The sequence below is a fragment of the Thamnophis sirtalis genome, unplaced genomic scaffold, assembly GCF_051295495.1.
Source record: "Thamnophis sirtalis isolate CommonGarterSnake01/CBP01778 unplaced genomic scaffold, rThaSir2_p1.2 scaffold_3, whole genome shotgun sequence".
In the NCBI taxonomy this organism is placed as follows: domain Eukaryota; kingdom Metazoa; phylum Chordata; class Lepidosauria; order Squamata; family Natricidae; genus Thamnophis; species Thamnophis sirtalis.
The window spans coordinates 65,053,665-65,197,843 of NW_028261383.1; the positions used below are offsets into that span (position 1 = coordinate 65,053,665).

Genomic DNA, 144,179 nt, shown 5'->3' on the forward strand with positions numbered 1-144,179 from the left:
TTCCTCCAGGTGCTTTTCCCTACAAATGTTATTTCATAGTAATGTATGTTGATGGTCTTTGGGCAAGTAAGACATGAAAGATGATAACAAGTAAAGATGGATAAGCCTGCCAAAGACTATTATGTTGTATCAGATTTTATCTCATGGTTTGACTATACTTTGGTGTATAGGATTTAATTTCTTTGCGGTACTATAGTAACATACTAGAGACCTTGTTGTTTAAAACCTGATAACAGTGAGTGTTCATATTAGAGCAAATAATTACACAAGGCTTTTGTTTGTTTGCTAAGCAAACAAGAAATCTCTTTCCAAACTGTGTACATAACCATACAATTGGTGGGAGTTATGCAAGTGTTGAAACTAGTCGCTTATAAAGTGTGTTCATCACTGTTCCCTCTAAGGTGCGCGGCTGCGCAGCCGCTCACGTGGCAAGAAAACCCCGCACAGCAGTTTTTATCTGCCGCGCAGAGATTTCTTTAAAGCAAACGTGGGGAAGTCCTTTGCAGGCGGCTACAACTGGCCGCCTGCAAAGGACCTCCCCAGACTTGTTTTGAAGAGCACGGCTCTTCAAAGCGGGATTCCTTCCTGTGAGACCCCATCCAGAAAATGCGGGGAGCGGCAGCGGAGCCCCGGGGCTGCTTCTGCTGCGACCGCTTTGGGGCTGGGAAGGGGGTGGGAAGAGCGGCGGGGCTGGCGGTGGCCGGTGGTGGCAGGCTGGTTCGCCTCCTCCTCCTCCAACAGCACTGCCGGATTTCCGCCCAATGCTGCGGGGGTGCCAGTGGGAGCTTTGGCGGCTTCACCTCAGCCGCAGCACTGGGCAGCAAATGTGTTGGTGCTGTTGGAGGAGGAGGAGGAGGCGGCAGCAATAGCACCTGAGGACAGGACAGGAAGCAATGGAAACTTGTCAGAAGGAGACTCAAGCTGGAAATGAGAAATCTGACAGTAAGAACAATTAAAATCAATGGAATCTTAATTCATTTGCTACAGGTTTTCAAAAGACTGGACGGCCATTTGTCTCAGATGATATAAAGACTCCTGCCTTGGACAAGGGGCTGGACTAGAAGACCTCCAGTATCCCTTCTGATTCTATGATTTTAAAAACCACAAGCTTTTTACAGCTCGCTTGCAACTTTACCAAATTTAATTCAGCCATTTCCTTTTGTTATTAAATGGGTATTGCTAGTTCAATGCACATGCGCTCCACTTTTAAGATGCTGAAAAAATCCCCATGACCTGCAACAGAATTCATTCTTCCACTCTTATCTTGCCCTAACTTCTGATAGGTTCCTGAAATATAGATCTATAAAATTTAGTGAAAATATTTCTATCTATTTTAATACAGACTCGTAAAACAGATTGGGACAAATGACATTAGTGCTCTGGGATAATAGCAGGTTTACTCTATTTGGATTTTCAGATAAAAGGTATCTTTTGTGCTAAGTTCTAACAATGTAGTTCTCTAATGTAACTATGAAACAGTCCAAATATATAATTCCCCTCAGGGAGGAATTCTGGGAGTTGAAGTCCACAAGTCTTAAAGCTGTCACGTTTGAAGACCCCTGGGTTTTTTTTCCCCTAAAGGGTTAGGGGTGCAAGGGTCTTGTAACAACAGCTTTAAGACTTGCGTGCTTCAAATGCCAGACTTTCTGAGCCAACATTTTGGTTGCTAAGCAGGAGCGTTGTTAAGTGATACTGATATTATATAACACTTTTAATTAAGCAGGTACCTTGAATAAACATAACTTTGAGTTTCAAATAATACTGATTTCGTTGTTGTCTTAGGTGACATCTGTGAAAAAAATTCAGGTGCTCAGGCATGAAAATATGCCACTCAAACACTATACTTTTCTGCTCACACTGAAAAAAAATTAGAGGGAACATTGGTGTTCATCCACAACAATATAATGGGCAGAAGGAATCACTTAGAGGAACAGAAGGAAAGATTCGCTACCAAGACAACGGTCAGATATAAGAAACCCGAATTGGGGGTTTGTGAACTTGACAAAACTTTCTAAACAAAACGCTCCCTAGTTCTCATGAAGATAAAAGGGAAAGTAACTCAGACTTGCAAAAGTCTGCTCCACACCCTTATAATAAAAATAGTATTTGTTGTATATTAAGGCTTCACTCCAGTCCGCTATTCAAATGAGAAGAGAGATTCATCCTGATTGGCTGGCTGTCTGACAGCTGACTATAAAAGGAGCTGTCAGACGGAGAATCATCTGTTGCTGTTAGCTGACCTGTCACTGTTAGCCAAGCTGTTAGAATTAAATAAAGAGTTAGCTAAACATTATTTCTTTTTTTTTATTAAACAAATCTTACATCATTAATCAAACAGTGTTTGTCATCTGAGTACAATTTTTTGTGTCATCATATTTAACATTTACTATCATTTTAAATATATTTTTATCTTTCCATTTACCTTTCCATTTCAATTACATTCCAATTCAGCTTCTCCCCTATAAATCTGCTTTCCTTCCCAATTTATTTAATTTTATATCTCTTTTTGTCTATATTTGTTTTCTATCCAGTGATAGAATCTCCCCCGTATATTATAATACTCTGATTCTTCCTTCCCTTTAATTGCCAAAGTTAATCTATTCATTTCTGCACAATCTAATGTTTTCTTAATTACCTCTCCCTCTGAAGGGAGCTAAACATTATTTCTGTCTCACCTCCATTCTTCCACCCTCTGTTCTTGGAATAGAATAGTATTGCCCTGCATAACTTTCCTCATCTGATCTACTCTCAAGAGTGATAAAAATGTAGATCTCCTGCTTCTGTTTGAATCCATGTAATAAATTCAAGCTCACTACTTCCTTTAATAACTAGTTCCCTGTTAGAAAATCTTCATTCATCAATAGCCACCAATGAAAGTTTGGGATTATTAGGACTGGCTTGTATAGACTTGGTTAGTTTATTCATCATAGTTGAATCATAGTTTATTGAATATGGCACTGTTGAGTTGCACAGAATACTATGGCAAAATTAAGCAAGCTGTGCTAAAGACTGGCCTGCTGACAATGTTAAAAATAATAGTAATAATAAGTTATTACACTTTTATTATATACTAGCTGATAACCAGGTGTTGCCCAAGTATTTATTTATCCTAATCCTGTATTAGACCGAAAAATGAGTGAATTATATCTATAGTGTTAAATCAAATTAATTTTATTTACAGGGTTTAAAAAGTATAAGTAGAGTACACAAATTATAAAGTAAAATGTTTCACAAATTCACTATAATATTAATTCAACACAAAACCTGGTTTTTAGTTTTTAGTTTTACCTCCAGGAGCAAGTATAAATAAATTCATGTATGTTTGTTTGTTTTTAAGAACCAATCCCCCTTACCAGAGGGAGCCACCTTGTGGCGTACTATGAAGCCACTACCACGGCAACTCCACTGTGCTATACAATAGATACCATTTTAAGGCACAACAGGCTGTATCTTAATAGAACTTGAATCCCAAATGCACACTATCATTGTCAAAAGGACTGTGATTTGACACTACAGATATAATTCATTCCTTTTCATTTCAGCGGCCCAGGCATTCCAGAGTTATGCTGGAACATACACACACACACACACACACAGAGAGAGAGAGAGAGAGAGAGAGAGAGAGAGAGAGAGAGAGAGAGAGAGAGAGATTTATATATAGAAAATTGCCTTCCTCAGGGAGAGTCTTAATTAGAACTGACACAAAAGTTTTGCTCATATGTGTTAAACTTTTACCTTTGTCATCCCCATTCTATGTTTAATTATATTGTCATTCTTCTTTTCAACCATGGTGTTCTATATTATAGATATAATTAATTCTGCCCTTGATTCTAGCAGGATCATTCCAGAAAGAGAGAAAATTATTTATTTACCTCCTGTGGTGGGTGACAAGTTGCTAACAATGTCCTGCTTGTGTTCTTGCTCAAGTCAGCCACCCACTCTTGCTTCCTTATCTATTTAACTATTTTCCTCTGCACATCTTTGATCTTATCTGTTCTAATGATTTTCTTCAAGACAAAATATGGAGAGATCAAATGACAGCTTTGATATCTCAAGCAATCCAATTTTTATTTACTTACTTACTCACCTATTAAATGTATATGCTGCCCACATCAAGCAACTCAGGGCAGCAAATACTCTACAGAACTTTAAAGATGATTTTCAAGATGCCACAGCAAAGTGTTGTTAACATTGTAATAGAACTGCCATATTTCTTGCCTCTTTCTGTTTACCCATCCCTTCCTTATATCAAACTAGCACTATTCAGCTTTCATTTATGTATTTTGACCTTTGGTCAATTTGAGTTGAAGACAGACATAACAAACCTGATAAAGTGAGTCTAAACATGGCAGTTTGGAAAGTCAGATAAGAAAAACATTTTATTCTCCCTCCTGTCCCCAGAATCAATGCTTTTGAACTCTGAGCACTTCAAGAATGCAAATAGAATGATGGATGCCAAAGGAAAATGCAGACTAGCATAACCAGATGATTATCCTATAGAGAGGATTTGGTCAGGTAATGGGACAATGGAAGTTTTTGCTGAGGGAACACAACACAGGAATTGACATTTTAGTCTTGCATAAATCTCCAAGACCAAAGATCGACAAATGATAAAAATAGAGCTTGCCAAGTAAAATCACATCAGGTACACTTCAGTTAAAGCCAGGCTGGTAAACACATTTCTCAGCAAACTTCTTCAGGGCCTCCACTGCCTGAGTGTGTACAAGTCATCCTTCAGGAGCAGTCAAAAGAGAGCCAAAAGTTCCCATCTCTGAATTAAGTGTGATCTAAACCCACCTGACAGGATTTCTAGATGTAATTACGCAAGGGAGAAAAAAATCATTGCCCTTCCAAAAATAATATACGAACTAAAACATAATTATATGTCAATAATTCCCCTTCCCCAAAGCAGGATTTTACCAGCAAAAAGTAGCAAATGCTGCCCCTTCTGGGATAAGAGAGCTGCACAATTTAAAATAATGTGAGCTTTTCTTACTTAAAAAAAACTGCACAAGTTAGATCTATATCCACTTCTGTCCTCCTCATTATATTTGCTCACTTTATTACCCAAGATAAACATTGGACTATGATTGTCAATAAAGAAATAGGTGGTTTTCTTTCCTTTACATTCATGTTTTCTTCATTTCGTCTTTGGGTCTTACATTCCATTACCATTCCCACCAGAGGGTGCACACATCTTTTCTTGTTTTAGCTCACAAGACACCTATTTAACTATAAAGCTGAATATTGAAATTTTTTTACAATAAGATTTCAGAATTAGTTATAAAGAACAAATCTCATGGGATACACATCCTGTTTTGGTTTTTCTAAGATTTAATAAAGAAAATCAATTTCATTATTTTAAAAAAATGGACATTATAGCCGACAAAAGATTTTAGAAAGAGAAAAGATATATAAATCTATAAGGTGACGCAAAGCATTATAACAATAAAAATATTGAAGAGGATTTTTGAAGAATGGAGTCAGAAAAGACTAGCCAAAATATCAACAATGCTAATACTAATGTCTGCTTCTATGGATAACAAAGTATGCAGCATATAAAAAAACAAACAAACAAACAAGTAAATAAGTAAGTAAACATCTCAAATATATTACTGAAGAAATGATTGGTGTGGAATGTAGTAAACAGAGTATTAACATTGAAAACGGATATATAATGGCAGGCCAAGAGAATGGATTTGAAAAGATGTTTCACAATGTCTACAAAAGAAATTAACTGAGGGTTAAATTTTAAAAGGGAAATATGAATGATACAAGTGACTAGGTAAGTTTTTTCCAATTTGCTTTACAAAAGAGCCTCATTAAAAAGATCCTTGAAAAATTCTGTAATGGGACAAAGAAGAAATTAAGAGAAATAAAAGCCTATGACAATATTTGAATTAACTATAGATTAACATAATCAAAAGTAAAAAAAGGAATATAAAGCTGGTTTATGTAATGAAGGTAAAAACAAAATATGTTGTTACATGTGGCACTACTACCAGTTCACCTGATCTGGGCCGAACCAGGAGCAACCCACCTCTGATTCAAGGGGATGTACTTGTCTGAGCTGTTAACTCATGGGGATACATAATGAGGAGACAACTGTTAAGAGAAACTCCTTGCTTCAGAAAATGTTCTTCAAAATGCTCCAGAAAAAGGAGCAGCAACCATTTGGCATCTCCAAATCCACTGGAAGCAGGACCCAGTTGCCAAGCTTAAAACACAGCCGGCCTCACCCACACGCATACCACAAACCCATCTGATACATACCATTTCATGAATCATAAAAGAAAAGTTTTCGGTTTAACGTCAAAATTATATTTTCTTTTTTTTTAAAATTATACTTTGGCTTGCTCTGGCACTTTTTGGTTATACTCCAAACAGGGCATAACTCTTTAATATATCTGTGTATGTACTTGTGGATTTGCTCAAAGCATTTATTCCCACGTATTTTGGAATTTGGATCTGTAAATCTTAACAACAGCACAGTAAGAAACTTTTACAATGAAAAGTACATTACTATCCATTGTCAATATCAGAGAACTGAGATAAAAATAAGTAAATTACATTCCATAAAGATCCGTGTTCTTTAACATCAAAAACATCTATGTGAATCAAAATAGATAATCCCGTGTAATAATTTTTATTGTACCACCCGCAGAAAAGTGTGCATTATGTATTGTTCACATATGCAATCTTTTATTTCAGGCAGCGATGCTGGGAATTGATGTCAGCACATCTTAAAAATCCCAAGTTGGAGAAATGCTGCTATAAACAAGTTTTTTATGGTATGGATGCCCTGTGTCCTTCAAGAATTCTACAAGGGATTCTAGTGATATAGTTTGTAATCTGTAACCCCTAAGTCTTTTATCAGCTTCCATCTTGAGGGAAAGGAAAAGATGCAATATCTACACAATTTAGAAATTATCCATTTGAAGACATTCCTGGAGGAAGGAAAGAAGGATGGATGGAAGGAAGGAAGGAAGGAAGGAAGGAAGGAAGGAAGGAAGGAAGGAAGGAAGGAAGGATGGACGGACAAGATATCTTGGCTGGTCTTCCTATCACCCTGTATTATCTGTCTCTCTCCAACTGAAAAATCATATCTGAAAGATGAAAACATATTGGGAAAACAAGAGTTTCTATGGGGAGGCATGTCAAAGGAAGTCAATTGAGTAGGGTTGGGTTGATTGCAAGACTACAAGCATCAACATATTTTTACCCCCTTCCAACTGCTGATGCCCTTGCTGCCATTCATATGAAGAAGAGGAATTTATTTGAAGGGAAACAGCTCCCATATTGGCACAGGTTATAGCAGCAACATTTTGTTCAGAATTTTGATTATAATAGTAAAATCTAATATAAACTAAACTTTATCTTAGTGTACATCATTGTTCTCATCAACCTTACTCTGAAGGATTGGAATGACCCATCCTTTTCTACAAGCAAAATTGCTCCCAAATTACTTGACCTAATTTACCACTGAACTCTAGAAGAATCACAGCATGGGTAGCTAGTGAGCCAGAAGCCCTTCATTCTGACAGACCAGAAATATCAGATCAAGAAAAAACAATCACCCTTTGGCCAGGAAGAACAATTTTTTTAAAAAATTCCACTGAAACTTGGGAAAAGAAGGAAGAAGAAATATCAGATTTGAACCGCCGTGAGGGAAGTGCAGTCTCATGGGGACAAAGGGTGATCGGCTACTTAATAATACAACTTCATTTTAATCTGAACTCAAGGTTTTTATCCCATTGTGGCCATGTTCGAGCCAAGAAGCTAAATTAAGTTCTGAGGAATTGGGTGACCAGGATTTGGTGCCAATTCCTTGTCTAGCAAGAGGGACAGGAGCTGCATTCACATAGACTAGTTAAGGTATGTCTTCCATGCACCCTTAGGAAAATATAACTTCCCAAGCACCTTAAATGGACTCTGGGCCAAACTAAGAGAAGTGCAGAAAAAGAATGAGAGTTAAAGAGCAACGAAAAGACCAACACTGGAACAACAAATGGAGTTTCAGCCCAACAACCAGCACATGCTGAAAGCAGTGATTTAACCACGCCAGAAAAAGTATCGTCAGTGTATTAAGCTGTGCACTGACACTGTCATCCTTTATTCCTCTGCAGCACCTTGGACAACATTCTTTGTGTAATAAATCACACAGTAAAATATATTTCATGTTACTATCATCTTTCAATCAAGTCATAACAGAAACCCATGACTATGAAAGCTATGAATACAACCTATTTACCAATGAAAGGTGAACTAATTCCCTTTTAATTAAAAAGGAGTCACTTTTCAGGTATATTAGAAGAGATGAAGTGATGGTTTGTTCATTGCATTTTTTTTTGTATAATTGTGCATTATAATAGTTTGTTCTGTTCCATTGTGGGAAGCCACTCCCCTCCCAGGAGAATGAAATGTTCTAGGAAATATTTAAAAGGCAGAATATTATAGTTGCCTAGATGATAAAAGACAAAACATGCTTTAAAGACAGAAAACAATTCCCTGCCTCCAGCAGATATTTGGTACCCATTAAGAAAGACTAGGCCAGCCTATCTACAAAACTATCTACCTTCAGCTCCAGGATGATGGGATTATCCTTTAGGGCAAAGCAATTCAGTCAGAATAGTCAGAATAGATAGATAGGTCTGTCTGTCTGTCCGTCCGTCCGTCCGTCCGTCCATCCATCCATCCATCCATCCATCCATCTATCTATCTATGTATCTAATCAGCTACATTTTCAAATCAGATGATGAGAAAAACTGAAGAATACAAGCATATATGCAGCAGTGATAATAAGGTGATAGCTGCAATGCCATTTTTCTTGGCTTCAGGAAGCACCTTCTGAGTGTGAGATTCTCAGATTTCCTGTAAATTATATCTGCTAAGTGTGGGGACAGTTTTGCTAAGGATACTTGTTTGGTGCACATTGCAAAACATGGGCACCCATGAGGCAAACTTAAACATTTGTTTGTTTTCCTCTCACATTCTTGTGTGATGGCAACAACAGGGCTTTTGTTCCCCTGTCTTGAACGAAGCAGCTGGGATCCACAGGGGCCATCAGTTCGGAACAAAGGGTGTCTCATTTTTTTCCCCAGAGCAGGGAAAGGTAGATCTGAAAACCACTTTCACCCAAGGTTCACCCCCCAGCTTGCTTAGGCCTTTCACCTTGACCTCTGAGGCTTATAGAGTAGAACTCAAGTAGCTTACAGATGATCTTTCAGTTACAATAAAATTAGTGTAAATCTAAGACCATATCCAACCTAGTGACTCTTAATTGTTCCTATGATACGAGGCTGACTATTCAAATCTATGAACAAACAAAGAACCTGAAATGATGTAAACAGTCTTGTGGCTTCTACTGGTTCTGCCAGATCGAATCCTTCAGTTTCTTTCCTGGCTTCTTCACCCACCCACCCACCCCAGTTCTCTTTTGGCTCTGATGTGGACTGGACCCTGGATGATTGAAGTTAAAGAGCAATGAAAAGACCAACACTGGAACAACACATTTTCAGCCCAACAACAGCACATGCTGAATCACAGAATAAGCAGTGATTTAACCACACCAGAAAAAGCATCCTCAGTGTATCAAGCTGTGTACTGACATTGTCATCCTTTATTCCTCTGCAGCACCTTGGACAACATTCTTTGTGTAATAAATTACGCTAAAATATATTTCACGTTACTATTGTCTTTCAATCAAGTCACAGCACGCAACCTATGACTATGAAAGCTATGAACACAATCTATTTACCACTGAAAGCTGAACTCATTCCCTTTTAATTAAAAAGGAGTCACTTTTCAGGTACATTAGAAGAGATAAAGTGATGGTTTGTTCATTACATTTATTTTGTATAATTGTGCATTATAATAGTTTGTTCTGTTCCATTGTGGGAAGCCACTGCCCTCCCAGAAGAATGAAATGTTCTAGGAAATATTTAAAAGGCAGGATATTATATTTGCCTGGATGCTAAAAGAAGAAACATGTTTTAAATACAGAAAACAGTTCCCTGCTCATCTACAATCTTTTAATTTCCATCTCACAACGTAGTGGTGGTATTCTACCTTTTTACAGTAAAATTAGTGGAAATCAAAGACCATATCCAACCTAATAACTCTTAATTATTCCTATGATATGAGACCGGCTATTCAAATTCATAAACAACCAATGATGTAAACAGCCTCGTGGCTTCTACTGGTTGTGCCAATTTGAATCCTTCAGTTTCTTTCCTGGCTTCTTCACCCTCGCACCCCAGCCCTCTTTTGGCTCTGATGGGGACTGGAGCCTGGATGATTGAAGCTCTTTCCTTTCCTTTGTAAATGATTGCCTAGTCAACTTGCAGAACATAATCCCGACATTATCCTGACACTGACAATGTTTCCTTAGTTTCATAAAGACAATAGAAACTGCAACTGAAAAACTTATTATGGGGGCGTTGCTGTGCCTATTTTTTGTTTATTCATTTCTTTGTTCCTTCATACATTCAGCATAAAAAGCAGCAGATATTTCTTTAAAAAAAAAACAAACCTCTGTTTTCCTATAGAACTATGAGCTCTAAAACTGAATAGGCTATCTCTGGTTTATGAAAGTATAATGTATATTTTATAAAGTATAAAGTATTCAGCTCTTTTACTTCTATGGTTTGAATGGTGGGGAATCCCCCTCCCCCGGAGTCTCTGTTTATATTTTGCATAAAATATCTGTGTATGCAGTACATGTGTCCGTGTATGTCAATGAATCTGTTGTATAGACAACGTTGCACATAACAGAGAGTCTAATAGAAATTGTGAACAGAGGCAATGGTCCAGAGTTGGATCTGCATATGATCAAACTTAAGACAGAAATTGAAATCAGTGAAATGTTAATCATGATTCATTTAGACTTCGCTGGATTAAATAGGTTGACTCTGAGTACAATTCAATCTGGATCCAGGTCATGTAGGGCTTCTGATTTAGTATCACAATAAGCACTCATATAGCAACATCGTGGAATGTTTTTTCTTTTTTTCAGCCAGTATTCATGCTAATTTGTCAGTTTTGGATGGAGTGTAGAAGGTCCCATTTTTGAAGTAAAAAGTATCCTTTACAATGCAAGATTTTCCATGAACTGGCTTCCTGATGTCCTTAATAGTGTCTCCTGAAATAAAAGTTGAGATATATTAACAAGTCAAATAGGGGTAGTTGTAGTTAATACTTTACTCTTTTTTGAAATTAAAAACAAGATGGCCTTGTGAATAATGAAAGAAAAAGCAACTCCTTCACAACAGGATAAAAAGGTATCAATGTGCCTTGTTGTTATCATTGTATACAGTATCAGTCTTCTTTAAGGTTAGAGTCTGTCCATGTGGCTGGGGAGGCCGAGCGGATCAAACCAGTGGTGGGATTCAAATTTTTTTACTACTGGTTCTGTGGGCCTGGCTTGATGGGCATGGTTTGGTGGATGTGGCAGGGGAAGAATACTGTAAAATCTCCATTTCCTCCTGATCAGCTGGTACTCAGGAGGCAGAGAATAGATGGGGACAGGGACAGTCAGAGGTAGTATTTACCGGTTCTCCGAACTAAAAATTTCCACTACCAGTTCTCCAGAACTGGTCAGAACCTGCTGAATACCACCTCTGGATCAAACTAAAAGAAGCAGCATTATGGCATTGCAGTGGAAGCCCTGCCCCCCTTTTTACATGTGCAACACTGCTGTAGTAATTGCAATGAAAGAACCCATAACCTGCAAATACCACCATTATGGATGTTCACAGGCAGCAAGGGAGGGGCGGGGCTTAACATCAACAAGATGGCAGGCACCATACCACCAACCAACAGCCATCAGGTACATTGGAAAACAAATAGAAACTAGCATTTAACCCCACATCTACTAAGCAAGGATGATCTAGTTGTTTGGCAGAACTCAGAACCTTGCTATTTTATTTTGTTATGCTTTAACTCATACACATTGATGGCTTTTGGTATAGCAACAATAAATAAATAGATACATGAGATAGATAGATAGATAGATAGATAGATAGATAGATAGATAGATAGATAGATAGATAGATAGATAGATAGATAGATAGATAGATAGATAGATGATAGATAGATAGATGATAGATGGATAGATGATAGATAGATAGATAGATAGATAGATAGATAGATAGATAGATAGATAGATAGATAGATAGATAGATAGGAGTTGAAAGAGTGGGGAAGAAGAGGGAGAGAGAAAAGCAGTTTCTTCTTAATGTTTCCTGAGGTATGTTTGAATAGAAAGCATCAACCACCACATCTGTACATAATGTAATGCCCTAGCCATGGTTTCCTTGGAAAGATAAACTTGCTTGAACAATTTTTAACAGTATTCCAACTGCCAAATGAAGCAAAGTTCAGATCCCTCTGCACGACAAACACAATTCATCATCTGATAAGGCAAGAGAACAATAGGCATGTCATCCATTTCCTGAGATGATGAAATGCGCATCAGGGATTTAATTGCCCTGAAAGACAGATTGCTTGTGAGGTCACCACCTATAGCTGCAGAGAGTGGTGACCTGTTCTGCTCAAAGCTCCAGTACAGACATCTGTGCAGGCTTACAATTAGCAAGTAACCATGGTTTCCTCTTATCTGACAAAGAAGAGGAATCCTGTTTTGTTGGTTGCTCAATTTGAATATGTTTGAATTGCCTAAAGCAATGGTTCCCAACTTGTTGGGTACCAGGCAGTGGTGGGATTCAAAAAGTTTTACTACTAGTTCAGTGGGCGTGACTTGGTAGGCGTGGCATGGCTTGGTGGGCATGGCAGGGGAAGTTTACTGCAAATTCCCCATTTCCTCCCAATCAGATGGGACTCAGGAGGCAGAGAATAGACGGGGGTGGGACCAGTCAGAGGTGGTATTTACTGGTTCTCCAAACAACTCAAAATTTTCGCTACTGGTTCTCCAGACTGGTTAGAACCTGCTGAATACCACCTCTGGTACCAGAGACCGGTTATGTGGAGAGACTGGAGGGGGCATGGTTTCATGTGCTATCTGCATCCCATAGATGGGGCATCATTTGTTTGCATGGCCCAGTTTCTGGCATGCTGTGGACCGGTGCTTGGGGTTGGGGACTCTGGCCTAAGGATCTGCTGTTTTACAAGCCATATTTTGCTGAGCAAAATATGGCTTGTAAAACAATAATGCACAAAAACAACCCATTATAAGAACAGAACTTATTCAAGGCATAATAAGATTTGTACAATTTGAAGGGAAGCCAAAGGAAGGGGTTGGTGAACAGAATAAAAAGCATTTGTGGAGGGGAAAGTCAATGCCCACCTCTATAACAGCAACACACTGTGCACAAATATAATACACGCTATGCAGAAAGTGTTCCTGTATTTTCAAGCAGACATCTTTACATTTGTAGAGACTGCAATTGTAGTTATCAAGGAAAACTTGTCTGAATAACGTTGAGCAGAAATCCACTTGTTAAATGACATAATGTCCAGTTTCCATTGTAAAATAGCTATGATTCATTAGCAGACAAGAAAAGATGAAGATAAACATGTCGTCAACTTCCTGACATGATAAAAACAGATCTATGCTGTTACGACTCCATTGAAGACGTTGGAACTTTATTCAGTTTCCATCATTAAAAATGAATTTATAGTGAGTGGTTAGCTGAGCAAGCATAATTATTTCTCCTAGCAATGCCAAATTGGCCAGCAAATCTCAAACTGAACAAGGTTAAAAACAGCTTCAGAAGGACATTGTGTGTGGGTTCCCAGACTTCCTTACATAACCTGTTGCTTTCCAGGTATACTCCCTTTGAAAGCCTGGAATTCCCAGCTGAGATTTCTGCCAGTTGTAAACTCAATACATCTGCGGAGTATCAATTTAGGGAGGCTCTAGATCAAGATTTTCTTATCTTAGTAACTTTAAGATGTTGGACTTCAACTGCCAAAATTTCCCAGCCAGCTGGGAAATTCTGGGAATTGGAGTCATCTTATAGTTAGTAATATTGAAAAACCGTAGTCTAGACCAACTTAACTTTATGGAAAATTCTTATGGTCAAAAAACAAACAATATATTTACATTACTTTATTTATTTTAGCACTATATAAAGCCATCTGGCTCTAGTGGTAATGCCACCACTACCACACACAAATAGCTGTTCTGATTTCTGCGTATAAGCTAGTAAAATCACTCCAAATTGCAATAAAGCAAAGTTCAGAAGATAAGTAAACAAATGTATCAGAACTTTGATCTGATCCCTGGGCAAAGTAGTTGTTTTCCATGTGTCTATATGTCTTTATAAAAGGGATGCCATGACTCAGTAGTTAAGACGCTGGGCTTGTCAGTGGTATTTCTGGAGAGTGCTGGGTTCACTAATAGTAGAAAACAAGACTCTGGAAGCCCAGCAGGACACCTCCCACCTCCCAGTCTCACGTAGGTCCTAACAGGTGGAAGAGTGGGAGGGAGGGGATAGCAGTGCAACTGGGCTTTGACTAGCAATGGCTGGGCTGGTGGCAGCCACAGGGCACAGTAAAATATCTTAGGAGAGGAGGACATTCATGAGCAGTGACGTTTTATAGCAATAGCAATAGCAGTAGACTTATATACCGCTTCATAGGCCTTTCAGGCCTCTCTAAGTGGTTTACAGAGAGTCAGCATATTGCCCCCAACAATCTGGGTCCTCATTTTACCCACCTCGGAAGGATGGAAGGCTGAGTCAACCCTGAGCCGGTGAGATTTGAACCGTTGACCTGCTGATCTAGCAGTAGCCTGCAGTGCTGCATTTAACCACTGCACCACCTTGGCTCTTTTACTACATGCACCTCCAAGTAAGAAAACATCTATAGATACATAGTCCTCAAGCCTGCAGAGACCAGGTCTCTGCAGCTTTCTGTAACCCAGCCAACTTTTCAAAAGCAGTTTTCTTTGCAGTTCATGTCCCCAACCCAGTGACTGATGTTTGCTAGCAACGTTCCAATATCTCAGGGGTTGCCACAAAGAAGAGGGAGTCAAGCTATTCTCCAAAGCACCTGAGGGCAGGAAAAGAAGCAATGGGTGGAAACTAATCAAGGACAGAAACAACCTAGAACCAAGGAGAAATTTCCTGACAGTTAGAACAATTAATCAGTGCAACAACTTGCCTCCAGAAATTGTGAATGCTCCAACACTGCACGTTTTTAAGAAGAGATTGGACAACTATTCTTCTGAAATGCTTTGGGTTTCCTTTCTAAGCAGGGTAGTTGGACTAGAAGACCTCCAAGGTCCCTTCCAACTATTCTATTCTATTCTATTCCATTCCATTCTCTGCCTACCTCTGGTTATGAATGTGGACCTCTTTTTGGCATTCTGTCTTAACTAGAATATTTTGCTTTGATGTCTTAAATAAGCTAACTAATGTTTTAGTAAACATTATCTTTATGTCCCTGGGAAAAATATTGTGGTGCAACTTTGCCTTTACATTCCGTTTCAGTAACCAGCAAACATTTCCAGCAAACCAACACAGCCTTTTTCTTTCCTCCTGCTCTTATACACACTTTTCTCTTTTACACATACACAACTGGATCTATCTTCTCTTCTCCTCCCTCTCCCTCTCTCTATATGTGAGATTCCTGGATTTTTTATTAGCACTGCCAGATATGAGAAGCCAAACTCCAGGCAAATTAGAAGTTTCTCTGTGCTCCATCAAAGGCAATCTATATTATGTACTTATTAGGTAGGGCTATATCAGTAGTGGGATTCAAATAATTTAACAACCAGTTCTCTGCCCTAATGATTTCTTCCAACAACCAAATTGCTCAGAAAGTTAACAACCAGTTCTCCCAAAGTGGTGCGAATTGGCTGAATCCCACCATCCAGTGCTGGTACCCTCACATTTCAACTCCTGACAAAATGTCATGTGACAGGACAATGAAGTAGACATGAAGGAGGAGAAATAAGAAAGAAGGAAGGCCCATGAGCTAAAGGGCAAACAAACCTTTTCAAATCCAGATGGTGGTGCAGGAGATGGACAGCAAAAATAGGAATAATTCAGGGAGGAAGGAATATGAGGAAAGTTCCATAAGGGGTACCTGTTCTTCTAGCATCCAAATGCAGCTTAATCAGTGGTGGGATTCAAAAATTTTTACTACCAGTTCTGTGGGCGTGGCTTGGTGGGTATGGCTGGGCTTGGTGGGCATGGCAGGGAAAGGATACTGCAAAATCCCCATTCCCTCCCGACCCCACTAACCTGCTTCCCAGCTCCATTCTCCTGTTCAGGGCAACAAAAGAAGATCAACTGGGAGGCAGCGGGGGCAGGGCCAGCCTATTTGCCGGTTCTCCGAACTACTAAAAATTTCCACTATCGGTTCTCCAGAACTGGCTGAATACCACCTCTGAGCTTAATATGCGGAGATATGTTCTGACCACTGCATAGATATTCCTTTTTCTTGGTTGAGCTGAATGACTCTCTGTCTACCATTGAGTCAGTAGAAACCATGACATTACTACTAATACCTATCATTATTTTCCCACTATTTCTCACCTCTGTTCTCAGTCCCTACAGTTACTGAATATCTTCCATGGTCATTGCTGACCAAAATGTTACACACCTTGAGGCTGCCCTTGGATACTGTTGGAATTGTTGAAAGAAATGTCCTTTTGGGTTCAGCTCCAAGTGGGGAAGAAGACATTGGAGACATGGAGGCTGCTTGGAAAGATGGTTTATTGTTGGACAGGGCCACATGGCTTGAGCCCTGAACAGAAAAGGCGATCACATGTTTCAATGTTGGTGAAGAAGAAGAGAGAAGGGCTGAGGAAGGGGCTTGCTAGGCTTTTTATACCCTGTTTAGTCCCACCTCTCTGTTTCCTGTTCCTGTGTAAGAAAGGTATTCTGATTGGTTGTCAGATTCCCATTGTGCTATGCAGGGGGCTACTCTCTAGGCTGTTTTGAATCCAGGTATAGATGAGTTCTCAGATGCCATGTGGAGAGTTGAATAATATCCCTTCCCCCTGCAGCTGCAGTGGAGAAGTCTTTATTATGTAAAGTGGGCTAGCCTGGCTAGTCTTAATGGGCCTATTGACAAAGTGGGGGTAGGCAGGAAGCTACAGGCAACTATTCTGTCTTTTAAAACATGCTTCTTTTCACATCCAGAGAAACATTCTGCCTTTTCAATATTTCCTAGGATATTTCATTTTTTCTGGGGGAGGGCTGGATGATAACTTCCCACAGAATAATGGGGGAAATACTACTTGAAATCCAGTCCAGCTAAGCTTGGCTAGTTGGTGGGAAATGAGAGGAAGGGGATGTCATGGGAGCAAGTGGGAAAGACTCTCTTGTTTAGTAAGGGGGACTTGAAATCTTAGGGCTAGGGTTGAATTGCCATCAATAAACTGGGTCTATTGTAGGGAGCATCAGAGTGGGGAGTCCTGCTTACCTAAGCGCCAACCATACTCCCACGAAGACAGCACCGGGTACCAAAATTTTTCTTCAGGAGACTTCATCATTCTCTCTTTGAGGTACTTCTGTCTTCCTTTGCCTTCATGGGAGAAGCCCTTGTATAGCAGCTGTGTGGTCTCTGGGGTTGGGACCCTCATCTCTGGAAGAGGCTCCTGAAGATTCAGCCCAACCTTCTCTTCTGCTGGCACCTGGCGGTCTTCCTTCTGGGGAATGCCTTCTCGATTTCTAGAGCTCGAGTCCTCCTTGGGAAGGTAGATGTCGGGCAGCAAACACTTTTGCCTGGAGATGCCATGATTGGGCAGGCGCTGGGGGTATTTTTGTCCATATTTTGCCTTCCAGCTGATCCTGCAGAAAACCTCCTTGTTAATCAGTTCCCTCCAGCCATCCTGTTCCTGGCTAGTTAGTGGGCCCCTCATAGCCTGCAAGCAAAGGCAAGCGCTGGTGCGGGATTGTTGGCGGTGCTTGGTATAACTTATCACTTCCTGCTTCTGGTGTCCAAGGAAACAGGCACAAAAGGGTCTGTGAAGCCAGGCTCAAATTACAGGCCAATGGTTTGCCTCGTTTCCCCACCACTGTTGCTAGGCTATTGTTGCATTAAGGTTGTCTGTGCATGAAAAGTGAGAGATGCCAAAGGCCCACAGTGCTGATTTTGGTGCAAGAATAGGCCTTAAATCCAAAATTTGACAAAATTTGTGCAGGGCTTGTAAACCAAAATGAAACAACAAAGGCATTTCCCTGAACACTTGTGTGTGTCAATGTGTCTCTGTCTGTGTGTGTGTGTGTGTGTCTGTCTGTCTGTCTGTCTGTCTTTCTCTCTCTCTCTCTCTCTCTCTCTCTCTCTCTCTCTCTTTCTCTCTCTCTCTCTCTCTCACACACACACACACAGGAGGACAATTTTAACAATTGATCTTGATTTTAAATTGTACATAAGCAAGTAATGGATTTGCCAAATGTATTTCCCCTTGCAAATACATTTGGCAAATCCTTGGCTTTAAGTTGTGTTGGATCTAACCCAGGGAAAATGTAAATGGCTGTCTGCAGAAACCACAAAATGTTGCATTGGCTACTCTCCTGGGTGGAGAGTGTTTTTTTTTCCCTGAGAGAGCAAAACTGGCTCTTGTTCAGCCCTATTCATCCCCACAAAACTGGGCCATTTCAACTGTTTTTTGTATTCCACCACCTTTTAAAAAGCCACTTTTTCTGCGGAGCCCCCTTCTTCGTAGCAAAGGTATACCTTCTCCAAGACATGTACCAGCCCACGTCCTAAATCTGGAATGGATAAATATCTCATTTGCCCTTCAGTGTGCATTTGAATGGTTGCCCTTTGCAATCATGAATCTGAGTCCAACCAGAATTCAGCCAAGAACAGGGGGATAGGGAATGAGAAGGGGAGAAAGAAGGCTAGAGAAAGGAAAGACTTCAGAACAACCAGGTGCTTTCCTTCTGGTAAAGCTTCATCATACAGTGGAAGAAATGAGAGTGTTTTGTTTTCAGGAGGTAAACTGTGACTAATTTGAGCCACAACCTTCAATTAAGTCTTATGCCTTGGCATGGCATGGCATGGCATGGCATGGCATGGCATGGCATGGCGAAAAGAATACCAGGGTTTGCGGTAGCTGTATATAATTCCCATGTTCTATTAGAAAACATGTCATGACATTAAGCCAGGCTAGAAGAAATGAATATTTTTATCGCCTTGCTCCCACTACTGAAAGCAGGACAAAATAATTTTTGTCATACATATTACTTCTAACATCAGACTCTTGTCATGAAAGAGACTGCAACATCCAACAGGAGATTAACTTATTAAGAAAAAAATTCCCCTAATGTCTAAAGCAGTGTTTCCCAACCTTGGTGGCTTTAAGTCCTGTGGACTTCAACTCCCAGAGTTGAAGTCCACAGGACTTAAAGCCACCAAGGTTGAGAAACACTGGTCTAAAGTCTACTTCTTTGTAATTCAGACCCATAGTTTCTTGTCCTGTCCCTTGTAACACCACCTAATTGTTCTACTTCAACTTCCACATAAACACACTTTAGATACTTGACAGTTGTCGTATTTCCTCACAAGTCTTCTGTTGTCCAGGTTAAATGTACCTAATTCTTCTGATAATTTTTCATGAGTTAATCTGTTCCATGTCCCTTATTATTTTGATTATCATATTTTTCAGAGTATAAGATGCACCCTTTTCCCTCAAAACAGGGTGAAAATCTGAGTGTGTCTTATAAACTCAGTGCAGCATTTTCGGCCTCCTGAAACCCACCTCTTCACCAAAATAGCCATTTAGACCCTTTATGAGCCTTGCAGAGTGCTCCTGGGGGCTGAGGAGGGCAGAAATAAGCAAAAAACAGGCAGTTTTTGCCCCCCCCCCCAGCTGCCAGGAGCATTCTACAAGCCTCTCCAAAAAAACAAAGCATGCAGAGTACTTGGGAGGCTTGCAGAGTGCAATTTTTTTTTTAATTTACCTCTTCAAAATTGTGGTGTCTCTTATACTCCAAAAAATATGGTATTCTCCTCTGTACATACCCCAATATTACACATAGTAAGGAAGGTTACCTTGACAAACATATTCAGGCTCTGTTTCTCAGGCATTTGGGACTAAGCATTTTTCAAGTTCAGAACATCCAGATAGCATCTGGAAGTGATTCAGGCAGAAAACACCCCAATTTGGTGAAGGAGGAGGAGGAGGAGGAGGAGGAGGAGGAGGAGGAGGAGGAGGAGGAGGAAGAGGAGGAGGACACAACCAGACTTGCAAGATTCATGTTATTGTAGCCAATCTCAATGGAAGTAGCTTTAGACTACCTATGGAATTCTTGGAATAGTCTACCTTGTAGGGCAGAGGAACATTTGTCTTCTTCAGTTCTGTGGTTTTATGCATTTCTTCCATGGTTTCACCGAAACCGTCTGTGAGATAATTATCTGCATCTTCAAGGTTTGAGAACCAATTGATGATTTAAATTCATTCATGACACTGAATACTGTACGCTCTACCATCTTTTTGCTTAGCTCGGCTTGCCACTGCCTCCTTGTGTCAATTGTTGTGTTTAAATATATTTTAAAACCATTCCTTTTGGGGAGAAAATAAAGTTGAGGATTACTGCCCTATGAAATGTTACCATCCTACCATGTCTCTTTTTCCTACCAATTTTCTTTTTCTTCCTTTTTACTGGACTGATGGAATTAATACTTTTAAAAACAGCACTTTTGTTGTTTTTGGTCCCCTTTTCCATTTTAGGTTCCTTTTGCACTTTAACTTTTTCTGTGTAGATAGTAGGTGTACTTGCTGGTACACCTCCTAAGTCCTAAACAATTACACGCATCTTACATTTCCGGTTCACATTTCTTTTAGTTTGGCTCGGTCAAAAACTCCATGTCCATCCACAATGGTGTCTTGAAAATTAGAGATTCCTTAGCAGTGCAGGACATTTTTAAAAGTCTAGTTAGAAGTTATTACAGGAAGGAAACACCATTTTGAGATGAAACTAACAGTGCAGTGACACTCATCCTTATGCATATGTATATCATTTCCACTAATTCATTAAGGCCTGTTTGAGATACAACAGAATAGATACAACAGAATAGATATATATATTCTATTAACTCTTACTTTCCTACAACTCCCCAAGTCATCCAAGGCAAAACAAAACAAATTGGAAGCAAATGATTAGCAGTTGGAGAACCAAAGGAGAGTACCTGTTCTTGATCTTAAATGAAGAAAATCTTTCTGCTCATTCAAGAAATAAGTATCTCCTCTGGCAACCTAATATATTCAAAAGAATTAGATTTCTGCCTTTTGTTTCTGCTTAAGTTTATCTGGTTTGGGGTTTGAGGCATCTATTACCCTGAATATGCTACTCAAGTGGTCTACTATTGAAAATATAGATCAAGCATAGGAAGGAATGAGAATTTTTAGATTCCAGTCCTTATCATAGATGTATTTGATGCTTGAAGACTTTTATAGAAAATGGTGCCCTTTCAGTTGGAGGATCTGTTGTTGGGTCTTAGGAAATTTGCTAGAGGCATAATAGTACATAGAGTTATAAGAATAGGACAAACAATACATTAACATTTAACATAACGATTTTGATTTGGCTATTTTGTGTGACTCCAACCACTAGGATTTGTATGCCACAATTTATGGTTTAGCACAGGGTGTCAAACTCACCGCCTGTGGCCCAGATGTGTCACATGCTGGTCATGCCCACACCCAGTTTAGTGAAGGGGGGGGAGTCAGGATACATCATGTGACAGCTCCGTGACACGAGTTTGACACTAGTTTAGCACAAGGTCTAAAATCAGCCAAAAGAGGCTTGTACAACAAAACATGGTTAAATAATGGATTAGTGTAAAGTAAACCCAGTAGTAAATTGCTGATGCAAAATCTATAACCAGATAATCATGGGTATATATGTTGCACAAATATAGAAAGAGTAGCTATTGAGTGCGACTAGGATTTGCAATTTGAAAAGCTGATTTTGTATTTAAAACACAAGATCAAACACAAGAGTACATGAAGCAATGCCAGAGGCAACCACATGGATAGCTGAACTAGACATCCAGTTATGAGGCCACTGCCATACCCCCCCATAGAAGATTTACTTATAATTATGTGGAGTGTGTATATATTTTACTTCTGTCATGTTCTCATCGTATGCTAAATAAGAATATTCATTCATGAACTACCAAACTCAGAATTTCTTGCTGCGTAGTTATTTCCATGTGAAAAGTTGAATCCAAAGTCATTTCTGGTCAGTCTTGAATGAAACCAATTTTAATTGGGCTCGAGTACAAAAAAATTGTCTTGTTCACTCCATGAGAATAGTCTTTGGAGAGAGATGGAACCTTTAAGTTTTAAAGGCAATCATTTCTGATAAACTGACACATCAAGTTGGATGTAGAGAGGTTGAAATGTTCCATGATATTTTTTCTTCTTCTGCAGATTCTTGACCTCCCCATGCAATCTAGAAGGACTAGATTGAAGGATTAGTTTCATAGTGTTTTAGTTTTTATTAACTCAGCACCATCACTAAAGACTATGTGGTTCCTGTAGCTTAAGTGCCTTTTGTCTATCTTTAGCCCATGTATAAACTTAAATTACTCACACAGCCTGGTCTTTTGGATTCTGTTTTGAGCAGAACAAGGTATCTTCTACAGTATTTCTGGACTCTAAATCAATGCAGGCTTTATTTCCCTTTCTTCTTTTGTTCTCATTTTTTAACCATACTGCCTGATGAAGAGTTATTGGAAATTTGTCTTTGTACTCTTTCAGTTGGCTTAAAAAGGAATTGCCTTGGCATGGATTTTCTTCCCTCATAATCAACATTGTGGTTTTTGCTTGTATATATATATTGCTAATTTTGCTCCATACTTAAAACTAATTTGCTTTGCCAAGCATCTGACTCCCGTATGCTCTTTAATTTCCATTGAAAGTTTCCTGTGGGAATTTCAGGTTAAGTCATATTACCCATTTGATATTAAAGTTAAAAGGGCAAAACTAATTATTGCAGAAACCCATTTCAATTGTTTAACATGCACATTTTATTTCTTGAAGCAGACATTCATGGTTTTTAATAAGTTATGAGATACAATATTACATTTATTCCAGTTTATTTTGCTTTTCTGATAGTTTACAATGTAGTGAGCATTTCACATTAAGGCACACAGTCCAGTTTTTTTAAAAAGAAAATCTGGCTATTCCATTTCCTTTTCAAGAAGCTGTGCTTAGACTTAGTGCACTGATATAAAACTATAAAAATAAAGCCGACCAAGTAGAAATCGTTTGCTAAACAGAAGGGAAACAACTAAATTACTTCCATTAAGTGTCTTCATCCTTCAAGCACATTTAAAGCTCTGCTAAAGTGGGGGGAAGCCCCAAAGGCTTTTGAAAACCATTTAGTTCACTATTTGGAAGGTGTTTTTTTAACTTTTTGCCATTTTGAAAACCAGAATGGTCATAAATGTTCTTTACTTCCCTCCCCCCCAAAATAAACATTTAAGAGGATTTGTTCATGAACTCCTTGAACTAAATACTTTCAATCAATTTTAATTTGCACTGTTGATTAGTAGAAATATCCAGAGTTTCACATAATAGTCAACTGCCTAGATTAGCTTTCACTTTAACAGGCATTACCAAAGGAAATCATGGAGGCTTAGATTATTGTATATACAAACAGCTGTAATAACGGTGATTGCATACAATCAATCACAGCTTCAAGCACCTCTCAATATGCATCTTTGCTAGAATATCAATTTAATTTGGCATTCTATTGCTCAAGGCAATCATAGTTACACCATCCATTACCAAACCTGCATAAAGCATCAGTGATAAAAGCTTCCAAAATAGCTTAAGACATCCATTTGGGTTCCTTCAAGGAACAAACCATCAATTTCCCCCCAAATGTAAACAGCCAACCATTATGCAAATCATTTTAGTGTTTAAAGATAACACTAATTATAGTTTTCACTATTAGCTGTGAAAAAGAATATCAAGCACATAAGGGCATATTAAGTACCGGGTTTTTCATCTATTGTCTTTACAGAAGAATTTTAACTGACAGCAGTCATAGTGATATTCTACAGCAAAGTGAAATGTTTCCAGTTCAAAAACAAAACCTATTGCAAGTCAGTAGTTTAAGATACCAATTTATCCAAGATAAATTCCAGTTTAATATGTAAATTCCAGAATCCACCAAAAACAAAAAAACTTTATTACATGATTGTGTTTTGATTCAGAACAGTACAAACTAAAGCAGACAATAAATTTACAGAGCATATCAAAGATGCTTAAGGCAAAGAACAACTTTAAAATATATTTAATTTGGGTTTCATTAAAAGTTATCTGTATACATTGGTCACAAAACTGCTCACAGTATTGTATGTAAGGTTTCCCTTGAGGAGAAACAAGAGGACTTTATGGGACAGTAACATGGAATGGACTTCCAGGAATGTGTTCTTCACCCCACTTCACAGCTAATAGGTAATCACCTTTTTCCTTGACAATATATGTTACATTATACTGGTTATTTCCCAAGTGTTTCACAGATACTTCTTCACAAGGTGTTGTAGGTCCATGGACACCAACTAACAGCATATTTGAACCTAAAGCACAAACAGAATGTTAATGTTACTGATATTGCAGCAGAATTCAACACCTAGCATCATTGAAAATCACAGAATTTCAGTAAGCATTTCATTTCTGCGGAGACATAGCACCAATCCAAATTAACACAAGCAGCCCTGGTGATTACTGTATTAAAGAAAAATAGCAACATTTCTCATTCACTATATAGGCCTCTTACTGGCTGTAGTAAGTATCTGATTTCCACCTACCAAGGACAGTTAGGAGGCACTCTGAGACATAAGAAGTAATGGTCATTTATTTATAAAGATTTCAGTAAACTTAAAAACTCAATTATTACTGAGCTCATGCTTTTAAAAGACAAATTACCTGATTTGCTGCAATCCACAGAGAAAGAATTTTTCTGGCCCACGAAAGCTCTAGAGAGCCCTGCACCCCTAGCAAGAATTTTACTTGCATCAGACGATGACTTGGGAATGCCTCTGTAGAAGGTGTCTGTGGTTGACCTAGTCACAGATTCCACCATAAGAGAAGATGTCTCATTTGAGATGCCTGGGCTAACCAGTCGCTGACCTAAAAAAAACACAATATGTGTATGTTCACCACAAGAATTCATAGCTATATACAACAGTTGTGAATCAAGTCTAGCAATAGCAATAGCAATAGCAGTTAGACTTATATACCACTTCATAGGGCTTCCAGCCCTCTCTAAGCAGTTTACAGAGTCAGCATATTACCCCCAACAATCCGGGTCCTCATTTTACCCACCTCGGAAGGATGGGAGGCTGAGTCTACCTTGAGACGGTGAGATTTGAACCACTGAACTGCAGATAGCAGTCAGCTGAAGTGGCCTGCAGTACTGCACCCTAACCACTGCGCCACCTCGGCTCTCGTCTACAATCCTACTGGCCATCTTCATTTTTATAATCCTTCCACTCATGCTTTGATACAAGATACTTTGGACTTATTCACATACAGTGGTAAGCCATAAATATGACAAGCCATGAATTCAGCTGTGATGACCTGGAACAAGGCACAAAGGTCACAAAGCCAGCTGAGAGTTCAAACTCCCCTTTAATGATCCAAATTTTCCCCCAAACGATCCCACATTCTTGTCAAGTCCAGAGCAAAGCGTGTGCAAATACACACACATGGCAATCTCTGGCTGCGCCCAGTTCAGCAAAGCAAAGGAACAGGGAAATGAGTTCACAAAACAAGGAACAAAGCACTAAGTCCATGAAGGAAGGAAGAAGCAAGCATTCCTGTAAACTCCTAATGTCTGTACCGGTACACCAAACTCTACAAATTCAGTGTTTGTTCCCAACAAACGGCCCTCCCCACAGCGTCTCCTTAAATATCAGGTATGACTTGTGAAGAGGGGCGGGGTGCTCTTCTCCCAACTCAACAGGTTGGCCTGCGCTGTTCCCGCCTTCTCTCTATTCTCCGTACTCAGAGATCAGGAGGGGACGATCCTTGCTCATCACTTGAGGTCCATCGCTTCTCATGCCCATTGCTTGCCCTCTCTTGGTCATCCTGCCCCCATTCCTCCCTGGTAACAAGCTGTCCCAATCCTGATGGGCCCTGGGATGTCTCGTCCTGCTCTTCCCCATATTCCTCTGAAGCAAACGAAGCTACCCCCTTGATCTCAGTTGGCTCCACCGATTCAGGCTCCGATGGGGGCTTGACATCAGCATTATAGTTTGCTTGCCATTACAGACTAGTCAGGAAACCATGACTGAAAAATCCTGTTTTAACATGATGTGAACCCAGCCATTATGATTGTGATTATTCTTACCTGTCACCTTTGCTTTGAAAGGACTACCAGCAATATGATTAGGCCCTCCATATTTAATTCCAATCAAGTAGTTTCCTGGAGTCATCGGTGTATACATGACATTGTAGCCCTCCGGAGCTTCTTGGCAATCCATTTTCACCTTCGATGGCCCCTCAATTGTAACGGCGAGAGTACCTGGACCAGCTTTTGTAGTGTCTATAGTAAACATAGATTGTAATCCTGGAAAACAAAGTACAAATAAAAAATATGGATGTAAACCCACACATTTCATGTACCAGTAAGCCCTGCAAATGTCACCATCCTGCTGCAAATTTGCTTTTTATTAATCAGCACTGCAATTCCAATTGAAAAGGACAAGGCAATGTTTGCAAAATGAAAAACAACGTAGAGAAGAACTTACCTGTTGTGCCATTCTCTAGGCCTGCTCCATAGGCAGTAACAAGAGCTGGACTATCTACAAGACCTGGTTCTCCCACTCTGATTTTGAAAGGACTGCCCACAACGTGGCTGTCATTGAATTTCACATCTATTGAATGAATGCCATTTTCCCGGGGAATGAATCGGACAGCGTATTTATCTGTAAATAGATTATTAGTTAATTAGCTTGGAACCTCCTACTGGAAAAAAAATGTTTTAACTTTCCAAACTTTCTTTCTTCCTAAATCTGGTACGCTTCCAATTAGTTCAGGTTAGCAATAGCAATAGCAGTAGACTTATATACCGCTTCATAGGGCTTTCAGCCCTCTCTAAGCGGTTTACAGAGAGTCAGCATATTGCCCCCAACAATCTGGGTCCTCATTTTACCCACCTCGGAAGGATGGAAGGCTGAGTCAACCCTGAGCCGGTGAGATTTGAACCGCTGACCTGCTGATCTAGCAGTAGCTTGCAGTGCTGCATTTAACCACTGCGCCACCTTGGCTCTTAGAACTTTCATGAATGAAGGTTAGAACTTTCATGAATTCCAAAAGCCATGCTGGTGGGAACTTACAATCCCAATTCAGTGGGAGGGAGCCAGGATGGGGAAAGCTGGCTCAGGGTCACTGGAAGATGAAACGCTGGGCAAGCCAAACCATAGGTAGTCCTCAACTTGCAACCACAAGTTGAGAACTACCTGAACCAGTAAGAACCAGTACATTCAGTAAAATCTACTCCTGGGTAAGCATACATAAAACCATGTTTTTAATGTCCTAGGTAAAGATAAAGGTTCCCCTCGCACATATTGTATGAGCTAGTCGTTCCCGACTCTAGGGGGCAGTGCTCATCTCTGTTTCAAAGCTGAAGTGCCAGCACTGTCCAAAGATGTCTCCATGGTCATGTGGCCAGCATGACTAAAAGCTGAAGGCGCACTGAATGCTGTTACCTTCCCACCAAAGGTAGTCCCTATTTTTCTACTTGCATTTTTACATGCTTTCGAACTGCTAGGTTGGCAGAAGCTGGGACAAGTAACGGGAGCTCACTCCTTTACGGGGTTCTAGGGATTCAAACTGCCAAACTGCCAACTTTCCTGATTGACAAGCTCAGTGTCTTAGCTGCTGAGTCACCGCATGCCTTTAAAGACCTAAAAGATCACTTTGTTTCATTAGTGGCTACTGATGAGTGAAGGTTTTCTAACAAAGGGAACTAGTTATTAAAGGGAGTAGTGAGCTTGAATTTATTACATGGATTCAAAGAGAAACAGGAAATTTATATCTTTGTCAGCTTTTCAGAGTAAATCAGATGAAGAACGTCATGAAGGTCAATACTATTTTTATTATAGGTTTATGGTATCAGACTCTTGCCAGTCTGGTTGTACCTCCCCTTTTATCTTCATGAGAACTAGGGAGGGTCTTGTGTGGGATGTATTCTCAGATTGTGTCCCTACTCAGGTTTCTTCTGTCTGATGGTTGTCTTGACAGTGGCTCTTCCTCCTATTCTTCAAAGTTATTCCTCCTCATTACATGTAGTCTTTGACTTATGACCAAATTTGAGCTCAAAATTTCCATTGTTAAGCAAGGAAGTTGTGAGTTTTGCCCCATTTTACAACCCTTTTTGCCCATTGTTGAGCAAATCACTGGAGTTGTTAAATGAATCATGCAGTTGTTAAGTGAATCTGGCTCTCCCATTGACTTTGCTTGTCGAAAGCTGGCTGGGGAGGTAATCACATGAGCTTAGGACTCTGTAAGTGCCATAAATACATCCCAGTTGCCAAGCAACCCAATATTGATCATGTGACCATGGGGATGTGGCAATGGTCATAAGTCTGAAAACTGGTCACAAGCCATTTTTTCAGTGGTCTTCTAACTTTGAACAGTCACTAAACGAATAGTTGAAAGACAAGGACTACCTATTTGGGGAAAGATTCATAATGGGATTTTCATTCAAGAAGAATTTATTATGAGTCAACAAAAATTGATCAGCATTGACTCAGAAAATTAAACGTTCAATTTTGTGCTTGCATGTACTAAAAACATTGGTTGATTTGAAATCAGCCCAGATCATTTCAGATGGCTGAATTGACTAGGATTCATGACTTGTCACAATTAAATCTGTTCTCACTGCTTTACTATCAGATTCATTGCACCTTGTTTATTTTCTTGAGACTAGATATAACCACCAATGGCAGTAAAAGCTGACTCTCTTTGAGAACAGTTTTTTTTCTTCATACAGTTAAAAGAGATTAAATTCATTTATTCCACAACGAATACATCTAAATATTAGAATATTGTTTAGAAAAGCAGTAATTAAGCCTGGCAAATATTCTGGAAACATATTTAGAGTTATACAATGGATTAATCCTCATTAACCTAAAATGGGGCTAACTTCTTCAAATAGGATATTGCTAGAATGTCTTAAAAAGACAACAACAATACAACAGGATAAAAAGAGACATCGCTTAAGATCCCACAGGTAGCAGTATACTGCCTTGCAATTTTTTTTATTTATTAAATTCCAACGAATAATATTTCACCGTCAAGATGGCAAACACTACTCTTTCTTCCAATTTTAGATTCACACCATACTGGTAAGTTAAGATGGATGGAGAGAGAAGTTGGTTATTAACATTTAGCTATTATGTTCTAAATTACTGGAGGTTTTTGGAAAGCTTATATGCAGTTTCTCACCTGGCTCCAACTCAGAAACATGACATTCTTCTACTGCTCCAATGGGGCTGTGCACTTTAGCATCAATCTTGCCCTTTGCGCCATTAAGCCTGATGGCAAATGCTGCTGGCTGATTAACTTTTAACCCAGATTCCTAAGAATACAATTCAAGATTAATCACAGACGTTGTCATTTGGTTAACATGGAATATTCAAAATATAGTTTAATACTTTACAGCCTCTTGGTATAAAAAGGCAGTTTTCCTAAAAAGCAATAGAAAACAAAGCATGGTTATCTTCAAACTATACTGTACTGATTTTTTCAAAAATATCAGAGAACGTATCTATTTTATTCTAACCGTTAACTCTGTATTCCATAAAATACCTCAATACCGCTTGCCTAACTGCTTACTACTTACCTATGTAACTTAATTAAGGGGTTAATTCTAATCTTGAGAGAAAGTGTAAAACCATATAGAGAAAGATAATAAGAGATAGTTTAGAATTATTATTCTAAATTATTCTAACCACACACACTAGCCAGAACAGCAACACTGCAAAGTCTAGAAGTTAGAATACTGACATAAAAATTAGTACCAGAAATCTAATTCTTGCATAATTTTGATGCAATCAACAATTTAATTCATGAAATGTTTAGTTTTCTGTAGGAAATCTGAGTTTCCTTAGTGTGGTTTGCCAATTAATATATCGTAGAATCCTTGATGTTTTCTGAATTTAGTTGTTAGCGTGCAGACATTTCATTACCAATCTAAGTATCATCAGCAGTGCTACTGAGTGTGGGGTTTGCTCATTTATTTACATTAGCTTGCCCTGCCGATGGTAGTGTAGGTGTGGTTTTTCTCCTTGATTAGGTCTCTATAATTAGGGTATTGTTTTCTGCTTGATTGTTTGTTTGGTGTTAATCCCTGCTTCTACGTTTTGGCTGCTGGGGATATGTTCTGGTCTTTTTGCTTCCTTCTTTGCTTTTTTATTGTCTCTTTTGTCAATCTATTGTTTATATATTAGTTATAACATTTGTTAACATATAATTAACATACAGTCAGTATATGTTAATTATATATTATATGTTAACATTTGTTAACATATAATTAACATATTGCCAGTAGCAGCATCAGATAATGGTTACTTATGATACTTGCAGCTTTCTCTTCATGGAAATCATGCTTTCCACCATGGGAACAGATGCAATACTTTGAGGATCCCTGGAACTATGAAAAAGGAACTAAAAGAATATGTAAATCTGTATCTGTTGGGCAACACTTATCACTACACACTTCTGCATGGCTCACTTTGCCTCAGACTCTAGGAAATTCTGGATACTTCACCATGGTTTTAAATTGCAATGCTTTGCTCTCAGTTCATAGCTTACTTGAGATTTCATTTTCAGCTTTACCCTCAAGAGAGAAATAAATGGTTATTGAGCAAACCTACACATAAGGCATTAAAAGTGAATCAAGAGCTATTCAAAATGTAAAAGGCTCCTCTATAAGAGAATTTCTTGTTTCACTGCCCCTGCCTTCCCATTAGTTTTATTTCCCTCTTTAGGGTTTTAATCAGCTGACATCCACATTCTGTCAGGAGTCTTTAAATGAAACACAAGAAAAACATCAATACCACAGCAGCTAATTCACATCCTTGTAGTACTTTTAGTGTGATTTAGCTAGAAACCTGCACCACTGCACACATTTGCAAAGCAGTTCATTCGAGCAAAACCTAATTTAACTAAATACAAGATTGTGCCACTTAATATAGTTACTTCAAAGTGCAGCAATAATTTACTCATGCTAGTTGGTCAAACCTTAATGTAAAATCTTCTGTGTTTCTTTCACCTTAAACTTAAAAGTTAGTGGAATTAGTGACCTAAGTGGCTTCTCTCGGGCCATTTGACTGTCTATGACAGATGGAATTCACTCTTCCTCTGGCTGATGTTGGGTAACTATTTAAACTATGAATTTTCTAGGTTTCAGGAACCTTGCTAGTATGAATTACTGCTTTATAATCACTCTAAAGCCCTACTTGTTCAACTTTTGCATTCTCAAAACACACTTAGCATTAGTTTACACTATTTTGCCTAAATATGAATGGTAGAGTTACTCATGTAGTACTACATGTTGGCTATTGAAAGTATTACTGTGCACTTATGTTTTAAATGTCTAGTGGAAAAATAATGTGAAAGCAATGTATATAAAGCTTAATCCACTAAGGAGATCAAGCTATATTATATTGCCAAAAGTATTCACTCACCCATCCACAAAATCAGAAGCGGTTGTGAGCGACTACTTTTGGCAATATAGTGTATGTTCTGCACAACACTGTTTCTTAACTAAAAAATCTATTTTCTCTAGACAGAATTATTTTTTCCAAAGCAGCAACACTAGGAAGGTTAAGAGCGCTGAGAACAAGGATGAAATCAGCTTGCGGTACATTAGAGGGATATTTCCTTGTGTCTCACCTGAAGGCTCATAACAGTAAGCCTACGAGCATCATCTGAAGGTGCAATCACAGGAACCAGGTAGGGGCTTTCAGGAATGTGCTCGTCATTAAATTTGATGGACACCTCATAGTTACCTGAAAGACACAAGAACTTCATTAAGCAAACTAGAAAAGCAAACAACCTGTTCCCAAGTTAAAATGTCATCCCATCAATCATACTTAAATCTCATACCAGGCTCTTGAGCAGTATAGGACACACCACAAGATCCATCCTTGCGGTCTTCAAAAGCAATTTCTGCCTTACTTGGCCCTTCCACTGAAATGGAAAGACCACCAGCTCCAGCTTCTCTTGTCCATATGTTAAATTCAGCTGTTAACAAAATAAATCAATTAGAGACAAACTCATGACTCCCCCATCCCTTTCTTGTAGTACTGCCATTGGCTGCTGCAGAATGGTGTTATCCCAAAATATTTTCCAGCAGAAGCAATGATGAATCATCCTGTTCTAAGAATACAATGATACATACATCTCAATAAAAAAGATGTTCAGGCCAGCAAAAGGTATTGAGACGGTTGGGATAAAGCAGTAAAGGTCTTACCTGGGATGCCAGCCTCTGCTCTTTCAAGTCCCGGACCACTAGCTCTGACTTTATTGGCTCCTCCTTCACCAAGAGGCCCAACTGTAAACTGGAATGGACTGCCAGGCACATGCTGCCCTCTGTATTTCACAGCTACAGAGTGGACTCCCATTTCTTGTGGCACAAAGCGGACACAGTATGTGTTTTTGTCATGCTCCACTATTTCTGCATCAGTAATCCTTCCTGATGGGCTGGTTACTTGGGACGTCATATCATCTATATCAATTTCTTAGGGGGGAAAGAAATAAAAGAAATAACTCTGGAATACTGCAGCCTGTGAAGTTCCATACAGACAGGTATTTTGCCAGGCATACATGTAATTGGGAGTGATTCCCTTCTCCCATAACTACAGCCAGCAAAACATACTTGTATGGATGAAAGAAGAAAGTAGATACAGGTAGTCCTTGACGTATGACCACAATTGGGATCGGAATCTCAGTTGTTGAGCAAAGCAGTCATTAAATGAGACATCATGAGATTGCCCTCATGACTACTTCACTCAAAGACCACAATTCCAGCACTCCAGCAATCTGGCAGATTGTTCAGTGGATGGAGTACAACAGGGGTGGGTTTCTCGCCCCGTTCCAGCCGGTTCGGCTGGAACGGGGCCGGCGGCGTCCTCGTGCACGCGCGCAGTGCGCGCATGGGTACTAGTGCCTGTGCGATGCTCCAGCTGCTCCTGGAGGATCGTGCAGGCGCTGTATGCATTCTGCGCATGCGTGGAAGCGCAGACCTCGTCAAAACCGGGTAAGAAACACGGGCGGGTGGGTGGATCCTTCGGCGTTCCCGGAAGTTACTTACTTCCGGGTTCACCGACCAACCGGTTCGCGGGGACCGCCACGAACCGCCTGAAACCCACCCCTGGAGTACAAGGTAAAGAGTGTGGGGTGCCTTTGGGTGGGTGGGGAAGGGGACACTGGGCAGTTGTATTCAACAGCTAAAAATCTTTCCTGCTGATATCCAATTAGGATTTTCAGCCCATGGGTGAAGAGACTCTGTGTGGGCCTCCTCCACCTGCCTGAGGCGTCCAGTGCTCCTTTCCTTACTGTGAAGTCCCTCTGCTTGGATTTCAGCTCTCTGCTATTTCTGAATGCTGGCTGAAAGAGGTGTGGTTATATGGAAAGGAATTCCTTCAGTGGAACAGAAAATTATTCAGAGCCCCAAGAAACAAGGTCCCTCACAGCACGTAGCAGCAGTCTACAATCTTCCTTACTTGCTTCCCCACTGACTTTGCAGAGAAGATTGCAAATTGCAATCACATGATCTCAGGGGCATTTGGCAACCAATTGTAAGTGAGAACAGGTTGGCCACCCAGACTACAATCACATGACCATGGAGGTCGCACATTGTGATAGCCAGAAGAGCTTTATAGGATATAAAGCACTGCTTCCAAGGCTGTCATAATTTTGAACCATCATTAAATGCACAATTGTAAGTCAAGGACTACCTGTACCAAAATAGACTAGGGTGCAAGGCATGAAATCTGAAAAGCCAAACACTTAATGCTTTTGATCAAAAACAAATGAGGAATTGCAAAACAGAAGATAATTATGAATGGAGCACAGTCAGTGCTTATGATGTTGGACTTGAACCTGGGCAGGGCCAGGCTCAAGCCCACTCTCAACCAAGGGACCTCATGGAGTATCTTTGGGTCAGCTGCAATTTCTGTTGTGTGTTCTTTTGATTATTGGGAGAAGCAAATACAATAGAAGAGAATCAGTTAATTAATGTTTAAGGATGCTAACAGCCCACTTTATTTAAACATCACTCTGCTATTTTCTAAGCACTATTTATTTAAATGTTTCTTACCTGGAATTTTTAAGTTAAGAGCACACAAACTTCCAACAGTGGCCACAGAGGGAGCTCGCCGGGTGCGTGTGATGCTTTCCTTGACCCTGCCTTCACCAGTTATTTTCACAGTGAAAGGACTGCCTTTAATTAGAATATACAAGATCACACTGAGTTCCACTTATCAACAGCGCAGATACCAAAATTTAGGTAGATAAACAATTTACAGAAAGATACTAGCTACAACACTGGTTTGTACGATGTATAATTAAATCACAACAATTAAACAAAAGCAGCAAATGTTTGATAATGGCTACAAAGAGAGCCATCCTTTTATTACACTAAATAGTTCAACATTGAAAAGTGCCATTTTAAATAACCTAGAGGATTATAAAGTGAACAAAATTCACATTCCAGATAATCAGGCGTGTTCCTTCCAGAGTTTTCAGTATTCTTATACTCTACCCGTACTGTTAGGTATATAAAAGAGTAATGCTGGTGGGTTACCAAAATAACTAGCCTTAACTCAACGAACTTTTCCTTCATTCTTACCTGGGATATGCTCATCAGCAAATTTAGTTGACACTATGTAAACACCAGGCACAGTTGGAAAGTATGACACTCGGCATGTTCTGTCATCAAGATCTTCTGTCTGGATATCCACTTTGCTAGGTCCTTCAACTGCCAGGGATATTCCACTATACCCTAGAAGAGAAGATGTAGAGTGAGTACCAATAATGATGAATAGTTGAGAAGTATTTCCTACAAGTTATATCCTTTAAAAATCAAAATATTACAAGTTTCTTCTGTCAGGGCATGCTCACCAAATATTTCATTCGTGGTACAGCATAACGCTATGAGTTGTATATAATAATAATATATTAACGTATCTAACCTGTACGCCATTGGACCTTTTTCTATTTTGTACGCAGTCTCAGGAAACCAAGTATTCTATATTTTTGATTTTGACAATTTATAATTCAAATTAGGAATTAAACCATAGTTTTAATTTTATCCAGTGAAAAAAACTGGACAATGTTATTGCTTACTGCAGAGTTGAACAAAATTGCTTCAAACAATAGCAAATCAACTGAATTATCAAGGGTATTTTTTTCTGTTTCTTGAATGTATAGGAATAGGCAATTTCCTAGGTCAGTGATGGCTAACCTTTTTCTAAAGGTGTGCCAAAATTGTGTGTGCGCGCACACGTAGCCCCCCACCTGTGCATGCACACACACACACACACAACACATATGCGTGCATGAGCACATTACCTTCCTGTACATGTGTGCACAACCCCCCCCCATGTGAGGGGTGGGATTTTCACCCTCCCAGGCTCCAGAGGCTTTCCTAAAGCCTAGGGAGGATGAAAACGGCCTCCCCCAGCCCTCTGGAAGGCCAAAAATCAGCTGGCCAGTGCGCACATGCACACTGAAGCTTAGGGCTGCCATGCTGGCAAATATGGCTCCACGTGCCACCTGTTTGCCAGCACAGTCCAAGGTTAAGCCATAAAAAGTCCATGCAAATGAAGAGGTGTTGTATTACTGACCTGCATCCTTGGTGTCCACAATGAAGTCACACATTTCAAAAGTGCGACCTTCAACCAATCCACGACCAGAAACTCTTGCTCTACTTGCATCACCAATCTCAGACTGAACTACCATAATGGATACTGGACTGTTGTGCACATGACTTCCATTCTTCATTATGCTGACCAAATGTTCTCCCACCTCTCGAGGAATAAATGAGATACCTGCCAGATAAAGCATGATGAAAAGATTTCAATTCTGTACCTCACAAAACAAAGAGTGTCCACTTTTCCCTCCCTCTCTCTCCCAGCAGGATTCTGAAATTACAGGCAGTATTAGTACTAACAAATTTGAGATTCAAATTTAAGCTATTTATTAGCTTTTAACCGTGGATTTGAAAAAAAAAATCATAAACAATTACACAACCTCCCTAGAAGATCAGAGACTTACCGATATGGTTATTTGGCAGTCTTTTCAGCAGACAAGGTTCATCTCTGCCAGATGGGGCTTTAATACTGGCTGACAAGAGGCTAAGATCAGTCTCATTAATGTCTAGCAAGAAGTCAGCAGCAGTGCCAAGTTTCACCTGGGATCGCCTCCTACTGTCATCTTAGGAAAGAAGAATCATATTAGGACCAGTAGACCACATAAAAAAGGCTAGTCTAGTTCAGTAGTTCCTAGACGGAACATTATAGTTGAAGAAATGGAAACTCTGTATTGGACATCATTAGACAACAGTCCAGCTGAGAACTTGGATATGCTCATTAATTTCTAATGCTTTTATAGCTAAAATCTTGACATTTCCCCATTTTACCGGTATATCAAGCATTGTTGAAATTTATGAAAATGTTACATATTTTAAGTGTTAACGTGTTCAAACTAAACCATATAGTTATAAATCTATCACACTGTATGAATCAGAAACCTGATCCTTATATTCTCATACCTGTGATTCTGGCAATGAATGGGCTCCCTGGGATATGTTTGTCATTGTACTTCACTAATATGCTATAGTTTCCTGGAAGTGTTGGCAGGTAAGTGACTGTGCAAGTGCCATCCTTGTTATCAATGCAGCTAATCTCAGCCTTTGAAGGACCTTCAATTGCCAAATCCAAGCCACCTGTCACATTGGATGAAAAGCATTACTAGCATTGTCCTATATAGAGTATCTTGCAGTTTCAGATGTGTGGGGCCTTCTTGGAAGATTTTCTGATCAAGTAATATGGTTTTCTTTTTAAACATCTCCATAATCAAATCATCATCATATTTAATTATAGGAATTAATGTTTGCCAATCTGACTGGAGATGGAACTTGATATTCTACAAACATCCAATGCTAACTTTGTAAAATAGCATGCATAATTTATCCTAGATTATTGCTGTTATCTCTTCAATGTGGTGTTTTAACAACAGATTCCAAACTTACTCACAAAGCTTACTCAATGGCTATGAGAAATTCTCAAGCCAACCTTTAAATATGATACATATATTGAGATAAATTTAAAATATTGTAATATCTGTAAAGTAGCAAAAACCCTTTCAGAAATATTATGCTTAAGCAAATAAGACACCTCTGTAGTTGTTGGATGAGATACTGACATGAGGAATTATGCCCATGTTCATTGTTAAAATATCTTTATAACTTTTAAATCAGCAATTCAAGCTCAAATGAATGCTTATTTGGAAATTAAAGAAGATACTCAAATGGAATTTGCTTCATCTTTTGGGTACTGAGGCTAAAAAGCTAAAGCTTACCTTCGCCAGCATCCTCTGTGACTATGGTGAAGGTTGCTGGCTTGTTTGCTACACCATAGACAAGGCCCGGTCCATAAGCAGTCACATTTCCACTATTTGGATAGTTCACATAGAATTGTAATGGGCTCTCTGCAGAGGATAAAAATCTATCATCAGTACACATAGTCTGCCAGATTTTAATGCTTTTACTTATTTTGCCTTTCCAAAAAGGATTATAAATGTTCGTCACTCAACAAGGACTGAGTGGGCCAGAAACTCTCACACAAACACTCTCTCTCTCAACCCAATCCATCTCACAGGGTTGTTGGTTGTTGTGAGGAAAATAGAAAGAGGAAGGAATATTAGGTATGTTTACACCCTTGAGTTATTTATAAAAATAATAAAATAAACAAAAATAAAATATAACATCACTTGTTTGCCTTAACTGGTCAATGATAGACATACATGTATTTCTATTACCCTCTTGTCCCGTTGCTTTCTATCAACAAATGAACTACAGGTCCCTATTTTATTACTTACAGGGTCACATCTGTTACTTTATGCAAGAAAAAGCCAAACCATTAAAATTATCAAAGCCCCATGAAGGCTGTTTTTGTGGTTGGGCTTTAATGGTACTTCTATTCCTAACTTTACTCACAGGCTTTAAGGCTAATATAACTAAGCATTCTAAATTAAATCAACTCCATTTTAACTGGATGTATCCAAAACGTCCCTTTTAATTTGGTCCCTGCCTTTGGACATTTGGACATTTACTTGCAATGCATAAGCCAACATACAATCACTATCTGTCCATATCCAATGAAAGTTATCAGGATGATAAACATAAAATACTCTTCTCACCATACATTAGTGGTAAATAACTAAAATGATAGAAACCATCAAATACATCCTAAAGCAACTGAAGCACTACAATTCAGAATATATTATATGAAGATACATTGTTATATATCCCAACCTACTACATTTTTCTCCTGTGTAAAATACTAAGGGAGCAGAGTACAGCCTAGGATTTTCATACAATGTGTATTTTTAAATTATTCATGCAAGCCAGCAATATGTTACAAGCAATCAAATCTATAGTGATTCATAATAATTTACTTGAAAATCATATTGGGCTATTTATAGTGTGCGAGAGAGCAAACTATAATTTAAGGAAAGAAGGCCTAATATTTTACACAAGCTTTTCGTACAGCTCTTAATCTTTATCCCCCTAAAATTATATGTTTCAATTGACCATAGGGGAACAGCAACAAGTTTCACTTCACAAAACCTTTTTTAGCTTTTTAAAATCTGGCACACATTCAGTAAGAATTCTTGATTCTTTAACCCAATGTTTCTCATTTTATAATGCATCATGCAAATCAAGACTATAGCCATTTACAAGGCTGAAGTCATCAACATCTAGAGTACTCTGCATAATTACAGTTCCTATTCATCCAGAGTTCTTTTGCAATGCAATATGAATGTTAATTAGAATTAATTGGTACTTACCTGGAATATGGTTACCCATGTATTTGATATGCATTTCATGTAACCCAACCTCAACAGGAGCGTATCTAACTGTAACTGTGCCATCCTTATTATCCACAATTTCTGGTGTTGCAGTCTTTCCTGAAGGCATGTAGACTTCCCCTAAAAACAATAAGATTACATTTTTACAAAAACAAAGCCATCCAAGCATTTTCATACTCAAGCCTATACAATATCAGAGAACTATTTTGTAAATTATCTAAGGAAGAAGACAATTGGACTATTTCTGATTCTCATTTCTATCTTGATGCTATCAGATTAGAGATTATTTTCATACCATTTGGAGAGTATAACTAGTAATAACTTAAAGTCATCCTCTTCAACTCTTTAAGAACAAAAAATATTATTATAGCATCTATTATAGTTGCCTCACAGTTTGAAAAGTATACCTTGAATTTGCATGATTTGCCAAAACCTGATAGACTTAAAGAATTCAATCTGGAGTTGGTGTTCTGGATATAATTCGCCAACTTGGAGCTTCCAAGAATTATACCATCCAAGAATTCTGGATAGCTACATTTTATCAGGAGGATGGGAAATTGTCCTGGACTAATGAAACCAACTAAATATGAATGGTCCACTGTGCAAAACTAAGAACAGCTATTTTAATAGGATTCACTGTCCCTCACTGTCCTTTTTGGATTGTATAGTAAGCAAATCAGACTGCAAATTTTATGAAATTAGTTCTATACTTCAGATACATGAAGACTCTCTCACAGAGCAAAGAATTTTGAATGATGCTAGCAAGCTGGGTGATCTAGAATTTTGAATGCAAAAAACTATTTACCAGTAATTTCTCCTTTTCTTACTGCAAAAGGAATGACCACATCAAAGGGCTTAAAGCCTACACCATTCACACCATCAGATACACATGGTTCCTCTGTGACCTAAAGAAGAAGCAAAATGCAATTTTATCTGTACAGTTAAGATATTGGGCTAACTTTTTTACACTGCTGTTTCCAGAATGAAGACACCACTGAATCGCAAAGAGGTTTAGAACATATAAATGGCACAATGAAGTTGCAAGACATTGCACAAACAAGGAGAGCTCCATCTGAAAGAACAACAATTTGTCACTGCCTAGAAGAAAGTTAATTTGTTTAAGAAGACACCAGAATAAAAGGGCCATCTGCTTTCATGTGGCTAGAAGGAAAATGATGAGCAATTTTATAAGGTCAGAGTACCTTAGGAGCCTTGAAATGATTGTGATGTTAAAAGTTGCTCAAAAAGTCATTAGCACAGCAATGAATAGAAATCCCTGAATCAAATCTGGCTTCCTCCAAAGTAGCGCTTGGACCACCGCTATGACACAAAAGCAAGCATAAGCAACCCCAAGAGAAAGGCAGGCTGTCATTTCTTGAATGGAACATGGAAAAAAATTGTAAAATTGTGTACCCAGGGATGGAATCCAGGGGGACAGGCTGCATTTAGTGGCTCCTGAGACAATACTGCAACTTCATCTGCATCTGTGGCCTGGTTAGTGGCAAAAAGTACAGTTTACAAAAATAAATCCCTATTTCTTCGCACAGAGCATAAAAATACCAAATACAGAGAGTAGGGAAGAAGCATATTACAGAATAGGAATGGTAGTTCTCAGCAAGTCAATCTCAAATTTCTTTGTGCTTTCTCCAATTTTGTCCACTTTCACAATAGCAGTTGATATTCTCTTTTAACAAACCTATTAACTTAGGGACCAGATGGGTAATGGAATACCAAAACATTAAAGGCAATAAGAGGTCGAAACAGCCACCTTAAATGACTATATTTTATCCTATGGTCACTAATTTTAAAAAACCAATTCAGGAAAATTGCACAGATAAGTAGGAACCAAGTGGAAGATCTCTTTTCATCTCTTTAAGATGTGGAATGAAGACAGGTCAGAAAGGAATCCTTAGATAGGATTCATGGTAAGAAATGTGTTCGAAACCTCTGGTGTGAATTTATAATTTGCTTCCCAATTTCCACAGTTCAGAGCTCTATAATATAAAATCTACCCCTTTGCATTCAATTGTACTCAAGTATTAAGAATGAGTGGTAGCCCCAAACCAAATTGGTTTTTAAAAAGAGACAATATGGCTTTTCAGTTGGTAAATAGATACATGAAAATGCAAACTGGTGGTAGCAGTGATGGCCTTTAGAAGATGATTTCTGGGAAAAGATGAATGCCTTTCTACACCTTCTCCTAAAAATGCCTCCTTCCCTTAAGTATTTGTTGAAGGGAATTTTAGAACTTTCTATAACAGTATTAAAATGCATTTCAAAAATTATACACAATTTTTAGCATTAATTTTTGAAATACATTAGATTAACATTAAAAGGTATCCCCTAAACTGTTGTGTGGAACTATTGTATAACCAACTTGACCTTGTCCTTAGTCACCAAATTTTACATATACTGTCATCTACACACAGCCAAACCTCACTGGACAATAAGTTGAATGGAACTCTTACAAATCTGTGATTGGCTGAAATGAGAAAGTGTGCACAATAAATAAATGACATTATATCTTTGCATTGCATCTTTTCCAAATGCAGTGACATTTGAATAAATATGACAGTATAATGTGCGGCCACAAAAAAACTTTTCATGTGAATCTATGGTACACTTACATTGTTGGATACTGTACATTTAATTACATAAAGCAACTGTTAGAGAAATACATTATTTAGAGTTAAACCAACAGACACCATGAATTACCGATATAAAATATTCAAATATAGACAATATTTGCAGTTAAGGTTGGGGAACTTTTATATAACTATAAAATTAACTTGGACTATACGTGAATAGCATAGATGTCAAACTGCCTGCTAATTGAAATTGTTCCTCAATCTGCATCTCTATTTATGTTCTCCAAGAAAATATTATTAAACAGCTGGTCTTCTTACCATGACAGTGAAGGGACTATTAGGAATATCCACTCCACCAAAGCGGACATAAATCACATAGACTCCTGGTTTAGTCGCTGTATAATAGATGTCATATGTTCCATCTTCATTTTCAATGACGTCTGCTTCAGTTTCTATACCATCTGGCGTCAGGATCGTACATGTGACTTTACCCTTGCCTGCAGATTTAGCATCTACTATAAAACCCACTTCTTCAGCAGTTTTCACTGTTGCTGCAATGCCAGGGCCTGAAAGACAGTTGGATATGAGGATTACAGCGGTTTTTACATAATGTCATGGAATGACCATGTAATTTTCACTTGGATATGTGCATCACTAAAAACATATCCAATTCAACCAAAATCCTAATTCAGGCAACAATTATACCATAAAGCTTTTAAAAACAAGAAACTTTGTTTACTGCTTTGTAGAAAGCGGTACTTGACAGAAATTAATCTGCACTTGCTTTTTTCATTTCCTTACTTAGCATTCATAGTTGGCGTTGTGTTAGAGCGATGTCTTACATGTATGGATGCAGGATACTGGCATGATTTTCTCACAGCCTATAGAATTTATCACCTTCCATAAGAACTTCAAAGGAAAGAGTATCTTCTGCAGTACAAATCACACTAATTTATCTTCTTGAATTTATTTGGCCATATTAGCAACTTGAAACAGTCAAAAGAGATTTGCACTGTCATGTCTTCTATTGCAAATAGGTCATTACTGATTGATTAAAGTAAGCTGGAATACCAGATTCAAGCATTCAGTGCTTGAATCTGAATAAGCTCATTAAGAGTACAAAGTGAATTTCTAATCTAAGGGGAGACAAGAATCCAGTAACATTTGTCCAACTTACTCAAACTGCTATTCTTCAGAATTATGGCAAAATTGTAAAATTAAGATACATCTTTAATCAAATTTCCTTCATATCCACCTTATTTACAGCTTTTCAATATTTAGCAGACCACTGGCAATAGCAATAGCACTTAGATTTATAGATCGCTTCACAGTGCTTTACAGTCCTCTCTAAAAGGTTTACAGAGTCAGCATATTGCCCCCAACAATCTGGGCCCTCATTTTACTGACCATCCATTGGAAAGATAGAAGGCTGAGTCAACCTTGAGCCACAAGACTTGAATAGCTGAACAGCTGGCAATCAGCAGAAGAAGCCTGCCATACTGCATTCTAATCACTGTGCCACCACGGCTCATTACACTACCACTTTACACTAATTGTAAAATCAAAGTAAGGACTTACCTGTTGCTAGACATTTGCTTGCATCTCCTGCTGGGGAAACACGAATTCGATACGGAGAAAGAGGTATGTCATCCTCACCATATTTAATGCCAATAGAATAACGACCAGTCTTATCAGGGATATACGTTACTGCATATGTGCCATCTTGCTTGTCATGAATATCTGCTCTCTTTGGTTTGCCTTCTTGATCCTGAATGGCAGAAATGAAGCCACCATTAAATAACCGAGCCTCATCACGAACAAGAGACAAGTATAAGGTATATGAATGGAGGAAGAATTCAGTCTTGCTTGAGTGCTTAGATTGTCTACATTTTTAATATACAGGTGAAACTCAAAAAATTAGAATATCGTGCAAAAGTTCATTTATTTCAGTAATGCAACTTAAAAGGTGAAACTAATATATGAGATAGACTCATTACATGCAAAGCAAGATAGTTCAAGCCATGATTTGTCATAATTGTGATGGTTATGGCTTACAGCTCATGGAAACCCCAAATCCACAATCTCAGAAAATTAGAACATTACAGGCAATCAATAAAACAAGGATTGTACATAGAACAATATCGGACCTCTGAAAAGTATAAGCATGCATATGTACTCAGTACTTGGTTTGGGCCCCTTTTGCAGCAATTACTGCTCAATGTGGTGTGGCATGGAAGCTATCAGCCTGTGGCACTGCTGAGGTGCTATGGAAGACCAGGATGCTTCAATAGCAGCCTTCAGCTCTTCTGCACTGTTCGGTCTCATGTCTCTCATCTTTCTCTTGGCAACGCCCCATAGATTCTCTATGGGGTTCAGGTCAGGCGAGTTTGCTGGACAATCAAGCACAGTAATCCCACTTGAACCAGGTTTTGGTGCTTTTGGCAATGTGGGCAGGTGCCACGTCCTTCTGGAAAATGAAGTCAGCATCCCCATAAAGCTCGTCTGCGGAAGGAAGCATGAAGTGCTCCAAAATCTCCTGGTAGACGGCTGCGTTGACCCTGGACTTAATGAAGCACAATGGACCAACAACAGCAGATGACATGACTCTCCAAATCAACACAGACTGTGGAAACTTCACACTGAACTTCAAGCATCTTGCAGTGTGTGCCTCTCCATTCTTCCACCATACTCTGGATCCTTGGTTTCCAAATGAGATGCAAAAGTTGCTCTCATCAGAAAAGAGGACTTTGGACCACTGAGCAACAGACCAGGTCTGTTTTTCTTTAGCCCAGGTAAGATGCTTCTGACGTTGTTTATTGTTCAGGAGTGACTTGACAAGAGGAATACGACATTGAAGCCCATGTCCAGGATCCGTCTGTGTGTGGTGGCTCTTGATGCACTGACTCCAGTCTCAATCCACTCCTTGTGAAAGTCCCCAACACTTTTGAATGGCCTTTTCCTGACAATCCCCTCCAGCTGCGGTCATCCCTGCTGCTTATGCACCTTTTTCTTCCACACTTTTCCCTTCCACATAACTTTCTTATAATGTGCTTTGATACAGCACTTTGGGAACATCCAACTTCTTTTGTAATTACCTTTTGAGGCTTTCCCTCCTTATGGAGGGTGTCAATGATCGTTTTCTGCACAACTGTCAGGTCAGCAGTCTTTCCCATGATTGTGATTCCTACTGAACCAGACTAAGAGACCATTTAAAGGCTCAGGAACCCTTTGCAGGTGTTATGGCTTAATTAGCTGATTAGAGTGAGACACTTTGAGCCTAGAATATTGCACCTTTTCACAATATTCTAATTTTCTGAGATTGTGGATTTGGGGTTTTCATGAGCTGTAAGCCATAACCATCACAATTATGACAAATCACAGTTTGAACTATCTTGCTTTGCATGTAATGAGTCTATCTCATATATTAGTTTCACCTTTTAAGTTGCATTACCGAAATAAATGAAATTTTGCACAATATTCTAATTTTTCGAGTTTCACCTGTACTTGTTTTGTGTAAAATGGTTGCTTCAGAACAAAAAGAACTGTATTGGCACTACGCCACAGAAATATAAGATGTTAGTGCCTATTAACATTGCATCTCATGACTGGAAAACCCTTTAGGATAATATTCTTTATCTGGTATTACTGATTACCACACTTCATAAATCTATATTTCACCAGAAGCAGAAACGGGAAGTAAATTAATTCAGTTATTCTATATGCAATCACAACTTCACAACTTCCTTAAGATGTTACCAAACAGTATTCTTAAACATAGGTAATTGCCAAATACTGAAAGTCCTTGACTTTCAACCACAACTGGGATCAGAATTTCCTTTGCTAAACAAGGAGGTTGTTAAGTGAGTCATGACCGATTTTGTAACTTGTTTTATCATGACCTTTAAGCAAATCATAGCATTTGTTAAGTGAATTATGTGGTTGTTAAGCCTCTGCCATTGATTTTGCTCATCAGAACCAGACTGAAGAGGTTGCAAATGGTGAGCACATGACTCTGGGTTACTGCAACTATCATAAATACTGTTCTGACCTACACCTCTCCAAACCACGAAGCAGACTCCTTGCCCCGACAAAAAACCCTTTTTATTAAGTTACTGTGAATTCCTCTCATTCATATTCAGCAAAGTCTTTCAAGGGTGACTGTACAGTCACAGACCTTATCTGGCTTGGAGAGCTGCCAGGCCGATATCTTCAAAACTTGGCAAGGAGTCTCGGAGAGTCATTAACCAATTAAGTGAACTAATTGTCTCCTGCAAACTCCATTCCCCTTTCGCTCCTCTTTTATTTCCTCCGGGAGGGGCCATTCATCATCCACCTGTGGTCTTACTCCCAAGCCGACCCCTGTTCTTTAGCTGTTCCCTTCATCTGGCAATTCTGCACATGTGCACACTGGGAACAGGCTCAAGCTGTTTGTCTGCCTCACTGATGTCTGACTTGAAGGCAGCTGATAACTGTCAGACAGCCCTGGCCCCATCTCTGCTTCCAATGCAGAGGCCTCATCAGAGCCTTCCCCAGACTCCAGGACTGGCCCATGTTCCTCCCCAACCTCCTCACTGTCCAAATCTGCTGCCAGATCTGCTGGCAGGCCACAACAAATATATGTTAGTTGCCAAGCACCCAAATTTTAACCATGTGATTATGGGGATCCTAGAACAGAGGACCAATCATAGGTCACTTTTTTCTATAATGTTGTAACTTCAAATGGTCACTAAACAAATGGTTATAAGACAAAGACTACCTGTATTGACTTCTAGTATCATTGAAAATCTTTTACATGGAGTATTGTGCAGTTTTAACCAGTAATAGCTAAAGTAGTCAGAAGTCCTTGAGATTTCCCTCTAGTTCTAAAAATAAATCATCCATTTTTTCATAATACAGATGATCACATTGTATACTTCTTCATGAATCTCCTGCTTCTATTTTTCATTCTGAGACATACAACTTTAATCATTCTAGGGGCTAGCCAACATCTCTCTAAAGCCATTACACTTTTTTGGAAAATCTAACAAAGTGTTCCTGAAAGAGAGTGTTATGAAGAGTTCCAAAACATGTATGAGCTTTTTACAGAGCCTTGTCTATGTTCATTCATGGTGAAAGCTGTAGACTGGCCTAATTTTAAGGAATTTGGAAAGGCAAGGAATAGTTCATATAAAAAATGTTATGATTTGTTATGATCAGATCAACTTCCATTAGGATCAACAAGCTTTCCAAGGACACAATGGTCACATTACATTTTTATAATCAGTAAGTGAAATACACCAGTGTAAGAGAAGCAAAAAGTAAGTATTTTGTGGGAAGTTGATATACTTAAAATACCATAATGTATAAGACAACAATATTCAAGCTTCTCGCCATACAGAGATAACTTACATACTTTAAGACTGAGGTAGATGGGGGATGGAGGGGGAGGGAAGACAATAAGAGAGGTAGTACTATCTTACTGTTATGTGTACTGAGAGAAGTCCTTTTCCTGCATCTTTAGTGTCCACAACAAATTCTGTAGGAATGCTTGCTGGAATCCCATGGGAGACAAGGCCAGGCCCATTAGCTGTCACTTTACTAGCATCATATGTTGGAAGCACCTTTAATTTGAATGGGCTATTGAGAGAAAGAATTTGTTTATTAATTAATTCATTCATTCATGCATGCATGCAAATGAAAAGAACTCATTCAACTCAAGTTTAAAATGTCTACTTATTACCCATAAATATACTGAGTATACCCATAAGTATAATAAGTATACCCACAAAAATACTGACTTCCTAACAACAAGTTACTCAACCTTTTAATGTTTCAGAGTTCAGAGAAGAGCAACTAAGATGATCAAAGGCCTAGAGATTAAAACATAGGAAGAACGGTTGCAGGATTTGGGTTTGGCTAGTCTAAAGAAAAGAAGAACTAGGGGTAACATGATAGCATATTCCAATATTTGAGGGACTGCCACATGGAAGAGGGGGGGTCATATTATTCAAGAGCCAGTTGTGCATTGGTTAGAGTGCAGTACTAAAGGCTCCTTCAGCTGCCTGCTGGCTGCCTGTAATTTGGCAGTTCAAATCTCACCAGGCTCAAGCCTTCCATCCTTCTGAGGTGGGTAAAATGAGGACCCAAATTGTTTGGGGAAACATGCTGACTCTGTAATACCACTTAGAGAGGGCTGTAAAGCACTGTAAAACAGTAAATAAGTCTAAGTGTTATTGCTATTGCTATTCTCCAAAGCACCAGAGGCCAGGACAAGAAATAATGGATGGAAACTAAGGAGAGAAGCAACCTGGAATCAAGCTGAAACTTCCTTACAATGAGAACAATTAACCAGTGGAACCGTTTGCCTTCAGAAATTGTGGGTACTTAATCACTGGAGGTTTTTAAGAAGAGACTGAACAGCCACTTGACTGAAATGGTATAGGACAGTGATGGCAAATGTTTTTCTGCTCGGATACCAAAAGGGCACATGCGTGCAATAGCATGCACATGCGTGCCCACACCCATAATACAATGCCCTCTCTCCAGCCATGTGCACACAACACACACGCACCGGTGTTCCCCCTGCGCGCATGCGCACAGGCCTCACTGAATCCTCTGGACTTCTGGTAGGCCCGTTGGGTCATTTTTCGCCCTCTCCAGACTTCAAGAAAGCCTCTGGAGCCTGTGGAATGTGAAAAAAGGGTCCAACAAACCTACCAGAAGTTTGGAAATGAACTTCTGGTTTGCCCATTGGGCTGTTTTTTGCCTCCTCAAAGTCTCCTGAAGCCTGGGGAGGGTAAAAATGGCCTCCCCCATCCTTCCGGAAGGCCGAAAATCAGCTGGCCACTTCGTGCATGTGCGCTGGAGCTGACACAGGGCAACCCCATGCGTACCCTCAGATATGACTTTGCATGCCACCTGTGGCACATGTGCCATAGGTTCGCCATCACAAGTAAATGATCTCCTGCTTGAGCAGGGGCTGGACTAGAAAATCTCCAAGGTCCCTTTCAGCTCTATTCTATTTTGTACATTCTACTTATACTAAAAACTCTGTAAAACAGAATGGATCACTTATTTTGGAATAGTTGGGTCCAAGTTAGCTTTTTTTTTAGTATATTAAACATTTAAAAAGTTGCAGAAAGTTTATTGGTTATCGGGCTCAAAAAAAATACCTTCACTTTGCCATTGCTTTCCACTCTTTTGTGGCCATAAGGAAAACCTGAATCTTTGCAACAGAAGCCATTTCTTCAAAACTCATATTAAGCACCAAAACTAAATAATGCCAGCAAAACCCACTTTTTAAGTCCCACTGAATAATTTATTTTTCACCCAATTTTACCTTCTAGGAATTTCTTCATCTGCATATTTAACAGCAATGGCATAGGGGCCTTCTTGTGTTGGAGTGTATTCTACTGCATAAGTTCCATCACCATTATCCGTTATATGCACAGGTTCTGCGGACCCTAGGAAGGAAAGAGGTCACATTTTGATACATCCAGCTGCCTTTCCAAGGCTTCAGAGCTGATTGGTAGAGAAATGCTATTGATTCATAAAAAACAGAGTGACGCTTTTCCAGGAATCAGTGCAAACGTCTATTTAGGACATGTTCAACTACATGAATTTCTTTCAATCATTGCAACTTCACCAATTAGAGAAATGATGATTCATTAGCAGCACCTCAAGTGACTCATAATGGAAAAGTAAGAATCTTCTATCAAGGACAGATTGAAATAATGTATTTTTCCAAATACAGAGAACTAGCTAGGTCATAAGTTTCAAACAGAAAAATTAGATGTTGATCCCAATTAATAGAAATACTACAAAACCAACACAATACTGTGGTTTGATTATAGGACTATTAATAATTTTGCATATACTCACAGTATACCATTGAGAAGTTTAGAAAACAATACATTTTCATAGCCATTAAGTGTCCTATGACCTGCTAGTTAAAGATATGAAAAAGGTTAAAGTCTAACCCAGAAACCATGGATTTCCACAAAGCATGGATTTATGTAGAGAATCATTTCATAGGATGAATGGCAAACACAATTTTGATTATCATAGCTAATTCAGCGTGAAAGATTTTGGTAAAAAGGCATTTCAATATTTTATAGAACAGAGGTAAGCTATAGAGAAGTCTATTGCTTATAAACCTCTATTCTGTTTATTCAAGCTATAGTTAGAATTTAGAAGATTTATTTAATGTATAAATAATTAGTGAGAGTTCAAACCTGTCTCAGGCAGTTCACCTCTAAAGAACTCTGAAAGTGTTTTCAAAGGACTGCGCCATGACTGGGAATCCGGCTCATCTGCTAGAATTAAAGAACTATTTAACTCACATCATTCCCTCCCCACCCCAATTAGAACTCTGTCAGCTGACAAATGTATTTAGATGAAAACTATTTACAGCTGGCCAGAAAACCATTCACACTGATTGGCATCACTATAACTACTCTCTTCCATCCATCACCAAGTTACTTTCATTGTCAAAGAAATATGTGCTTTCAAAAAAGAAATTAAGTTAGTTCTGTTAAGGATAAAGATATTCTCAATTCAAGTTGAAGCCTGGTGGCAGGATCTATGAAGTGTTCATGAGAGCATTATTCAAGTGGTCTGACATGATTATTGGATTTTGGAAAGCTTTTTTGACTTCTTGTCTAATCCTAGTTCTGGTATTTCCTGGTGGTCTCCCATCTATGTGCAAACCAGGGCTGACTTTGCATAGTAATTAAACTCAATTAAGGTTGCTGAAGTGATGCCAGCAAAGTTAACATGGGTCAGCTTTAAATGTTTCTTCAACTGTAGATAGGTAGATTCCAGATTTAACTTCACAGAAAACAGGAAAATAGAAAGAGAAAGGAGTATTAGGTATGTTTGTAACCTTGAGTTATTTAAAATAATAATAAAAGCAGGATAAAAAAATTATAATGATATATTTAAATGTTGGATATTAGTATTTAATACTCCATCTTTCACTAGACAGCATTGCTTACTTAATGTGCAATGTTACACAATCTTCTGCCCTCTCTGTTTTGACTTACAACCCGTGTCTGCTATTTAGACTTTAGCTAATATGCAGTATTATTTTTTTACTTATATCCCAATTTTTTAAATATTTGCATTGAATCAATCTGCACTTATTCATGCAACAATACTTATCATTCAGTATTAAGCAATTAGATTTACTTTCTATTGCCCCACATTCTCATGAATTACTAACTCTCCTTTCCTAATTCCTACTTTGATGTATGTATTTATGCATGTGAGTATGTCCACTACCGTCTGACTCAAGAGACAATCATTTATCACTCTTCAGTAACTACAAATAAATTTGAATTTTCTTAGCCTCTTCACATGATTTAAATATTACTGAAGAGAAGCCTAGATATTTTTTCCTGGTTTAACTGGCAAAAATATATTTTATATTTATTTGTTGCCTAGAACACACAGTATTTTTCATTCTTATCATTTAGATGCTTTTAAAGCGCTACATTCTTGGGCACATGCAGAGTTTAGGAAATTCAACCTAATCCTCTGTAATGCTTTTGATATACATTTATTGAGAACCCATATTGATTTATTACAGTAGCCTTCCCCAATCTAGTACCTTCCAGATGAATGGGAACTCCTTAAATTTCCAAACAGCCATCTGGAAAATACCATGTTAGATAGAAGGGATTCTTCAGATATCCTCTGAACTCATCCATCAGGTAAAACACTCCTAATTAACATCTGGGTTTTTAAAATTACTTTAAAGTTTCCAAAGTTTGTTTGTGTGTGTGTCATCTTGATTATAGCAGTCTCTAACTGCTCACCTTTTGCAACCCTACAAATTATCAGTCATCACAAAGCAGGAAAATATATGCAGCGCTATTTTTACCTACCACCATTTGGGGACCATTTTTTAAAATAAGTTCTTTATCAATTTCAATACTGAAATGGAGGCCATGCACTTGTGTATATAGTATCCATACATTCTCATTTAAAAGAAAGGCTAAGTTATAGAGAGAAACATCCTACCTCTTATTGGTGCAACTGTAACTTCAAGTGGGGCTACTCCAGCTTTGCTGGTATCCACAGTAAAGACTTGAGGAAGTCTGGCACGGACAGCTGTCCCCAGACCTGGTCCTGCAATTTTCACCTTGCTGGGATCAACTACATCTTTGACAGGAACTTTAAATGGACTTCCTACCAATAAAACAAAAGCAAGTTTTGGACAACAATAAACATGTTTGAGCAATAAGATGGAGAAAGGGATGCATTATAACCTCTGAAGACAAAACAGCAGCCACCTTCTCCACAGCTTCACTCAATTCACACTGCTTTCTAAGTCATAAGGGTGTCTATACTGGTAATTCAAAGTTGTCTGCATTTAGGATTGTGTTGAAGTTCCGATTAAATTTTATATTAAGCAGGAAAAGCTCAGCCAAAAATCAGGTTAATGGCCCTCACCCCCCAAAAGGAAACCCTGTTATAAAATTTATGAGTTGACTTCAATCATCAAGAAAACTATCAATTTGACTGGAATTCAAAACTACATACAAGCATTAGGAATAACTTCACTCGCTAGGTTGATGATGGGAGGGTAAGGGTAAAAACCAGGGAGTTCCACAAAAGGTTGGGCCAGTGTGTAGATTATGAAGTGAAAACTAAAAACTTAAAGATAAATGAAGGCAGGCTGAAGGAAAATAAAGGCACAGGAAACGAAGATAAAATGGAAGGGGCTGAAAAAAACCTCGGGATCAACTATGAGAAGATGAGACGGGAAAGCTATTGCAAAACCTCAGTGATGCAGACTGTATAACGAAATGTAAATAAAACTTCGTATTGCAACTTAAAATATGCAGTTATAACGAACCAAGCGGATGGACAACTGTCAAGACCAGTGACGGTAAACCTATGACACATGTATAAAAAATGGCATACCAAAAGGTTTTGAATGATGCATCAGCATCCACCAAGACCAAACAACAACTATGCTTGAAAGCACACCCTGTTTTGTGCAGGTTTCGGAGGCTGAAGGGGGTACACAAGAATCGGTTGTGGTCTCCAGAAGTCCCACACTCTCGTGTGGTCACAAGAATCTCTGAAAATCATGTGATAACAAGGGCATGCTTTTGCACAGTTTTCAGAGGCTGTAGACACCCCGGAAAGAGCGTTCTTTGAAGCCATTTCAAGAATGAAGGCCTCGTGTGAACCTGAGCAGCCTCAGGTAGGCTGCAAGGACCTGTTAACAGAAAGAGAACATCACCTGGAAAAGGTAAGCAGCATGCAGCAGATTGTGGGGAGAGCTGGGCCAGGAAGCAACTATGCTGTTCCCAAGGCACACGTGCCTCACTACGGCTGAGGCCCAGGCCCAGGCCCAGGCCTCAGCTACAGGCCCAACCTCAATGCTGCCATCAAGTGCTGCTGTTCAGGATGGCCTAGAGAAGGGGGCAGGGAGATAGGGAGACCAATTTCTCTTTTTTTAGGCTGTCTGTGTGTAACATGCTAGCATGCATGTGTGCAACAAGTTAAGTTATATTCCAAATTTTTGACATGTCGAGCCCAAAAGACTCACCATCACTGATTTAGACTAAAAATAAATAAGAACTGCCATCAATGGAATGATTTAGAATTTGGGTCCATTAGATTCTAACACTGCCAGTTATTAGAGACTTATCATTGTTCTGAGCTTTTTACCTTTCTTTCAAATGATTACTCTTGTTTAGGGATATTTTATCCAATTTGTGGGCTTGGTGCTATTTTTAATTTATTTATTTAGCTAGCCTAAAATACCACTAAAATTGATAATTGAATAACATTGCTATGTCCTATTTATAGCAGTGTAGGGTTAGGGTTTTTTTTTCCCCACCATCTAATTAAATCTTTTTTTCACCATCTAATTAAAGATTAGTAGCAGGTAGAGATAGTAATGAATGAGATAGAGGGGATACAAGAAAATAGTATTTTACATATTTATTCAAATTAATCCAGTCATTTCTTCAACCTGAGTACACTAGCTGAATTTTGCCTGTTTTATCTTGTTACTATATTTAATGTTAGGTTTTAGCTCCTTGAGAGACCACTTCATCTGAGAAACAAAATAGCACTTTATCCCATTAAGTTGCAAGGTCATTTTAAGATATTATAAAATTGGAGGTTGGTAAAATATGGGGAAGTATTATATTCCCTAACAGAATCACTAGTTGATCAAAATAAAAATAAAATTCATTCTCCATTACTGTGGCGGTGATTTAACCATTTGTCTAGAATTCCGGAAAGTCAGTATTTTCTTCCAGGATAGTATATTCTATTTAATAAATTTCAGCATGTTCAACATTTTCCCAAGTTTCATCATCAATGTTTTAAATGCCCTTTGATAAGAAGAACAATTGATAGCCTTTTCATTTCCCATTCTTACAATACAATAGTCTTACCAGGAACATGTTCACCCCCATAAGTTATGTTGACATCATAATCTCCTGGGACATATGGGACATATTCTGCACTACAGCTGCCATCTTTATTATCTTTACAGCTAATTTTGGATTCTGAAGGCCCTTCAACAGTTATTCCAAGTCCACCAATTCCAGCTCCTCTGCAAAAATAAAGGAAAGTTAGTATGCTTAATTATCATCACTTTGTTTTAAGGACTACTTTGTTATGTTCCTTGTATTGGATCTTTGCTATCAGTTGTGCCATGCTACTACACTTTCTCACACAGCAACTGTTGTTTAGGAAGGATAATAAAGATTGTGTAGAACAGAAATATTTCAGTTGACTAAAGGTTTTTTGCCCATACTCAGACTTTGAGTAGCAATAGCAATAGCAGTTAGACTAATATACCGCTTCATAGGGCTTTCAGCCCTCTCTAAGCTGTTTACAGAGTCAGCATATCGCCCCCACAGTCTGGGTCCTCATTTCACCCACCTCGGAAGGGTGGAAGGCTGAGTCAACCTTGAGCCGGTGAGATTAGAACCGCTGAACTGCAGATAACAGTCAGCTGAAGTGGCCTGCAGTACTGCACCCTAACTACTGCGCCACCTCGGTAAGGTTGGAGGTTGGAGAATGTTGAAGTCTTAGGTAAAGACATAAGTTGGCAGGTATACATCAGATAATTATTTCAAGGGGTGGAGCTGGGAATTCTTAAGAATTATATTACATCTTTCATTATCCATCATTCGAAATGCTCCAAAGAGCTGTGAACTGTCTTGTGATATTTGTACACAGTCCAGGGTATGTCCCTATTAAGCAGCAAATATCAAGAAGAAACTGGTAAGTGTTCACTATGTTATTTCATGCCTCTGTGTCCTAAAGTACTTTTAGGGTTATGTAAAAGTTTGACAGATCAGCCAGAATGACTTTATTCTGCATGATTAACCTAGCGTATACTATACCCTTTTCAACTTTTCACTCTTAGTTTCCATCGGTTCCAGACAGCAAGGCTATTGATATTTAGAATAGAATGAGAGGTGGAAGGAACCTTGAAGGTCTTCTAGTCCAAACCCATGCTTAGGTAGAAAACCCTATATCATTTCAGAAAAATGTTTATCCAATCTTTTCTTAAAAACTTCCAGTGTTGGAGCATTTACAGTTTCTGGCAAGTTGTTCCACTGATTAATTGTTCTAACTGTCAGGAAATTTTCTCCTTAGTTCTAAGTTGCTTTTAGCAATAGCAATAGCATTAGACTTATATACCGCTTCATAGGGCTTTCAGCCCTCTCTAAGCGGTTTACAGAGTCAGCATATTGCCCCCAACAACAATCCAGGTCCTCATTTTACCCACCTCGGAAGGATGGAAGGCTGAGTCAACCCTGAGCCTGTGAGAGTTGAACAGCCGAACTGCAGTCAGCTGAAGTAGCCTGCAGTGCTGCATTTAACCACTGCGCCACCTCGGCTTTTCTCCTTGATTAGTTTCCACCCATTGCTTCTTGTCCTCCCCTCAAGTGCTTTGGAGAATAGCTTGACTCCCTCTTCTTTGTGGCAACCCCTGAGATATTGGAACATTGCCATCATGTCACCCCTAGTCCTTCTTTTCAACAAACTAGACATACCCAGTTCCAGAAACTGCTTTATATGTTTTAGCCTCCAGTTCCCTAATCATCTTTGTTGCTCTTCTCTGCATTCTTTCTAGAGTCTCAACATCTTCTTTACATCGTGGCGACCAAAACTGAATGCAGTATTCCAAGTGTGTTCTTACCAAGGCATTATAAAGTGGCATTAACACTTCACGTGATCTTGATTCTATCCTTCTGTTTATGCAGCCTAGAACTGTATTAAAATCTTATATATTCATAGAACGTACCGAGTAACAACAGTAAATGGGTTCGGTTTATTTGTAAAGGCTTCTTGTAACCCAGTTCCTTGGGCCACAACACGTGAAGGATGACATCCTTCTGTGACATCCACTTGGAATGGACTGTTTGGAACAGGAACATCATCATAAGTTACTTCAACTGCATGAGGACCTGTAAGTAGAAGGTATACCTTTATGGACAGACTCTGAGAAGTTTGCTGTAGCAATCTATTATATATGTATTGTGCTTGATTCACACCCATATTTCTACTTTGTTATTTAATATCTTAATTTTTTACATTAAAACGACAAACTTTAAAAATATAAAAAGTAAAAACTAACAAAGAAAAAAAGAAGAAAAATCTATATATTTATCAAGTCACTAATTTACCAATGATTAACTACTACAATATGAACAGTGCAAGATGTTACTGTAATAATTACTGTCAAAACAAGATACATTGCTGCACTCTGGTGATTGATAGAAAATATTGCTTTTTCCAAATCAGATAGATCACACATTTTCAACAGCCATTCTTTGACATATAGAAAATAACACTTTTCTAATGCCCCAATATAATTCTTTTTACAACTCTCCATTCTCAAACAAAATTATCAGATAAACAATCTTGATAAAAGTTTCAAAACTCTTATAATTCAACATTACATTAACATCATTAACAATTAAGACTTACCTAAGAATTGTACAGGTCTCCCTGACTTTTCTCAATCAATGTCTTATTACTGCAGTCTTTAAGCATTAAGGCAATACATCAACAAGACATTGCTCATCTTTCTTAACTTATGAAGCCAGTCCAATCCTGGCCAATTTAATCAGACAGGATTAGAAAGGATCAAATAAGCAAGCTATATCTGTATCGCTACACATCCTATCAAGGCACACAAGCCAAAAAGAATCCAAAATCATGAGACCAGAGGTTGCTGAGATTCCATCTCTATGACCTGCTTCAATGCTGGAGATCAATTTAAAATGGATCCAATCACACAAAATGATGCAATAGTTTTCTCCTGATGGAAAAGCAATGGAGGAAGAGAAGAAAGCATATTTTCCTCTGTTCACTGCAGCTGATTAAAATTTTCAACAGGTCTTCAGATGGTTTCACAATCTATTTACCACTGCTTTCCTCCAGAATAATAGCATGTAGTACTCACCCCTTTCAAATGGAGTAAACTCTACTGCATATGTGCCATCAGCATTGTCTTTGATAAGACAATCTGTGGAAGCTCCAGAGGGATTTGCAATTTGGGCTTTGATGTGGTCTCCACCAGTTTTGGTCAAAGGGCTAGCATCAACAGTAAAATCTGTTGTTGCCTCACGGAAAACATCTGAAAAGTAATTATTGTGTCATTTAAATGAAATCATGCTATAGGCCCACATATATTTACAGATGTTTTTGTACAGGCATCTGTTTAAAGTGTTTAAGGACAGAAAGAATGCTGAAGAGTGCTAAACTGTATAAAGCAATCATAATCTGTTAGCATTATATAGCAATTTAAGTTACAGCCACTCTACTAGTCACTTTCATCTTGCTTTCCTAACTCTATGATTTACTTAGCAGTTTCATTATAAAAATGAGGGAATTAATTTTGTATTGTGAAAAGTACAAAGATTATTTTCTGTGACAGGCACATCTTAAGCAGTTAGGGTTTATTTGCAGCATTCCTATTAATCTAAAAAAAAAAATTACACAAACCTACCTTTCCCTTCAATTCCTGGTCCAAACACTTGAACTTTGCTTGTGTCTATGGCAGGGTCAACTTTGACACGTGCAGGAAAATTTGGCACTAATTCTCCACCATATTTCATCTTGAGTGTGTGCATACCAGCATTAGAGGGCACATATGTAACTGTATAAGTTCCATCTTTATTATCTTTAACCCCAACATCAGCTTTAGAACCAGAATCAGATACAACTTCCATGTCTAGTTTTCCAGGTCCAGCTTTTGAGCAATCCACATTAAGCAATCCAGTGTCACCCACTTTGCCATGTTGAAGTCCAGGGCCCGTGGCAATTACTTTTGAAATATCAAATGGCATTTCAATGTCAGCTTTGAAAGGAGAGCCAGGAATATGGACTTCCTCAAAAAGAATGTTCACCAGGTATTCACCCAGTTTTGTTGGTAAGTAGGACACTGAACATGTTCCATCTCCATTATCTGAGCACTCTATTTTGGCTTCACACGGTCCTTCAACTGTCAAGCCTAGACCACCAGTTCCAGCTCCTTTAGTGTCTATTGTGAATTCTGCAGGTTTTCCAACAAGTCCTTCCTGGAGGCCTGGCCCATAAGCTCTCACCTAGAAACATTAGCAAGAGGTGCTGAATATAATACCTACTAAATCATTTATCATTTCTAGACTTTTAAAGTTCTGAGGACTCTATTATTGTTTAGAAGCACACTGCAATACCAAGCTCAAATGCCAGATTTATTTTTAAAAGACAGTGATACTTTTCCATACTATCTTAACCCAGTGTTTCTCAACCTTGTCAACTTGAAGATGTCTGGACTTCAAGTCCCAGAATTCCACAGCCAGCTGAATTCCCCAGCCAGTTGAAGTCCAGACATCTTTAAGTTGACAAGGTTGAGAAACACTGATCTAACCTAAGCAGAATACTGCTATTCTTTATCATCCTGATAAGCTCACAATTAGTTTTCAAACCAATACATACACAGACATAGAAAGACAGATGTTTTAATTTTCTCATTTATTTAGCAGGTCTTCAAATCAAGAAAGTTATAAGGCTTGAATGCTTAGATCATAATAACATAGGCCCAGATGAGATAAATATGCAATCATTGCAGATCCAACTGTTGTACCAGTTTCTAAGTTATTACAGCTATGCTAGAAAAAATTCAAAACAAACCTCAAGCTAATTTTGACCAACTGAGATGCTTTTGGCAAGAAATTCATCAGCTATGTAAACATGTCCAAGTTTGAGCTTTGCGCACAGAACTTCATTAGTAACAAAATATGAGTTGTCCAGCAAAGATTAGATCATTGCTGTACATTATAGCTTAAAGGGCACACTTGAAAATGGTATCAATAAATTGTCTACCCATAAAAAGGATTCTTACCTTAGAAGGATCCGGTGGTAAGGTGGCTTCTATAGTAAAAGGGCTTCCCAGAACCGGATTCCCATCATAATTGACATCAATGGCATGAAATCCTTCTTCTTTTGGAATATACTTTACCCTGCAATACTCTTTTCCAGTGACAGGTTCTACTAAGCATGGTACACTTTTCTGGATTGGGGAAAATACAGCCACATCAAGATTACCTTGTCCACCAGCTCCTTTCGTGTCAATGATAAATTCTTGGTCTTTCCCTATTTCGACTCCTTAGAAAATAAAGAAAAGATTGAAAATAAGCCTCTTTCCACCAGATACATGGAAAATCCATCAATGGTCTGAGGAGTAGACAAATATGCATAAAGGGAGTAACACATTTTTATTTTATTTTTTTAACAAGTTTATATGGTTGCCCAATTCACACAACACAAGCTCTCCAGCATCTTATCCTTCATTTTAGAACAGTTAAGTTTTTCAGTTGTATTGTAGTAGAAAGTGTACACTAGATGAGTTACTTACTGTTTTCTAAACCACTGATTTTAACTTTGCTCAAGTCAAGTGGCGCAGCAACATCTACAGTGAAAGGACTTCCAGGAATAGGATCACCACCATAATTCACCTGAATGCCCATTTTACCCTGGAGAGGTCAGATATATTTTTAAAGTCATTTCATGCTAAGAAATCCAGCAAACACTGTAATAAATTAACATTTGAACATGAACATTTCCAGAAATCATGCAGCTAGATGCTCACTTCCAGATTTCTAGAGAAGAATATTTCATAGAATATACAAACACATATTTAATTACAAAACTAGGTAATATCTTCAGTGATATTATCTATTTAAGATAATACAGTTAATATATAGCTGCACATCTGAATAGGTCAAGTTTGTTGTTTCTGCTCTGCATATAATTTGGTTACCATCTCCTTTCTGGGATTCACATTCACCGACTGTCATTTTATGTACTGTTCTGAAGTTTCAACAGCATCTATAACCACCCTCAAAGACAGAAGGACAATTGCACTGTTGTTTCTGTTTAGCAGATCAATTAAGTGCTTAGAAGGAAAAAGTGCTGACTGCCTAGAAACTGCCAGTTAGCGATTTAAAATGGGCAAGATTAATGCATCCAGAACCTCCCTCTTCTCTGTTTTGTGGAATTTAATACATTCATTAATGTGTCACTAAATTAGTAGAAGCTGGAATAGAATAGATATGTTGATTTTTTTTTCAACCAAGTTACTTGGGCAAGGGCCAGAACAGCATAATAAGAGAACTCCTTGTAACCAACTTGTGTATCCTAAAACAGTTCTAGTAATTAATTCCTTAGGAATTGAAATTATATTTTTCACAGGGTTATTCATATTTAATAGAATTTCTCATTGCAATATTTACAAATCTGACAGAGCAAGGACTATTTTGCTTTCCAACTTCACCCTTTAAACCCGTTTTTTCCCCATTTCCATTCAGAGCGCTTTCCAGAAATACAGAAATGTATATCGTATACCATTTAAATGAGGCAGCATTATTCAAAACTGTCACTAACTACTGTTTAGTTTTCAATTCATTACAGAATTATGATAGAATTCCATTATTAAATCTCCTTTAATTTTTTATATTATTAGATATCATCATAAGTCTATTGGCGTGTATCATGGATTAACTGGCTTTGAATAGGCTTGACTTTCTGAACAGTAACCAAACCAAGAAATGTTAACTGCTTCCAAAAGACATTTGACAAGAGTCAACCATATTTTGAAGACAGTTCTTCAAATATAAGCTACACTTGCAGAGATGCAAGTTGCCAGAGTTTATACAAAGAAACACTGTTCAGAAGTTAAAATCCATTTCCACTTACAACACCAGCACGCCTAAGATAAAGTTGGCATCAGTGATGCTAGCAAGATCCAACCAAAACAAAGAGATCACTGAATTTAGTTACTCCAAAGTAGAGGCATCTAAAAGTTGTTGGGGTCAGCAAGATAGACTAGAGATCATACCAATATGAAAAATATGTAAGTTTATTTTGAAAACTAGCTCTGCCAATAATCACCCTTACTGTTCCTCAGCACGGAACTAAATTGCTGCTCATTCAACAAGCAGAAGAATTACACCAACATGTGTGGATTCCAGTTCAGGGTGAACAGTAATCTTCAGTTTTGCTCTGCTGCTTGCTTGATGATGTCCCAGAGCCAACAGTAACATTGCACACTGTTAGAAACACATGCTAATTGGAAACTATGACTTAAATTCCTATAAACAAAATTTAGCTGGATTCAGAGTTTAAAATGTATTAAACAGCTTTCAGAGTATTATTTAATTTAAAAAAAATGTATGTGTTAGAAACTTGCTGTGTAAAAAACAAGATCTGGAATTATTGCAGAACATGGACACATTTTATTTGCAACAAAAATTGCCTCCCATTTCCAGACTTAAAGACCTGTATACCACATTTCTACCTTTTCCTAGGAGAATTTACCTGCTGTATAGGAGTGTATTTTACAGTGTGGGAATAATCATAGTTGTCAATGAGGTCCAAATCTTTGATGGCTTCTCCTTCTATTGGTCCATTGAACTGGACATCCAGAGGGGCTTTCCCAGCACCTTTTGTGAACACAGTAAAATGTGTGGGCTTCCCATTTTCCATACCTGGATAGATAAAGGAATGGAATTTATTATCATCATGCCTGGACACATTCTGGAAAAATAAGTGCAATCCCTTTTTGAATAAAATATTAGAAATATCAAATTTAATTTTTCATACTCCAGATTTATGCATTTAGCATCCATTTACGGGCCTTGACACGGAATAGGTTTTTTTTACTATGACTGCAACCAACAAATTGTCAATTAAATAGTTGCCTAATAATCAAGCAGAAATCTTACCTGTTTTACCTAGTCCAGGCCCTTCAGTTTTCACCTTGCTTGCATCGTGTGATGGTTCCACTTTCACTCTGAAAGGACTTGTAGGAATTTCCTTAAGACAAACAAACAAAAATATGTCATTACATTTAGTAGCTTTTCAACAAAATTTCCATAAAGAAAGATCCTGAGGCTTGAATAGTAAAAAAATAAATAAATCCTTGCATGTACTGTCATTTGCATATAGCTGCTCTTTAAATTACTAGTTTTCCAAATTATTGTTTTCCCTGTAAACAAACCAAAAATTAAGATATTTGTCTGTAGCACATTTCTGAATATCCAGGAGATCAAAATAAAGTAATCTAGTACAGCATTTTTCTAGAAGCTTGGACAGCAATCTTTGTCCTATTTAATCTTAAAGCTATTCAAGTTTATTACATCATTTAAATTAAATAAAAGTCACTGTATTATTACACATATATTACACATATATTAGAACTAAGGCCAATTTCTATCAGATTGCTTCTGTCAATCTGCTCCAAGTACATGTTTTTATTAAGATATGACATATTTGTGTATATTTTCAGTGTTGCAAGCTATTCTATATGCTGCAACTAAAGTAGGAGAATGAAATACATATTAAATATATCACTTACTACCATACACAGATACTTCAACAACTGATAGGATCCAATCTGTGACCAGAGGTTAGGCTTACAAGTTTTCGGACTCGTGCTGGAGGCCATGCTCAGGCAACTTCTCTCTCTTCAGATTGTGAGCACACATTCTGGAGAGAGAAAAGTTCCCTAAGGATCAGCTCCAGCACAAGTCCAAAAGCTCGTAAGACTAAATCTCTGATCCTCCTGACTAACTCAGATTGGATCCTGGAACATTATCCTTGGACATGTATATTTGCTCACAGTTCATGATATGATTACAATACAATGCAACCACTAACCCAACTTTCCCTATCCAGATGGTTTCAGTCTTATACCCAGTGTTAGAAACCATACATCTGAGATATTTTAGGGACTAGAAATAAGGGTTGGCATCAAAAGCCTTATCAGATAATTACATACCTCTCCAGCAAACAGCACTTTAACAGTATAGCGCCCGGCTGCAGGTGGGTTGTATTTCACGGTAAATGTATCATTAGCATTGTGAATGATGCCGAAATCTATATCTTGCTCTTCTTCATTTATTACATGAGCATCACACTTAATGCCCACACTCACATCACCTGGAAAGAAACAATTCACTAGAAATTGTATTGACAATTGTTCCCCTATAGCACTCTTTGCTCCTTAAACATTTCTTCCTTAAAATGCACTGTTTCTATCAGCCACTAGAGAAAGCATATCCACCTAAAAGCAACATTGTGTGAAGTAAGCATTCTCTTTTAATAGCATTTCTAACCAGATTACTGCGAGGGGGAGGTCACTACTCAGCAATATGCTATACCGATCTGTTTTTACCTTCGCCTGCTTCTGTACAATCCACGGTGAAATGAGTAGGTTCGTTAGCTTTCAGACCATTTCTTGCCACCCCCGGTCCAGTAACTTTCACCTTCTGAGGATGACTGCCTTGTCCTATTTGGACCTAGATGGCATATATTTTCAAAATGTAAACTTAACAAATATAGATTAAGCACTTTAGAATATTCAACATTAAGTCAGTCAATCGTTTAAGTTTCTTCTACTGATATTCAACATGTGGTTTTATGCATTTGTTGAATCTGTTAAGAACTCAAGTGGGCATGCATCTTTTTTTCCAACAATCCTCTGAGAATAGACTGAGGGTGGACCCTAGGTCTTTCTCACTCCAATCCAACATCCTCAGACACACAGGAAAGACTAGGGCTGTGATGGCGAACCTATGGCACGCATGCCAGAGATGGCACACAGAGTCCTCTCTGGGGGCACGCGCAACGTCGCCAGCTGTTCTTCCAGGTTCTGTCGCACGCATGTGTGAAGACCAGCTGGCCAGTATGCATGCACGCAATGGAACCCAGAAGAGCACACATGTGGACTGAGCAACTGCTCTCTTCCAGGCTCCATTGCACATGCGCACACGCTCCAGTTTTGGCACTCGATGCCAAAAAGGTTAACCATCATGTACTAGGGCCTAGTTACTTATTATTTAGTTTTCATAGTGGCCAACTGAAAACCTCTGAGGAGCCCAAGTGAGCCCAAAGAGAAATTAAGAGAACACTGGTCCAAAAACAATTCCTTCATCTTAATCCAATTTTCACACTGTTAATCTGAGTATTCCTAATGTCCTTACTCTTTAGAATAAGAGTAAGACTAAGATTTATTCATATATACATAAAAATGCTAAATGTTTTTAAATATTGTGTATCAGAGTACAACAAAGGAAAATTAGAAGGTGAATATTTATTATATTTTAGTACTTTTTTAAATGATGTTTTTAAATGACAAAATACTGGACCTTGACACTCAGTTCAGAGATTCAGAAAGACAACTAAAATCTTTTTCTTTATTATTAAAAATAATGTAATTTTATGGTTAATTTTTCATTAATGATATACTAGGAATTAACTGTTCAACTCTAGCTTACTTTGTCCTCTTTCTATCTTTGCATCATTTTTTTCTTTTTTCTTTTCACTTCCTTTTTTAAAAATGTGATGAATAAAAATGACTTTAAAAAATAGGCCTTATTAGTAGTCCTAGACATTCGGGATATTGAAGTTATGGTGGAATAGTGAGTCATTTTCAAGATATTAAATATTAGTGACTTAGTAGAGGATAACATACATAGGGCAAAGAATTGTTATTTGGGGTTAAATGAATTAATGGGAAAAAACAATAAAAAAAATTATAAAGAGAGAATGGTATTGTTGAAGTTGGTAGTTTAGGATTATGCATACTTATTTGTATTATTATCGTTAGTATTGTTTAAAAAGGACATTGACAATCAATACACTGCCCATAAAATATGTGTGGTGTGAAAGGAAAACTGCAAATAAAACATGATTTAAAAAAAAAAAGAATAGGATTCAGCTTTTGCTTTCAAGTGTCAATTAATCTAATCTTGCAAAAGGTGTCAGAAAGCACATTGCAATTGGGAAACAAGCAGCTAGAGATATTCAAGCACTTTGCTACTTACTCTGCAAGGGCTGTTAGGGACATTTGCTCCTCCCCAAGTAACAGCAAGGGTATGCTTGATAGGTTTTGTTGGAATGTAAGAGCAGGCATAGATGCCATCTGGCTTGCTCCTCGTTTGAATATCAATAGGATTTCCATCGGCATCCTAAAAAAGGGAAAAGCCAGCTTGCGTTCCATTAAAGCTGCTAAAATGAACTCAGTTTTAACATTAGTTGTACCTCTACAGTCATGCAAAGGGTGGCAGATACATAGTTTAACTTAACCAGTAAACTTAGGCCTGTCTTTTATAGAACTTCTGTTCTCCATACATTTGTGCTCGTTCTGCTGCAGCTGGATTATCTCTTCCCCACCATGATCAAATACCACCAACTACCCTGTGGAAATGACTCCAGGAGAGTGAAGCACTGGGATCAGTTCTCCAGATCTTATGGAAAGGATCTTGACTTCTATTTGCATTATGCTCACTACTTCACGTTCAATTATAGCAGTAGACTTATATACCGCTTCATAGGCCTTTCAGGCCTCTCTAAGCGGTTTACAGGGAGTCAGCATATTGCCCCCAACAATCTGGGTCCTCATTTTACCCACCTCGGAAGGATGGAAGGCTGAGTCAACCCTGAGCCGGTGAGATTTGAACCGCTGACCTGCTGATCTAGCAGTAGCCTGCAGTGCTGCATTTAACCACTGCGCCACCTTGGCACCTTGGCAATTGTTACCACCTATCCTGAAAGTATTTCTAAATTGAAAGGCAGAAGAAGCTAGCGTATCAAACTTTATTTCCAGTCTATTATTTTCTTTCAATTTAGAAATAAGATGTAGATTGCATGTCAAACACACACTGCCCCTTATGTACTGAAAAAGCAGGTGGTGGAAGAGTTCACTTATCTCCTCCACCTTCAATAATGAAGAAAACACATGAAGAATTGGTGTAACTCACTCTATCCCAATGGTTCCCAACCTTTTTTTGGTCATGCCCCACTTAAGCATCTCTAAAATCCTGATGCCCCCCTCCCCCCATATAATTCTTACTTTACTCAAAAAGTGAACTCTACTCATCTGGAGGAAGCATAACAGGACGTTAACTTGATTTAAACAAGGTTCAAAGTGCACCCGTTAAAAATCAAATTACCCTCTGTGGGGTATGGACCCCACGTTGGGAACCACTGCTCTATCCTCAATATAGCAAGTTCTTCATGCTTCCTCTTCATTAGACCATCAAATAAAAATTATTAGTCACCCTACTTTTAATCAATGAATTCTAGTTACTTAGCAAGTGGTTTATATTACCTTGATTGAGGTGTAAATTGGTTCTCAGTGAGGTGACAGAAAACTCACATCATAAGTAATAAAGATGTGTGCCAAATCAAAACTTTTCAAATATAGAGATGAGGTAGGCCCTTAATGTGTACTCTTTAAATGTTATAGCCCCACTACATTTAAGAATAAACTTATAAATATTGCCAATAATTTCTGTTCATAATTCAATATGCCTAGATAGATAATGCTACATGGATTAGGAGCGAATGCTGCTTTGATCTTTGGCCTTACTTGTGCATATATCTTCAGAGGAGCATTCCCAGCTTCCTTGGTATCAATTACAAAGTCTGCAGGATTGTTCACAATGCAGCCAGTTTTTTCAAGCCCTGGGCCATAAGCTTTTACCTAGAAAAAGATTAGCAAGTTATAAGGTGAGAGAATAAGCCAAGATGCCTTTATAGTCTCTTATACTACTAACAGTGCATTGTCCCAAGTTTGCTCTTCACATCCAGTCTAACAGCTTGTCTGATTAACATATGTATTAAAAATAAATATGCTTTTATTAAATGCTCAATGGGGCATCTTACAATGCAAATGAAGCATATGCAATATGCATTTGTATTTATACATTCTTCCATCAAATAAGTTTCTGAAGGATTACATTTCTAAAGGTAACCTGGAACAGAGGTTTATACTTATTATTCACATACTGGCCAAGATGAGGCGGAAACAAATAAACAAACAAACAAACAAATAAATAAGAAATATTATGAGATGATTCTTCAATTAGCATGTACCATAGATTGTCCTTATTTAAAAGACCCAATCCTGAATTTAGAATTATTTTTTTGTCAGTGCACAACATATGTGCAATGAGATTGGTTGAGCTCTGTATTTAACAATGCAGTGATTAGTACTACTCAAGCATCAGGCCTAATTTGCTGGAATACCACCAATCCCCAAAACCACCAAATTCTTTCAATTTCTAAATTTTTTCAAAGAAAAACTGTGAGTTCTGGCTATGTGACTTTGGGCCAGTCACTCACTCTCAGCCCAACCCACTTCAAGGGAGGCAGGTTTATTAGGTAAATAATATTCACTGCCTTGAATGATATATAAAAAGGGCAGAATCATCATCATCATCATCATCTCTTTGTATCCTTGCCTTGTCAGGGTTGAAATCTAAAGATGCTGGCTGGATGTAAGCCATGTAAGGGCTATCTTTGATGTCTTCATCATCACACATAATGTGAACAGCATATTCACCAGGCTCTTTAGGCCAATATTTCACGTCACATGAGCCATCATTCTGATCATCACATTCAATTTTTGCTTGCGATGGGCCTTCGATAGCAAAGCCTGAAAAAAAAGATTTTAGCAGTTGTTAGAGGCACTCAAATTTAGGACTTTTAAGGCTGTGTATTAAGCTGCAATGCCATTAAATAAGAGACTGCTGAATAAACAATAGCTGGTTAGTCTCATACAATTCATCAATCATAGCCAAGAAAATGCCATATTTTAGAATAATATATACATCCAGTCTAACCAAACGTGAACCTGATTATATCTGTTCAAAACCTATTTTCCCATCTACGATAGCAATCTCTCAAAGTTTTTGTTTCAGCCAATGTCTACATGACCTCAATAGCTGGGTTAACAGATTGTACCCAGTGATAACAGTTTGTTTAGCTGAGGTTTTGTGCTATATCCAAACAGATCGTTGTAGCTTATAAGCCATCATTTATGTCTTTGCATTTTGTAGGATCCCAGACACTTTGGGTGAATCAGCAATCCATAGTTTAATGCTATGGGAATTCATTTAAGCCATAAGCTGCACTGTAGTTCCATAGCTATAATCCACAGGGCTAAGCATTAACATTTCCTATGGTTTTTGTTAGGATGTTCTTTCCTACCGTACTTTTGTAATACTAGATTCTGTTTCAAGGCAAGGCTAATCATGTTATTATCTTGATAACCCTGAAGAACAAAATGATTGGTCATTATTTACTGCTAATGTCTTTCAGATGAGAATAGGGTATAGACTTATAACTGACATCAAAAGTACTGTGCATAGTTAGAAGATAAGATTCAACCCATTAGTTCAACAACAGGAAATTCTTACTATTGAAATAATTAGACACCATCTATCATGTAACATCTGTTTTGGAAGGAAGCAGTGTAAAGAGCCAGGTTATTACCTAGGGATCCAACTTCCGGACCAATGGATTCTACAACAAAGTCTGCTGATTTACCAACAACTCCTTCATGAAGGCCAGGCCCCCAAGCTCTTACTTTCTGAGGACCAGGCTCAGAACCGACTTGCACTTCAAATGGGCTAGGAGAAGAAAGTTGAATTAGCAAAAATGAACAACAACCATGGGCACATATATATTTAATCCACATCTATTTATTGAGAGAGAATAGTCAGTAACAGATTGAAGCTATAAAGTTTCAGAAACAACCAAAGAGCTATCAAAAAGCTTAGCAAACATTATAAAGCAAATATCCAATTTTATATCTAAGTCATCCCACAGGGGAATTAAGATGAAACATCGAAGAAAACCACGTAGACGTCCATTGGTATTTTCAAGGAAAGGGAGAACACAAAAAATAAATTGGATGTGCTAAATGCCTTCCTGCTTCAAATTTTGTTTTTACTTGTTTCTTAGTACCTATTACTAAATTTAGGTTAGACTGGAAAGACAGGATATTCCTTTGTCCCACAGTAAAGCTGAGAACGAAAACTGAAACTGTCATCAATTCAATGTACTTCCAACGGGCAGGATTTCAAAATAATTTACTATGGAATCGCTTTCAATTACAACATATGAAATGTTTCAACTCACCTTTTTGGGATATTGTGACCGCCCCAAGAAATTGTGACAATGTATTTCCCAGGGTTTACTGGGTAGTATTCAAATGCATATAGTCCATCCATGAATTCCTTTTGTTTTACAAGTTCTTCCAAGCCTTCTGAAAAATATCATTAATTTAGCATTAGTCTTTAATTAACTCCAGCCTATATTCTCTAGTTATAGGTAATTGTATGTTTCAAGATCAATTGCCAAGGAATGAAATCATTTTTTCTTCTCATCCAAAAATTGTTGCAAAGGGGAAAAACTGCCCCATGTCATGTAATAAAGACAGCATAAACATTTCCAGAAGAATGTGATGAGTAAAAGTGTTACATTACCATGCTTAATTCATTTCCCTATGTTATTCCTTAGTCTGCAACATTATGCATGTCATATGTGAAAACAAGGAAAGCTTAAGCTTTGTCAAACCTCATGACCACAAATATTTGGGGAATGCCTACTTGATTTAGTTTTCTTGAGAGTCTAAATATTCTAAAGTTTGTTGATACAAGCCTATTGTCTTCACTATTGCATAGCTGGCAACATTTTCTAGCCAATGCTCAAGCAGCATTGCGCAAATATTACAATTCATTTTATCAAAGGCTCCCCAAAATCCATACTGATTTGTATGAAATTGAGATGGAACTCCATTTGTTTAATCTGGAGGCCAGAAATCTCTTTCAAAGCAGGCTATGTTCCCAAAATTGAAGAGCTGACTGCAACATAGATGATCTTTCAGTTCATTGTGATTTCTACACTGATGTAGTTTTATTAAACTAAAGAATTTTTTAAAAAATCATGATGTCTCAATTTAAAGACCCTAGTTTGTTTGTGGTTTTCCACTCCAGGGAATATGTAAAGTGTAATGTTCTGAGTTATTTTTGTCATCAGTCTATAGACAAGGAAGGAAAAAAATGACTGTTTTGAAAACCTGATATGATCACACCAGTTGCATTCAACATATGTAAACTATTTCAAGACTAGTTAAAAAGGGTTGGCCAAATATACCAATCAGACTTGTTATGCAAATCTCTTCTGTTAATGTTCCTATCTGAAATTAACCTTGCGGGTTATCAACTTTTCCGTAAGATATCAGTATCTCTTTCAAAAAGGTTGAGTAACTTCACCAAAAGTTGATTCATGTAGTGTGATTTGGTCTATACACAAACACGCAAACACACACATAAACACACACAGAGGGAATCTCAAGTTGGAGTTAGAAAGTAGCTTCTCTTCTGTAAGTTGGAGAATTGAACTTTGAAAGTCTATTCTGCCCATTTTGCATATCAGAATTACTAGGGTTTTGTTTTTTTCAAGTTATGTTTTCCTACAAGTTTAGTCTTGTCATAGAATAAGGATTTTCCTACATAGACATTTTGGCCAAGAGCCTCATCAAATATATGATTCCATATCAAAGATTACAAAGCTTACACATGGGGTTATGTAGTTCAAGTTAATTCTATATGAACATGTAAATAATATGTTATTTCAAGTGAAATTTGTGTTTTCCTGCTTGTATCCATATATTAAATAAATATCTCAGTGAAAAGTGGTGCTCTATTTCACTTCTAGAGTTCTCTTGAGAAGCAAAGCCAACATGCAGATAGCAGAATCAGTGCCTGATTGGAGTTGTTTGCAAAAGACTCATATCACGGTGCAAAGCAATGCACACCAAAAAAAAAGTTCAACACTTACTTGGTCCTTTTATTGCCACATGGATATCTCCACTCCCTGCGGCTTTAGTATCAACCTTGAAGTCTGCAGTTTCTCTGATCCTAACTCCTTTGGGTTGGAGGCCCCTACCACTGGCACGGCAGGCATTTGGATTGCAGGCTACAAGCAAATTGCAGACAGACATGAATGCAGCCTTTGATTCCTAAAGATATTTAATTTAACCAAGCCAGGCTGGAACAGCTTCTCTTGGCTTCCTTTAAGATGGATAAGACATTACATGAAATGCAAAACCTGAATACCATTTTGTAGTCTTAAGAAGCCTGTTCTTGGTTAAAGTCTTTACTTTGTAATGTACGCATACAAATATACTGAATATTAATAAGCCTTTTGTCAATGGTTGTAGTAGAACAGCTACGTATTTGACCACAGTAAAAGGCAACCAAATACTCCCATTTCTAAAACTCCAATTGTAAAAGCATGAAGCTTTCTAGCTTAAACAAATTTTCAGAATCAGTTTCAAGTGTTTTGGAAGGGGGAAGGAAAAATAGGAGAAAGCAAGCACAATATAGTAAAAGAGTTCCATAGAAATTAACTAAATAATCCAGGTAAGCCCACCACAGAAATGTGCTTGGAACAGGAAATTCTAATATAGCGGGAAAGAAACATGCAAATGGTCTTCAAATATTACTAGATATATTGGAATAATTAATAGACAGAAACTTTAGGGGGAGGGGGTAGAAGGCAGCTTAGAAAAGATCAAGCCGGGGGCATTTTGCAACAAGAGAAAACATTTACCATTTTGAGGACATATGGAGGTTCTAACAAAGCATTTCCATTGGAAAGGCCTGTCTGGTAAATTGTTGTGATGGGTGCATAGTTAATCATATCAAGATATCCTCTGATATTCTAAATTACTTTTTTCTAAGTAAGTGTGCACAGTTCTAAACATAGAACTTTACTACAGCTATCAACTGTTTTTATTTCTTGCAAGAATGTCTTTAAAAGTCACAGCTATAAGCTGACTCGCTGCTTGCAGAATATGCTAATTTTCCATTTATTTGTTCTTATTTTTATTTTAAAAAAATTTAAAAATTCAAGAGACAACATATTTGGCAGGCACTATATTGCTTCTCCCTGGATTAAGCTAAGAACCTACATATCACCTTTTGTCTAAGCATGATATTGCAGCTTTCCTAAACATACCCCAAACATCTTGCAACAGCCCAATTCAGTAAATATCTTTCTGCAATCAGCCACTTTTTCTTTGAAGGTATTAGCATATACTCCACAGCAACTACTCTGACCATGCATGTATAGCATTTCACTTTTCCTAAACATTTTTTCTATATGCATTAGCTGTTCTTTCCCTGTGTGCTCGCTTTAGCAAAATGAAGATATGAACAGCAAGCTAAAGTTTAAGCCCAATTGATAATTTTCTACTTTCAAGTCTCCTACAACCAAGTTGGCTATTTGCAGTAAGGCAGTCCAACCTCTTGAAGGCTGCTTGCAAGAATCTGCCTAATCCGAGAAATTGCTTGCAACATTCTGAAGCATTTCGTTAAATTGCAAACTTACAGAATAGATTTCCAGGGATAAAAAAGGCAACACATACATGGTCACCCTGAACACATCTTACCGACAAGAGCTTGCTCAACTAGGAAGTCAATAGCAGTGAAGTCCAACTTCCCACAAATTGAGAGTGGCTCAGGAGAAGTAAGCAGAGGTCTGAAAGCACAGGAGTAAGCAAGGATAGAAAGCCAGTATCATTTCAGAAGGGGGAAAAAGAGTTATGATACAAAAATAAAGAAAATATAGCGGGTTTAAGAAATATAGCAAGAAGGTACTCTACTGCAGACGTGCCAAAAAGAAAAAACAGGACCATTTAGAATGGCAGATCAATTACATTTAGTTAGTAAAGAGTTTTCAAGGAATAATTTAATCACTCTTCACCAAGCCAGAATGTTGATAACTTTTTTAAAAAATAGCTTGTATTTGTATTTTTTTAAATGTATCCATATAAGTGCTAATATGAATATGCATATATTATTTCATCCATCTCTAAAACATACCTTCACCAACAAGAATACCCCAAGGACTCTTTGGAACATGCTCTCCAGCAAATACTATTTTTACAGTGTGAGGACCAGCTTGAAGAGGCTTATAAACACAGCGGTGAACTTGATTTCCTTTGTCTTCTACCATAACCTCAGCAATGTTTATTCCTTGAGGATCTTCAACCTCTACACCTATATCACCAACACCAGCACCTAGAAGACAGAAGAGATAAGCTTCCATAGCTTATGTAGCTTCCATAATTAACTGTAGAGCTAGAGGCCAATTATATAGGAGAGACAAGGGAAATGCATATTAAAAATCTATTAGTAAGGAGAATGAAAGTTATACAGGATTAATAGGATTTTAATATGATGCAATTTTGCCTTCAGGGGCATCCAATTTATTGCAAATATTCAACACAATGTATTTGACTGAAGCCCTAAAATCTGAAAATAAAAGTCAAATTGGCAGAATTGAAAGATGCTAATATCTGAGATAAAAAAGCTAGCATTTAAAAAAACTAGTGGTTTTTTTCAAACTAGGTATTTCGAAAATCATTTAGGTCAAAAGAAGCAAATGTTTCTTCTGCAATACGGCCTAAAATGTGCATCCTGATTGGGAAATCTTTGGTATCTTTAGCAAAGTAAAGTTAACTAAAAATTAACTTTCCATGCAAAGTTCATCAGCAACAAAATGCCACACCTAGTTACTTCATCATCTAGCAGACTGTGGAGAAACATTAGTCAAGTCAACGATGACTGATGCAATTCAAAAAGAGCAACAATTCAAAATGCCCATCCATGATGGAGAAATAAATTGTAAGTATGCCAGAATTCATAGAAATTGTCAGATTGACCTGGCCAGTCAAGAGTAAAACAATCAAAACTTTAATAAAAGACTGGAAAGCTTTTGTGGGCTTTTTTTTTTGCTGAAATTGGAAAATCTTTCATCTGTAATTTTCTGAGGAAATATTTCTGAACACAAAGGTTTAATCTAAAGTAGACTGTAGAATTCATGACCTCTAAAGCAGTGGTAGGATTCAAAATTTTTTACTACCAGATCTGTGGGCATGGCAAGGGAAGGATACTGTAAAATCTCCAGTCCCACCCCATTTGAGGGGAAGGATTCTGTAAAATTTCCATTCCCTCCCCTCTCCAGGGGAAGGTTACTGCAAAATCCCCATTTCCTCCCGATTAGCTGGGACTCAAGAGGAGGAGAACAGATGGGGGCGGGGCCAGTCAGAGCTGGTATTTATCGGTTCTCTGAACTACTCAATATTTCTGCTACCAGTTCTCCAGAACTGGTCAGAAGCTGCTGAATACCACCTCTGCTCTAAAGGCCTGTTCAAATGTTCTCCAAAACAATAGTTTTCAATGTCACTATATTAAAGAAACAATGAATAGTCTTATTAACTTTATCTAATTGTTAAATAAAATTTTAATTTCTTCAAATGTGCAAATGAAGGGTTCAGATATCAAGCAATTTCAGTTTGCTCCAGCTTATTACAATGTGACATTATACACAATCTTAAAATATTCCTACAAATTTGTTTAGTCCATCTTACCTGCTGTGTAGATGTCAAAGTAAGTAGGCTTATTAGCTATATTTCCAGTTGTTTCCAAGCCTGGACCTTTGGCTGTTACTTTACTGGCATCTCCCTGGGCTTTATCAACATCTACTTCAAATGGACTCTTTGCAATATGCTGGCCAGCAAACAGAACTGTAACCTAAAGAAATTTAAGAATATTCACATCAGATATAGCAGACCACTGCAATGCATTTGGCAACTGATGCAATTTGTGGCAGACCATCTCCTGGCCAATGAAAGTTGCTGTGGTCACATAGCATTGAAGTATCTCCAAAGGCATCTCTTTCCATAACCAAATCATCCAATTGCTTATCTTAAAAAGATATGTTTAAAGTTCCTGCCATCAAAGGGATGTAGACAGAGTTTCTGTGTTGAGGACCCTTTTCTTAGAAAAGACTCCATCTCCAACCCCAAGCACTGCGGCCCCTTTCGCCTGTATTTTAGAAAGGTAATGAAAATGAAGCCTCTGGTGGGTGATTACTGTCAGTAGAAAAATCACCACTGAGAGGAAAACAGAGTTAAGGAAGCATCAAATGGTGCTTTAAAATGAGCACAGGGATGCTGCTAGAGCAGGGGTGTTAAACCCAAGGTCCATGGGATGGATCTGTCCCACAGAGTAATTAGATCTGTCCCACAGGATCACTGTGGAAACAGTGAGGGACCGGCCCGCAGTGCCTCTGCCATTGAAAATGTGCTCCCGAGCTCCGTTTCCAGCTGCGACGGCCTTCTGCAATGCTCTGCCAGCGAAAACACAGTTCGAGAGGCCGTCCTCCCGAGCTCCATTTTCACTGGCAGAGGGTTGCAGGAGGATGACACAGCTGGAAACTGAGCTCGAGAGCCTATTTTTGCTGGCAGAGCACTTGGGCTGCCACAGGTGCCCCCAACATGAGTGGCACCACGCCAACTCTGGCTACACCCATCCCGGCCCTCAAGGTCAAACACAACCCTGATGCGGACCTCAATGAAATAAAGTTTGACACCTCTGTGCTAGTCTCTCCTTAATTCAAATGTGAATTTTCTTGGGACACAACTTCTTCAAAGATGAATTAAGAGATGCATTAAGAGACCTATGCCACCTCCAAAGCAAACTTTGGGCTATGGATCTGAAGCATTGAAAATCCCTGAGTAAAACCTATATCAAAATTAATATGGTTACATGACTGTAATTCATCACATTTTGGTGAACAGGCATTTCCTTCCAGTTTACGTTAAAAAAAGCCCACTGTGGACACTGGATTCACTTAACAACCAAGGGATTCACTTAACTACTGTGATAATTCACTTAATGACTGCTTTAAAAAGGAATAAAATCAGTCATGGTCACCTGGTGACCCACTTAACAACCCACATGACTTAGAACCATAATTCCAGGTTCAATTACAATTGTAAGTTGAGGACTACCTAGAGACGTGGCTGAAAAGACATTTAATAGTTTAAATAATAGCGGATGAGTTGACTTTAAACAAATCAAAATGCTTCACCATTTATTTGGGTCGAATTTCATGAAGCCCCAGAAATACAAGATAAAGTTTTTGGGTTTGCTTCCATGAGATGCTTCATAATTGGTAAGCCAAACTATTAAGATTACCTGCCAATTACCTCCCTGCGTCCCATCAGATCGCATAGAGTTGGCCTCCTCCGTATTCCATCCGCCAGTCAGTGCCGACTGGCGACTACTCGGAGGAGAGCCTTCTCTGTTGCGGCTCCGACACTATGGAACAATCTCCCCGTGGAGATTCGTACCCTCACCACCGTCCAGGCCTTCCGTACAGCCCTCAAGAACTGGCTAACCCGTCAGGCCTGGGGATAATCTTATTTTGCCCCTCCCGAATGCTGAGTGAATGTTGAGTTTTATAGTTTACTTTACTTTGTGCACATTTCTTTTTTTTGTACTGTCCTACACTCCCCTTCCTTTTTTGATTGTAAGCCGCCCTGAGTCCCCTCAGGGAAAAGGGCGGCCTATAAATAAATAAACTACAACAAGATGCTGGGGTGGCAAATGTATATTCCAGGAGGAGAAGTTATTGTGAAGCATCACTATTGCTGCAATTACCATACATTACAAAAACATTTCTCAGTTCAGTTCTAGTTTTCCTCCCTACAGTCTTCAAATTGCCTTACCTTGTGAAGACCTGTAACTTTTGGCAGGTACTGAACAGCAAATGTCTTGTTCTTGTCACTGTCAGGTGTCACTGTGGCCTAAAAAGAAACATTAGTGCAATATTTTCACTAAGAATTTGCAGGCATTTCCTGGTATCTAAGCCTAAAAGAACACCTTTGGAAAAATGCTCCTCCACAAGAAAAGTTTACCACAGTCTCTCTTTCATCCCAAACAAACACCAACAAAAATACTCCCATTGAAACAGAGCCCTCCATTAGAACATCATCATAGACGGATCATAGCATCATAGAAGATGACATGAAAGAGCCAATCTTAATTTTCTAGTTATAGAAGTGTCTAATATTGTTTTGTAATGCAACAGACACTGCAAAACTTATTTACTGGATTCATACTCTAGTCTAAATTTCCATCAAACATGCCATTCAGAGAAACTAATAAGTGTAACAGAAGGATAATCACACATGCAAATCAAACCTATATCAATTGTAAACCCATCAGTAGAGAGTATGTAACACAAATTCACCTTAGCAATCAGACCAATCTATACATCAAAAGTGTACTGAAATAAATATGATTTTGCCTAACAACAGGATAACAAAGGGTATAAGCTCTCCCATTATAAATCCTCAATGGCTTAGGACCAGTCTGAAAAAAAATCTTTTCCATTCTGAACATGTGTAGATATTATAATCAATAGCTCAAGATGTCCCTAGAGTTTGTTGATATACACGGAAAAGGCTGTGCTCAATCAACTTTTCCTAAGTCCTTCACAGAATGTTAGAAACAATCTTTGGGAGATCTATTTGGCTCCCTGTTTCCCTGCCTTTAGAACAGCCAAATACATCTCTTTTTCAATTATTTTAATAGTTAATTTCCACATTCATCTTTGCACCTTCCTCTGTTTTTGATATATTGCATTCTAACTGTGTAACTGTTCTAAGAATTCAGACAATTGACATAGAAACTGAATAAATAAATAGCTTAGTACCTGAACTAAGGAGTGAATCCCAGTTCTTATGCATGCAGTCTATTAGTCAAACTAATAGAAATTCATGAAACTCATTCTAAATAAATACACTCGTGCAAGATCATCATTTTCCAATTACAAGAAAATAAGCTGAAGCAATTGTTCATTCTACCCAACATTCCTCAATAAGCACACCTCTTCTCTGTTTCCTTCTGGATCTTCTATGAAAACCATTACTTCACCTTGACCAGCACTGATAGTATCAACAGTGAAGCAGGCAGGTTGTCTGACCATATTTCCATGAGGTTCAATTCCTGTAAACACATTTTAAAAAAACATGCTTATGTGTAAAGATATTCATTTACTGAATCTTGATATGCTCTCAGAATTAACACTGAATTAAATTATCATGACTAATCACCACTGGCAGACAACGTTATGGATGTCATTTAAGTTTGCTTAAGTCATCCAAAATAGTGGCCAGCAATCCTGTAAATCTAGCTTTGCAATGCTCCAATACTCCTGAACCAGTGATTCCCATTCTTTTAATGTTTTCTTCTCCCTCACATATCTAGGAGATTTCTAAAAACAAGTATTTATACAGTCCTCTACATTCCCTTTAGTGTCCATAAAATACAACAATTAGAGCGTTACTAGCACAAGAATAGCTGCTGAAAACTGCCTCAATATAATTTGAAGTGGGCATGGTCCTAACATCTACAAATTGTGATAGCTTTGTTCCTTAAAACACAGGCATGTTTCCATTGTCTTGGATTATTCTACCCTCAAGAAACCTTGTTTTTTTCCAGGGAGACCTTTGTCCACTATTTTTTCCATTGTTTAGAAAATTCAAATGTTCCTCCAAACAAATTACCAAAAGATGAGTTAATGTAAAGCTAAATCTGTCCAGACGTTCCCCCTAGATTTGGAAAAAGTCCTGCAAGCTTACTTATAATAAAACCAGCTTATAATATACAATAAACAAACTTATACATGACTTTTTAAGATGCACACATACAGAACTGTCTATGTGTGTATCTAAAAAAAATACTTTCCTTGGGTGATGTGATCTTACTTCAAATAATATCTATGACTTAACTCTGCCCATGTTTTCATCTACTTTTTCAAGCTAGTTATATCTACCTGACAGTGATGGAATACAAAGGCTTAAGTCTAGGGACATAGACAATAATCTGCTCAAGAATGTGGTGTAAAGAAACATAATAGATACAAAAATAATAGTCTCGCTGAACTGGTTCTCACAGGATTGGGGAATTCATATGAAAGTAGGAGTGCCTTTTGGACAATTTCCACATTTCTGAATGTTAGCAGTGCACCAAACGAACACAATGAAATATAGATGTTTGGCTACGTAGTAAGAATCGATTAGTTCTTCCATCAGAGTTATAAATGTACCAAGTGTTGCCTATTTATTATTTAAATGCATTATAGCTGCCAATTCCAATAGTGTCTGCACAGTGTAACAAACAAATAAAAATCTATAAAAACGTATGAAACTTAAAACCACACAGACAAATTCAAACAAAACAAAACAGGGCTCCAAAGCAAACCATAATACATTAATGCCAGTTCAGGGACCAAAGCCAGATTACATACGTAGCACCTTACCTCTGCCATATGCTCTTGCCTTCTTTGGATTAAGCTTAGGTTTCAAAGGAGCACCTGGTTTCAGCTTTGCTTTGGGGAATTGTGACAAATAAGTCATTACAGAGTGTTCGTCCACATCAGGATGTATGATTTCTTCAGGAGCGATGACCTAAAAAAAACCATAGTGTTAAGTGGGCCTTCATCTTCCTTGCCAATATTCCTGCTCCTTAACTATTTCCTTAGGATTGGAACTATGGTTAACTAAACGCATTAATAAAGGCAAATAGCCTTTTCAAAAATGTACATAAGGTTCTAATCTATCTATAAAATGATACTATTACTGTCATTCAAAATTGACAGTAAGTGTAATGTTCTGCTGGGTCCCATAGATGTTAGGTATATATAGTAACATGTTTAGATATCTCATCACTCCCAGAAAAAAAGCAATTATAAATGGCATGATCTGAAATGTACATAAAAACATAAAGAGTCTTTAATCTACTTTAACACCATCTCATTCAGGTGCTATTTAGACAGGTTGGATTAGAGAGCAAACATTTCCAGCTGAGAAACATTTTTCTCAGTTTTTTTTTTCTATTTTTACAATAGAAATAGAAATGGGCAGCTCTGAAGGCTGATTATTATACACTGATAAGCTATGATGCAACTGAATCCTTTTGTGAGCAGAATCAATCTGAAATTTTGACAAAGCCAAAATGATTTTATTTTTAGAATAGAATAGAATTTTCAGTTAAAAATGGAATTGGTACTATTTGTAAATTATTATTATACAATTGTATCACAGCGGCCAGTTGTTTCGCCGGATTTGGCATTGATTACTAGTCGGGCCCCACCCAGGGGCCTAGGACGTTGTAACGTATTTTCATAATATGCGTGCAGATCCAAGCAGTGCGGCTTTTTGCATTTGACTGATGGTGATTTTGTCAATTTTTAACTGTTTTAAATGTAATTCCAGTGCTTTTGGAATAGCACCCAGTGTGCCGATTACCACTGGAATTACCACTGCTGGTTTGTGCCATAGTCATTGAATTTCGATTTTTAAGTCCTGGTATTTTGCTATTTTTTTCACATTCGTTCTCATTGATCCTGCTATCACCTGGTATTGCAATATCTATGATTGTAACCTTGTTTTTCTCAACCAGTGTGATGTCTGGTGTATTTTGTCCGTTTGTATGCGAAAATCCCACAAGATCTTGACCATCTGATTTTCGGTGACTTTTTCAGGCTGATGTTCCCATCAGTTTGTTGCTGTTTTAATATTATAATTTTTGCACAAATTCCAATGGATCATTTGTGCTACTGAATTGTGCCGCAATTTATAATCTGCGCAATTTTTTTATAGCAGCTGAATTACTACTACTACTACTACTACTACTACTACTACTATTATTATTATTATTATTATTATTGAAAAATAAAGTCTTCAAATATATTCTGAAGAAGCTTTCACAAAGTATCCACTTCTATTTCATACAAGAAGTACATTATTTGCATTAACACATTATTGAATTAGTCACATTCCATATTCTGACAAGTAAATAATGTTGTTCCTAAACATTAATCAAATGTGGCTGTTCAGTTTATAGGCTACGCCTTAGATATACTGAAGCCTATCCCTTTTCCATACCTGAGGAACACCTAACCAATCATCTGCTTGCTGCATAGCTTCACGAGCATTATTTACAGGCTTCTTAGGATCCCAACTTTCCCAGTCTGGGCAGAGACCTGAAGATAGGAATTAGGGAAAAGTTAAATCTCTGTCATTAAAGAAGCATGTACATTTAGCCCTCCCAAAATTACTTGAGTGGCACCAACTATATCCTAAATTAGAAAGTGGTGATTGTCAGCCAAAGTTTTCACTGCAGAGCAAAGCCAAAAACCCACCCATCCCACTTGGGGAGGGGGGGAACTGCTTTTATAATAGAACAAGTCTAAAGATTCCAAAGTTGGGCGTTTTTCAAGAAACGCCAATGTCAATGGCAACCAGTACAGCTACTAATTTCTATGACCCTTATCAAGCACAAAGGTTTTCTTAGTAAAGAATACAATTTACATCATGGTTGAAAAACAAGCTCTGAAAACTCATTCCATTATAGCCTTAGCCACGAAAATTAGCTAGGTGACTTTGGGCCAGTCATTCTCTCTCAGCCCAACCCACTTCATAGGATTGTCTTTGTGGGGAAAATAGGAGGAGGAAGGTATGTTGAATATGCTTGCCGCCTTGAATTATTTGTAAAAATAATTTTAAAAGGGGGGTACAGATAAACAAAATTCTCAAGAGGCTTCTTTGTAGTCCCCAAAGAACCCAGCTGCCAAACATTAACAGCATGGTTCCCCATTATTTTGGAACAGAGAAATCAAAAGAGTAGCTTACTCTCTAAAGCTCTTTTTTTTAAAAAATGTAACATCAAACACCAGCACCAACATAAAACAGTTCTGTTTACATAACACTACCCAATGTTTCCCACAGTTCGCAATCCACAAAATGCTGAGTGCAAGTGCAGGTTACAAAAATGTTATTTATGTCCAAAGCTCTCAGTTATTGCTGTATGCGATGTAAAAAGAAAAACCACAGGAGGCTTACCTGGAGCACAGCTATCAACCAAGGCACCCAGTGCTTTTCCATCTTGCCAATTTTGGTTAAAGTTTGTTATTGGGAGATACGGGATTTTGTTCTGAATCCATCCCAGCAGTCTCTGTTTAGGTGTTTGTTTCTTGGCATCATCATCTCCTTCATCTTCCCACACTGGCATAGAGATTGAATAGTGGAGGATAAGGGTCCATACTAAGCCTAGGATTAGCTTCAAATTTCCATCAACAATAGCTTTACTATCTGAAAAGAGAAGAAGAGAATTGCCATTCCATTAAGTGTCGCATTTATACAGGCAGCCCTCAGGTTAAGAACAAGTTGAATTCGTAATTCTGTATTTAACTTGAATAGTTAATAGTTGAATAGGTAAATCAGAACTTGTACTTACAAAGAAGCTCCTATTATTAAAAATGGCAGACAGCATTGTCTTTCCTCAATAGCAATAGCACTTAGACTTATATATCGCTTTACAGTCCTTTATAGCCCTCTCTAAGTGGTTTACAGAGTCAGCATATTGCCCCCAACAATTTGGGTCCTTATTTTACCCACCTTGGAAGGATGGGAGGCTGAGTCAACCTTGAGCCTGTTGAGATTTGAACAGTCAAATTGCAGGAAGCTAGCAGGCAGCAGAAGTAGCCTGAAGTACTGCACTCTAACTACTGGGCCACAGAGGCTCAAGCTGATGAACTGCCAAAGCTGCCCTATGCTTTCAGGAACCGCTGAAAACAGGCTACATATTTTTTTAAAATACAGTGGTTTGTCAGCTCAGGGATGGTGAATGCCATCCCCCATTTTTAGTAATAGGCTGCCCGTTTGTATCTAGGGGTTGTCTTTAAGTGAGACCTTAGCTCAGGGATCTTTTCTGTATATGAAAGAAGGTATTTAGTCTGCTACAATGAATCACAGTCAGGAGCTTGGATTCCCAATGTGCGCATGTGGATATCAATGTGACCACAGACTCCTTTCTTGGCATCTGTCAAATCTCCATACCCATATTTCTGATTATTTAACTAAAATTATAAGGAAAGTGAGCACATTTCAAAGCCAAACACCAGTCTCAACCATAACCTTTATTTCCAGAAATAAATATCACATGGAGACTTTCATAGAAAATAAAAAGTATAGAGTTTTCAGTCCAATGCTTTTTTTGGCTGCCTGCCAAAACTAAAGACAGACTTGAGTTAAGTTAATAGAAAGCATTATGGAGAAAGAGAAGGAGATGAAGAGCAACTTCAGTGGGAAGATATTTTATGAATGGCCATGCCCACCATGGCATTTCCTGCAATATAGCAATAACCTAAATGGGCCCACTAACCAAGAACGGTTGGGAATTTCCAACTTCATTCAATGATTCCCAAATTCAATTTAGCTCAAGCAGGCAATGAAGGTACAAAGTTTAAGCATATTATTATCTCAGGAGAAAGTATGTTGAGGATCTACTGACAATTTCTAAGAGATCTGGAAAATCTGCACCCTGATCCCATTTGAGGGCTATAGTGAAACACAAAGTAGATTGTATTATGAATCTATAAAGTCTACCCAGTCAGAACTCTGTTCACAATTCAAACAGCACCAAATATATCATATTTAGCATAATACCTTTTCTCAGAAAGAAAAGAATGTTTGTATAGCTTCATGGAACCGTCATGGTAGTCACAGTGGGCAACAAGATAGGCCTATATTTCTCCAGAGTGAGGGGAGGAGTATCCAGGATGGGTTGACCTTATCCTCTCGTTGATTGGACTGAGTCAGATAAGCTCTTGGGATAAGCTCCCTGGTCCACCAGGCACCGCCCAGTTATCGATTCAGTCCCTCAACTGGACAGTTTGTCATCCTGGATCTCCGATAATTTGGAAGAATTTTAAAGAAAAGAAAAGGAATAATTCGTCTACCTACAGCAGCAGCCGCAAGTGAGCTGGACAGCTCCCCGAGCTCCCCACAGGGTGATACGCCTGATACTCCTGATACGCCTCTTCTCATAGTGGGGGAGGAGTATCCAGACCCTTCCTGACATGGTAATGTAACATGTGTCATGATGGATGTTGCACTAATATGTTAAAGTTATAACTCAATAAAAAGTTGAAACCATAACAAACGTCTGGAATGGATGGCACAATGGATAGAGTTCTTCGCCGATAACTGGGCAGTGCCTGGTGGACCAGGGGCATATCCCAAGAGCTTATCTGACTCAGTCCAATCAATGAGAACATAAGGTCAACCCATCCTGGATACTCCTCCCCCACTATGAGAAGAGGCGTATCAGGTAAGTAACAACCCTCTTTTTGATAGATATACATAAAGTAAATATTTCTTCATCATTCTTCATGAAGAATGAATTGTTCCTGTGGCTTAATGTTTCACCTATCTTCCTAGAGGCTCTGGCTTAATATTTAACTGAGCATGAAGCAGATTGCAAACCAAAGAGATGAGAGTGAAGAGCTGGAATACAGATTTCAAATTCTATCTAGCTGGTAACACTAGGCAATTGCTCTTCTGTCAGATTACAATTCTGTCTTGATTTAAATTCTGGACCTTGGCTGACAAGAATGAATCTTGTGCTGCATAGGAACAATGAAGATTACGAATCACTACATCTAAGGATTAAACACAATCTATCATACAAAGGTCTGAACCATTTGTTTTTCAGCTCATGCCAAAGCAGTTATCCCACATTTGAGTTTTAACCCAAGGTTTTGAAATTTAATAACAGATTTTAGTGGGGGGGAAAAGTTTGTATGAAATGTTGTTATGGAATAAATGCTTGAAATGGCACAAGGCCTAAAGTTTGAGCAAAATAATTCTACTTGCTTAAAACTATCAGCAAAACTTTTTTAACCAATTGTTTAAGAACAGAGACAGTGATATCATACCCAAATAAAACTCTAAGCCAAGACCCAAAGCCATTTCACATTTGGTTTCTTGCTGTGTCCAAGTAATTGCCTCTGGGATGATTATAGTCATTGTGGGTCCTAGTAGAGACTACTGGAAGCATGCCAACTTCAGCTCAGAGGTAACTGATTCTTCAAAAGCTTTGGTAAGACCTCTCTCCCTCATTAATTTACAACTCCCCTTTATAGACATCCAAAGTAACAGCCATCACCATGCTTTGTGCAAATGAATTCCTGAGATTAATTATGCACTGTGAGAAGATGTACACTATTTAGATTAGATAGCTAATATTTATCTATATTAACTGCCACTAGCTCTGGGAAGAAAATTGCTTCTAGATCTGGAAATGCAAGCTTTGAACCTGGGACCTTTCAAATGCTAAGCCTATACTTTGTGCTGTCTATTGTTCTTTTGTTCTAAGTAAGATATGTGGGGAATAGGAATAATCTAGAATAAGTGAATGATATTATTAATAATTTAAATTTCAAGGTTGCTGATTTGACAACTCTGGCTGGTCTAATATGATTTTCAAAGACTGCCTAGACAAATCCCTACAGTTTTCTTGTCAAAAAATTTTCAAAAATGGTTTGCCATTGCCTTGCTTCTTAGGGCTGAGACAACTTGAGTGGCCCAAGATCACACTTATGGCTTTTTAACTAGCACTCCTAGTCTCCTGGTTTCTAGGCTGATGCCTAAACTATATCAAAATGCCTCTCTAATGCCCATTACCACATCTCTATATGTTGCTTCAGTGTTCATGAAATAGAAAGCAAGTACAGTATATTGTGTTCCTAAATAATATTTTGGTGACCAGTTGGATTTGGAAAGTCAGCTAGCCCACAATTAATCTTGTGTGTATGACCCAATTAATGTTGTTAGATAGTAAATTATTCTTAAAGTGCTGTAACGACAAACTAAGAACTGAATGCAAAACTCAAATCTGGCTACTATAGTTGATAGGATTTGAGCAATGTTTCAGATTTGATTCAGAAGAAATACTTCAGAATGCACAGGAGTACAAATGCAACATTTAACTTTGTTTCACTAAGACAACTATGGATGTTTCCAGAACTATGCAGCTGCAACTTTTGCAGAAAAGATACAACTGCTTTAATGAGTCATAAACTGGAGCTGCATTTGCACTCCAGTGCTATGTGAAACACTTCTAAATTATATCCAAAGCATTCTACAGCTCTAATAATTAAATGTCTTATGAAGCAACTTGCAATGAACAAGCACTGTGCAGCAATTACAGGAAAGAAATCCAAAGATATTAGGTGATGCAAAGAAGTTCTTTTCCGGGATTCATGCAACACCAAACAACAAAGTTTCTTTGTCTTAATTTGAGATGCAAGATGTGTTTGGTTTAAAAAGGTTTCAAATCAAATATGCTTCAAAATGTTACTAAGCCTGACCTAATAAGTCTTCACCTGTCCAGGTGAAGTGATATAGATGCTGCCACCTATAGGTTTTATTTTCCAGGTAAGGTTAAGAATGAAACTTTACAAATCAGGCAAACTGCAGCTAAGTGTTCAATAATAAAGTTCCTTCCATTGCAGGCAATAATTTTAATGTTAATGGCTTTGATCTTTTGCCTAGTCAATTAAGAGTGTACTGTAATTTGCATCCAGATGCTGTCATTGTTGATTGCAATCTTAAATTACTTAGGCAACTGAACTACCAGTCTCAAGTTATTAAGTCCTAAGGCTTGAGGAGCAATGTTTAATTATATTGTAATATTTAATAGATGCAAAAGTATGCTTACAGGGCAGACATTTATCTCCAGATGATGAAATTCTCTTTGTGGCTGCATCTTGGACTCTAAACACAGTATTGTAAAGCCTTAAACATGCCAGATTACAACAGCAATTGCTCAACAGCCAAAATGTATTTTTGAAGTTTAAGGACTGTGACAATTTCCACCCACAAACTGAACTTGCACAATGCTGTGACTCTGCTAGAATACTATAATTTATTGAACTGTTGCAAAGTATAAGAATTTATATCACATTAGGAAAAATAGCCAAGAAGAAGAAATGTTGTGACAAGCTATTCGCGGACACTTCAATTTATGAGAAGTCCAGTGTATGATTTGCTCAGACTTCCTGAAGATTTTCTTAAACAATGGAAGCATTTTTTTAACAAAAATCAATAAAATACTAGGTAGTAAGTGATCTATTTTCACCTTCTTACTTATTTTTAAATTACACAGTATCACAGCAGACTGCATGAAATGTTACAGGAAAAATTACAGTCTCACAATTGTACAAGAATTGTAAAAAATACAATCAAATATTCTTAAATCTTATAATAGATTTCTTCATCAAAGCAGAGGCAGGAAAACTTTCAGAAATCAAGGGACATGTTTTCCCCTTCATAATCTCCAGATAGTTGTGGCATAGATACATTTCAACGAAGGTGAAAGGATGGAATTTGCATCCCTTTGATACCGATGGGATTAGACCTGTTCACTCACCACTAGCCCAATCCCATGAAAGAGGCGTTTTAATTCACCTTTTCTGAAGTTTTTATTTTCAAGTGAATAATTTTGCTATGAAAAATCAACAATAGAGTTGGGCTTAGGGAGAGGTAGGTTCTGGTGCTAGAAATATGGGCTAATTGTTCTCCACACCCTGTTTGGAGGCATGGTCTATGGATGGTGATTTAACTTGATGAGCAAAATAAGCTAAATGAGTGGGCTTGCACAGGCCTGCACACTATTGTTAGCTACATGCAGCCCACCAAGCAGCCTTGTGTGGCCTGCTATTTTTAAAAAAACAACCTCACCATCATCAGGGAGGGACAGCCACTGCCAAACAAAACATATGCTAAATAACTGATGGTGCACCAACCTGCAATGATTTTGAATTTATCACTGTGTCCCTTTCTCCAGTACAAATTGTGCAGGTCTGGCCTACTGATTGAAGTGCTGGATTAAAATCCACGAATTGTAGCCTGCTTTAGGCACAAAAGCCAGCTGGCTGGTTTGGGACTCTTAGCCCGAGGAAGAAGATACCAGCAAACTACTTCCGAAAAGGTTGCCAAGAAAACTGTACAAACTTCTCTCTGCAATCATCAGGAGTCAGCGATGATGTGTAAGAGAAGAGGCTGAGATAGAATGATTTAATTTCAGGATTCCAAACACAGCACTCATGTGCCCATTGAACTTCAACCCCACCCATTGCTCTGCCCTTCTGTTTACTCTACTTTTTAAAAATAAATTGTACACACTGCAAAGCACCAGCTAAAACTTACATTTTATTTCCAAGCTTTTTTTACGAAACAGAAAATGTTGGGGGGAGGGGTTTACCAATGGGTGTTTTGTTTACCAATGGGCACATTTTAGGAGGAGGCCAAAGATAAGAATGAATAGTAGGGAACATTGTGCAGAAATTAACTAGTAATACTAGTTAAAAAGCAGCAACTGGCCAAGGTAAACTTTAAATGGCAGCAATTCTATAAATAGAACAGCACCACCCCAGCATCATTTTTGCAAGGCTGCTCATAACACAGTTGCAATATTTTAAAAGTGCCAATCAGCTCCTAAAGGTTGGGAATCTCTAATTTATCTGGAACATTTGCAGACACTCCTCACTTACAACCATTCATTGAGTCATCGAAGTTACAATGGCACTGAAAAAAGTAACTTACGGCCACTTTCTACACTTATGGTCGTTGCAGCATCCCCGCAGCCACATGATCAAAATTTGGGCAACTGACATGTATTTATGACAATTGCACTGTCCCAGGGTCATGTGGTCACCATTTGTAACCTTCCCAGCTTCCGACAAGCAAAGTCAATGGGGGAAGCCAGATTCGCTTAACAACCACATGATCCGCTTAACAACTGCAGTGATTTGCTTAACATGTCTGACAAGAAAGGCCATAAAAAGGGGTAAATCTCACTTAACAACTGCCATGCTTAGCAATGGAAATTTTGGATTCAATTGTGGTCATAAGTCAAGGCGACCTGTATAAGATGTTTCTCCACACATTAAGCAATTGAGAATAACATTTAAATAAAACAGCAATTATTTAAAACAAAACTAAATTCAGAACTATTAGATAAATCTGAAGCTGAAACATCAGGAATCACTGATCACAAGGGTCATTATTTTAGCATAAAACGCAATAAATGACAAATCCAATGTGGGGCTCTCTATATTATGAGAGGCAGGGTGCCATGGGAGTAGAAATGTGGGGTTATCCAGGAGACCGTTCTGTCTGGTGCACTATTGTCCCCTGTTACTGCAATTAGTGAATGACTTCAAATACAATAACCTCTTGCTTCCTTCAAATGCCCGTTCTAAAAAAAAAAGTGTGGAATTAGGGCATAAAGTTATTTGTTCCAAGATAACTTTGGATATTATCCAAACTTTGGGGAACTGACACTTTTGATAGTAACAATATGTTGTCCAGCTCCTAACCATGAATTGTTATTTAATTGAGTAGTATTCTCAACCATGATACAACCATGAGTTGTAGTCTTTACAACCATGAATTGCAGCACATTATGAGCTCCAATTGATGAATCAGTATTGAGATTCAGCAAATGTATAGTAAAGGGATGGTGAACCTTTTATCCACCGAGTGCCCAAACTACACAGGTGCATGCCCAAAATGAAAGGTGTGTGCGTGCAAACACGTGCATGTATGAATATGCACATCCACATACATGTGTGCATGCACAGGAGAGACCCAAAGACCATCTGGCAAGATCTTTTTCTTTCGTGAGTTTTGTCATTTGCAGGGAAACAGAAGCTCACAAAAGAAATGCCACGGAGTTCTGACCTGGAGCAATGGCACAAGTGACAGCAGAAAGGGCTCTGCCTACCACTTCTGGCACATGTGCTATAGGTTTGCCATCACAGGTATAGTAGATACTTATGCCTTTGGAAATTAGATGCATCCTAAAGATCAAAGTTAAATATTTACTAAGAGAAAACTCACTTGCAGAAAGATTATTACAAATAATTCTTTTAAAGATGCTGTCGAGGACTTTGGTGTTTATGTGTGTTTGTGTGTGAGAGAGGTGGGGAGGGAGCGAGAAAGATCTTTAGTGTACCAGAATGAAATCTACTTTCAAAATTGCCTCAAATGTAAGATAAGCTCACATTCTAATTGTTACACCACTGGAGATAAAGCTCATGTCCCTGCTTAGTCACCGTATTGTGAATTGGGACCCACGGACTCCAACAATGAGCGAATATGCTTTTTGCTTTTTTAAAACTTTGTTCTGCTACAATACAAGGAATTTGCAGACAATCAGCGGAAACATGATAAACTGCCATAGTCAGTTCCCTTAGCAACTATAACACAGAGAAAGGAGGGGTGCGTTTTTTACAAACACGAGTAAGCAAATGCTAGAGCAGTGGTTCTCAACCTTCCCAATGCCGCAACCCTTTAATACAGTTTCTCATGTTGTGGTGACCCCCAACCATAAAATTATTTGCGTTGCTACTTCATAACTGTAATTTTGCTACTGTTATGAATTGTTAAGCCTGATTCACTTAACAACAGTGTTACTAACTTAACTTGCAGTGATTCACTTGACAGATGTGGCAAGAAAAATGGTAAAACAGGGCGAAACCCACAACAAACTTCTCACTTAGCAACATAAATGTTGGGCTCTAGTGTGGGCTGGTAAGTTGATGTATGTTAGGCTTGAATAAAAACAGGCCAAGAGGTGAAGGGTCTCCCTTTGTCCCTATTCCAGCAAGGCAACGTTTGCTTCTGAAGGAACACAGAGATCCCTGCCGGATCTCTCACCAGCGGGGCAGCTCAGTCGGGTCTGCCGACTGTCGCTCTTTCAAGGGTGCCAGAGGGCAGCGCCCAACCCCGGACTTCCTTCGCTGCTCCCAGGAAGCTGCGGGCTGGGCCATAACAGCAAGGCACCCGCAAGGTCATTGGAGAGCGAAGCCAGCTGTCACTCGAGAGGCTGCCTGGCACATTCGCCCGTGCCTGGCTTTCCTGCCTCCTTACTAGGCCCAAGAAATGCACCATTTCAGTGCCCGCCAGGAAGCCACCACCACCACTGCCAGCTTTCCCACACCAAGGCCGCCACCTGCCTGGCTTCTTCACCCACTGCCATCGGCCACCTTTACAACTGGCTGAAAGGTGAGGGGTGCAGAGCTTCCAAGCTCTCTCTGGTGGCCACATCCTCCCCAGCGGCGTCCCCGAGGGCTCCTGCTTCTTCTCGCACTCTCTCCTCTTCTTCCAACTGGACAAAGTGGACCTGTTTCTTCGCGCCCCCTGCTGCCATATGTCTACTACACCCAAGGGCCGCCGCTGCAGAGCTGGGCAGGTGACACGTGACCGACTAATCCCAGAGCAGGCAGCATTTTGGTAGGCAAAAGGAGCGCCTTAAGACCACACTTCCCAGAAAGCACCGGAAACCAGCTGTTTACGGTGCGGAGTCTGTCACTGCAAAACGCCTCCCTTTCCACACTCGTGGAGAATGCTCCCGTTGGCTAACATCAGGCAAATTATTTCCCCTCTCTGGTTATTGACTCTAGGCCCTAGAGGTCTTAGGCGTGAAAGGGTCGTTTGACCCCCAAAGGGGTCGCGACCCACAGGTTGAGAACCGCTGTGCTAGAGTATCACCAAGGGAAGGTCAAAGTAAGCAGACCTGCCAATCCTAAAAAGAAAGAAAGAAACCAGGTTACGTTCCGTTATTAGGTTGTTTTTCTGCCTTTGACTCAGTCTTGATTCCTGATGATTGTCTGGAGAGCTTCATATAGCTAATGGAAGTTGTAGGTCAGCAGCACCTGGGAACTCATCAGATCTTCCACCTTCCAGCACAGCTTTCAAACTTTTAATCATTTGCCAATGATGTAACATGTGCTGGATTTGCTCAGGGATTAAATAGGCTTTCTTTTTGAATAATCTCCTCTGAGAGATATTATTTAGAAAACAGAATGTTCCTCCCCACTTATTACCTTCTTCAAGCTAAATTAGCACAGTTATCACAAGGGAATCCTGTATAAGATGCTGTGTGTATTATCTAGCATTTTTAGTTTGACCAATGGGATAGAGAGAGGAGACTGGGGTGCTATAAACTGTATATTACTACAGTACTTCACTCAAAAGTACTTGTAAAATCCTCAATGAAAGATGCTGCTGGTTTTGCCAAGAAGCAAATGCAAGGGCAGCTGGACAAAGTCAAACCCCAGAGTACAACCCTCTCTTCCTTCATCACTGACATTTTTCGGGTTTGAAGTGTTGCCTTCTCCCATTACAGCTGCTAACTACGGTGACTGCGGTTGTGGATCACATGCTTCATCCTTGAAATGATCAACATCATGGCATGCTTTTCACTGTTGCTTTTTCAAGGTTAGTAATCATTTCAGAAACCGAGTAGAAATTACTGTATGTTTTGAGGGACAGAGAAGATTTTGTTACCAAGAACAGGGTATATTCAGTTCCACAAAAAATACTCTGTTAAAACCATTATCCTCCATAGGGGAAAATAAATCATGAAATCAATGTGAAGCAGGGGTGCAGAATTTTTAATGAAAAAAAATTGGAATTGAAGAAAACACCAATCGAAGCCATTCATAAACATCAAGTAAAAACTGTTCATATTCCAAAAATAGGTACAGTAGTCACAACTGGTAGCTTAGCATCCATTCAAAGTTATGCTGGACCTTCCCCTTGAGATACTTACAACCCAGTTCCTGAGTTCTGATGGCACGTCATCCCCGGTCATATGATCCTATTATCAACCAGCTTGCATTTATGAACATTTGTAATGTTTAAGTCACACAACCACAATTATCTGCATTTTTTCATGATTTCTGGCAAAAAAATGCCCATTGAATAAAATGGGTTTGCTTAACAACTGCATGATTCATTTAACAACTGCATGATTCATTTAATTGTCGCAAAAAAAGTTGTAAAATTGGGAATTACTCACTTAATATCCACCTTGCTTAGCAACATAAATTCTGGTCCCCAAATATTTGGCTAATACACTATATATGCCAAATTTATATAGCTGCCTATTTCACCAAAGGCAACTCTTAATCAATTTTCAATTAAAACAAAATTCATTTCTGGGAACTTCAGTCCCAGCCCATTTAGAGGACATCAGAGTGGGAAATGCTGTTCATATATTCCATAAGTCTTTGCAATATAAAGGCTTGTATTTAACTGGAACCTATCCCATACTTACTTGGCAAATAACCTAAATATGAGAGACTCCAGCTATGTCACTCTGCAACACATACATGTAGACTGAATAAAAATATCATCACTTCTGAGGAATGACATAACTTGAAGGAATTACACTGTTCCTAATGTAAACCTGAATCATCCTCTCACTTCATTCTATAATTTGAAACGTTTCAAAAGCAAAGCATCACTTAGCTCTAAGAGAGGTTGAACCCACTATGAGACTCAAAGGAATGGCAAGTTCTGTCTTGGGCAAAATTTCTTCTGATACATGGAAGGTATGGAGAGAAATGCATCTCCTCGTTACCCATAAACATGGAGAATTCCCAATGATGGCCTGAACTATAAATGGGGCTGCCCACAGTCTGTGAGGGAGAGCGGCAGTTTTAAAATGTGATAAATGTGAAACCTTGTGCAAATATAGAAAAACATTTCTTAAAGAAAATAATTTTATGAAACAAGATAGGTCTTCTTGTATCTTCTTGTATCTGTAGTCTAGAGCAGGTCCCCACAACATGCCAAACAGCTACTCTGGGTGCCAGGTATTCCTTCGACACCTATGATTTTTAATTTATCAATGTGGCCCTTTCTCCTTTAAAAGTTCTGCAGGCCTGGTCTAGAATCACTGACTAATTTTCATTCTCATGTCTAACAAGCAATAAGCTGTCCATTTTGTTTCTGTCAATAAGTTACCTTACAACATAGAGGACCCAAAGGACATCCTTGCAATCAGAAGTATTCTGTAAAATAAAAGGAATGTTTCCAGTGAAAATGATCTATTCTATCTAGAAAGATGAATGGCTCTGGAACCACCTTATGTGATGTCATTTCAAGGCACGGTATAACGTTACAAAAATGAACCATTATGCATATAGTTAGCTTGTACCAGATGGAATAAAAAGGAAGCATCTGGAACAAATTGTTTTTGTTTTTCAATCACTTTGACTAACCCTGACAAACACTAATTCAGCTTCATCAGTTATGCTTGAAACAGACTCAACTCAAACAAACCATTAATTAATGCAGTAAATTAAGAACAATTGTGGAAGCATCCAAACCCTTCATGACCATGACATAACAAAAGTAGAGAAATGAGCACCATAACTCAAAACTTTACTATGACATTCCAGGATGTCTCATAAAATGTTTAAAAATAGCAATCCTTGTGTCCTTGTAACAATTGGAGGGAACTCTCCAAATTATTCTTTACAGGTACTCCTTGATTTACAGCTATTAGTTTAATGACTGTCTGAAATTACAACACCACTGAAAAAAAAGTGATTCATGACCATTTTTCATGCTAATGACCATTGTAGCATTTTCCCATGGTCACATGATCAAAACTCAGATGCTTGGCAACTGGCATGTATTTAGAATGGTTGGGCTGGCACGGTGTCACCTTTTGCGACCTTCTGACAAGAAAAGTCAATGTGGAAGCCATATTCACTTAACCACCATGTTATTAACTTAACAACTGCAGTGGTTCACTTAACTGTGGCAAGAAAGGTCATAAAATGAGGCAACGCTCACTTAACTGTCTTGCTTAGCAACAGAAAATCTGTCTCAATTGTGCATATTATTTGAGGACTGTATGAGTTAGCTAAAACCACAACAAACAAAACTCTGCATCAGAAAAAACTACCCATGTACTGAACCTGCTAGAAAGATTCAGTTGATCTAAAGCAGTGTTTCTCAACCTTGGTAACTTGAAGAATGCTGGCTGGGGAATTCTGGGAGTTGAAGTCCGGACATCTTCAAGTTGCCAAGGTTGAGAAACACTGATCTAAAGGTACCTTATAACAGGGTGGGGCAACTTTCTGATAGCCCATCTGTACTTAACAATTGAAATCTTAACCTACTTTTGAACATAGGGAAAGCTGCTTTTTTTGGACCAAAGTCAGCTTCCTAAAATCTAAAGTTGTAATAAATTAATTAGACTTTCAAGTTATCAAACCAGCAGATGCATGGCTCTGCATGATGAAATTAATTTTTAAAGAAAAAGATGGGAGATAGATATTGTGGTCAAGTAATGTAAGACATGTCAGTTGCCTCATCATGGGTGCAGTATATTTACAGCTATTTTGCAAAACAGAGAACATTTGGTTGCTCAAATACACTGCAGAAGTTCAAACTGACAAAGAGTTTATAATTATAAGGGTTATTTGTATATTTATGGACAAAGCCTTTACACTAATTCCTAAAAGGAATAATATTGTGCCTTTAAACTACATTTTATTACTATTCAGGCTTTTGGGGAAAGTGTTAGTAATTCTATAATTTAATGGAAATCAGCTGTTTATATTCTGATAATTCTTATAACTTATTTTAAGATGTTTTAATAATGGAAGCACTTTGTCTTTGATGTAAAAACATGCTGCATCCTTAATGATAAAGAGTTTGTTTATATAAAGCAATGAATGACAAATTTCTAGTATTTGAAAATTTAGCCAAAGCCAGCCTATTTGCTGACTCAGAATAATAACCTAGTGACTGAACAACAACAACAAATAGTAACAGAAAATCCTGAATTTAATAAGAGTGGTATTTATTGAAGTCAAATGTCTGTTAAATATGAGATTATATAATTGAAGTGAAATATGCCATTTGTGTCCATTCATGTCATTTGTTTAACTACATCATTTGTTCAACTCTTTCAGAAACAATGGACTTTGTCCAGTTCTTGGGAGTGAAAATTGAATGAAAGTATCTGTTGTATCCACCGGAGGTCCACTAAATTGAGATTTTATTGTACTGGGAGCTTTTAATTTCCAGACTTGAATCTGAAACATAACTGGGAATCTACGTTTGGCAGAGTCTTAATTGATCAGCATAAGAATAGGCATGTGACAATAAATTATTTTTGCCAAACTCATCATTCTGTTAGAGCAGTGGTTCCCAAACTTGGCAACTTTAAGACTTGTGGACTTCAACTCCCAGAATTCTCCAGCCAGCAGAGCTGAGGAGTTGGGAGTTGAAGTCCACAAGTCTTAAAGTTGCCAAGTTTGGGAACCACTGTGTTAGAGAGACTGTCAACCTGTGCCATAAGATCCAAAAGATCTTGTGGTAGACCTCAGCAGGAGCAATAGAACTGGTCTGTCACTGGCAAATACAGGGTTGCATAATTGCACCAACTTGAGGCAGATTACTTAGCAATGTTTTTTAGATCTAGGAGTAGTCATCTAATAAACGCCAGCAGCTAGAAATGTTTTCTTTTCTAACCAAATTTTGCTATAGTCATCCTATAGAATTTTTGCTTCAATGTATTACTAATACATGAATAGGAGCTTTCCAAGCCCTTTCTGCATCTTTAAAGTTCGCTTCAACACGTTTTTCTTGGATAAATGACATAACTGACAAAATGGTTATACTGACAATTAAGTCCCAGGAGTGGAGGCCCTCTCTTAATACTTCACAAAGCACATTGCTTATAAGTGAGGTCATCTCTTCTTCATCGTGTATGTGGAGAGAAAGAGGGAGAAAAAAACAGAAGCTGGAGATGAGATCAGTTTGCTTTATTTCAGCCTTGACTGAAATGATGTCTTCAGAAGCATCTGAAAACTGATACAAGTATTCCACTAAGATTTTCTTGGCAACTATTCTTGCCTATACATGCAAATGTGTAGCCTCTTGCTCAAAATTGCTATACATTTTAAATCAGGCCATCTTAAGTGCACAGGGATCTTTTAATTCTCACCACATTTGAGGGGACTTTGGACAAGATGCCACAACTACACAAACCACCACTTTTTAAAAAGGTTGCTGCATCCACTTTTCTCTCAGAATGTTTAACTCAGGGAACTGGGAAAACAAAGATGAGTGACTATTAAAAAATTTTTAAAAGGTGCTTTAGGATTCTGAACTTGTATTCAAACAAGTCCAACCCAAATAGCTCCACTGTTTCTCATGATTTATGCAATTATTTTAACTCTGAATTTAAATCCAAGATTTTGAAGCAGACCAAGTTGGCTTCTCCTCCCTGTCATAGCACCTGCCCTTTGGCACATCATCCCACTGGAGATCCAGACAGCTTCCACCCTGATGACATTCCAACAGTTCCTGAGCCTCTGGCTGTTCTACCAGGCCTGCAGCTACCATGGGTGTCAGCCTCTCTTCTTGTACATGGTTGTTTTCCTTTTTTAATTGCAAGTCACTCAGGGTCATTTTGAATTGGGCAGCCTCTAAATTTAAATAACTTCCTTAAAGAAATGAAGAACACCATCAGCCTGCCCTAGACTTCAGCTGGAAAATATTTATTCATTAAAGAAAGATAAGGAAAGTAATTTTTAGTGTTCCAGAAGTAGAATGCAATGAAGTATATAAACCATAGAACAGTTTCTCCGCCCCCTCCCCACGATTTTTCAGTCCATGGTTGAAACCTCTTGGGCGGAGGGGGAAGAGTTAATACTGAAAGACTATCCAATCTAAACTTACCATATGAAAATGCTAGAAAAAAAATAAAACCCATTCTTAAATTTATATGAGCAGCTTTTGTTTGTTTCCACAAAATAGCCATATACTGTCTATAGAAAGCAGACACTGTCAGTCTGATATTTCAAAAGAAGTAGCAGAACAAGGCAAACTAAGCAGAGAATGCTGGATCTGTGGGCTTTGGAGCTCATTGCAATGACATCGACTGTAAGTCCATGCCTATTGCAAGCAAATGTTTTAATAGGAGTAAAGACTTTCCAACAGGACAAGAACAATGCTGCTTCAAAGCACAGCTGGAAGGAGCAACTCCAGTATCATACGCTCAATTTCATCCATTTGAAACAACAGACCTTGACTGCAGCCCAGAGTTATCTTTAAAAGATGTTTGGCTCAGAGTCTATGGACAACGTTAAAGCACCAAAATCATCTTAAAACCAGCTGCTGCCTTCTCATTTCCCTCCCCCCAAAAATGCTTTTTCATTTTTCTTATGTCAAAATATATGGTTTGGACAGATACCTATTTGTGTGTGTAGCTTATATGCAGAAATCATAACTCTATGCCAGACACAGAAAATGAAGACCCAAAAAAAAACATTTTTCTAGTTAAACTGGTTGGGTGCATTATCTTTTGTGTCTGTGTAGCAAATTTTCAACTGCTCTTTCTCCCAGACCTCATTCAAAGAGGTCTCATTTCCTGAACTGGAACTCATTACAACTTGCTTGATTCAGGCACAATGTAATATTTAAATTCCATCCCCTTCCTTCAGTGGCCATTTAAGTGATTTTTTTAGAGTTCAATGCAAGAGCCCATTAGCCCCTGTTATTTTTATTAAAATGTAGGAAGGTCACTTTTAGCCCTTGCCAAAACACGATGATTCAAATTTCAGGTGACAGTCCAGTTAAAAACAAATCGGAGAGCTGATCTTATACAAAGAGGCAGTTGAATAATGCTCATAAATGCACCAAAGACAAATTCCTTGTGTGTCCAATAATGCTTGGCCAATAAAGAATTCTATTCTATTCCGTTCTACTCCACTCCACTCCACTCAACTCAGAATCATCAGAGACCAGCTTCCTTCTATGCTAGATTTAATTCCAGTCTCACTGCTGTAGCACAGCAGATTATCACCTAACATCAGAACTGTTAGATTGGGTAAAAGATAGACAAACAAAGGCTATAGTAACACAGCTCTTTATTGCAAATGAGAAACATCCGGTGAGGCTGAGCCGGACAGCAGCCCTTTTAAAGGGGGCTGTCAGACCTTTCGACCAATAGGATTCAACCTCTGTTCCTGCCGGAGCAGCGGACCTTGTTGGAAACCATTGTCACTAGGGTGAATATCTAACACCCCTTCCCTCTTCAATGGAACAATCCTATTGGTAACATAGTCCCGCAGGTAGGCGGGTCTTTGGGTAGCTCTGCCTGACCTTCGCAGTTCAGTAGGAGGAGTTTCCTTGGACAAGCCGGAGGAACCTGTTTGTTCCGCAGCCCCACTTGGTGGAGACTCCTGGAACTTTTCACAGGCCACGGCTGGAGCTTCTGGAGCTGGCTCGCTCGGAGCTCGCTGCGGGCCTGCAACAAAATCAGATAAGTCTTCCGGAACCCTTGGGCTTGAGCTGGCCGTGGAAGGCGTGAGAGTTTGCTCCGGTTGGGTAGGGCTTTGGCTAACTCGTGCAGGAGTTACGTCTGCTTGTCTAAGAGTGGAGTTGGAGAGGCAGCCACAGAGTTGGTCAATATGCCTTCTCCAATGCCTACCGTCCTTGAGCTCTACCAGATAAGAGCAAGGGCCAGTGATGCCTATTATTGTGTCAGGTATCCACAGAGTTCCCCGGCGTAGTTGTGGGCATATACCGAATCCCCTATGCTAAATGTCCGAATCTTGCTTGTGGAGTCTGGGGGTGATGCGGTAGAATAATTGCGCCTCGTTTGCAGCCTATACCAAGATGTCATCGAAATAGGGGACGACTCCTGGAATCCCCTGCAAAAGCCATTCCATGACGCTTTGGAACAGTCCTGGGCGACACTAACGCCGAATTGAAGGTGGTGACATTTGAATGCACCCTGTGCGTCACAATGGTTTGGGCCTCCGCCAGAGCGCCATCTACAGGCAATTGTTGGTATGCCTGCGCCATGTCCAATTTTTCAAATACTTTTCCTGGCCCTAGCAAATGTAGTAGGTGCTGTACAATGGGTACATGGTAGGCGCTTTGTTGTAGCGCTTTATTAATTGTGCACTTGTAGTCCACGCAGATGTGGACAGACCCGTCAGATTTGACAGGTGTCACAATAGGAATCTCCCAGCATGTGTAATCAACCGGTTCTAGGATTCCCTGGCTCACAAGCTTGTCAATTTCCCTGTCAATTTTGGGGCAGAGAGCGAAAGGTACTCTCCTGGGTTTTAGCCTATGGGGCTATGTTGGGGCCCAAACTGAAGGAGATTGGAGTTCCCACATACTTACAGAGACCGGTGCTGAAAACATCCCCGAACTCCTTAAAGATTGCCTCAGCACCGTCATCCTTCAAGGAGTTGATTCTGGTCACTTCCAAGCCCAGGGCTTGGAACCAATCAAGCCCTAGGAGGCTCTGCAGGTTTCTGCTGACCACTGTCATGGGGAGGCTTCCACAGAATTGTTTGAAGTTCACCCGGAAGGTGCCTTGGCCCATGATGGGGACCCGGTTCCCCTGGTAATTGCACAGCTGGATGCCAGGGGTGCGTAGGTACTGCTTCTGTAGGTTCGGAACAGCCCGCTTAAGGGTCGACCACTGTATGTTAGTGACGACCTTGTATCGATCTCCATCTCACATAGAGAGTCCTCGATGAGGACAATGACCTTCAGCTTTTTGGGCTGCCTGGAGCGGACTTGTCCTATTGATGTGTGATAGGCGACTCTATTGTCGCCCCCTGAGAACCATGAAGGCTTCTGCCAGGCCCCTGGGTTGGGCCTCTGTTGACGGCTTGGTGTATTTTTGGGCTGCCAGGTGGTGGCAGGCAAATTGCCCTGGCACACCTTGGCGATGTGCCCTTTGTGCTCGCAACGCTGACAAGTTGCTTCGCGGAAACAGCAGGATGAACGGGCATGGTCTCCTCCACAGCTAGCACAGGGCAGAAGACACAAATTGAATTTTCACAAATTGAAGTTGGGTGCGGCTACTGCGCTTGCGGCAACTGTCATTTTCCTCACTTTCTGAGCTCTCTGACTCGACGGTCTTGTGATGTACGCGGGTACTTTTCCACATGTCCTGTGGTATGCTTTGGTGCTGCAGAGTCTCCGTTGATTTGGCAATGATTCGGATGCCCTGGCATCGTCCAATGCGATCTGCAGAGTGAGGTTGGATTTAGCAAGCAACCTCCTCTGTAGGGTAATGTCACGCACGATGCAAATTATGCAGTCCAGGATCAGCTCAACCAGGTCCTGGAATTCACAGTACGCTGCAGCTTTCCGAAGTGCCGCTACGTACTTGTTAATCGATTCGCCCTCCTACTGGTTTCTGATATTAAATTCGTGCCGGCAAATGTGCTTGGAGAGCTTGGGTGCATAGTGGTTCTTCAGTGTCTGCTGTAGCATGGACCATGTAACTGCTTGAAGCGGTGTCAGTTCCAAGAGGTTATTCACCATCTCGAACACTTCCCGGCCACAGTAACCAAGGAACATGTTCTTCTTACAGCCTTCGGGAACACCCATGAGGTCGTTTGCTTAGAGGAAGAAGTTAAATCATAGCATGTATGATTCCCAGTGCTCAGCGACTGGATCATACAGAGCTGGCGGGGCGTGCATAGCCATCCTGCGCTCAGAGGGCGATTCAATTTTGCCACTCAAAAAGGTGGCTGCTCGCTGCCTTGCTGGGGCTCTGGGCTGGATGTTCATTCTGGATATCTATGCTCTTTTTGTTTGCCTAGTTGCCTTCCAATCCCATCCTCATTGCCAGTGTTAGATCGGGTAAAGGATAGGCACACAAAGGCTACAGTAACAACAGCTATTTATTGCAAATGAGAAACATCCAGTGAGGCTGAGCCAGACAGCAGCCCTTTTAAAGGGGGCTGTCAGACCTTTGGACCAATAGGATTCAACCTCTGTTCCCGCCAGAGCAGCGGACCTTGGTGGAAACCATTGTCGCTAGGGTGAATATCTAACAAGAACAATTGATCCCAAGGGGGAAAGGAACAGACTATGCAGCAGCCACTGCAGGACAAGGCATTGTTTAAAACACAGTTGTCAGAAATGGAGAGAAACATTAGAGAGAAATTTAGAAGAGAGTTGGGGCTTGGAAACCAAACCCGAAGAACACTTTGAGGATGTAGCCATATTTAGCTTATGTGATAGCGATAGGGTAGCGACAGCAGACTTCAAATTCCTGAAGAGCTTTTGCTACAGAAGAGGGGGTGGATTCTCTAATGATTCCCTGCAGGGCAGGACCAGAACCAATAGGCTAAAAAAGGAGGAGGAAGAGATTTCTAATCTTACAAGCTCTCAGCCAATTGTTCAAACCACCTACCACATGACCTGTGAATTCTCCTTCACTACAGTTCTTTAAGCAAGGGTGAATAAGTGACTGTCAGATATGATCCAGTAAATTCTGCATTGAGCAGAAGATTGGAGTAAATAACTTCTAAGTCTTTCAGCCTTATTATCTGAAGAGTCTATGATTAAGAGGAGCACCAGTAGCTAAGGAAGTAAAATGCCTTAAACTATTCCTGGATGTATATACAAAGAAACTTAAGATACTGAAAACAGGAGAAGCATATCCTGACTAAGTTGAAGTGGATTTAAAAATGGTTGTGCTTCACCTTCCTTAGTGGCTTATGCTCTACATTCTCCTTCTGATTCAAAAATATGTTTTTTTTAAAAATTTTAATTAGCACCCATCAAGATATCTGCCTACCACTAGTTCAAAACTCTTCAAATACTCATTTAGAATAACCGATCTTGGTTCACCCAGCCCTAGGAGTCATATGTTAATTTAAAAAGTCTAGGAAGCTCCGAGGTGATAACTAACATCTTCAGTATTAACAAGTAAGTTTCCTTACTCTGTGAATGTAGATCAAGATACATCTTAGGCAATTGCCACCAACAGAAGCCTGTTACAGATAAGTAAAAAGCTATTCAGATATAGTTCAGTCAAGTATCTTCTGTACAGCACACGCCAAGCATTGAAGGAGAGTGGATAGGTTTCAAAGCCAAAAGCAACACTTTGGAAGTAATCAAAACTGATTGCTGTTTGGGGAAATCCTTGACTGCAATGTATACTTTGATTCACTTTTTCCATCTGAAACCATCCACAGTCACAACATGAACAAAACTGGCAAAAGGAAATCCCATTCATGTAAGAATGCACAGTTCAGCCAGATTTTATCACAGCCAAAGAAAAGTATTTGAGGGAAAAAATAATCCTGAACTTCCTAAATTCACGGAAAACATTTTACAATTTGTAGTCTGTTACACCTTTTAAAATTGATGCCATGATATACTTCAAGTTATTTTAAAAAATCTTATTCATGATTATGATATAAACCTGGAACGTGTTAACACCCCAAAATAATTTTAAATCACAAATGATAGTTCACTTATATTATTCATATTTTACTTGCACAGAAGCTAAAGAAACTTTAGCTGGACTAAAGAAAAAAAGAATCTTGATACCTCCTTCAAAAAATATTAGATTACCACCATTGTTAAGGCAAAAGCAGCAACAGATTTAATTATAGTATTTCTCCAACTTTATCACCAATAGTACAATATAGGCCTTGATATTTTGCATATAATGACATATGCAAACATCCTGTTTTTCAGCTGCCTTATCACCTAGCGCTAGAGGAAATCCAGATGTTTCCCTTAACAGCTGGCAGCCTTGACACATAACTGAAGGACAAGGGTTATTCGTCTACTTTTTTTATATTTAGTAGTATTTAAAAAGTTGCTTTAGAAACTGAATTTCTAAAGCCTACTTCACATAAGCCAATATTCTGCCAAATAAAATTTGTTTGTGATAATTTAAACTATTTCTTAGCAGTCACTGGCTATCCTTGAAGGATAGTGTAACTATCTAAAACCTGAAGATACAGCATCAGAATTAAATTGATTCAGATGGACATCTCTTTAGAGTTAAAATAACACTGAATTTTGAATCCCTCTTTCCCATGTATGTCATACCATTTCATCTGACTAATAAGCTACGGGCTACAAGCTTGGATCTACATTAACACTCCAAGAGTATTTTGAATTATGTCAAAATAGTCTCTTCATACTAAGAAGCAATAAAGGGAGCTACAGTACTGAAGATAGCAATCTATTTCTTAGATATAAAACCTGCTTTTCCACCAGGAGTTAAAAGCCAGTATGTCTAGCCTTCTTCAATGCAACTCTAGCAAGTCAGTCTTAAAAACGAGAAAAAACACTTTTTAAGTTTTCTCACAGTGATATATGAGATTATTCAATAGATTTACCTGGGATGGCCAGGCTTACCCCACTAGTTTCGAGCAGATAAGAATGTTGGCATGAGGCCCAGTTAACTTGCTTGATCATGGAGGTTACTGTTTGTTCATTCCTTTGAAGTATTCCCAAAGCACAGTATAAAGTGAGCCTGAAACATACACACACATACTCTCTCTCTGGGTGGTCTCTATTTTTGCAGAAGTCCACATTTTTCTAAAAGAAATTTTCCTTACAAACCAATCAATTAAATTTTGTCTATATTAAACCTCAACACAGTTGTCAACAACGAAAAACAAGACACGGCTCACCTCTTCTCTTCCCCTATGTCCAGATTAGTATAGCAATAGCACTTATATTTATATACCACTTCACTGTGCTGTGCAGCCCACTTTAAGCAGTTTTACAGAGTCAGCATATTGTCCCCAACCATCTGGGCCCGCATTTTACTGACCTCCGAAGAATGAAAGACTTGAGCCGGTGAGAATCAAACCCTTCACAATCAACAGAATTGGCATGCAATACTGCATTTTAACTACTGCACCACCACGGCATTCAGGTACAATTCAACATGCAAAGTATAAGCAGGTTACATGGAAACCAGCCCATGTACATAGACATTCCCTACAGCAGTGATGGTGAACCTATGACACGCGTGTCAGTGCTGACACGCGTAGCCATTTGGGGTGACACGCACAGGATTTCATGCGATTCATTCTCGGCTCCTGCACGGCCGCCGAGGATGAAAGAATCTGTGCTGGAGGAACGGGACGTGTGATCTCCCCCGCCCACACTCACTTACTGTATCACCACCGCCCCTTTCTGAGCGCAGGGGCTGCTGGTGAGGGGTGCGTGCCGTGCGCACACACGTCATCAGCACGGCGAGGGAGGACCCGCAGGAGAGGAGCGCGGGAACAGTGCACTGTTTATTTATGAAAGGCTCTACAAATTTAAACTCTGCAAGTTTGAGCATTGCTCACTCCATAGCTCAGCATGCAAAAGCGCTTAATGAGGGAGAATTTATAAAAGAAACTCTCCTAAGATGTGCGCCAGTTCTATTTCACGATATGCAGAATAAAGATGCAATTATTAAGAGAATATCTGAGTTCTCTTGGGGCGGGCTGGAGCGGCATGTTGATGAGGACGTGGAGCTGGAAGCAGCCGACTCCACAGCCCTGGTTCACGGCACCCCAAACAAGTTCAATAATATCAAGGGCAACATACGAAATCAACTGATGAACAAAGAAGTTACTAAGCAGGTATGTTAAATAATTTGTTTTTGGTTTATTAAATACAATTATATATTGCAATTATACATTTTTGTAGTTTAAACTATAAATTGCGCAAAATTATGTTTTTGTCGAAGTGACACACAACGCGAGTTATGCTCGATTTTTTGCCGATTTTTGACACACCACGCCAAAAAGGTTGCCCATCACTGCCCTACAGCAATCCAAACACAATACTGTGTAGACCAATTTTACAGTGACTGATGCAATACAAATTGTACATGAAAAGTTTTATCTTTGAACACAGTTCATCTATGCTTTTAGACTTTTAGACTTTTTCAGTCTCAAATAAGAGGATACGGGGTAGCCATTACTAAATTTAGCATAAGCCTTTATTAAAATTGAGCACGTCATTAGAATCCTATTTTAATCTATTTAAATCTATATGAAAGAATGTATAAATTTAAGCAACATAAAAGCCTCAATAAATAAAAAAATAAAAAAGGAATGCCATTAAGAAACTACGTAAAATCAATTCTGATGGGGAAATATTTTCTGAGAGTCATCAGGGTGAGCTTTAACTCAGCATGATTAAGGAGTTAGTCATCGGCTGATATCAACCATTGAACCTTGTCCCTTCCACAGGAAGTTTACTGTATTTCAAATCTTTGTTTTAGTATCATAAGTGTTGAGTTGTCCTTTATAGTGATAATCCCTACGCAAAAGTTCTCCTCCCTAAAAAAAACCTTTACAGGAAACAGACAGGAGACAAATCTGCTAACATTTGTTTCAACACAGACTCTTTAAGATGTAGCATATGTTTTGGTCAAACAGGCCAAAGGAAAACAAAACTTACTCTATGTAATTTGCTTTCTGAAGTAGAATCAGCAAAGCCATTTTCATGCTAAACTCTGAGCTATTACAGCTATAATATTCTGCCTAGCTCATATAGTGTTTCCATTTTTAGGTTCATCAACATCATCATTCTAACCACTGTCTATTCACTGCAGGATGAAGGACTCTTCTGCATGTTTCCAATCAATACTTTTCCTGAGCTTTCTTTTGCCAGTTGGCCCTGCAGTACTCACTGATGTTGTCAATCCATCTTGTCTTAGATCTCTTTCGTGGACAGTTTTTATGAAGTGGGATTCCATTCTATGACCTCCTTGGTCCACCTGCCATCAGTTCTTCTTCCTCTGGGACCAGCCCATTTCCATTTCAATTCCTTTACTCTCTTGATGATTTTGTATACTTTCATTTGTTAATCCAAACAAATTATTAATAATAACTTTTTAGTTTATTGGTTGCAATCTAAACAGTACTTCCCATGCTATCAAACAAATTAAATTTATGCACAAGGTTTTAAAGTCTTATGAATTTCCCTATTAGCTATACACCAACACTATTTTCACTGCATTCCTTTATACCCCTACACACTGGAGCCTGAATAAAGACATTAGTTCATAAGTCTGATATAAAGTAAAAACTATGTTCTGTACTGAACAGAAAAAAAATCCTTTTTTCTCTGAGCCAAAGGGCTTTTATAGCAATCAAAGAATTTCCATTAAACATTCACTTTATTATCAATATTTCTTTGCACAGATCAGAGCTTCCTCCATTGGGATCAATGGCCTAAATGGTGTCTTTCAAAGGGACCGTGCATTTCTTAACATCTTATCCTGACTTTCTTAAGGACTGTCCCAGATGAGTGTCCCAGATGGGTGATAAATAGGCCTATGATATAGGATAAACATATTTAACCTAATGAGTCTGGAAGACTAGCAGCTGCAGTGGGTGAGATGCGAAGGCTAGTAGAATCAAGATTTCCCAGGTGTATGTGTTAAGCTTAGTTCTTAACATTCCAGTTTTCATGAATGTCCCACCTCAGGTTGAGAAATGTTACCAATTTTGAAAATCCACACAGTCAAAACCCAGCAATGGGATGAGACAGCACTCAGGATCTCTCTCTCTCACACACACACCTACACACACTGTGGGGGATTTATTCTCCTCCCTTACCTATAGGTTGACTCAAAACACATATATCAAATTCCAAATATGGCAGTTTCTATCCTTCCTCCCTTCCACAAACCGTGTATCTGATATCATTCTACACTGTAATAACTAACTGAACTGTTACCTAGGTATTTCAGTATGTATAAATACAGGGTGTGAACCACCTTCTTGATTTAATCTGTACCAGTTTTACTTACTACGGAAACTGCATATAAAGAAACCCATAAATCAAATATTTCAGTTAAACAACTCCACCCAAAACTCTAGTTAAAATACAGGTTGATTCTTCAAACCAAAATGAAGACTGGAAGTCGCTTGAATAATAAATTAATTGCAAGGTAATTAACACACCTTAGCACACACCCTGCTGAGGCACTGATAAAAGCACAAGTGCTGCGTGAATGGATTACTAAAGTATTACCATGGAGTGAGTTTACCACATCTCCCTGTATCAAAATCGTATCAACAATGCTTATCAATAATCCTGGTAGAGTGACTCATGCTAATAAGTTGCATGATATAATGCATTTTATTTTTTATGAAGAGTCATAGTATTCGTTGACAAAGAATTGCTTCTTTTGCCACACATTACAGCATAGGGAAACACTGGTCACCAAGACAGTAGCTAAACATATGGCCCTCTCAGGAATATGTACAGGTAGTCCTTGACTTACAACCATAATTGGGACCAGCATATTGCTATTGTTAAGCAATGCAACCATTAAATGAATTGCATCTAATTTTACAACCTTTTCTGTCATGATTGTTAAGCTAATCCAGTTTTGTTGGAAGTCCCCCTGGGGAGCTTGCACATGGCAATCTCATAGTCTCTGGATGCTGCAACAGTTGTAAATACATGCTGGTTGCCAAGCATCCAAATTATGATCACATGACTGCAGGAACACTGCAAGGGTCACAATTCACTTTTTTCCATGCCTTAAACTTTGAAGAGTCATTAAACTAATAGCCATAAGTTGGGGACTACTTGTAACATCTACAATTAACACCTCATACTGAGAGTGTTACAAGCCACTTTAAGAGTATAAATTAAGAAGGGAATAACAGAAGGATGGTTTATTCCATTTCACTGCAACTTGTTCACTCATTGGAGGCACGCGTCTCTCTTGAATGAGTGATACTTCAAAATTTTAGTCCAGCCGCCAATCTAACAACTATCATTTTATTGGTCACAAAAAAGCTCTGCCATGTTTACAGCAGGAAAAGTTTCCATATATAAATCTGGCAATGTATGGTTAATAAGACATATCATAACCTGGACTTTAAAGTAGGACTCCCAATTGTCCTTCATTCTGTGTTACATTTAGATGTAAGAGTTCTATAATATCTACTAAGCTTATATTCAGAATCCAGTTGTGAGCAGGAGGAAAAATATAAATTGATAAATTGTTCGCTTCACGCAAGTGAACAAAAACAGTTCGGCATAATATCAGTTATTAAATTTGACAGCTAGTCATTAACTATGCTTGCAGTGCCAAAACACACAGGTGCTTAATTATTACTTTATTTACTTTTCAACACACACAAAAACACAATTTAATAGCCTCTTTCAATTTGAAGCCAGCTATTGCATTTTAGATGAATAGTCCTACACAAGGGCAATACTAATAAAATTTATTGTCTAAAATGCACATCTACATAAGTGAGCAATCAGTGTGTGTGTGAGTGTGAGTGTGTGTGTGTGTGAGTGTGAGTGTGTGTGTGTGTGTGTGTGAGAGAGAGAGAGAGAGAGAGAGAGAGAGAGAGAGAGAGAGAGAGAGAGAGAGAGAGAGAGAGAGAGAGAGAGAGAGAATGCCAAATTCTAGATAAATGTCCCACTTGATAATAACACATAAAGCATTTAACTTTTTGCATATACTTCAGGAATTCTAGTAATACTGGGGCCAAAACATGGTTTTGAACATAGTCCAATGGCAAACTAGTAAAATAACCTAAACGGGGTAAAGCTGCATACTTATTACAGCACTTATAGTTTTAAGTTTTTCTCCTTGGCCTTAGGCTGTAAATCTACAGACACTTACCAGCTTCATTGAATTTAGTGTGCTTTAACTCCAAACAGACATGATTGCTCAAGCTATATCATATGTTCTCAAGATCATACATTACTTTTGTCCCAGGAAAGAAGGAAATAGAACTTGAGAAAGAAGATAGTCATGAAGGAAAGATCCAAGGGAAGTGTTTGTGTGATTTGTGAACTCCACTTTTCTACTTTGCACGTATGAAAGGAAGCTAACAAAATTATTTCAAATTTCAGTACAAACTAAAGCTAGTAATCGGCATTAAAAGCTAATGGAAGTGATGCAACTGAAATAGCCAGGATCCAAGCCACTTTAGGGCTTTGAAGGATAACATTAGCATCTTATATTGTACCAAGAAAGGTCAGGCACCCCAGAGATATGGGCATCTGCAGGGAGAAAATTACGATACCTATGTGGCATCATCACATACTTTCCACAACTTTCAAACATTGTGACATAAGCATGTAATTGTAACATTTGTGTGATGACCTCACTGCACAAACATCATCATTTTGATGACACTGCAACTTGTCATGAATGCCATCGCATATGTTCCTTCTACTTTGCATCAATTACATTATACATTTCATACTGATTGCAACTTAAGGACTTTCCCTAAATGTGGCAAGTTGCAACTATCAACAGGATATAACCATGGCATGGATAACAGTTGCCAAGTCTGATCAGTTTGGAAATGGCCACAATTGACTCACTAGATGTTAACTGCAAATGCACTCCTAGCCACAGCAACTATCTGCGAACCTACCGACAGTTGAGAATTCAGGAACTTGCTTTTTCAAGGTTAGTAAACTTCCATCCAGTCCCCTAATTCAGTTCCTTATTGATCAACAGGCTCCCTTTCTCTCTTGTCTGGATCTAATTTCTCCTTGTTCTCCCACACGGAGTCAATTATTGAAGAGAGAAAAAAGCATTCAAGGCTACTTCCTGAGAGGCTAATGACAAGGAACCATGCAGCCAGTGCCATCAGATTTTTTTAAAAGAAATCTTCAAAGGACCACTTCCCACCTGAGAACTGAGATTGCAATAAAGTGGATAAGGAACTACTCTGATACCATTTCCTAACCTTTAACCACATGCTACAAGTCACCAGTAAATGGCACTGAAAGAATAAAGTATTTTTATTTTTATTTTAAGCCCTAAGGTAAGCGTCCTTTAAACATTTCACAATACAGATAAGTCCTCAAGTTACAACAGTTCATTTAGGGACTGTTCATGAAAAAAGTGACTTATGGTCAGTTTTCACACTGACAATCATTGTAGCATCCCCATGGTTGTGTGAACAAAATTCAGATGCTTGGCAACTGGCCTGTATTTATGACAATTGCAGTGTCTTGGGTGATCACCTTTTGCGACCTTTTGACAAGCAAAGTCAATGGGGAAGCCAGATGCACTTAAGAACCTTGTTAACTAATTTAACAACTGCAGTGATTCACTTAACTATAGCAAAAAAAAGTTGTAAAATGGGGCACAATTCACTGAACAATGGTCTTGCTTAGCAACATAAATTCTGGGCTCAATTGTAGTCCTAAATCGAGGATTACCTAGTAATAGTTTTCACAGGTTTTAAAATCCAATACATTGGTATTCTATAGCTTCAGTTCTAACTATCTAACAAGATATGACATACATGCACAAGTTTTACAGTAATCATAATCCCAATTTTAATGAGGGCTTAAGCAGCCACTCCCAGTATAACGTAGAAGATGCTGAATACTTAGTGAAAGACACTCCTCTACCTTAATAGTTGTGTCAAGTTTCTGCTAGTTATAGCAGCATAAGTAGTGCAAGAGTACACATGACTCCTATTGTGCAAAGTGCCAACTGAAGTAACAAGTTATTCTACTGTTAATATTTAAACTGAAAAAGGAGAGTGAAGTAATTTCTGGAAAAGCAAGTTTATAGCAGCTGTCAGAGGTATGTTTCTACAAGGAGACTCCATCTGAGCTCAGCAGAGTTCCCCTGCTTCAAAACATATGGGTTACATATAGAAAGAGCCAGCATTCCTTCTTCTATAACTTCTCCTTGAAGCCTCAAGTCTATTTATACAGACACAGCATCTCTAAAGTTCTGCTCCAGGTCTCTAATTCAAGGTCACGTTTTGCTCAAAACAACATAGTTTTATACCCTAGAGACCCAACTGAAAAGAGAACCAACTAATATCCTTAGCTTGAATTCAGACAGAACTTCAATTCATCAAACAGGGTAACAATTGTTAAAGGGGTATGGCTGAGCTCCCCACAGGCAAGTCCTATTTTCCTTGTAAACTCATCACTTCTAGGCTACTACTCAGCTTTTCAGTAGCAGCAAGAGTCTGCTACTTCCTCAAAAAGCCATTTTCCCCACTCTTCTTTCCAACATTGGGAGGTGGGGCAGAAACAGTGAGAGAAGAGGAGATGGGTTCTTTGGAAATCAGTCAGCCTAAGGTAAAGGTTCCCCTTGCTCATCTCCATTTCGAAGCCGAAGAGCCAGCGCTGTCTAAAGACGTCTCCGTGGTCATGTGGCCAGCATGACTAAATGCCGCAGGTGCACAGAACGCTGTTACCTTCCACCAAAGGTGGTACCTATTTTTCTTCTTGGATTTTTACATGTTTTCGAACTGCTAGGTTGCAGAAGCTGGGACAAGTTACAGGAGCCTACTCCGTCACACAATACTAGGGATTCGAACCACTGAACTGCCGACCTTCTATCGAGCCACCACATCCCACATCAGTCATCCTGTACCCACACAATAACCTCATGGTAGCTTTACCACAGGTATGCTAGCAGTAGACTCCTATGACTCAGGCACCCACACACCACCTTAACCACTGCAATTGCAGGAAGAATGTCCAAAAGTTGTCTGGCACTCTTCCAGAAGATCTTTGCACATATATCAAGGATGCCTCCCAGATTCTCCAGCTTTGCAGCACCTAAGCTGCAAGTAAGCGGATGGCGGTACCTCAGGTGCACCGTCTTGGTATAGCTACCAGGACTCCTTTCAGTGCAGAGGACATTCATGACATGTGCCTACTTTAGCACACCTAGACTAATATATCAAATGTCCCTCAAACACTTTTAAAAAATCCTCAGTTTCCCTTTTACTCTCCCTCCTTGTCAAGAACCCAAGAGTAGCAGGAAAAGGAGACAGAAGTACGGAAGAATGGCTCATTGCTATTATTTTTCCAATCTTAAAAGAATGAGCTCGCCCCGGAATCAGAACTGAGAGCAGAACATTTAGATGTTCTGCTACCAGCTACTGGCACCCAAGGAGACATTCCTCCTACCCTGCCTTGCCCCTCCCTCTGCTTCTGGTGCTGGCAGAAACCCTGCTCAGCTTCATTGTAGAGGCAGAGTAGAGGTTGCCAGGGTTCTTAGTTTCTTTTCTTTAAACCAGCAGTTTTCTGCCAATTCCTGCATAAGATAACAGCACTTTAGCGTTGCCATGTGGAAAAGATACCCGGCTATAGATTTATTGGGTCTGCAAGAATTTTACTTTTGCTTTAGCCTGAGCCCAGATCATTAAAGACATAGCTATGATAAACAGGAAATCCAAATACATTTCATTTATGTCGTAAGAATTATTAAGCCTGCCGTCTGATTCTTCTAACCTTGAAATTCAGGGTTACTGTAAGACTAGTTCTTCCTTATACAGATCTAGGAGAGTCACATGCTTATACTAGGCAATTCCTCATAGTGGGGAGGGGGGGCAAAAATGGCAATCATGAACTGGTGGTACATTTTAAAGCAAGGAATGAAGTACATATGTCCTCCAAACATTGCTTTATTACAACACAGCCTTTGCTACCATGGCCAATATCCTCAGTGGGACTCCAGTGTCTGTAGAATCACAGATTTCCTACCCATTCTCAGTGAACAAAACAGGTCAGTTTCCAGTTCTCGGTTGTCTAACAGAAATGTTTAAAACCTCCATATTCCCTTTAGGATGTTCTACAAGAGAAACTGGTGTGGTGAAAAGATTTGCTAGCTACATATCAGTACTCATCATAAATTCCTGAGATAAACATCTGCTCAGAGGCACCTTTTCCCTTAATTCTTTACATGTGTCTTCCTGCACCTTTATTTTCCACTTGGCTCCAATTGGAGGAGTTTAGGGATTTAGAAAAGAAACTAAATCAGTCCCATAAGCTTGAAGTCTGTTCACCTTTGGCCTAATATTTGAAGTTTCATATTGAATTAACTGCCTAGCTCTCTGATACAATGGGACAAAGTTCACCTAAATACCGCAGATAGTAGCATATTTTGAAATAGAAAATGGAAAAAATAGATCTTATTGTAAACTACCAGGAGATCTTGGTAACTAATAGGATAATTGTAATTAATGTTAAAGAGCATTAATTGGTGTAGTGTTTAAAGGTCTGAGGCTAAACACCTGGAGATCATAAATTCCACCTTAGGCAGAAAGCATGTTGAGTAACTTTGGGCCAGCCATTTTCTCTCAACCCCAGGAAGGCAGCAATAGCAAACCACTTTCAAAACTCTTGCCAAGAAATCTTCCTGGACTTGTTTAGACAGTTGCCAGGAACTGAAAACTGATTCAAAAATACCAAAAAGCCAATTATAAATGGTTAGCATTAAATCTGAAGTCACATAAATTAATAGCCCACATTCTGATTTAACCATCCTTTCTTAAGACATGTCCTGGTACACAAACACTAAGCACTTATACTTAGTTTATCAACCCCAATGGCTAACTCCTCACATCATGCAAAACCAATCAAGCCACTTTTGGGTTTGGCATTACACAGGATGTGTTTGCTTTCAGTTAAAAGAAATACAGGTATAGGCACTTTAGAACCCAGGCTAAAAAATAACACTGTACCATAGTGCAAATAGATTTGCACCACACACCATGATTTTAAGGCATATTTTTCAGGGTAAAAAAAATAAGCATGTTGGGGTGTTTTGACCAATTACATCCACATATATCCCTGTCCAATTATACAATTTACTTGTGATTTTGGACAACTCACTCTTAACCAAGCTACCTCACAGGGTGCTGATGTTGAAAGGAAAAACCATGTGTGTTCATTTAACATTTTTCAGAGAAATACAAACATCATAAATAGATTACCATTACAACACTTTGTTTTGTTTTTGAACTGATACAAAGAGGATTTGACGCCTGCTTCTCTCCCTGAAGTTTTGAGACTGGGCTTTTTACAGTGCAAACTCCTTTACATTTTCAACCCAGAAGCCCCAAATCCTGCAGCCCAAAGGAAAGGGCTCTACCTGCTGGGAAGGAGGCACCTCAGGAAATCCTGTCTGCCAAGCTACAGCCACATCTGCCCTTCCTCAGGATCTGCTCTGACCCCTCTTAGAGCTAGCCTGAAATAGTCTCTGCAATGGCAAAGCCGGATTTGGGGAAGAGATGGGGGGAGGGGGGGCAGAGAGAAAGGAGCGGATATCCCAAACTCAAGGCGCCTTTCCTTCTCGGCTAGAAACTCCTTGTATACTCTTGCTTGAGCGGCTTTGTTACTGTTAAGAAAGAAAACGGTATCCTGGCTATCTTATCGCCCACAGCGGCGCCTTATTGAGCCACTTCAAAGCCAGGCTGGCGGATAGAACAAGCACCCGGCAGGTATCCGCCCGCGAGTGGCGGGCTTGGCTTCCCAAACCTACGGCCCCACCCAGTTCCTCCTGCTCCCGCAGGCACACCGACACCTCCGGGAAGAGGCTTGGCAGCTGGCGGGACAAAAGTCAAGCCACACCGCCTCGTCCCCTCAAGTTTTGAAAGAGTCCCAGAGGGTCTTCTGAGCTTTCACGCCAATCCAACCCAGCCGCCACTCTTAAAGCGGCTGCAAATATTAGGAAGGAGGGGAGGGGTTGTCTCGGGCGGGCAAAGCCAAGCTAGTCAGCGGAAAATTGGGGTTTCTGGAAGGTCTGTTGTGAGCTTGGACTGTAAAACACCTTAAAGCAGGAAAGGAAGCCGCTTGCTTCCCTCTGGCCAAGTGCCACACACGCCTGGGAAGCAAGGCTTCACCACCACCACCACCCCCGCCCGCCCCGTCCCGGCTCCAGCTCTCTTTGCCCAGCCCCGAAGAGCGCGGCGAGCGCGCCCAGCTCACCGATGGAGACCAGCTTGATGTTCTCCTTCTCCAGGAACTCGAGCGCCACCGAGACGTTCTCCAGCTGCATCTGTCGGAAAGTGGGTCTCTGGTGGTACTTGCGGTACATGCGCTTCTGGCTGAGCACCTCCAGCAGGGCGATGAGGCGCAGCCCATCGCTCAGGTCGAACTGCAGGTTGCCGATGCGCTTGTTCACGCAGCGGAGGTGCTCGTTGCACCAACGGGTGAAGGTGTTTTGCTGGATCCGCTTCCAGGGCGCGTCGTCCGCCAAGTCCTTCTCCGTCGCGGGCATGTTCGCGGAGTCCGCCTCGAGGTCGCTACGGCCCTTAGGATACGGGTGCTCCTGCCACCGGGGGTGCGGGCCCTGACTGTGCTCACCGATACCGCTCCCACCTCCGCCGCCGCTGCAGTCACTGCGAACCGCCTGGCCCCGCGCCTGCGTGCTCATGCCGTGGCCGCCCCGCCTTCTCTTGTCTGGGCTGTAACGAGCGGGCAGACCGACCAACCAACCAACCAACCAACCAACCCCGCCAGTCCAGGCCGGTGTCTCTCTCTCTCTTGCTCGCTCCCTCCCCTGCCAAGCGCAGGCGGTGAAGCTGCAGGGGGAGAGAGAACCCCGCCGTCAGCTTAGCAACGCCAGCCGAACTGAGAGCCACTCTCTGGCGCTCCAGACCCACGTGCCGACCTTACAAAAGGAGTAGCGAGGGCGTCTTTTTTGGCGAGACCTTAAATACCCCTCTCCGATTAACGGATTGGATCCCGGCCAAGGAAGGGGCGGGGCCTGCGAAGAGGACAATCGTGGCGGCGCCCCTTCAGAGGCGCCGCCGCACTAAGCGTGGGGCAACGCGTTGGAATTCCTGCGTTGTTTACTCCAGAGGCAAACAAATGTTTGTGACAGTCCCCGTTCCCCCCGGCCCGGTTGTGGGAATGTAAATTAGCCAGGCCGGCAGAGGTTAGGATTGATGGGAGCTGTAGTCCTGCAGGAAATACCATTCTTAGCCTTTGGGGAGATTAAATACAAGGAAAGGCATTGGTATTTATAATCCTCTGCGACCCAATTATTAGTGAACTGTTTAGCCTGTATAAACTCCTATAGGTAAAGGTTCCTCTTGCATTTATGTGCTAGTCGTTCCCGACTCTAGGGGGCGGTGCTCATTTCTGTTTCAAAGCCAAAGAGCCAGTGCTGTCTGAAGATACCTGGTGGTCATGTGGCCAGCATGACTAAACGCCAAAGGCGCACAGAACGCTAAGGTGGTTCCTATTTTTCTACTTGCATTTTTACAAGCTTTCAAACTGCTAGGTTGGCAGAAGCTGGGACAAGTAACGGGAGCTCACTCCGTTATGCGGCACTAGGGATTTGAACCATCAAACTACCCACCTTTCTGATCAACAACCTCAGCATCTTAGCCACCGGGTCCCTTTATAAACTATAGAGCTCCCATATTTGGGAGCCAACCCCCCCCCCTGCCCCGCAACTCTTAGACTCCAAAGAAAAATAGAATATTCTTAAGGAACATCTGGTTGTTTAGCTTGGAGAAACAGCCCAGGTATGTTTTACCTGGAGGAATTATGGGATATATGACTAGTGCTTACATATCTTTATTTCGTGAAATATATTTTGATTTTTACAAGTGTCATAAAAGAGTATTGATTTGTGTATCAAACTAAAGATAGCAAGTTCTCAGAATATAGTAGAAGAAGTTTTTACCAGAGGTAGTTTATTCTAGGGGTAAGGAGGGGGTGTCATTTGTTGAGATCTCCCATCCTGTACCAGTTATTAAATCTGCAGGCCAGAAATGCTGCTTCTGATTTGGTGCTTGAGGTTTTCTTTTTCTATTGTTTCTCCAAGCTAAACAACAACAGAAAGAAAATACAGTAGTTGCATGCCAGATTCTGCTGGATGGTGCTTTTGTTTCTAATAAAAAGCATAGTAGATCACTCAAGCATAAAGCCTGTTCAGTTCTAGTATAGAAATGATATTCTAACTCAGAGGTCACAAAAAGCTTTCAACATACTTCTCTTCGTTAGGAAAAATGCATTTATTTAATACAATCTTACCTTGTAAGAAGAGCTCAGGGATTCTCAAAAGCTTGCTATTTTATTTACCTTTTTTTTAAAAAGTCTTAAAAATTAGTATCTTGATATGGATTTTTTTCCCCTGACTAGTACAGATTCTTTGCTTTTTGTAATGCTAGTGAGAAAATTCACAGGGTGATCAAAAATATTTACATGGCAGGTCAAAATTGTAGATGGACAAAATTCCCAGTACAAGACCAGCATAATACAAGGAAGACATGACATATTTTCAGCAGATTGAGGTAGCTATCGTTTTCTAGATTTTGAAAATACATAGTATACTAGACAATAAAACAGGCATATGAGGAATAATTAAACATTTTTCATTCTTAAAAGTTGTCACAATGATAATAGTATATCTTTTATGCTATTTTAAATGGCATTCCTGCTTTTAAAAAGCAAATCCATTGGGTTAACACAACCTATTTATTGGCGAAAGAAAATATAGAGCAAAAACTAATCTTGCTGAAAATATGAAAGATTAAATTACGGAACAGTTGAAAGTGTTTTAATGTATCATCAAAAAGAAAATACTGTTTTGGTTTGGGCGTACTTCTGTCTGGAAGTTTTTTCAAAGCTGAAGTGGTCTGCTAGGAAAACACTTTTCTGAACTTGTATATTTTATCTACCGTAGTTCCTTTTATTACACAATTTGTTTTGCATGATGATTGTCTAATCTTGATTTTAGTGATTACTGTAGTCACTCTGACCAATGTAGAAGCCAATGTAAATGTTGCTAAATTGATTTTTTTTTTAAGTGGGACCTGTATATTCATGAATTCTACCTGTTCTTAGAGTGAGTCTAATAATCATCCATGGGAGAGCCCCAAAATGTGCTGGTTTCACCTAATTGGTAGATTCTGGTTCCTCTTAAATTTAACTTTCCATGACACAGCCAGTCTGTGGTCCCTTTTTTATATTAAATAGGAATATGCTTTTTCTGCTGAATTGGATAAGATATTCGGGCCTGTTAAGCTACTTAATTCTACTCCTTAGTCTTGTCTTTGAGCAAGATTGCTTTCCATTTGAGTCTATGGATGAGAATGACTAGAGTCTACTGAATCTTGCACTCAAATTCTCATTCTTTCCAAGTTTCCTTTATGATGCTGAGTTAGTAGTCCCTTGCTCTATTTTTCCCAAGGCAGTTTCCTTAAGAATTGTCTGCAGTGTAGCTGGCCTATGCCCAAGCCAGATGCACACAACAGATTGTGTGATCAAATGGCGTTTGCAACCAACAGACTGCTGTCTTTCCACTCTAATGTAATGTTGAGTCCTTTGTATTAAAATGAGGGAAAGGGAAATAGATTCCAGCAGCCACTGTCTGAGGTGTTTTTCTGGTATGATCTTGGAAGCCTGACCTTGAGATTTAAGGGACTATGTCATACTTGGATTATTCCTTTTCCTGTCAACAAGCTGGTTAGAAAAGGATTTTGCATTTCCTAGCCAATCCCTAAAATGCGGAAAGAGCAAAGTCTGCGAGGTGCCCTTTGAGTTGATGCCAAATCTAAGATGCTTTGGAGATGAAGAATTGTGGGGTTAAGCAACGGGAGCTACACTGTGTTTCAGGCTGCAGGAAGAGCCACCTTCTTTTAAGGATTGAGTTTATTTTCAGAAGGCATCTTTGTAGCTAGAGAAATGAGGATTGGCTATTGCCAGTACGATTTTGGGTTTCTGTGCTTCTTTATTATTCCAAATAAACATCTACGAGCATCATGGGACATAGAATCAAAATAGCAAAATGTGATTTTTAAAAAGAAATGAAATGAAACAGAGAAAGCAGTAGGTTTGCAAAAGAGGCCTTCTATAATTATGCTTATCCATTCAGCAGTAAGCAAAACTTTCATATAATTACAAGGTCAACAGAAACTATTCTTGGGAAAGAAGGAATAGATTTACAGTAGGTCATGGACAGTCTTTCCTAAGTTATTTATACAGTACTTCAATAAGAGTAGTTGGAAGTGATGCCAGTATACACTGTATTTCATAATACCTTACAAAACATTTGTTTTCTGAATCTTGATGTTACTATGCCCAGAATAAACACCTTGTTAGATGTAGTGAGGGCTAGCAGACCTGGGCTGCAAAGATCTGGAAAAGATTTGGCTGTAGAGATATGACAAGGAGAAGATAGAGCAAACTCTTTCCTGTCTTGTAATATTCATCCAGATTTTTGCATCCCAAATCTGGTGGCCCTCTCTTTGTCAGTGACTATATTTAAACTGTATTTCTGCTGTGCTTTTTTCAGGTTTGGTGAACAAAATAGCCTTTTTAAATATGAAAAGTTTATTACAATGCTAGCTTATTTGTTGGATAAGTGAGACATCTGTGAAAAATATCTAGACAGCTATTTGCCAGCTGAAGCTCATGGTTGTTAGCATCCCTTCCATACTTCCTTTCCAGTTGTTCTTCCTATGGAGAAAAACATTGATGCCAAGGGGAATGTTTGCTGTTAATCATTGACATTATGAAATATTAATATTGGTATAAGAAATGAAACTAGTAAACAAATGCAAATATATTTATTTAATAATATGTTTAGTGGGGTTTAAAATACCTTAAAGGAAATGTGTCTCAGCAGATACTGCTTCAGTTCTGGAATAGCTGAAATTGGTAAGTCATGGCAACTATTTTTGATTTGATCCTTTATTTACTAACTCATCCATAGGCAACCACGATGAAGACCTTGAGTCCTAGTCCTGCCTTGGCATAAAGCCAGCTGTGTGCCCTTGGCCACTCTCTTTCTCTCAGCCCTAAGAAGGAGGCAAGGGCAAACCACTGAAAATTTTGCCAAAACACTGCAGGGATTAGTCCAGGCAATTGCCAGGAATCAACTATCACTATAACAGAGGTGGGTTGTTGCCAGTTCGCCCCGGATCGGGCAAACTGGTAGTAGTGGTGGTAGTAGCGCTCCACCCACCCGGACGCTTCTGCGTGTGTGCACGAGTGAACCAGCAGTAAAAATAAAGAAACCCACCACTGGACTAGAAGTTAGAAAATAATCCAAAATGGTTAGGTACTAGCCTATAATCAACATAGTTATAAACCATGGTTTATGAACTATAATGACTGAAGTCACCCCATGAGATGTTTAATTAAAAGCAAACAAATTATATTTTGCCTTTGTATGATCTGTAAACACTGTCATATCAATTTGGATTTAAAGCTGCTTTGTGTCATTTTTTAATCTTTCATATTTTTCACATTATGCATATATATGTATGTTTTTTCCTTTGGATAGGATTTGTGGAGAAAAATCAGTTAATTATCCTGATGATGCAGCTTGTTAAGTTAAACCAAGCTGAAAAATTCATCACTGGGCCTCTAACTTTTGGATGGAATTTCAGCATTCTGGACTTTTGCTCGTTGCAGTTTCCCAACCCTTTTTGTCACTGCCTTACAAAAAAAAAACCACACATCCTTTTCTCTACTGAGCTTATTCTTAGCCAAAGTGGTATTTCACTTCTAGCTTAAGAATTTTAAAATAAACAAATAAATAGGAAGAGGTACATTAGCCAAAGGTACTTTGGCGAAAGTCTCTATGGAGGTCATGTTACCAATGGCTCTGTGGTGCCTTAATTGATCCTCAGTCATTATCTTATTGGGAAACACCGGACAAATTTACTATATTTCAGAATCTGTTTCTCATTTATAAATGAAGATTAATGAACTATTTTATAGACAAGTGTATTTTTCCAGAGTGTGTAGAAATTGCCAGAATTGCCAGAGAGAGAAAGAGGGAGGGAGGGAGGGAGGGAGATATCTTCTTCTTGAAAGATGTCATGAAGTCCCAAAAGAACATGGATCCTTGTGAAAGTCAGAAGAATGTGCATTATCATATATATCCATTAAGATATTCCATATAGTTTCCCCTCAAATTAAGAAACTGATCTTGGAATAATTAGCTTGTGGAATGGAAAACAAATTAGCACCTTCTAAAATCAGAGCCTTGGTTTCAATATGAATGTTTAACCATTAGTTTGAAAAATCTTTTGACATGGAATGATGAATTCCATTTATCAATGTTCATTTTTTCCAGAAGCTGTTTGCCATTGCCTACTTACAAGGGCCAAAAGAAGTGACCAAGGTCACCCAATGAGGTTCATGCCTAAACCAGGACTAGACATCACAGTTTTGAGATTTCCAGTCTGGTGCTTATAAAATGAGGTTATGCAGAGTCCCTTAGAAAAGTGCTTCAAAATAATAACCAAGTAGCAGGCAGACACGCCAAATGTCTGGTTTGTACCCTTCTGTTTCAGATATATTTATATCTCATTCTTCCAAACAAGCTCATGTTTTCGCCACGGCTAGTGAGTGTGCATTGTATACAACCAATTTCAGAGCTAGGTATGTATTTAAGTCAATCAAGGGTCATTTCCCCACTGGATATATCATTGCAGATCAAAGTGAGACTTACAGCTATGTAGGTGGCAACTCCTTCGCCCCTTTGCTTTAGGAAAATGTGTTGGACCTCCCATGAATACCTTACACACAATGCAGCCATGAAACAATTTACAATTGCTTTCAGGCTGGCCAATCTTGGCGGGTGGGAGGGGGAGCTAGGAATTCCCAGCCATAAGACATAACGGTAGGCAGGATTTCATCCCCAAACCTGAAACACCTTTCATATGTGCTCATAACCACAATATATGAAAGCTTATTGACAATGAACATATACTCAAATAAAACATGCTTTGGAATCATGCCCAGATTTGCTGGCAAATTTTTAAAGGGCTGTGTATTATTGCAAGAGAGCTAGCCCTCAGAGAAAGACTTTGGCTGTATATTGTAAAAGCAAATGTTTGTGCATGTGTGTAGATTACATGCATGTGTATTTCAGCAGTATATCATATCCTGTTCCTTTTTTGTTCGACTTCTATAGCAAATACTGAGTAAGTTAGTTTCTTTCTCAAACTTTGCACATTGCACAATTAGATGTCTATCTAGAGGACATTTTTCTTCCACTATGGTTTTCTCATTTCTTCCTTGAACTAATTAATAGGAGAAGTTTTATTAAATTACTGAATACATCCCACCCACAAACCGATAACAATGATAAAATATTTCTTCATGAAAATGTAGAGTGCTATTGACTGTCGAAGTAGCTATTAAGAACAATGTACATTATTGGCAAGTACACATTTTACTGGTTTGTTGGCATTTATTTATAAAACCTTAAGTCTGAAGGAGACCTCCCACATTGTTAGGTTGTATTCATTATACTGACACAAAATTCACAAAGCCTAAAAACCATACCACTAGTAGATATTTTGAAAATTGCTCTAAACTATATATTAGGGGGGAGGGAATAAACTTTTGGAAAAGGGCAATTGCTCTTTACATTAAGAAGTAAGTAAAATTAAAGCAACTAATTTTAATGCCCATAATGCTGGAACAACAGAATGAACTCTGGCCAGATAAGAGCTGTGTTAAACTGTGGAAATGCTGAACAGGTTTAATACACAACCAGGCAGGAGGTTGTTATCTCCACTGTTACAACTTCATGTACCAATTGTTCAAATTCATCCTTCCTACATGTAGGGTAACACTAAATGTTCAGAAATAGGCAGCTTTCCAGAGATGGCAATTTTAGATCCCTGAAATGGAGCAGGAGAGAGAGAGCGAGACAAATCACACCTCTGTGTGTACAGTAGTACTTTCGTTTGCTTTAATAGCCTCCAAGAACACAATTCCTGCAAGCTTGAGCTTCAACTCTTCATAGAGCTGGAATTATAGAGTACAGAATGAAGACTTCAAGCAAGCGAACATCTTTTAGACATTTCTGAGGTTCAAACAGAACCTCAAACAGGAGGAGGTTTTTTTTAATTTGGAGTTAATCCCTCTCCAGGCCAAAATAAAAATTAAAAAATCCCAATATTGTCTCCAGAATTCACAATTGCCGTCCTCAGATTCAAAATGCTACAGTAGGAATTCGGCAATGATTCCCCCCCCCCCTTTTCGTATAACAGAGGAACAGGCAATTTTGTTCTCATTATTTCATTAAGGAGTGGCTTTTCAGCTTTGCTTCCAACGGAAGAAGGGTGTGGGAGAGGCAAGCATTGCTGGCATTCACTGATACTAGTGAGGAAAAAGCATATGACAGGCTGACTAAGGCAGCCTGGGGTTGCTCCATAGTAACTATTTTTATTGTAACAGTTTTGTGATTATACATTTCTGACTGTGTCTCAATGTCAGTACTGCAGATGACTTGATCTGAGGCATGCTTTCTATCTTTTTTAATTCTTTCAGTCTTACATTCTACAATTTTCCCACAATCTGTGGAGATAAAGGACTCAAGATTACTATTAAATGCTAACATTGTAGCTGCAAATCTTTATGAGACTTAGAATCAATCCACTGTATCTTAGAACAATCCTGGCCAAACAAATGCAACCTCCTTGTGCATTTCACACAGCTGTTTATAGCACAGGCTAGGTCCACATGTTAGGCTAAACTGATTTGTTTAATTATGGTTGTTGAGTAAGTCATGTGATATGTTAAGCCATAGAGCATAATTTAGAAACTATAATGTGTGGAACCAAGAAAAAATCAAACAAGCTACATTATGGCATTGTGTTAACCCATGATAGTTTAATCATAGCTTGTTGAGTAAGCTACAATAGAGAAGGAAGGAAGGAAGGAAGGAAGGAAGGAAGGAAGGAAGGAAGGAAGGAAGGAAGGAAGGAAGGAAAAGAAAGATTGCAATCAGATGTCTTGGGGAAATTAATAGTTCAATTAAAATATGTATAGGTGTTCAGATATATAAGACTTGTACAAACACATGCCCCTTGGTATGTTTCAATAAAACATAATAAAATACATGACAACAGATGCAGAATCCAAATGTTATATTGCTTTAACATACTTTTTTTATTATTTAAGCATTACAGTTCTATACCTGTGAGGTAACTATTGGTGTGTTACACAAGCTTATACCATTTTCATTTTGGGGGAATTATAGCATGTAGGAAATGTATGGATAAAGAATAAAGCATGGTATATATTGAAGGCCATATTATTTACTGCCCAATCCTTTATCTATTTAATAAGTTAAAGAACTAATTATTCCCAAAGGTGCACCATTTTTCTTATCACTGCCATTCTAATTTCAATATTTCTATGAAGAAACCTGAAGGGAACACAGCCATACCAATATGAGCAAATCAGCTAGCCGGGTTTTCAAGACTCCACCCAAAGCATTTTATTGTTAAATTGTTTAATTGTTAAACCATGGCTTAGTCAACAAGGCATTTGAGGCTGGCACTTAGTGGTTAAAAAGAGGTTCAGCTTCCTCTATTGTATATTTCTGCTTGAAACTTCCCTCTGCCCTTATGATTTAGTGTAGCAAATGCAAGCAGCTAAATGAATCGCTCAGTGCGTGGGCATTTTGAATTACAGAGATCATTGGATTTAAAAATCTTTTAGCATTGCAACTGCAGCTTCCTAACAATGTAAATAATTCTGCTTGGACTGTGCATATTTAAGTAAAACACATCAAATGATTTGCTTTTATTTTGTCCTGTAATCTTTCAAACCCTGACACAAAAACAACGATAAAATAAGGAACTCCAGTTTCCCTTTAGACATCTAGAGCAGTGTTTCTCAACCTTGGCAACTTGAAGATGTCCGGACTTCAACTCCTAGAATTCCCCAGCCAGCATTTGCTGGTTGGGGAATTCTGGGAGTTGAAGTCCGGACATCTTCAAGTTGCCAAGGTTGAGAAACACTGCTCTAGAAGAACTTTGAGGAGGAATCTTTTCAGTGCAATAAAGCTTGTGCAGCTTAATCTATCAATTCACAACCAGCTATTCTTTCTCACAGGTCACTTTTTAAAATCCACACGTCCAAACCAGTCACTTTTTAAAATCCACACGTCATTAATTGTTGGTTCATATGGAGAATGCATGGAATTTATTCAACTATATTCTGAGTACATTTGCAACAATGGCACCCATTTATCTGACTTACCCTATCCCCAGGTGAACAGATTCCAGTCCTAGGAGGGCTTAGAATGAGCAGTAACCTGGTTTACCCATCATCCTATAATATTAGACAGATTGCTGATAAATATAGGAGAGTTGTTCTCATGCCTGAGAATTAAGGGAAATGTATTGTAATCCCAAGGGGTGGTGATCCTAGACTAGTTACAAAGAAGTGGAAGTCTAGGCAAGTCATGTAATTATCCTCCAAAACTCTTGGACGTTTTAAAGTTTGATTTTTCTCTTCAAAATATGGCTCTCAACAGGCACCCTAAGCAATCTTCCAGTTTAGCTCATGGATGGGCTACTTCAGTTTCTAAGAAAACCAAAGCATAGTAGTGTAAGGGAAGCATATTTAGAAAATGGCCATTATGTGGTTTGTTTCTCTGTGGTTCACTGGGATGAATTACCCACACAATTGTGGCCTTCAGCACAGTAAAGAAAATGTGACTCACTGCAAAGCACAGGCCAAGCCAAGAAAAGATAGCAAACAGTTTTAAAAAACACCATACTTATAGATTGATGCTATAAGATTATCTGAGGCCCTAGATCAAAGTAATGATAGTTCTGTGTGTGTGTTCATATCTAACAGAAAGTGGCAAGTCTCACAATCCTGTTTCAGCAAAGAGGTTTTTCAAGTGGGAAAGTAATCCTTCAGGTAACCAGGTTGAATTCCCTTGTTGGACTCATATAAAAGACATTTGGCACACTGCTCCTGGCTGCATAAATCACAGAGGCCTTTCCCTGCTTGTGAAGACAGAACCTGGGAAACGGAGAAGTAAAAAAATAATAATAATAATTATCAACAGTGAAATATCAGGATGAATTTCTCAGACCAGTGTTCTAAATCAAATACAATGTAGGAGGGTAAGGATACACTACAGTTAGCACTTTAAGGCTGGCGACTTACATGGGAATCTTTTCTGCTGTTAACTGACACATGGCCCTGCTGACAGCAATTAGGCCAATTTTAATGAATGATTTGATGTTTGTGTCTCCATGCTTCAGGAGCAAGGAAGAAAATTCTGTTCAAGCAGCTGCTGAAATCCCACGGCTCAAGGTGGGGTGAAGGAATACGAGATAGTTGGATCATCTAACATGCAGATAAAGTAGCTTAGCTTATTATGTTAATCCAGTTAATGTGGTTGGTTCAACAAACCATAGTTTAGTCATGTGAATCCTGAAACTTGTCAATTATGTAAGCTACAGGCAAGTAGCACATTTTGTTCGGTCCAAAGCAGTTATGCTACATATTAACCAGATTACATTAGCTATAATATTATAGTACAGTATCCCCAAATATATGCTAAACTTGCATCATGTTGTCATCACGTGATGTATCGTGATGTATCGCGATGTATCCCCTTCACTAAAATGAGTGGGCGTGGCCAGCACATGATGCATCTGGCCGAGGGTTTGACACCCCTGTGCTAAACAATCACACTTATCATTGTCTTATCCCATTATGTTTATACCAGTAGCTCATTCATCGAAGTATTAGGTTTGCCATACAGTCCAACCCTTAAAAGGCCTTCATTTGTCCTTTTGGAAACTGGCATTACCATGAAATTTCAGTTTTCACAAATAGCAATATCAATAGCAGTAGACTTATATACCGCTTCATAGGCCTTTCAGGCCTCTCTAAGCGGTTTACAGAGAGTCAGCATATTGCCCCCAACAATCTGGGTCCTCATTTTACCCACCTCGGAAGGATGGAAGGCTGAGTCAACCCTGAGCCGGTGAGATTTGAACCGCTGACCTGCTGATCTAGCAGTAGCCTGCAGTGCTGCATTTAACCACTGCGCCACCTTGGCACAAACTCATATTGATGGCTGATTTGAGGCCTGACTCAGTAAACCTAGCATAGTTTAAGGCACTTCACAGCTAAACAGATAAAATGGCAATGCATAAATGACATTTAATGAAGCATTTTTGTTTAGCATGCCTTATGAATACTGTGGAACTTTTGATTTACCCGTGTTAATTAAATGACCCAGTTTGCACAATATATATCATGGTTTGTTAATTAAGCCATAATGGTTGGGTTGACACATAACACTCAGCTGCACTATTTTTTTCTGAATCTTCTTACAATATTCAAAGCCAAAAATAAGCCACATTTTGGCACAGCGAAATGTATAAGCCTACATTTTGGATGACAAAAGAATCACAATTTGTCTTCATATATTTCATGCACACATCTGCCTAAATAGTAAGTTAATCCATTTGCCATTGACTTATCATGTTGTAGGTTTCCAGATGCTGCAGTTCATGGTTTATTGAAAGCTATTGAGTAAACCACAGCAAAAAGAATCATTGCTGAATCCTGTCTGTATCTTCCTTGCCAAAGAGGGGCAGTTAGAGAAAAAGAATCCAGATGAGACATTCGTAAGGTGGGACCAGGTGTTAATCTTCATCATTAGGGCTTGCCAGACAGGTTGAACCCGAAATATAAGGCCCTGCAGCTGTAGCTAATGATTCCCTAAAGTAGCACAGCAGTCATGGGGAGGAGACATCTTGGCAAGGCTGAGATCAGACTGATTTAACCACAGAAACATCTATACCCTGGAGTGCCATGCCAAGAGGTGGGATTGTGGAGGAGATTAAGTGATTTTCTCACTCATACAGCCTCCTTATGACATGTTAAGGCAGTTAAGCCAGAGATTTAAGTTCATGGGTGCATCTATGCAACCATTTCATCCTGCCTGGCCCTTAACCAGAATGTTAACTTTACTATGTCCTCTGGACCTGATTGCCTCTGTAGGCTGGTTGCATGTAGAGGATTGTCACAGGGTCTGTTTCTGTAAATGAAAAAGGTGGCTGTTTAAGTTCAGATGATACAGTTGGCCTAAGATGTTGGTTTGATTACTCATTACCACTGGTTTTTATTTGGCCGGGTGGATAGATGCATCCGGTGTCTGGAATCAGACATTACGCTAAGCTATGGTTTCACTATATATGTTTTCTAAGTTAATGCAATTCACTAAGGAAATACCATCAAATCATCCTGTGGTTTTTGAATATTGTGTGAATGGAAGCTGTGTGATTTATAAACTCTAATTTAATGTGTCACGTAAAGCCAGAAAACTAATTAAGCAACATGTCTTAATATGTGGAGTGAAGAAAGCCAGGATCTGGAAGCATAGCAAGACATCAGCAGGAGAAAAATGAAAGGGTCTGCATTCTTCTACTTTTGCAGGATAACCTGAGCTCTGCTGACTTGAAATAAGAAAGTAGGAATTCTAAGAGACAGCATGAAGGGTAGAAGCCCTAAACTATTAGTGAATGGGTAGAAGGATGAGTTATAGGCATGTTCAGTGTATTGATGAAACATTTTATCCACAATCATTGTGTGTTTTAGGGCTGCTTCATAAATCCATAAAAAATGTTTGTCTTTATTTTACTTAATTTGATGTTGAGGAGAGACTTGGACCACCTAGTTAACCAATTAAAAAGTCAGATGAGTGGGACTAGGTGAGCAAGTTCTATTCTTTCCCATAGGTTTTTTTGCATGGGTGCCAGAGGTGGCATGCAGAACCCTCTCTGTGGGCATTGCACTATCACCAGCTATACTCTTCTAATTTCCGGCGTGCACATGCATGCCAGCCAGCTGGTCTTCACAGGCGCCAGAGTGCCAGAAAATGGTCTGAAAACAAACAAAAAATGGCCATAAATGGCCAAAACCAGCCAAAAAACAGGCATGTGTAAGCCAGCCAGCTGGTCTTCGGGTTTCCGGTGCTCTGGCACGCACACATACACGCACATGCACACATGTTCCAGTTTGGGCACTCGGTGCCGAAAAGGTTCACCATCACTGATCTATATCTAGGTGAGTCCCTTTAAAATACTGATGTAAGTACTCCTTGCCAAAGGAATGTGAAACGATCAACCTTTCTCCCCACATGGAGAAGCTTGCAGAAGAGTCTATGTGAAGAACTCCTTCCTGTGCTGGTTAAAATTTATTTTAAATGTTTGTGACTGTAACTATCTACTTAGATTAGCCACAGGCCTCCATGTTCATCCAGATAAGGTACAGATGCAGTTTTCATTGCCCTACCTTTTAGAAAAATAATGGCACTGTTCATAGGCTTCCTCATGATTAACTAGGATTTATTCCTGTTGTCTGGTTTACATAACATATTGATCTTTAAATTAGTCATATGGGCTGGGCTCATACCATTCTAGGTAGCTGGCTGGTTTGTAATTCACCAGGCAAAGCTAAAGCTTGGTTTCAGACATCAGATAATCTAGAGAAAGGAAAAGTTCCAGCCTGCCTCTCCCCTGTTAACACTGATACTAGATCTGATATAGTTCACAGAAAGAACAAGCCTCTCCCTTCCTCCCCATAAAATCTTCATAAGATTTCTGCCCCTTGTGCAGAAAAGTGTCCGATATTGTTCAAGGATAGCAAGAAGAGAAGATGTTGGACTTCATCCAAATGCTTTCTGGTATAATCATAGGGTTCTTTGATATTGACCAGGTTGCCAACAGGAAACAACACCAGTAACTCTTACAAGGCAGACTTGAACAGATATGGGTGCTGGGACGGAGACTTTATCTACTCTTCAAGCATCCTGAGTGATAGGTCACTAGTATGGAAGAGCTCCGTCTGGACTATTTCTGATTATAGATCTAACCATCAGCCCAGCAAAAACTCTAGTGGGGCAGAAAGGGAATAGGTTGAAACAGGAGGGAAATTGCATGTGTATTGAAGACACCCTGTCCTCCTCCTTCTTCCTGGGTCCTGAATTGCCAGATGGGCTGTTTTGGGACCCAGATATTCCTGTCATTGAGAGAACTGCAAAAGTACATCAGTGCTGAGGACAGGTGGTACAGTCCCCTATCTGACAAAATGCCATAAAGTGTACAAAATGGACTTGGAATTGGCAACAAGGTGCCACCTCCACCAAGAAATCATATTCATAGATGGCAAAGCCATTTGAGATCCCTTCTTGGCAGAAGCAGCAGAAAACGTACGATGCTCTCGTTTGGCAGAGAATTGATATGGCATATCTCTTTCCCAGTTTAATTTGATTGCCACCCCTTTATTTACAAATGTGTCTAGCAGTCTTTTGAAAGACTAGGAACATACATTTAATAACAGGTTTAGCAAGATTGGTATAACAATGTGTGTTTTATTTTCATTTATTTTATTAATCACATTTCTAAATAAATAAAACGATTGTTACCTAAAACCATTACGCATAATCATTAAAATAGTATTAAGATGGATAAAATCAGGACTAAAACAGAAAAAGGAGAATCATAAATGGGATGTTAATAATGACAAAGCCACTTTGTGTGTTCACCCATCTCCTGGGGTCCCCAGGCCTGATAATTAGGTCTTGAGGGGCTTTTGAAAACTCAGGAGTCATGAGGCTGACCTTCTCTCTGGGCAGAAGGTGGTCCACAATGCAGGCACCAAAGCAGAAAAGACCTTCTGCCTAAGGCCCATGACAAACAATTCTGTTGGATTTTGTGGGATTGGCAAATGAAGCCCATGAAACTTCTGAATAGCCTTCTGGAAAGTTCAGATTAGACAGATGACTCCTAGAAACTGTTTTGCCTCTGCCCAAGCCAAATTGAGCATTGGCCAATACAAGCTTTGCTGAAACAAGCCCATCTGTAACAAGGTGGTATTCAGCCAGTTCTGACCGGTTCTAGCAACCGGTAGCGGAAATTTTGAGTAGTTCAGAAAACCGATAAATAGCACCACTGATTTGCCCTGCCCCCATCTATTCTCTGCCTCCCAAGTCCCAGCTCATCAGGAGGGAATGGGGATTTTGCAGTCACCTTCCCCAGGAGAGAGGTGGAAATGGAGATTTTACAGTATCCTTGTCCTAGAATGAGGTGGAAATGGAGATTTTACAGTATGCTTGCCCTGGAGTGAGGTGGAAATGAAGATTTTACTGTATCCTCCTTCCCCAGGAGTGGGGTTGAAATGGAGATTTTACAGTATCCTTGCCCTGGAGTTGGGTGGAAATGAAGATTTTACAGTATCCTTGCCCTGGAGTGAGGTGGAAATGGAGATTTTACAGTATCCTCCTTCCCCGGGAGTGGAGTGAAAATGGAGATTTTAAGTATCCTTGCCCTAGAGTGAGGTGGAAATGGAGATTTTACAATATCCTTGCCCTGGAGTGGGGAGAGAATAGGGATTTTGCAGTATCCTTGCCCTAGAGTGAGGTGGAAATGGAAATTTTACAGTATCCTCTTTCCCCAGGAGTGGGGTGAAAATGGAGATTTTGCAGTATTCTTGCCCTGGAGTGGAGAGGGAATAGGGATTTTGCAGTATCCTTCCCCTGCCACACCCACAAAGGCATGCCACACCCACAGAACCAGTAGTAAAAAATTTGAATCTCACCACTGATCTGTATTATCAGCAAGAGAATGAATAGGTTGCCACTAATTGTTCATATTTCAAGGCACATCAAGACAAGATAGAATACACTATTTACAGTTGAAAAGGCTTGAGATAAATTTCAGCTGGATTGGGCATGCAATGAACGATGCACCATGTGTACATTTTCTCTCCAACGAATAGCAAGATACCTTTATGCTGTTTGTTTATTTAGATTTCTGTGGTTGCCCGTCTCGCCATAATGACTCTGGGCAGCTGACAATAAATAAAATCATGATGCAAAAAACAATAAGTATATAAAGCCTATAATGAACACTGAAATGAAAACAATTCTATGATTAGTAGGATGTGAGACTGAGTTCTAGGATGGTTTAATGTTTATTTAGTAGGCCTGGCTGTCTTAATAAAATCAAAGTGCCTTGTCTACCTTCTGCAAAAAATGGGGTCAGATGCATTATTGTACCTACATATTTGTTCTGGTTTAGATGTAGAGAAATATCCAACTAGGCTGGAGAGAGGGGTCAAAGTAGCCTGAGTTTAAAGTCTTTACCATGCAGTACGTGGCACAAGCTAGACCTCCCTCAGAATGCTTGAAGTTTATCTTACTGTTTCCAAGAGAATGTAGTCAGTCTGACGAGATTCTTGTAACCTAGATGACTAGCAATAAAGTAGTGTAGAGACTCCTCGTGAGTGGTTCTGGTTGCTTTCACCTGATGTTAGCCAAAGGTTTGCAGTTTAATGCTCTGGGTTGCACTACCAGTGATGCCACTGTGAGCTGTACGATTGAAAATAATTGGTCTTTTGGGGTATTGGACTGAAATTCTGACATTCCAGTTTAGAGATTTAAGTAATTTCTTCCTTTTTTTATTTCTAGTGATTCAGACCTAAAATCATACAATTAAAAATGGGGCATTTTGTTGTCAAATTTGCTTGGAGTACATTGACTTAAAATGGGGTGCTGAGGGGACTTATCTGACTGAACAAGCAACATCATGCCCACCTGCTTTAGGGCAATCTATGAGTCCAGGTGTTATTTTAGCTGAATTTTCACATTAGAACATAAGTAGTACAATAGTGGGTTGGACCCCTGGCCCAATAGTCCAGTAGTTTTTTTGTTACAGGGGTCAACCTTTGTACAATGAATGTTAGTCTCCCAGAAGATGGTCTTCAGAAGTCATCAAAGCTAATAGCCATTGACCCCATGACTTCTATGAAGTTGTCCAATCCTTTTTTGAAGGCAGACAAGTTGGTAATCAGCACCATATTAGGAGATGTGTAATTTTAAATAGCCATAAGATGAGGCCTTACCTTTCTCTCCTGTTAGAAAATTACAGTCCTGACCTCATTGCTTCACAATGTGTGAGTGAATTGTTTTCTTTGTGATGCTAAGATTGTGTATGCTCAAATACTTCATCAAAGAGGAAAAAAATAATGACAAACTCATCAAGACTTAGTTCATGTAACACTGTAAAGTCATAATATTCTTTAGTTTTGATTGAATGTGTTGAGTGAACTTTAATCAACAAATCACAGCTCAGATCAGTTTATGAGCATAACCAAAATCTGTCTCACCTAAAGCAAAGAAAGAAGAAATCACCTAGAGATTTCATTGCCATCATTTCTACTGAACTAAGTGGGGGACTTATTTCACGTTACTCATTTCACTATTAATAATAATATTCCCTTAATATACGGTAGCTGTGTAAAACTGTGGCTGATCTAATGTCATAACTTTGGTGCCATCTACTGCCTATGGAGCGAAGGATTGTTAGCATGCATGAAAATAGACTTCCCAGTGCTCAGAATTACTCATGAAATTCAGTGTTCTACAGTTCTTGATAATTCAGCACTCTTAGAGAGTGTCAACACATGATACATTGAACAGGTTGTATGAACCTAGCTACCATAGCTTGTAAATTTAGATTTATGCTTTATTATGCAGTGTATGAATGCAGCAAGAAACTGGCTTCAGATTCATCCTTCCTCACAACTTCACAAGGACTTGAGCTCATCGTATGAATCTGATGATCAGCATGAGAACATGAGGAAAGATGCTCTAATGCTCCAGGAATGTGGCTGTATGATTTTTACTGTCATCTTAAAATGGCCTCCACCTCCAAGAAAAGTCTCACAATAAGCTTCTTACAGTAAGTAGGCTGGGAATCCATTTAAAGTTGCTGAGAAGTCTTTTTATACCAGGAAGTGCTGAATGACTGCCACAACAGATTTGTAAAACAGGAGAACAATCATGTACTACATCAACCAGGAAGAGAAGAACCCATTCTTCAGTGAGAAAAAAGTGGTCTCTATTTTAAGAGAAAATATGAGGAGAGAATAATGTTTTTAAAAACAGCTGAATTTATGTTTATCAGAGAGACCTTATGCCCATCCCCAAAACGTTAGCAGTAACTTTTTAGTTTCTTATCAGTGCAATGTAATCCATAACTTTCTCTTCTATGTTTGACTTGAAGAGAGAAAATTGGAATTCCCCTGTCACTTTGTCTTAAGAAAGAACAACTTGTTTGCATCTATCATTTGAAATGCACCATATGTGTAACAAATAAAACAGGGTGGCTGGTTCATCTTAATTTACATATCCATTTCTATGGCTTTTTTTTTAAAGAACTAATTCTTGGAAAGATAAAGAAAAGACAGGAAAGATAAAGAAAAGACAAGAAGAAAACAATCAGCAGCAAAGTGGATAAACAGTTAAAGTGACGGTGGGGCAAATCTGAAAGACCAGATTATGGACAGATCATCGAGGAGAAAATATATCCATGTGGTCACTTAGAGTTGACAGCAGATTGATGGCTCATAATCAATTTTAAAAAAACTACCTAGTCCAAATCTGGTTTAGTAAGAAAGAATCACATGGCCAGATAAGAAGGGCCTTGCAACTGTTCAGCAACATTCAGAATGGATATAAGCAACTGCTGGCATGACATTGCTAGGCCAATGTGCTCTTGGGCTTTCCATTTTATCTGAACCTGGTTTCTTTGAAGTCAGGCAGAGAAGGACATTAGCTGAGATTTGAAATCAAATTTGCCATAGGCGGATGCACACATTGGGTGGACCACCATTTTGTTCTACTCCAGGGAGGATGGATGATCCTTCTACTTAGTCCCCAGACTTTTTTTCATTTTCCACATGCAGAGGTGAAACACAAGCACAGGAGAGATAAGACAGGCAACCTCTTTCCTGGTTTTGACACCAATGAGGTGCCTTTTTATTATTTTATTTTATTTTAAAGTGAAACTCTAATGGGGGGGGGAAATCCCATAGGCCAGATGAGCAGAGGTGGCTGGGATGCAAGCCAAATAGCTATTAACCAACAAAAAGGCTGCATTCTGTTTGAAATGTTGCCTGAAAGGAAAAGAATGGATAGATAGATAGATAGATAGATAGATAGATAGATAGATAGATAGATAGATAGATAGATAGATAGATAGATAGATAGATAGATAGATAGATAGATAGAGTCTCTGTCAGGAGTCCCCAACCCACAGACCACTACCAGGCCTTGAGCCTTTCGGAACCAGGCTGCGGAATTGGCTAGTAAGTGTGTGTGTGTCCATCCCCACTGACACAAGCAACAGGTGAGTGTGTGTGTGCATGTGGAACCATTCCCCTCTCCCCACCCCCGCCAGGTTACAAAGCCAAAAAGGCTGGGCAACTCTGATCTATGTGCTTAATTTCAAACATGGCTCATCGCATAATATGATAATTCTCTGTGTGTAAGGTGATGTTTTGATTTTTTATTATAATTTTCAAATCTGCATCAATAAATGTTAAAGGGGATACTGTACATGAACTGAATGTAGATCTGTGTGCCTCTTCCCCTTTCCCTCTCCCTCTTTTAATGGTTGCCCATATGGTATGGTTTTTAAAAAATGAAGGTGGCCCAATGAAATAACTGAATCTCCACCTGTTTTTTATGTGCATTGACATCATTGATTTGGTTTTTTCCAGATGTGTCAGACCTATCTGATTATCCAGAGGCAATATGGGGAGTTGTATTTGGCTGGGGACTGTAGAATTTAGACGTGTCTTGGAGCATATAGTTACTATAATTTATGGCACATTTTCACTACTTTTGGTTACAGTTTCAAAATTAGCCTTGGCGAACATATGAAATACAAAAAAACCTGTAGTGCAATTATATTAAGTGGCAGGATAAACATCTTACCGACTTCCCTTGGAGCATTAGGGTATGTTTTCCATACCCTGCATCTTAGTACAGATACTCCCAATCTTACATTCATTGACCCAGAACTAATCCCACTGAGTAAATTCAATCAGGATGTCAGTCTCATTTGTTGATAAACATGCTGCACTGCCTCCTACCAATGTGGGCTCCATTTTCCAGTGCAAAACTTCATGCTCAGTGTGGAAGGCAATTTTGTCAGTGGGGATTCCTGTCTTTCAGGTTGTTTCTTTCTTTTAAGAAGATAGTTGTGCTTCACAATATAGAGCGGTATACAAATTGGTGTATAAATTGGTAAAACTGCATCTTTGATTAAGAGATTCCTGATTCTGTTAACTATAAAGTCATAAAGTTCTGTGGGTTGCTGGGTAGAAATTAAATGATTCATACTTCATTCTAACAAGATTTTAATAAGGATTGGTTAAATTGTGAGATCAAACAATATAATAGGAGTTATGCAAATATTGGTAGAAAGATATGGTAGTAGGTAATATGTTTTTTGCCAAAATAAGTTATACTGTGTATACGAGTTTACATCTGCTCACTTGGGAGGGTGAAAATGGGAATTGGACATGTCAGAAAAAAATAAAAGTTGAATGTTGTAGGAATGGATGTGTGAAAAGATGTGCAAAAAATCAACCAATATATAAAAGAAAGAATTAAAGAATGCTGAATAAATATGGGCTGAGTGCAAACGTGATCAACTAGTACAAGAGGATATTGAGGGGACTGATGAGCAGAGAATGAGGTTGAAATTGGGGGCAGAAATGCGAAACTAATAGATGAAGAGTGAATGGGCTCAGAAGAAGGGAAGATCAAGAAAGAAGTGGTCATATGGAGCTGAGATGTTCAAGAAGATATAGGCAAGAAGTTTATGGAAGAAAAGGCAGTGTATGAAGTGAAGCATAGACACAGTAGAACTAAGGATGAATACAAAGGTATGAAGAAATACAGTGAATGCTGTTGGAATAAATGTTTTTGATCGTGTGTCAACAAGTTGGTGTTGACTCTTAGCAATCACATAGATTTTCTCCTTGACGAGTTGGCATAAACTAGGTTCAGCTATATTTCTTGGTCTTATGGCTTTAATTTCTTTGGTTCGCCCTTTCTTATTCTGTTTCTGTGCTTTGGCTAAAGTTGCTGAACACAATGTAATGTGTCTGTTATACCATGATAATTTAATATGAGAAATAATTATTACCTTCGACTAAATTTGACTCCTGGAAATTATAGTACATCCGTGTAGCTTTCTTTCTTTTTTTAAAAAAGGGGGGGAATTATCTTCTGAGGGTTCCCCCCCCCTCAAAATCCCAGTCTGGTCTAAAGTTCTGGGATTCCTTGGAAGTTTCCTATCCAATTAATTTGAGTTCAAAGTTTCTAAAGATGTTTGGAGCAAGTCAACCTGTCATAGCCTTTTCTGGGTAGTGTGTTATTCTACCATCTTCTAGATTGAGCATACTTTTTCCTAAGCCTAAATCTCTGCAAAAGTAAATTAAGATGTCTCTCATTGCAACAAGGCGGGACTGTACAGGGTTGCTCTTTTTAGATTCTGATGTACCAAATTCTAAACTACTTAGAGAAGACACAGGATTCTAAAGGTGGAATCCCACCCCCCCTGAAATGAAGGAAGCTTAGTTTTTCTGGTACAAATCACCATTCAGGGCTTTTTCATACATCGGCCAATATTTTCTCTGTTTCATAATAACAGCAAAATACTTTGCTTATTTACTTAACAGTCTGTCTCATCATGATCAATGTGGCTTCCTCCTGGGTAACTACAGGCTAGGTACGTCCATAGATAAAAGAACAATATTTGTATTTTTGCAGCAACCATGGCAAAAGAGATAGAACAAAGTAATTGGCTGAGTTCCCTGTCATACTAAATCATAATGTGATTTGTTTGGCTTTAGTTAGCGTGCAGTGTGAAGAATGCCAATTGTGGCTTATCCAGTCAACCATAATGATATAAATCATGGCTCATACATAAAATTCATTATACTTAAAGAGGAACCATTTACTTTATACCATTCACTTTATGGTATAAATATGATATGGTATCATATTTGCACAGAGACTATGGAGATTGATGCTTTCAAAGTAAGCAGGCCTGGTACTTAAGTTTTAACAGTTTCCCAACTCTTATCCACATCATGGCTGCTGCTCTCTTGCTTCATTCACAATGCATTAATATAGAAAGTATGAAGGAAAAGGAATATTTCTGGTATTTTATTCAGCAGGCAGAATAGGAACAGCAGCAAGTATATTGATTTAAAACTAGACTCACATTTCCATGTTTTGTGAAATATTCTCTAAGATATGGTTTACTTGACAGTTAGTTGGATTCTCATAACATACTAAGCAGGATTCTTTTAAGAATGTAAGAGAACAGAAAGTCTGACCTGGTCATTGCCTCTGATATGATTCTTTTTTGTATTTTAATCTTTGAAATCAATGGTACCTATGAAGGAGTCTATTTGTAGCTTAGAGTTGAAATGAGTGGTCCTGAGTGTTCTCTGAGCTTGATTGTTTTCTTGCAGACGGTTAATTACCTAACTAGGTAACACCATCAGTGCTCTGAGCACTGCTGAGAAAACAACCAAGAGTACCAAGAGTGTGCCAGAGAACACCACGTAAAGGTAAAGATTCTCCTCACACATATGTGCTAGTCGTTCACGACTCTAGGGGCCGGTGCTCATCTCCCGTTCAAAGCCGAAGAGCCAGTGTTCTCTGAAGATGTCTCTGTGGTCATGTGGCTGGCATGACTAAACACTGAAAGTGCATGAAACGCTGTTACCTTCCCACCAAAGGTGGTCCCTATTTTTCTACTTGCATTTTTACATGCTTTCGAACTGCTAGGTTGGCAGAAGCTGGGACAAGTAACGGGAGTTCACTCCGTTACATGGCACTAGGGATTCAAACCGCTGAACTGCTGACCTTTCTGATCAACAAGCTCAGTGTCTTAGCCAATGAGCCACCTTGAGAGTACCAAGGACCCCTGAAATCAATAGTCTAGGAAATGAGAGTTTGTGGGAATATCTACTGTATAACTCCCAAGATTATATTTTAACTGAGGAGTTCTGCTACTTTAAATGAAAAACATGATCTTTCTGTTGATTTCAAATACTGTAATAAATTGTATTTTCAATGGGCCCCTATCTATGTATCTCTTTTGGGCCCCAGTCATGATTACCTCCCTCCAAAAAGAATCCCTGATAATAGGCTACAATAGATTACAATAACTAGATTCATATGACACATTAAGTCAAAACAAATCAACTCAAATTATGACTTTAGTGCAGTGTTTCATGCTAGCTGGGGAATTCCGGGAGTTTTATTTATTTATGAATCAATTTTATATGGCTGACCATCTCACAAAAATTAACTCTTGTCAGCTTACAGAATTGAAGTCCACACATTTTAATATGGCTAAAGTTGAGATATACTGTGTGATGGGTAAGTAATGCCTTATTTTCAGAGAGATACCCATCCACAGATCTACTAAAAATGATGTACAAGTCTGAAGTGACTCTTAAAGATTGTTTGATTGCATATTTTTACTATTATATGCCTCCAAACACAAATTCTATCCATTCGTTGTACAATTCACAACAGCATCACAAGTTACTGAGTCACAAGATAATGAGAACAAATTTAATTTGATCTGTGTAAACATTGAACTTTTTTAACATATTTTTTCTGTTCACTGTCCAAACCAAAGAAGCATATTAAAGCCATAAAGTCTATCTTACTTCTAAGTGTCATTCCAATTCTGTTCTTTTTATCCCTGCTGTAAACATGAAAGCCTGTTGATGTTTTACTTCAAAATATACCTATTGACTATGCATTTTATGCTAAAGTTTCCACCACAAAAAAGTGAGACATGATTCTGAGCACTGAATCCAGCTTTTTGCTCCCACTTAAGTTTAGAAAACCAGACAGACAGCCCATTTACATCTAGGGGTTGTCCTTAAATCAGAAGTTCATAACCCGGGGACTATCTGTATTTTACAATTATCACTGAATTGATTTCCATAATAACTAAAGGAATATTTATTGATTGATTTGGTGCCTTCACAACTGGCTGGATAAGTCCCTGCAGTTTTCTTGGCAAGAAATGGTTTGCCCTCATCTACTTCCTTGGACTGAAAGAGAATCTAGCTGGCCTTGCGCCTAGGGTGGGGCTAGAACTTCCAGCTTCTACCCTGATGTTTAAACACTTTAAACTTTAAACACTTCTAATGGAGAAATGCTTCAACTATTGGTGTAACAGCACTAAAAGTAGTTTGACCTTCTGCATTTTCTATTCTTGTGAGAAGATCTATCCTACATTCCAAACGTTTAAGGGTACAACAGAAAGAGGTAAATTGTAGCAAAAAGTTACCTTTAACACAAGCATGCTTTGAGTGTATTGTTTCAGTGTTTATATGCCTAATAGACATAGTCTTATGTAAAAAACAGGATGCAATTCATTTATAAATCTTAAACTGTATATAATGAATGTGAAATGGAGTTATGCAAGAGCATTAGATGACGTTTCATTGGCATCTGGTGAAAAATATTGGCCAGAAATTTACGGCAATACTGATTCAGCTATTATTGCATCAACGTTTTCCTCAATTTGTAAAATAATATTTTTATGGGTTTTCTTTAGCAAAATAACCTAAATTATGGGATATCTCAGCCCTGTTTTCAGTCCTTGGTGGAATAAAGATGTGAGAATTTTAAAAATAAAAATAAACACTATCCCAAACCAGCTCTCATTTTATTTTTAGATAAATACAACTTCCTGCCAAATTCTGCCCCTTTGGTGTTTTTATCTCTATTCTAATATCCGGATCTATTATTATACATACAAAAGCAAAGGCTATGTCAATAGAATGATGCATTCTGTTTAGAAATGGATTTTACATCAGTCCTATCTGAAGACTCTATAGGAATCTATTCTTAATGCCAAGAGCTTGTCAAGGTGCCCTTTGTTTGCTGGCTGAAGTTGTGATGAAGAATTTTAGCTCTTGCTCATAAGATTTGTTGAGCTTTTTTTATATGCTCTCAAGAACAAGTTCATGGCACAAGACACAATGATGTCGTTGTTACCATTTTTTGAGCTTTCCTGACACAAATGCACATGTTCAGCTATCCCTGTAAGGAAAGTAATTGTGTTTGCAGAGGTATTTGGACGGCTCCTCGATCCTTAATTACTTTGGGGGGTTTGTGTTTCCTTCTTACTTTCTTATCTGTTTGTTATGGGGTATTGCATATTGTTTTCCTTACTGCCCCAAGGGAGCCAGACAGGAATTTTCCAATTGTTTCTCCAAAAATTTGTTTTTGCTGCTTTTTCCTAAGAGGAAGTACTCTCTGTGAAAATAGGAAACATTAATCATCTGCATGTTGCTATAATACACATTTGTTTCCTTAAGGTATGTCTGAAACTACAACAAAATGTACATATAACACCCAATAATAATTTTCTTCCCCAATCTTTTATTTTATTCTGATTGTTTCTAATTAGATATTAAGATTGTCATTCTTGGACAATGAAATTGCTCCAAAATCCTTCAAAAACTTTGCCTTGTGAAATTTGATCTTTAAATCCCAAGATATGGTCCTTAAAACAGGAAGATCTCAGTCCATGAAATGGATGTGAGACTGCATGGATGATTTAAGAGTCAGGAGTTTCTTCAAAGGGATTAGATAAATCAAGTGAAGTTGATAGTGTCCCTCCTGGAAGGTATGAGTGTCATCTCTTGCTCCTCTTGAGCCAAAGGGGCCAGGTGCAGTGTTGGATTTTAAAATGTATACTACCAGTTCTGTGAGCGTAACTTGGTGGGTGTGGCAGGGGAAAGATACTGTAAAATCTTCATTCCCTCCCCACTCCAGGGAAAAGATACTGCAAAATCCCTATTTCCTCCCAATCATCTGGGATTCGGGAGGCAGAGAATAGATGGGGGCGGAGCCAGTCAGAGATGGTATTTACTGGTTCTCTGAACTACTCAAAATTTCTGCTATCGGTTCTCCAGAACCGGTCAGAACCTGCTGAATACCACCTCTGGCCAGATGCTTGGCTATGCTCAGAGTTTCTGGGCTTTGTGTAGGGAAGGTTGTGGGGAGGGGATACTCCAGGAAGAGACAGGGAGTTTGACATTGAATCAGCACTTCCCTTCAGAGGCCTTTAAGAGTTGTAAGAAATGTCATACAGTGTTGCATGCTGGGAAATTAACCAAGCATTCATCTGGATCTACCATAGAGGGGGGATAATGTCCTTCTGTTTGAAGTCCACAAAGGTTTTAAAGGTTCTTCCAACACCTATATATTCTGTAAAATTTGGGCTACATCCTTAAGATCAGCCTCTTTCTGCATGCATTGCCTCCACATTGACCTAATTTGTGTACTGTGTAAACTATTCTTCTCATCCTTCCTACTTATCAGGTGTAGAGTGTTGTTTGAAGATTCCCGGATAAACAGCTGGACTAGAAAACATTAAAGGTCCCTTTCAATTCTATGGTTTTATGATGGCTGTGGGGCAGAGGTCAGGATGCCTGAGGCACCAGCGTTGAGCAAGACTTATCTGGAAAGTCAGAAACTTTCCTGTGGGTGACTAGCTTCTCCTTGTTTGCTCTGCCTTGAAAGAGTGGCTTAAAGGTTGATCTTCAAAATCTCCTATAGGAGTAATTTAAAGAAGTTGGCAAAAAAAAACCCCTTTCATTGGAAGTACTGTATTGTTTGAGTAAACCGCTGAACTGTCCTATCTTGCAAAGCTTGGCTGGCCACCCTTAAATGACTTCAGAATAGATTAGACAAAATCACTGAGAAAAAATAAAGTATTAATGGTCCCTAGTCAAGGTATGTTTTGCAGTAGCACAATATGCACTATTTTTGATATTTTTGTTGGAAATAGGTGGAAGATGTTTAACTTCCTGGCTTTCCATAGCTATGTGGTTGCTATTTTGAGAACATAGTATAGGACTGGATAGGTTTTTAAAGAGCACTGGCCCTAGGATATAACTTTGAAATACTCCATTGCTTATCTTCCTCCACGTAGATGTTCTGTAGATCAATTAATAACTACATGTTAGAACTGTAAAACCATTTGTTAATGACACTACGGTTAAAAGGACCATATTGTTCTATTTTAGCAAGGAGTCTTTGATCAACATTATCAAATCTTAATAATCTAAATTTCTTAAATTTAGGCACCCTAAAACCATAGTATTCCCTTGATCCAGATACTGGTAGTCTTCACTTACTGACTGGAGTTGGGATTGGCAACTCCATCACTAACCAATGCAGTCATGAAGGGAAAGATCACATGACCTTGCCTACTTATGATAGTTAAGAATCTACACACACACACACACACACACACACACACACACACACACACACGGTTTTGGTTTTTCTTTTTAGAGGTTTTTTGGTTTTTCTTTTTAGAGGTTTTTTGGTTTTTCTTTTTAGAGGGTTTTGGGTTTTTCTTTGAGTCAGTTTTCTTGATAACTTGCTTTCGAAATGGCCTGATAAACTGACAAACAAACGTTTTTGTTTTTTTTAAAAATGGAAAGAAGGACCTGTCAGACCTGGAAGTCATCTTTTGCATTGGGCCTTCATGCCTGCTTGATGCTTTAATGCTGTGGGAAACTGGATGGGGGGATTATATAGAGTATGGGAGGTATAGTCAAAATAACATTCCTTTCTCAGAGAGTCAAGGACATCTTACCCCGCACCTTGAGTGGTGTGACTGGGAGGCATCTCCAGTTGGGATGGTGCCTGATTAGGCCATGTGATTGACATGTGGGTGCTGGGCAGGGACTTGAACTTTTATTTGGCTGAGGAAAACCTGGAAGCTTTCACATTTGGGTTTTCCCAAATGTGCCAATATGACACCTCTAATAAAATGAAACTTTGAGGAAACTCAAGCCTCAAAGTCTTCTTTCGTTAGGGATATTACTTGGAACCCTGACAGGCCTTAGTGTACTTAGCATCACTTAGTATTTTGCATTAAGCTAACACAAGACCTGAGACAATAAACCATTTCCTGTCCATGCAACAGATGAAATAAAACACACTGTTAGTCACCCATCTCCGTAGTCCAGAAGTGTGACATGCATTTATCTGAAAAAAGATATTGAGCGATTATTATAAAGGAATAGCCGCAAAGCCCTAACTCATCATTTCTCTATCATATTTCAACCAGGCACTTTTCCTACTGAGGTGTAGCCATGGTGGGATAGTTGGAGTGGAGGTGTCAGCCTTTTGAGGTAGTCCAGAGAAGAAACACACCCAGATGAACTAATTCTACTTTATGGTAAGGTTACATTAACATAATCTTGCAAGTCTGAAAATGCATATCTCCCCCCACCTGCTTTACAGCCTGAGAAACTAAGGAAGCTCCCTTCTAAGGTATCCGCCATGCCCAAATTTCTACTGAGGGCTAGGCTGCCTCTTATCTGACTATTGCTCAGACTGCAGCTCTTCCCTGTCTCTTAGTGTCATTCCTACATACCATTTACAAGAGGAGATGGGAATCACTAAACAGATACAGGATATTGAAAACTGCCTGTGGGGTACAAAGAGATGCTT

General features: G+C 38.9%; 2 protein-coding genes across 7 annotated transcripts; both read right to left on the reverse strand.

Annotated features, from left to right (window-relative positions):
- Positions 1 to 10,860: 10,860 nt before the first annotated feature.
- LOC106541679 (protein SPMIP1) lies at positions 10,861 to 17,869 on the reverse strand. Its single transcript, XM_014057194.2, has 2 exons — positions 17,395 to 17,869; positions 10,861 to 11,140 (listed from the first exon to the last, which is right to left on the reverse strand). Exons 1-2 carry the CDS (start codon positions 17,831 to 17,833, stop codon positions 11,022 to 11,024), a joined length of 558 nt encoding a protein of 185 aa, XP_013912669.2. The 5' UTR covers positions 17,834 to 17,869; the 3' UTR covers positions 10,861 to 11,021.
- Positions 17,870 to 22,929: 5,060 nt separating this feature from the next.
- On the reverse strand, positions 22,930 to 115,509 carry FLNB (filamin B). 6 transcript variants are annotated; one of them, XM_087709001.1, is made up of 47 exons: positions 114,992 to 115,509; positions 81,701 to 81,949; positions 80,744 to 80,841; positions 79,117 to 79,264; positions 77,683 to 77,801; positions 76,520 to 76,597; positions 74,375 to 74,537; positions 72,825 to 73,022; positions 70,777 to 70,914; positions 69,073 to 69,199; positions 68,425 to 68,561; positions 67,392 to 67,585; positions 66,518 to 66,631; positions 64,971 to 65,114; positions 63,320 to 63,443; positions 62,924 to 63,084; positions 61,869 to 61,959; positions 61,462 to 61,631; positions 59,501 to 59,618; positions 58,988 to 59,250; positions 57,611 to 58,208; positions 57,065 to 57,238; positions 55,901 to 56,063; positions 54,033 to 54,193; positions 51,634 to 51,801; positions 49,863 to 49,925; positions 48,950 to 49,073; positions 47,091 to 47,247; positions 43,210 to 43,399; positions 41,950 to 42,197; positions 40,457 to 40,534; positions 39,849 to 39,948; positions 39,023 to 39,163; positions 37,532 to 37,660; positions 36,723 to 36,896; positions 36,227 to 36,385; positions 35,797 to 36,000; positions 34,800 to 34,952; positions 34,269 to 34,391; positions 32,421 to 32,687; positions 32,054 to 32,191; positions 31,841 to 31,956; positions 29,390 to 29,522; positions 26,689 to 26,865; positions 26,289 to 26,507; positions 24,863 to 25,066; positions 22,930 to 24,513 (listed from the first exon to the last, which is right to left on the reverse strand). In XM_087709001.1, exons 1-47 carry the CDS (start codon positions 115,437 to 115,439, stop codon positions 24,326 to 24,328), a joined length of 8,031 nt encoding a protein of 2,676 aa, XP_087565127.1. In that variant the 5' UTR covers positions 115,440 to 115,509; the 3' UTR covers positions 22,930 to 24,325. The 6 variants fall into 6 exon arrangements, with proteins under 6 accessions (XP_087565127.1, XP_087565126.1, XP_087565131.1 ...); XM_087709000.1 differs by having other exon boundaries at positions 49,845 to 49,922; positions 114,992 to 115,508; XM_087709005.1 differs by having other exon boundaries at positions 49,845 to 49,925; positions 114,992 to 115,490.
- Positions 115,510 to 144,179: the final 28,670 nt, after the last annotated feature.

Bases quoted from the DNA above. Each gene is read 5' to 3' on its own strand.
- LOC106541679 (XM_014057194.2), bottom strand. From the start codon at position 17,833: ATGAGGGGCCCACTAACTAGCCAGGAACAGGATGGCTGGAGGGAACTG. The intron at 11,141-17,394 runs GTAAGCAGGACT...CTTTTATTTCAG, and splicing joins GGAGTATGGTTGGCGCTTAG to GAGACACTATTAAGGACATC.
- FLNB (XM_087709005.1), bottom strand. From the start codon at position 115,439: ATGAGCACGCAGGCGCGGGGCCAGGCGGTTCGCAGTGACTGCAGCGGC. The intron at 73,023-74,374 runs GTAAGATGGACT...TCTGTCTTCTAG, and splicing joins CTTTGACATCTACACAGCAG to GTGCTGGTGTTGGTGATATA. The intron at 49,926-51,633 runs GTAGGATGTTTC...CTTTAATTCTAG, and splicing joins TACAGTTGCACCAATAAGAG to CAGATGAGCCGGATTCCCAG.